The 144,179-nt window shown below is 44.4% G+C and overlaps 1 protein-coding gene, 1 long non-coding RNA gene and 1 pseudogene across 5 annotated transcripts; all 3 read left to right on the top strand.

Annotated features, from left to right (window-relative positions):
* Positions 1 to 26,543: 26,543 nt before the first annotated feature.
* LOC147420700 (carboxypeptidase) lies at positions 26,544 to 135,423 on the top strand. 2 transcript variants are annotated; one of them, XM_086504938.1, is made up of 3 exons: positions 26,544 to 26,834; positions 107,738 to 107,866; positions 135,124 to 135,423. In XM_086504938.1, exons 1-3 carry the CDS (start codon positions 26,624 to 26,626, stop codon positions 135,276 to 135,278), a joined length of 495 nt encoding a protein of 164 aa, XP_086361064.1. In that variant the 5' UTR covers positions 26,544 to 26,623; the 3' UTR covers positions 135,279 to 135,423. The 2 variants fall into 2 exon arrangements, with proteins under 2 accessions (XP_086361064.1, XP_086361065.1); XM_086504939.1 differs by having other exon boundaries at positions 26,687 to 26,824.
* LOC147420702 (ras-related protein RABA1f pseudogene) lies at positions 84,040 to 84,781 on the top strand (annotated as a pseudogene).
* LOC147420701 (uncharacterized) lies at positions 105,342 to 107,727 on the top strand. 3 transcript variants are annotated; one of them, XR_015187019.1, is made up of 4 exons: positions 105,342 to 106,021; positions 106,093 to 106,385; positions 106,453 to 106,546; positions 106,882 to 107,727. It is a non-coding gene; the product is annotated as an uncharacterized LOC147420701 (long non-coding RNA). The 3 variants fall into 3 exon arrangements; XR_015187018.1 differs by having other exon boundaries at positions 105,342 to 106,185; positions 106,277 to 106,385; XR_015187017.1 differs by having other exon boundaries at positions 105,342 to 106,385.
* Positions 135,424 to 144,179: the final 8,756 nt, after the last annotated feature.

The raw sequence follows: 144,179 nt of genomic DNA, 5'->3' as shown, positions 1-144,179 counted from the left end.
ACATGAATCCAAAGAAGAATGGACGAAGAGCATTCAAGTGGAGATGGACTCACTACATCGCAACCAAACATGGGAGTTGGTTGAGTTGCCTAAAGGTAAGCGGGCACTTCAAAACAAATGGGTGTACAAGCTGAAGGAAGAAGAAGGTGGGAAGAAAAGGTACAAGTCTAGGCTTGTGGTAAAAGGTTTTTCTCAAAAGAAAGGTATTGACTTCAATGAAATATTTTCTCCTGTTGTAAAAATGAACTCAATTATGCTTGTCTTAAGCCTTGTGGCTGCTCATGATCTAAATCTCGAGCAAATGGATGTAAATACGGCATTCCCTCACGGTGACTTAGAGGAGGAAATCTACATGCTTCAACCAAAGGGGTATGAAGTAAAAGGTAAGGAGAAAATGGTTTGCAGATTAAAGAAGAGCTTGTATGGTTTAAAGCAAGCATCAAGACAATGGTACTTGAAGTTTGATCGATGGATGTTGGATCATGGATTCACAAGATGCAACTCGGATCACTGCATCTACACGAAGAATTTGGGAGATGGGAAATTCATCATCCTAATGTTGTATGTTGATGACATGTTGATTGCAAGTGCTAACATGCAGGACATCAAAGACCTAAAAGAGGAGCTATCCAAATCTTTTTCAATGAAAGATTTAGGTGTTGCAAAGAGGATACTTGGTATGAAAATATCAAGGGACAGGACGAAGAAGACAATAAAGCTATCTCAAGAAGATTACATCAAGAAGGTACTAGAAAGGTTTGCAATGCAAAATGCAAAACTAGTTTCTACACCTTTGGCTGGTCATTTTAAACTAACGAAGGATATGTGTCCAAAGACACAAGAGGAGATAGCCTATATGTCTAAAGTTCCATATGCTGCAGCGGTAGGTTCTCTAATGTATGCTTTGGTCTGGACAAGGCCAGACATTGCACATGCAGTGGGAGTTGTGAGTAGGTTCATGGACAACCCAGGTAAAGAGCATTGGCAAGCTGTGAAGTGGATACTTAGGTATCTAAAAGGGACAACAACAAATGCTTTGTATTTTGGAGGAACTGATATTTTTCTAGAAGGGTATGCTTATGCAGATATGGCAGGTGACAAAGATACTCGAAGGAGCACTACTGGCTATGTGTTCACGGTTGGAGGCACAGCAGTAAGCCGGGCTTCAAAGCTGCAGAAAGTGGTTTCACTTTCTACCACGGAAGCAGAGTATGTAGCAATGACGGAGGCAAGCAAAGAAATTATGTGGCTTCACAGATTCTTAGAAGAGCTTGGATTCAAACAAGACAATTCTGTTTTATACAGTGATAGCCAAAGCGCTATCCATCTTGCGAAGAACTCAGCATTTCATTCAAGGACAAAGAACATTGAGGTGAGATATCACTTCATACGCACTCTTTTGGAAGAGGGACAACTAAAGCTAGGAAAGGTGCATACAATTGAAAATCCTGCAGACATGTTTACAAAGGTGGTCAACAAGGAGAAGTTGAGCTTTTGCTCATCTTCAATCGGCATTCAAGGATAAGAAGCCAGAATGGAAAGCAGTCACAGGTTTGGTTTGGAGATCAGTCTCCAAGTGGGAGATTGATAAGTATGGAGCCTGATTTACCCTTGTAATTTTCTGTGGTAAAAGCTCACATTTGTAAGGCCCCCATTATGAGGAGAAGCCATCGTGCGTGAAGGAAAATCACTCACCGGAAACCAAAATTTTCACGGACAAGAATCGGGGGGCCCCGAGACTTTTTTTTTCGCCGGAATATTATGGCCGGAAAGTGGTCGGAAAACAACCGGTCAGTTGGTTGGTGGCCGGTAGTCAATGGCCGATGGCTGGTGGTCGGAAGTCAATGGCCGGTGGCTGGTGGCCGGAAGTCAATGGCCGGTGGCCGGTGGCCGAATTCAAAAGCGGACTTGTCTTCTCAAGGGCGGCCACACATGGGCGGATTGGAGGGTCCGATTTGGACTTATTCGCACAAGGGCGGCTACACATGGCCGTCTCTCATAAGTGAGGGCAGCCCTTTTGCCTATAAAAGGAGGCCATTTCTACACACATTTCATAGTGTGAAGTTGATGCAACAAGGTGATTGTGAGGTGGTGAGAGTGAAGCAAGGCGGGAGCTCCATTAAGGGTATAATCCCTTTGTAAACTACTTCTTGTTTTGAAGTACTAAAGCCATTGAGTGGCTGCTTTCCTGTGGACGTAGCCCACATTGGGTGAACCACGTATATCGTGTGTACTCTCTCTCTCTCTCTCTACTCTATAATCTTGTGTATATAAATCTGTCTCTCTCCATTAAGTAATCTACTCAATTATCTATTTAGCTACGTCTTATTTCCTAACAAAGTGCATGAGTTCTCATTGGTTAATTTAAACTCAATTTTCAACCATATCTAATAGCCTTAATCATCCAAACCCAATTGGATTGGTTACTTTGGTACATGAGTCTACATAATCTTCATTATGGCAACTTCCAAACATACAAATGAGTAAAATTCTTACCATATCCAATCATTTTGGCATACATTACTGTCAAAGAAGTGGAATTAACATGCATCAAAAATTATAGATGTACTAGAGTAATCAATCAATTGTGTAACATTGAGCATATTTGAGCATGGCAATTGCAGAGCATGCATTATTTTAGATTCAATCGCACATCCCGCACGTGTCGAAACTGCAAGAAAGAGAGAGAAAAGAATTTGACAACAGTTGAGGGCTGAACTTTTTGGAGCCGACCCTCCCCTTCGAAAGGACTTTGTATTAATAAATTCTTCTTCTTCAGAAGAGATTTTGATCAATACAATTGACTAATCATACTTTTAATTGCACAAATTGAAGAGATGAGATCTCTAAAATTTGGTAAAGTTACACTTTTTTTTGCTGAAAACACCTCGTTAAGCTCAATCCCAAGGCCCTAAAAACCCTCGCAAGTAATAAAGGGTCTACATGGATTAAGCAAGAATCAGGTTGGAAAAGAAGATATGTAAGCATTAAGAAGTAGTAACCTACATAGTTAATTATGTATATATTTGAGCATCCATAGTTATAGAAACTTGTGTGTGGGGGAGAGAGAGAGAGAGAGAGAGAGAGAGAGAGAGAGAGAGAGAGAAGATGACGAGCCTTGGAAAGAGCATGGAGATGAGCCATAGTTATAGAGGCTTGTGTGTGTGTGTGTGTGAGAGAGAGAGAGAGAGAGAGAGAGAGAGAGAGTGAGAGAGACAGAGAGAGAAGATGACGAGCCTTGGAAAGAGCATGGAGACGAGCCATAGTTATAGAGACTTTTGTGTGTGTGTGTGTGTGTGTGTGTGTGTGAGAGAGAGAGAGAGAGAGAGAGAGAGAGAGAGAGAGAGAGAGAGAGAGAGAGAGAGAGAGAGAGAAGATGACGAGCCTTGGAAAGAGCATGGAGAGCTTCTTTTGGCTGAGGATTGCATGGAGCTTCATGAGACACGAAGACATAAGTTTCCTTGTTCTCTCCAACCTAACCCTACAAAAACTCAAAGGAAACTCCCTCTTGCGGTCCTCAAATGAAAAATCTCTGAACTACAAAGTTGCTCATCTTGTTGTTTTAGATTAGCTGCATGGCCCTCTTTACAAAAATGCTTTCTTTTTTAGTTATTCCAAAAATTGTCACCCTAGGTGCTGAAAAAGCAGTTTTCTATTTTTAGAGCTACTCCACTCACACCATCTCTTTTACATGGGAGGCTTGTGGACCACATCCATTATCTTCACATAGCTTTAGGTTGGAAAATGTGAATATTAACACCTTGGATCCCATTCCCACCTTTTGGTTATCCTTCTCACTTTTGGAGGCTTTCAAGATCCGTTTTGAACTCTCTAATATCTCATCTTTGCCCCATAAGATCCCGACTGAATCCTTATCAGAATTCATTCAAATTTGGAACTCTCTAGTTCACAAACACATTCATCTATCAATTGTACATAATTGGCCCTTCTACTATTTTCATTTTATCTCACTAGAATGACCAATTCTAGCAAGAGAAGATTAATTTAAGTAGACCAAAAATGAGATTTGGATGACACTACCCCACCCTTGAAATCATAGTCGTCCTCTACAATGCTTCTATTCAAGAGAGATATCTTTGGTCCATTGGTTTTTTGCTCAGGGTCCACTTTTAGCACATTTGACATCGTTCCAAAGTATATGACCAGAAAACATGTCGCAAGTATGTCTACCGTATTAGCACTAGCACCTTCTCGCAATAGATTGCAAGTCTACTCGGTACTCGGGAGAAACTCTATCGTGAGTGTATAACATTTGGTATGCATACCCATTCCTTGTAAACATTAAGAAAATAGAGTTCAATAGTGAGAATCATGTTTTTCTTCATCGTATTCTTAATTGAATACATTGATGTAAAAACATTAGCACTTTGCATGCAATTCATTGTAGGTAGCTAGAAGTGACATACTATCCTTCAATTGTGGCTTGTGCATCCATTTACCTTATCATTGCATAGCACCTTGTCTTCATGATGGATGGTACGTTGCTCGGGTTGCAATATCTCTTCAGCCCCTTCAAATTTTGGAGGATCTTCTACTATTGGCTCTTAAGGTGGATCGCCCTTGTAGCCCTTTAGTAGACTTAAATGGAATGCACTATGGATGGGAAAATGAAAGGTTAGCTCAAGTTGATAAGTTTTTTGATTGATTGGCCGTAGAATCTAGAATGGTCCATAGTACTTGCACGCCATAGTACTTTTGATGGCCTATGATCTCTTCATGCTAGCTTTTCCCATAGTGTGCCTTAAGAGAGCTTTGGGAAACTTCAAGAGAACCCAATCATTCTCTTTGAGCTGAAGAGTTCTTCTATGATTGTCAGCACTAGACCTATACTTTTCTTGTACAATAGAGATTGCTTCTTTGATTTTAGTGAAAGCATTGCGTAAGTCAGGACTATACTCATCAGTAGCGAAGATCTTCCCATGCATTTTCAAAATGGAGGGAACTTCTGACCTTCCTTCAATTACCTCAAAAGGTGCTTTACCTATAGAAAGATTCACATTATTGTTGTATGTATATTCTACTAAAGGTAGATACTTCTCCCATTGATTGCATTGGTCTACTTCCGTTACATAGACTTCGAGTAGATCAAACACAACGGAGTTCACAATTTCACTTGCCCATTCGTTTGAGAATGATAGGTTGACAAGAAATTGAGCTTTGCTCCAAGACTCTCAAAGAGTCCCTTACAAAAATTACTGATCATTTTAGGATCTCTATCAAAAATTATACTTGATGGGAAGCCATGATACTTAAATATTTAAGAGATGAATAAACGTGCCATATGTGGAACCTTAGTAGTCTTTTTGACAGGTATAAAATGAGCTTTCTTGCTAAACATGTATACTACTATCCATATCCCTATATTTCCATGAATAAACTATAGTAAGCCAAAGATAAAATCCATCGCAATACTCTCCCATGGAGAATCAAGAATTGAGTGGTTGGAGCAAACCAAGTTGCTTCCCACAGTCATACTTGATCTTTTGGCAAGTAATGCTTTGAGTTATGTATTCTTGTGTGTCCTTTCTCATTGCAGGCCAAAAGAAATATGTCTCAATTGCATTCATTGTTTCTTGAATTCCTTTACGTCCATCATATGGTGGGCCATGAGATTCATACATGACCTTATCTCTTAAACTTTTAGTAACACATAGCCAAGATCCATAGAGAAGATAGCCATCTTGAACCATGTATGGTTCTTGCATCGTCCCTAGTGCTATGGTTGACATAACATCTCAATAATTTGGTTTAGTAGCATATTCATCTACCATAGAGGCTAGATCATTATGAGAGGCTATTGAGACAGCATTGTATTGATGTCTATGTGAGAGTGCATTGGCTACTTGATTGTGCTTATTAGGAATGTGAGAAATGTGAAAATGAATTTGTGAAAGGAAATTTGTCCACCTCATTGTCTATTGGAAATCTTGGTTTGTGTCATGAAGTACTTGAGACTCTGGTGATCCATTTGAATGATGAAGGGAATCCCAAGTAATGCTTCTACGTATCCAAGGCATGTAAGATAGCTAGAATCTCTTTTTCATAGATGCCAAGTACCATCTCATCATAGTGCAATCAACGACTCTCATATATGCTATGGCATGCCCTTCTTGAAGTAGTACCGCTCCAAGACAATCACTACTTGCATCACAATGGACATCAAATGGCTTTGAGAGGTCTCCTAGCACTAAGACAAGTTTTCTCTACTTTTTATTCCATACATACTTGACATTCTTCTTGGTCAAATCATGTAATGGTCTTGCTATGGCCAAGAATTTTGCAATGAATCTTCTATAGTATGAGCACATTCCAATAAAACTTTGTAGGTCATGTAGATTCCTTGGTTCATGCCATTCATTTATCACCTCAAGCTTCCATACGTATACCATCCTTTCAGATAATATAACCTAAATATTGAATCTCTTTTAAGAAGAATTCATTCTTTTTTGTGATTAATGAATTATTTATTTTCTTGCAATGCTTGAAACACTACTTTGAGATGCTCTTTATGTTCGATCTAGTGTAAGCCCTATGTACATAAAAAAATATTTCCATAATTCGATTGAATGTGGCTGAGCATTTGTCAACCCAAAAGACATGACAATATATTTATGCAAGCAAAAGGTGCTCCTAAAGGCTGTCTTGTGAATATCTTTTGGTACAATTTTTATTTGATGATAACCACTTTTAAGGTCTATTCCACTAAAGTAGGTAGATCCTTGCAGCTTATCAAACAAACCTTCAATCCTTGGGACTGGAAATCTGTTCTTCATTGTTATCTTGTTTAATGTACAATAGTCTACACACATTTTGTATGTACCATCCTTTTTGTGCATTAACAAGATAGGAGAACAAAATGGTGAAGAGCTAGGTCTTACCATTCCTTTTGTTCCAAGTTCATTAACTTGTGATATAATCTCCTCTTGTTGAGCTGGTGAGACTTGATAAGGAGGCTTGTTAGGAAGACAGCTTCCTATAGTCATCATCCCCCCTTTTAAGAGGTAACTCTCCTATGATGTCATCAATAAAAAGATCAACATGTTCATTTAGAAATGAATGGAAATACTTTCTAATTTTAATGCACCAATAGAAGAGTTGACATTATTTTTAGGAACAAGCAAAAATAGAACTCTTTATTGATTTGTCAAAGGGGTCATGAGATACAATGGGAATGGTGTGGCCCTTTTCATTGACTTGCAAAGTGATGTCTCTACCCTTGTGCTAAAATGCTACTAGCCTCCTTGGAAATCTGATGGAAGCATCCATATGTTCTAACCATGGTGCTACAAGCAACACATCCTCATTCTTGTGTGGAGAGATGAGAAAATCTTCTTTGTTCACATACCCTTGAACATGAAGCCTTAACTTTTCAATCAAAGGTGTGACTTGAGTCTCTTGGCCTTCAAAGGGTCCTTTAGCAACATGTGTTTGTCTCAATCCCTAGCTTTAATGATAATCCCACAAATATATAATTGTGTGTGGAACCAGAATCAAAGAGGATGAGTACATCATGTTCTCTCACCTTTCCCCATGCTTAGCATAAGGAACTTCTAGGTGTGACTTGAGTCTCTTGGCCTTCAAAGGGTCCTTTAGCAGCATGTGTTTGTCTCAATCCCTAGCTTTAATGATAATCCCACAAATATATAATTGTGTGTAGAACCAGAATTAAAGAGGATGAGTACATCATGTTCTCTCACCTTTCCCCATGCTTAGCATAAGGAACTTCTAGGTGGAAGACCGCCCTCTTCTTGAGCAAATACCATTGTAGTTCTAGGAGGTTCCTTCTTTGCATGCTTATGAGGGCATGTGCGATAATAATGACCTTATTCAGTGCATTTAAAATAATTATTATCCTTATAATAACGCTCTATACCTATAACCCAAAAAGGGCTTGAAGGCATCACACAAAAGAGTACAAGAGTTTCATAGGCTACATAGAATAGGAGGATTCAAGAGAACACTTGACCAATGTAGATAGAGATAAGCAATTATTCAACCAACTCTAATCACACTCTAGTCAATATTTATGCAACATCTACACACATAAAGTCCACCAAAGTTTGACTTGCCAGTCTTCTTGTAATGCCTATGGTGGATAGACTAATGAGGCATTCATCATAGTGAGAGCTTCATAACAATTAAGAGTAAGTAGATTAAAGCTAGTGTACTCAATACAATGCAATGAAATTGCTTGATTGATTTGAATCAGAGAGGAATTGCAAGTTAAGCATGGTGGCCTTATATAGGCTCAATGGTGGAAAGTGGAAATAAAGGCAAGAGTGATATGCACCACAAGTAGAAAGGGGCAAGTAGCACGTGGGCTACAACATGTAGCTTGTGTCTATAAAGTGTAGCATGTGTGTATGGAATGAGACGCATGTGGTAAGGATTCTTATGTAGGAGTTTGTATCCATGTACATAGGGGTGCATGCTTGTATGCTTGGCTTTAGGGATTGTTCATGTATTGAGTGTAAGCTAAAAGACTTACCTCAACAAACACCCCCGTAAGTTGAAGCTTACACAAAATGCATGGATTCTTATCAAGGAGTCTAAAATGGGTTACATAAAGTAACTACATATGGCTCAAAAAATGAATCTAATGCAAGAGGGTAGGTCTTACAACCTAATTTTGGGTCTAGAACATTGTCTATACACATTACAATACATCTTGATAGTAAACAGTGTTGACATCTCCTTCTTTTTCTTCTTCTGCAACATGTGCTTTGCCTTTGGAATCTCTATGATTATTTTGGTTCTTAGCATTATCTTTGAAGACACATTGGTTGGGTGCATGTCCCTTCTTGTTGCAATGAGAGCACACCTTAATGCGTAATCAATCTTGTGAGTTGTGGTTGCTTTTGCCACAATGTGAGCAACCTTTACCATTTATAACAAATGCATTATTTCGAGACCTTGTGTTAAGTGTTAATTCTTTTTTTCTCCTCTTTTAGTGAATTTATTACATCTTTAAATGTATGAATGGGATCTTTCTCCTTGAGCACATTTAGAATGTTATCAAAGCTACTTGGTAGGGCTTTGAGAAGGATGTCAATTTTATCTTCATAAAGAACTTGTACCTCAGCACATACAAGTTTGGTTGAGATACTCTTAAGTTTGTTGACAACGCTCGAAACATCATCTTGGTCGTGCATAGTGGGACCATAAAGTTGAATTTTGAGGCTCACCTTGGAATGATTAGCTCAAGCACAAAAAAGATACTCTAAGGTTTTCCAAGCATGAAGTGCAGGGGGTAGCATAATCTATGTGGTGAATGAAGTCGTCTTTGAGTGCCGTGATGTGATTCCAAGGGCTTTCTCATCTTTGGCTTGTTGTTGAGAATTCAAGGTTTGTGTCAAGGCTTCCATGAGACTAGATGGTGGTTTTATAATGCTCCAAAGATTGTTTTTCATGAGCACTCCCTTCACTTTGGTCTGCCAAGTATCAAGCGTAAGGCCATTAAACTTATCGACGTTTTTGCTGGACGTTGCTTCCAAATAATTTTGGTAGTGCCTATAAACCCTTTACAAAATTTGAGTGCAATGTGATGGAGCTAACCATTGAAATATAGCATACACATCAATTTAATCCAAATGATAATAATGTCATCATCACCATAAACAAGTATGGAATGCGTCAGAATATGGTTCTTAGCCTATCAAGTTTGTTCTAATCACTTGATGATATTCTATTATTGGGTGCCCTTTCGGTGTTTTGGAGATGGGTCCTTAGTGCCTAAATAGCTCCATTGAGTGTGAATGTCTAGGCTAAGAGAATATTGGAAGTCGTGGGACAGTTTCCTTGGATGATTCAAAAAGAGTCAAGAATAAGTGGAAATGGTCGATTAAAACAAGAGCCAATAACCGCAAAACAGGTTGCACTCTTGTAGGCTGGTGACAAGCAAGTCAAATAACACAAGCTTCCGTTGTTGTCATACAATTATGAGAACATGGGCTACGACAAATAATGGCAAGATCAATGCTTGCGACCCTTCTGGGCAAGGCTTTGATAGCAACAGTTGAAGGCGGTGTTGATAAGAAATTGATGAGCTTTAGCATTTTGCCACTTTTCGATGGTGTAGTGCAAAGAAACCCTTTATAGGTCTAGAGAAGTTGTTTGTAGTAGATGATGATGAGGTAGGTGAGGTGGATGACAAGGTGAGAGCTTCAATGTTGATGATACTATATGGTGACAAACTGGTTCATGGCCAAGGAAGTTGCACTTTCAATGTGATAAAAGACAAAAAAGGACCTTTTTGTCTTTTATTTAAGAAATGACTCCCACCATACAAACAACCAAAATTGCAAGTCCTTTTGTCTTCAAGGCCACACTCTAGAGTCCACACACTCAATGTGATATGTCACACACACACACACTTAAAAAACAAACGGAGAAGTTAAGCATGAAACATGGAGATTTCAAAAGTCTTGGTGTTCAATATTTGGGCCAAAAGGGGCATGCATTAGTGAAATCAAAAGGTCGTGGAAATCTCTATGCACACGCATGCACACATTCAAATGTTTAATTCATGCTCTCCAACAAAGGTATATAAGCTCGGAGAAGGTGATAAGAGTAAGCAAAAAAGTACATACGATAAAGCAAGGAAGAAAAATTGCACTTATCTAATGCTTGACCCCAATTAGCTCTAATCACTTGGTTAGGGAAGTGGCCATGTAGACATACCCAAATCCAAAGAGAGACATAATTAGGCTTGAGCTTGATTAGTCTTCTCCTAAAGAACTATGAATCAATCTAGTGCTTATAGAGAGAGAGCACTAAATCTAGCATAGGGATCTAAATAATGTAGCTAGGAGATACTAGTTACATGTAAGCTATGATACCACATGAAATTCCTATGGTGGATAGACCAACAAGGCATTCATCATAGTGAGAGAAGATGAATTACAAGTTAAGCATGGTGGCCTTATATAGGCTCAATGGTGAAAAGTGGATATTAAGGCAAGAGAATATGCACCACAAGTGAAAAGGGGGCAAGTATCACATGGGCTACAACATGTAGCTTGTGTCTATAAAGTGTAGCATGTGTGCATGAATTGAGAAGCATGTGTTAGGGATTCCTATGTAGCAGGTGGTATCCATGCACATAGGGGTGCATGCTTGGCTTTAGGGATTGTTCATGTATTGAGTGTAAGTTAAAAGGCTCACCTCAACACTTCCCAAGTCGCACGAGCACAATCATCAACACAAGCCTCTATGACCAAATCACACACTAAGTGCATTGAAGTTAGCCCCTCCAATCATCATGTACACTACTCTGAACCTGGCCTTGTCTAGAGTACACACCTCTTCATCTTCTCCACAATCCTATGAACATAATTGTTGTACTCTTCCATATGCTGACTAGGGGCTATCTATGAAGTTTTGACCTCCTCTTGTCCAGTTATGTCCTTGGTCTTCATTTGTTTCTTCTTACAGTTTGTGCACTTTGTTCTCTATCTCTTTTGAATCCTCTTCCCATATAGGTGATAGGACAACATGCTATTGTGCAAACTCTGATATTTCTTTGGCTTCTTCTTGGGGTGGTTTTGCAAGTAGTAGTAGTAGCTTCTTCTAATTACTGCACATCAAGAATTCCATACATGGAGTTTGATTTCTCCTTATTGGTTTCCTCAATATGTGCATGGAGTTCCTTTTTTTCGTCCACTCTCTTCATGGGTGTGTGCTTTTTCTTCTTGTCCATAAAGAAATTGTAAGATTGCTTGTGGGTTTTTAGTGCAAGGATTCTTGGGGGTTTGGTTGCCAGAACTCTTCAAAATCACCCCCCAGCCCCCTTTTGAGCTTAAATGCTTCTCTTTCTCTATTCAGATGGGTAACTCTCTAGGGTGGTTCTTCAACTTTGACTGGGGATGGGACTCTACTCCTTTTACTACATCACTCTTTCACTTTCTAATTATTTTTGGAAGCTTTATTTTTTTTTTCGTTAGTACACAGGGTTCTTGTTACCATATATGTGGTACTGATGTGTGTGAACCCACTTAGGACCGTATACTTTTTCCTCACTAGCAAAAAAATTTCCCTTGTGCATTGTATATATGCACATCACTCTAGGGATAACTTATCTTTATATTTTCACAATATGCAATATACTCTCTTTTCCTCATCTTCTCCAAGCTGTCTATGTACATCCTTGCAACCCTAATTCCAACAATTGGTATCGAATAGGTCAATGAAAGGTATTGGCTATGACAAAAATGATAGTGAGTCCTTCATGGAGAAGGTTATTGTGTTAAATCATCACAAGAGATTATGAGAGATCAACACTAATGCAAGTAGCAAAAGCAGGTGATAATGCCTATCCTATTATTCTAGGGAGGCCATGGCTGCTTGCAATATGATCCAAGCAAGATTGGGAAAGTGGGGTTTTCACTTTGCTAGACAAAGAGAATTGTAGGTAGGTAGTGTTGGATTTGAAGACCAAGGATATCCATTTCCTTCCAAGGATTGGCAGACCTTTTGGTTAACAAGGGTTTTAATTTACTAGTGTATCCAAAGGTAGTGCAAGTGAAAGCACGTAAAGAGCCTGATTTGGTAGGAGCGATGTTCTTCAATGAAGGATAGGAGGGTGGTGCAAAAATCAAGATGAGGAGTGGTGATATGAGATCTACAAGGTAATATTATCTTCTCTAAGGCTTATGGTCTCAAATATGTTCACACAAACAATGAGGTTGAGTATGTGACACTTCATAGGCTTATCATGTGCTAGATTTGGTGCCAAGTTGTAGCCCACCAAATAGAACTCCCTACAGGGTACGTGCGGCCCAACAAAAAGAGAATTTGAGCCAAGTAGAGGAGCTATCAATAAAAGGGTTGATTCAACCTAACTTTTCACCCTTTTGCTCCCCGGTGTTGCTAGTATGAAGAAGGATGGCTCTTTTTGCATGTGTACTGACTACCATGCATTGAATTAGACTACCATCAAGAATAGGTTGTCATTGGATAGGCTTGAGGATCATGCGATAGATTTGGTGACAGGTTGTAGCCCACCAAATAGAACTCCCTACAGGGTAAGTGCGGCCTAGCATGGATCTAAAGTAGTGTGTGGAGTTTGGTGTTTCCAAGCTCATAGTGAAAGGGGCCGCCCTATTGGTAATCAAGAAACTTTTGGACATTGGTAGATAAAGAGAGACACTTTCAAGAATTGGTTTTTTCCATAAAATGGCTCGTGAGGTTTTTTGAAGAAGTGCAATTCAAGCATGTCAAGAGGGAGCATAATCAAGTGGCTAACCAATTAGCAAGTAGTCATGTGTGAAGGAGTACGAGCGGAAGTGCGACGCGAGAGAGAGTGCGAGAAGAAGAGCATGACGATATGGTGAACTCGCTCTACTGTAATGTGTAGAGCATAGTGAGTTCTTATTAGGTTTTTACAAAAGAATATGTGTACATACCTGGCGGCCCGCCCACTTACCTGGGCGACCACATTGGGCTTTATACCCCAACAACCTCCCACTTAAAGTCCAATGTGGTACTTTAAGTGTGAGAGAAGCTACTATACAAGCTAATATACAAGAGATGTAGAGAAGTGATGTACTACCCTACACCTAACTGCTTGCGAAAATGTGCAAAGCTCTCTGAGGGAAGTCCTTTTGTAAGTAGATCAGCAGGATTTTCTGTGGTGTGAACTTTGACAAGCTGAAGTTGCTTATCCTCGAGCATTTCCCTGATGAAATGATACTTCACATCCACATGCTTTGTCTTTGAGTGATAAACTGGATTGCGAGCCAATTGTATAGCACTTTGACTATCACAATATAACACAGGCATCTCTTCTTTGATTCCCAAATCTGTTACTAGTCGATTAAGCCAAATTGATTCTTTGCATGCCTCTGATGCTGCAACATATTCAGCCTCTGTAGTAGACTGAGTAACACAATCTTGTAATCTAGAACGCCATGATACTGCTCCACCAGCCAATGTAAAGACATACCCTGATGTAGACCTTCGGTTGTCTAAGTCACCTGCATAATCTGAGTCTGTAAAACCCTTTACACTTAGCTCTTGACTCCCATAGCATATACGCATACTCTTTGTAGCTTTCAGGTATCTCAATATTCCTTTCACTGCCTCCCAATGTTTCTTGCCTGGGTTTGACATGTATCGACTTACTACTCCCACTGCAAATGCAATGTCTGGGCGAGTAGCAATCATTGCATACATCAAACTACCCACTGCAGACGCATATGGAATCTTATCCATTTCAGCCCGTTCTTCCTCAGACACAGGACAATCTTGTTTGCTAAGTTTCACATATGGTGGCAATGGAACACTCAATGCCTTTCCCTTCTCCATATTGAAACGTTGCAAAACCTTGTCAATATACTTTGTTTGAGATAACCAAATCAACTTCTTTGATCTGTCTCTCTCAATGCGCATACCAAGTATATGACTTGCCTCACCCATGTCTTTCATGTCAAACGATTTTGCCATCTTTGACTTCAAAGCTGAAATTTCCTCCAAGTGCTTGCCAGCAATCAACATGTCATCCACATACAAAATAAGGATCAGCCAACTACCATCCTTAGCCGTCTTTGTATATAGACAATGATCGAACTCACTACGTTTGTAGCCTTGAGAAAGCATAAACTTGTGGAATTTATGGTACCATGCCCTCGGTGATTGTTTTAAGCCATAAAGACTCTTTAACAACTGGCATACCCAATCTTCCTTGCCTTTCTCAACAAACCCTTCTGGCTACTGCATGTAAATTTCCACATCTAAATCACCATGCAAGAACGTTGTCTTGACATCCATCTGGTGCAACACCAAATCTAATATGGCAACCAATGCAAGAAAGCATCTCAATGTAGTCATCTTGACCACCGGAGAGAAGACTTCATCAAAGTCAATGCCTTGTTCTTGCTTAAAGCCCTTGGCAACAACCCTTGCTTTGTACTTTGGCTGACTATCATGAGCGGTGATCTTATACCTGTAAACCCATTTACAGGGTAGAGCCTTTTTGCCCCGTGGTAATTTAACTAGCTTCCATGTCTGGTTTTTATGCAGAGCTGTCATCTCTGACTGCATGGCCAATTGCCAATTCCAGGAGTCCTTCATTTGCACTGCTTCCTTGTAACATGAATGCTCATTGCAATCAGTCAACATGACATAGTTCATAGATGGAACAAACCTATCAGGAGGTCGCGTGACACGTCCAGATCTACGCACAATAGGTGGCTCAGGCTCAGCCACAACCTGTGGTTCCACTCTATCCTGTCCTTGCTCCTCTTGAGCCCTGACATTTGTCTTGCACGTGCAGGTCCATCTTCTTGGAAGACAACTCTTCTAATCTCCTCAACCCTTTCTGGTTTAGAATGATATTTGGATTCATTAAAGTGAACATCATTGCTGCGGACAACCTTTCTGGATTCGAGATCCCAAAGTCTGTACCCCATCTCACCAGAATTACCATAGCCTAGAAAGATGCACTTTCTACTCTTTGGCTCAAGTTTGTTCCTAAATTCCTTTGGAACGTGAGTATATGCCTCACAGCCAAAGACTCTAAGATGCTTGTATGAGGGCATTTTGCCTGACCATACCGTCTCTAGCACTGAATCCTTCTGCAAAACCTTGCTAGGAGATCTATTTACAAGATGAACAGCTGTTGATACAGCTTCAGCCCAAAACCCATTTGGCAGCTGTGCATTAGACAACATACTTCTGACCTTCTCTTGTATGGTCCTATTCATCCTCTCAGCAACACCATTTTGAGGAGGATTGTAAGGAGCAGTAAGTTCACGTTTTATACCTTTTGACTCACAAAAGTCCTGAAAGACCTTTGAAACATACTCTCCACCATTGTCAGTGCGTAAGCATTTAAGCTTCTTGCCACTCTGATTCTCCACAAGTGTCACAAATGTTTTGAAAACACTAAACGCTTCATCCTTGTGCTTGAGAAAGTAAAACCATACTTTCCTCGAGTAATCATCTATAAATGTCATAAAGTAAGAAGCTCCCCCTAGAGATAGGTTAGGCATAGGTCCACACAAATCACTATGAACAAGTGCCAACTGTGTATCTCTTCTACTGCTTCTATGCTTATGTGGCTGTTGTGTTTGCTTACCATACAGACAATGTTCACAGAATTCAAAATCATTAAATGAAAAGCCAGGCAAATAACCAGAACGAGACAAGATTTCCGTTCCCTTCTTGGACATATGTCCTAACCGGCTATGCCACAAAGAAACGTTCGGCTGCTCGGTTCCATTGATTACATTTTTAGAGACATTTGATACATAAATCATGTAAAGTCCTCCAGACTTTACTCCATGTGCTACTGTCATGGAACCCTTGGATATCTTCCACATGTTCTCTCCAAAAGTGGTGATGTAGCCAGCATCATCAAGTAAACCTGTGCTGATCAAGCTCTTTGTAATTGCGGGAACATGTCTCACATTCTTCAGCGTGAAAGAAGAGCCATTCTGAAACTTCAATTGAACATCTCCAACACCTAAGATCTCACATGTCTGCCCATTGCCTAGCCGAACATGATCTTTAGTGGTCACATAAGAGGTAAACCACTCCTTGTTTGGAGACACATGAAGTGATGCCCCTGAGTCTATAATCCAGTCACTCAGTGCATTTCCATCAGATGCTGTAAGAAGAGCTGAGTCCATTGTATTCTTCAAGAAGTAGATGTCTCCTGACACTAGACTGTCATCCTCTGCAACAGTGTTTGTCACATTTATTTCTTGAATCTTCACTGAGGACTTGTTCTTCTCACCATGGTCTTCAGCTTTCTCTTTGCCTTTTTCTACTTTCCATTCTCTGCAATCTCTTTTCATGTGACCCTTCTTGCCACAATGGTGCATTCTATGTCACTCTTGCCTTTAGCACTGCGGGACTTGCTACGAGACTGATTCCTCTTTCCACCTTTGTACTTTTCTTTGGTCCTTCCCCTGACAACTAAGGCTGTTCCTTTGCCTTTGTCCATTGTCTTTCTATTGGTTTCTTCAGTAAGCAGACTTCCTTCTACACCTGCTATGTTCAAACCATCTGGAGGTGCAGAATTACTCAAAGCTGTGCGAAAAGTGTCCCAACTTTCCGGCAATGTGATCAACAGGAACATAGCTCTAACAGGTTCATCAAACTTGACACCTTGAGATGACAACTGACTGTAGATTGTGTTGAATTCATTCAGATGATTGGACATAGGTGTCCCTTCTTTCATCTTCAAGTCAACAAGCTTCTTAAGCTAGTATACCTGTGAAGCTGCACTCTGCTTCTCATAAAGATCACTCAGCTTTAACCATGCTTGATAAGCCGACATCTCGTCTGCTACATTGAAGTAAACGCTTTCTGCCAAAGTCAGCATAATGGTAGAAAGTGCCAATTCATCCATTTCGCTCCATTCATCTTCGTCCATATCTTCTGGTTTTATCCCTTTGAGCTTTATAAGTTTTATCTGCTTCTTTTGTACCAACACGTGCCAAATCTGCTTCTTCCACAATGGGAAATTGGTTCCATCCAGCTTCTTGATATTGTAAAGAGCAGTGTCCTGTGATCCAGCCATAGCTACGCTTCACAGTGGTTTACTTTCCTGGGAAAAATTCGGCAGAGTTTCCCTTGTAAACTGACCTCTGAACCAATATCAACCTGTCAAATGAACCAAGAAAGCTTCAGATTCTGCATAAATTTCGGCAGAGTCTCCTTTGTAAAATGGCTATGGTGTACTCAAAAACAGACCAAAAAACAGCTCAAAAAACACTGTCTCTCTGACACTGTAAGCTGCAGGTAAACCTGTCCTGCACCTGTACTGTCTCTCACTGTCGTGTCACTGTCCTGTAAGCATAGACTACATCAATGCCTCAACGGCAGTAAAGCAAAGATGCAATCCCAACTGTCTAACTCACATTCAATACATCCTAGCTGCCTATCTAAGGGTGCTCGAGGGATCGCTCCAAGACCTGTATCACCGAAAGGATCTCAACATTCGAGAATCCCCCAACTCAATAAAACCTCACTCGACCCTCAACAAAGGCTGCAGTAAATTTGACAGTACATAGACTTACCACAAAGTCATACATCCACAAATTTCCCACTGTATGCTGTAACCGCTGCGGCGGTTGTTTGCTGTGTGACTCACAGCCAGCAAACCCTCAACAGACATACATCATCTTTGACAATACATCCCATGTGGAAGTACCTGCAATGTCAGGATGAAATCTGGAATATCAAGCAGCAAACACAAGCTACCTGATGAACTAGTGGACGTTGCCTACAGTCTGTGTGTAGATGCGCCCGTGTCGTATGTGACACGCCTCCAAGAACTGTGAGCCGTCCTTCGATGTGTAGACAGCCACAAATCAACACTCTGGGAGTGTCGATATCCTCAGCACCTGCAGTCGTAGGCCGAAAACCCCAAATTTGCAGAGTCGGATCTACACCCGCTGAGACCACGTAGTCGAAAATGGCCTGCGCAGAACTTTGTCGAAGCCGAACGGTGGCCGAGATGACCTCAGAATGAAATTTTGACAACACCAAGTCCTACGGTCTCTCCCACAAGATTTGGGGCCGTGTCTTTGCCTGTTGAATTTCACTCCAATCTGAGCTGGTGACTCTCGCCTCTTGCAGTGCTGCCCCGAGCCTCGATCTGAGCTCTGATACCAGTTGAAGGAGTACGAGCGGAAGTGCGACGCGAGAGAGAGTGCGAGAAGAAGAGCACGACGATATGGTGAACTCGCTCTACTGTAATGTGTAGAGCATAGTGAGTTCTTATTAGGTTTTTACAAAAGAATATGTGTACATACCTGGCGGCCCACCCACTTACCTGGGCGACCACATTGGGCTTTATACCGCAACAATGTGTAAGTGTATGTAGAAAGGCTATATGTAGCACCTCACCCACCACCTATGCAGGAAGGGAGAATTTGAACGAAATTGATGATTTTTTGAGTATAGGTCAATGTTCATTAGAAATGTCCAAGCTACAAAAAAGAAGGATTGTGCAAAAGACTTGTAGGTTCACTTTGGTGGGTGAAGATTTGATGGTTTATGGTCGTGATGGGATATTGAGGAGAGTCCTCTACAAAGAGGAGATTAGTGGTTCTAAAGCAGTGGCATGAGGAGAGCAAACATCAAGGTAAAGACTAAATACTTTTTTGTGCTCTCAGAGCTGGTTTTTGGTGGCCTTCTGTAGTGCAAGATGTTCATTATTAGTGCAAGACCTACCATGAGTGTCAAACCATCGGAAAGTGGAGGTTAGTAGTCATTTGAAAAGTGGGGCTTGGATGTTATTGGTCCAATTCCTAAGTTATCAAGCCATAATAGATATATCGTGGTGGCCATTGATTATCTTAACAAGTGGATTAAGACAAAAGTAGTGAAAGAGGTAAATGCTCACACATTGGCTCAATTTAATTATGATTGTATTTGTTGTTGTATTGGGGTGCCTTGGGTGCTGATTTTTGATAGAGGTCAAGGGTTTCAAAGCAAGTTGGTGCATGCACTAGTGGAGAAGTTGGGCATCCAACAAAGGTTTTCTTCACCCTACCATCCATAATGCAATGGTATGGTTGAGAGTGCTAATGGAACAATTGTCAAAATGCTTACAACGTATGTGTATAAGTAGGTAGAGGGTTGGGAAGCTAATCTTGAAAAGTGTTTATGGGCTTACAGAACATCCTATAAGGTTTCCACTTTACCCCATATGAGTTGGTTGATGGAAAAGAGGCAGTGCTACCTAAACATGTCTAGAGCTGGGTGCATTGAAGTGTATGTGGCATGTTAATAAGGCTCACTAAGATGTTTTGCAACATAGAATTACTTGCCTTAAAGCATTGAAGACGTACAAGGAGGTTGTGGAAAATTTTTATGTGAATCAAAGAGAGAATCATATTACAAAGTTCAACCAGAGCTTGTTAGAGAAGAAATACAGAAGGGAGATCTAGTTATGAATTATGAGGGCTATCTTGACTTCACCTTCCAAAAGAAGTTCAAGAAGGAATAGAGGGGGGCATACAAGGTTTACAAAGCTTTCCCCAATAGTACATATCAATTGGTTTGAGTAAATGGTAAACATCTTCAACACAAGGTGAATGGTGGTGCATCTCAAGTTATACTTTGACAGGGAATTGGTGGCAAATGTACATCAAGTTGTAGTTAAAGCGGTTGGATAGCCTGCCTAAAGGGGATTTGCAAGAAGCAGGAATAAATCTTTGTATATATGGTTGCAAATTTTTTTGCTTGCTCAAGTTTTCACTAGTTTTGTAGTTTTGGAATCAATAAATACTTTTTGGTTTCAACAAAAATGTTCAATGAATGGTTTGGGCAATGATGGTATAGCCAAAGTATGTCAAAGTTGAAAGAGAGCACAAGCCATGCTATGGGTGTCTACAGATTCACACTCAAGTGCAAAGGCAAGTATGAAGATCAAGGGTAGATAGGAATCCAAAAGTGTATTTCTTTTGAGGTTTCCTTGCCAAGGATATCTATTTTGGGGCTAATCAAGATGGTTGCTCAAGGTGTTCAAAGTGCAAAAATTATGGTGCAAAAGAAGCTCTTCAAAGTGATCTCCAAACGGGTCTAGATTGCTTTTCAATCAAAGCTATAAAGATCAAGATATGATACTTTGAGGGAAAGGTACTTTGCACGTCCCCATTGGGATGAACAAGTGTGGTTGTGGCTTGAAGTGTATGCGAAGTGATTGATTTATGAAGCACACTGATCTTTTCAGATATGCACAATCGGAGTTGGGGTGACCAAATTATGTGCAAAAGAAGTTTTGATGGAGGCCAGTTCCTTGATTTCTTTGGAAAGCGTGCCACATACTATTTTCTCATGCTTGCCGGAGGTTTTAGGAGTAGTAGACGGCATATGGAGCAAGCTAGAAGTTACGACACATCAATCAACTTTTTATTAGAGTTTTAGGCACCAGGTTATGGCAAGTCATAGTTGGCAAACTACGGTGATGGTGGTAGACTAGGTGACTTTTCTCAATTTTGGAGACCTTGGTTTGAGGTTGAGGGGAGGCCAAAATGTGCAGCAAGAGTTGGAAGTCTGTAGACAGTGGGGATAGACCCTAGTCCAAAACCACAATAGTAGCTAAGAACTGGTAATTGTCGAACATAGTTACCAAAGTAATTGCACAGTGTATAGTCAATTTGGAGTCTAGTTCTACTCTGTTGTAGTCATTAAGCAATTGCTCCAAGCATCATTTAGCTCGCATGTCTATATATGATGCTAGTTGTACACTTTTAGTATTTGAATCTTAGTTCTAGTTTCAGTCTCTTATCTTTTGTTTCCAGCTTAGTCTTTGTCCGATCGTATGCTATGTGAAGTCTTAATCTGAAGTCTATTTGTCTAAACTAATATGATTAACTCTAACTCTCCAACTTTGAATACTTATCAGAAGTGACCAGATCATTCCATTATGGTGATCAGGATGGTGAGCTACATAGCTCTTGACAGAGAATATATCTCCTAGTTGGGGTTGAAGCTAGCAACAATTCAACCATGCCACCTAGAAGAGTTGTACGTGGAAGAAGACTGACTGTGAGATTCATGGAAGAGCAAGATCATGTCAGTATCATATCGGAAGAGTTAAAGCAATGCTTTGACAGTAACATTGAGCTTTGGAATAAAATGGATGCACACCTAGATCAAAGGAACTTGGGGACTTCCAATATTTGGCTTAGTCTATATTAAGGCATTCAAAATGAGTGAAGAGGCACTCTCACTCGAATGGATCTCAGTAGAGATGTATCGCTTTGTATCCCCTTCGTGTAGATAAGAGAGCTCAACTATGAGGGGCAAAATGGTTTGCATGGGAGTGTGGTGAATGTTATGGCAGACTTATTTAGGGTTCAAAGAATATTGCCCCGTTTTGCAGATCAACACGCAACAATTTTGGTCCAGGTGAAACGGAAGCTTGACTTTCATCATGCATACCTTAGTGGAGCAGTCCATCCATTTTATGTTCTTAGAGCTTTGGCGTCGTTGATTCAGACTCCGTTGTATATCAAGCATAATACTTCCATAGATGAATCTTGGGCTGCCACTATCCAGATAATGCTTGATAATTGAGTTGCACGAAGAAAGTGAATTTGTGAAATCAATGGGTGACCAATATGATACACTTGTGCATGTGATCTACTCTTCACAACAAGTGGTTGATCATAGTGTGCATGCACATAGTGTTGCCCCATCTGAAGGTTTTAGCCGCCTTAGCTTATTTGATGATGATGCATGTGAAGAGCTATCATCTCCATCTCTATTCTTTGGACAGAAAAGAACTTATGCCCAACTTGCCAAGACTAAGTATCAAAAGGTTGCTCAATGAGAGCTTAAATACAAAGATAGACGGTTTGCTTTGGACATTGCAAATCTTTTCTTCAAGGTCATGAAAATCATCATTGCCAAGGTATTAGGCTCTATATGGGTTTGTCCCTGAAAAGGAAAACTGCAAGGGAAAGAGTTGTGTGCAAGTGACCTCCAAGGTAATACTATAGTTGAGCAGGTTCTCTAGTCTCAACTTGGCTTGTGATTTAGAGAATTTGCGCACATCATGCGATTACAAGGCCAAACTCAAGCACAATGTCTTTGCGATGATTTGACAAGTATTCTTCATCACCATATCATGCGTAGAACAAAGGTGGGAACCTCTGCATAAATGTCTTGCACTCCTCAATCCACAAATAAGCGCATGTGTTTTCCAAAGCAATAGTGCTTTCATTCGTTCCTTAGTGTGTTTTGATCCCACAACTACAGCTTGCTACTATGTTTATAAATTCAAATCACTAAAGAAAGATCTCGAATGCAATTCCAAAATACTTGGCAAAATTGTTGACTTCTTTTTCATGGTTGAATTCCAACATAGAGGAAGCCAATATGACCAGAGGTTGCTTTGGATCAAGAACGCACCACATTTTGGCGTGTCTGAAGACCAGAACGTGATTAGCTTTGTTGAAACGTACATCTCCACCGACAAGGATGAGTTAAGTGACGAGCTCAAAAATATTCAGACCCATTTGCATCAAAAGAAATGTAAAATTAATAAAAAAGCTTGCCGGTTTGGATTTCCTCGTCCACCTATCAAGCAAACAGTCATAGTGCATCACAATTGAGGAAAGTGAGTCAAGAAAGAAGATACTTCTTGCAAACAAAAAGAGTCTTGATTTGGCCAAGAACCAGCATTGAACTTTGACAAATGGTTGAACTCTTTATCTATGGATGAGAACTTATACCTTGAGACACTTTCTTTGACACTCATAGAACCTACACTTTTGCTTAAATGACATCCAAAGGACTTCTACACAAAAAAATTCAATAAATCTTTGTGCACCTTATGGGATGGTAGCATTGATATCCAATTTATTTTCAATGCTCATGGAGCTGCAGCATATTGCACATCCTACATGACAAAACACGACTCGACCACAAGCAAGGCAATAAAAAATGTCCTTAACAATTGCAAGAAAAACAACTTGCCCACCTTAGAACGACTTACGCAAATTGGGAGTACCCTTGTCAACAGCCAGGAAATCTCAGCACAACAAGAATCATATATTGCACTCTTATTGCCATTGCATAGCGCTAGCAGACAATTTGTTTTCATCAATGCAGATTTTCAATCTCAAAGGACATTGTTGCTAAAAAGACAAGCTACTTTGGAGATGCTTCATCCTAATGACACACACATTTTCTTTGATGATCTTGTCACTAAATACACCAAAAGACCATGACATCTATCACATCTATGTTTGGCCAAATTTGCGAGCCAATTTACCAATTCAGAGGGTGTGCAATGCAAACGGATAAAGTCTTGAGTGGTAAGGTATGTGAACTTCAATAGAGAGCTCGACATTGAGAGACATTATCACGAGGCTTACTTTCTCTTTCTCCCTTTCACATGCAGTGAGTCTGAATTTGACGCAAGTGTCACAACATGGAGAGATAAGTTTGAGTCCAACTTTGGCACAATTATTGAAAATAAGAAAAAGTTAATGAAAATTGAGATCTTGGCAAGTAGCAAGCAACAATCCTCATCTAATTCTTCCACAAGGGGGAGTCATCAAGAGGCATTCAATTATGAACTCGACCTTGACTTTGCCAACAACTAGACCTCACAACACAAATATTGCAACACCATTAAAGCTGCTTGGAATCCCAAATGAAGAGTACCACGCACTTGTCATGAGCTTAAACACAGAACAAAGACAACTTTATGATGATATCATGACAAAAAAAAGGTTGCACTCAAACGTTCCTATCCACCTTTTCTTGACGGGTGGTATTGGCATTGCGAAGACAATCACATTACGTGCCATTTGTCGAAGGTTTGGTTCGACACTACAATACATTGATTGCAAGTGACATTGACCTCCCAACAACACTGCTAATGGCTTACACATGCAAGGCAGCTTAATTTTGGCGGCACCACCATTCATTCAACTTTGCAACTTCCATTAATGAACAATGACAACATTGCTCTCTCCAATGAGACCTTGAGCAATCTATCACAAATGTACATAAATCTCAAGCTAATTGTTTTTGATGAGGCATCCTTAATAGGCAATAGATTGTTTCATATCATAGATACATGGCTTTGGGCGCTCAAGCATAATCACACTCAACCATTTGGCGGGCTAGACGTAATTTTTTGCGTAGACCTCTATCAAGCAAGCCCTGTGCGTGATCGTTGGATATTCAATGATCCAAAACACACACTTGATATTCTACCACCTTTATTTTGGAATTCTCACATAAAGTGTTACGAGCTCAAGATTGTTCATAGAGATCTTGAATCAAATTAGAGTTGCGCAACAAACTGAGCAAGACTTGTCACTCATAAACACCACGCACATAAACAAGAGCTTCGACATCGTGGCAACTCCCCATCTTTTCTTTACCAATACATTAAAGGACCATCACAACCAAAAGGTTTTTGAAATGCTACATACAAGTGCATATGTCATTAGGGCACGTGACAAACCACACAAGACATGCTCAAGGAACCTTCTTATTTCAAATAACTCACAACTAACTGCATGACTTGCTACGATTCTTGAACTAAAGCCAGAGACGATAATTGAAATATGCTCTGGGAATATCGACATTTTAGATGGAATGGTGAATGGAGCTGATGGAATTCTCAAAGTAATAGATAACAATGGACATTCCCATGTTGCGTGTATAGCTTTCTTTGATAGAACAATTGAAAACAAACAAAGATTTAAAAATCAACATTTGCTCAAAAATTACATTGAGCCACATTGGACACCCATATTCAAGACAACAAAAGAGTTCAAAGTGGGGAGAAATCAGCTCAACATAGTCTCCAGGAAGCAACTGCCAATACAACCTACCAATGCACGCACAATCCACAAATCACAAGGTCTAACCATAATCACAATCCACGTACCCACTGTTTGGTCTACACTGCATTATCGCGTATCAAGGGCCCTACCAACCTACACATTTTGAGCTCGATACTAAACACCCACATCTGGACTGACCTTGCGGTGCTCAAGGAGCTTGACCGTCTTTGAACAATTGCAAGATGGGAGCACTTAAATGTACAATTGAGTCTAGTACAAGATACCCATCACATAATTCAATTATTGATTGTGGTCTCCATCCAAAAACACATCAACTACATCAAAAATGATCTCAATTTCACCTCATCAATAGTTATTTGCTTGCAAGAAACAAAACAACAAAATGAAAGAAACTTTCTTCAACACATACATCATCACAATGGATATGGTCTATCAATATATCACAAAACTTGCATCAAGCTGCACAAGAAATCTTTCTTTTCATCACCAGGGATTGAGATAATAGAAGCCTTCTTCTCCCTTGCCATCAACAACATCATCCACATAGTGAATGTCTATAAGACATCAATACAATCACTGCTTTCACAATTGAGAAACCTCATGGAGATCATTGATAGCAACATTGCGAGCATTATCATAGGTGACTTCAACATCCACATCGACCACGACAATAGCCAATACAAAAAACTACATGGCTTTCTTCACGAAAACAACTATACCCAAACAATTCAAGAGACGACAACTATCTACAATTCAATCCTTGACCATATTTGGGTGAGGAACTCAAGACCTAATTCCATGAGCGGAACAAGATTTTACTTCTAGTTTGATCACTCATCAATATACATACTCCTTCCGAAATAAATAGCACCTAGAAGGGGCCTAGGCCCCCTTGTCAAACCACAACAAGCCCCCCCCTCCCCCCCCCCCCCCCCCCTTCCCCAAAAAAAAAAGAAAAAGAAAAAGAAAAAGCGCATGATCCTCCATCCCTACCCGCCCCAACAGTTTTGGAGTATTGAACCCTCTTCACACAACTCTTGTAACTCTCTTTTCTAATGGAATGCCAATTTCACCACATGTACCCATCAATTTTCAACCTTTCGATTTCATCTCTTTCTTGTACTCTCATGCATTCCGGGTACATTTTCAATGGGCAAGCCTCGTGATTTTGTCACTTGTTGGCACTGTCTGCTTGCAATGAAATGTTGTACACAAGTTTAAACTTTTTGAAGCTTTTATCCCTTTGGAGCCACGCTTGTAATAAAAATAGCAGTTGTAATTAGTCGACAGCAGCAACAGCGAGACGGCAAGGTATGCTGCTTGCTACAACTCTCTCCCCCCACCCCGCCGTTGGGGCCTTATTTTTGTTCCGTACAGACCTCCGAAACTGTTGCTCCACTCCGATGCTGGTTGTTCCTTCAGCTTTCAAGTTTGAGATGGATCGCATTTCATCACGGTTTCTTTCCTCTACGCTTTTGACGCATGTTCAAAGGTCAAAATCGGCAAAATGGAGGGTTAGTTCAGGTCTCTCTCTCTCTCTCTCTCTCTCTCTCTCTCTAGGACGAATGAAGAGGATGAACTTCACGGCAGGCAGGACCTACCTGATAACTAGCACGGTTGGTACGTAGACATTCAAACAAGTCAATCAACACTCGCATATTGAGCCACAGGTCCGCCAGGCACAATAACTTCATACAATGCCGAATACAACTCTCACACAAGTGGTGGATTTCAACGACTCTCACACAAGTGGTGCTCTTGAAGCATCAAAATGTCAATGCATCCACCCACCAAACATCGTTGCAAATCTTGTCTCAAGCAACTCTCATAATGCAAAAATCTGCGTTCCACCTCCCCACTCAGATGTGGTGGCAATGGTGGACGCCCCTTGTGGTGCTTCTTTCTTATTGATCTTTGGGCAGATGTACGAGGCGGGGAGTCGCTTTCCAATCTGCAACCGTACATTGGACTACACAGTGCTCCCAAGACCATGAATAAAAAGGCACTTGGCCTAAAAAGCAATTGCTATTAATTATCAAAAGCTGGCATTCAAATCTGCAAAAGTCAATGCTTTCATAATTGCACCGAGAAGCCGCCCGCATCTTGTCCCTACCACATCACTCGTTGTACCGATGCCATGTCAGCATGTTGCCACATCATTTTGCGATTTGCACCGTGAACCCCATCGGGATTTCCACCGCGTTCATGCGTGGGCGAGCCCGAGAACATTGCTTGAGACAAGACTCTTGGGGAAGTTGAGAAAACTGAAGTTACTAGAGTAATTTGTGTTGGAATGCTTGTGAGGTTGTGAGAGACAAGTATGGCAAGTCAACTGTTGAATCATGACCAATATCTAGTGGCAACCCGCCATGCCTCAGTCTCATGCAAAGAGTCCTCCTAAACAAATGCATATTAAGGGGCACTTTGTGGATCGACAATCATGTGCAAAGCCAGTGTCTCCAAACTGAGCCATATAGTACAAAGTGTGCTAGTGGCCAAAAGGTCTTCGACAAATCAATCATCCCTAAGTTCATTAACTTGCTTTGCAAAAGCCAAGTACGTAGAAAGATGACTTTTCATTACTAAAGTAATAGCAGAAGCAGAAACTACTCGGACAGACTCCCCTTTTAGCTATACATCCAAGGTGTGAGTCTTGCCCCAATGTACAAGAGTGATTGACATCCAAAACAACATGCTTCTTGTGGCTTTTGTGGCATCATTGGGATGCCTAACAGAACATCACAACCTTCCAAAGTCATAATATGAAACTCCTCCATGTCCACATAACTTTGACTGTGTAAACGAAGTTTTCCAAGTATGGGCGTGACAGGTTCAAAATGTCGAGGGCATGTCAAAGTCCCATTTCTTCATGACAGGGCATGCCAAATCAGTCTGTCCAACTGGTCCCATTTCTTCATGACGTATTCCCAGCTTGGTTGCCAATGCTGGTGTAATAAAATTAGCATGAACTCCAGGATCAAAGAAAATAAGCACTGCAGAATCTCTGATCTTGCCCCAAGCTCTGCATAACTCTGAAGCATCAGTACATGGTTGATCACCAACATGATCACCAACCATGTCAGGCACTAAACCTGCACTCGGCATTTTCTTCTTCTTTGGCGGTGCATCTTTATCCTCGGCATCCTTATGCTGTTGCTGTGGACACTTTGAAGCAATATGCCCTTTTTCTTCGCAAATGAAGCATTTCCCAGCTTGCATAAAAGCCTTTCTTTCTTCAAATGACTTTTCAAACAACGGCCTCTTCCGTCCTTTGCCTTGTTTGAAAAATTTCTGATTCTTTCCATAAAAGGTCTTTGCTGGAAAATCTTCTTTGAACCTGTATCCTGTTTGCCCTATGGTTCCTTCTTGGCAGTACTCTTGAATCCACCTGAACCTCCTTGCAATAGTGCATTAGCCATGTTTGCATTCTCAATCATTTGAGTGATGTTTGCAACATGGGTCTTAATGCAATAGTCTCTGATTTCTTTGGGCAAACCACAATAGTATTTCTCAATCTGCTTTGACAGTGGCACTGTTGTGTATGAAGTAACTGGTAAGAGTGCATCCCAAAATTTCTTGTTATACTCTTCCAGATTTACACAATTTGTTGCATCCAGCTTGTGCCATGCTGTCATGACATCTACTTCAAATGTGTTTGTCAGCCAAGCAAATGAGAACTGCTGTTTGAACTGGACCCAAGTATCGGGTGCTAATCCTTGCATTGACAGTGAGGTCCACCACTGTAAAGCATTACCTTTTAAGAATGTTGTTAACAGCCTTCCGCACTTTAGAAGACTCTATGAAATTACCTCCCGAGTATACAACGTCAATAAAAGTCAAAAGATTTCAACTTGTCCTGCATACCATTGAAAGTCTCAAACTTCACTGCTTGACCAACTTTGTCACAAAGTGATGACGTGGCTACCGACAACAAAAACCCTAAAAATCCTGCAAACCCTAATTTCTGCCAAAAACCCTAATTTTGCAGAAACCCTAATTTTTGGAAACACTAACTGCTGGCTGAAACCCTAAGTGGCTGGAAAACCTAAAACAGGTACCAATGCCACGTGGCAGCAGTGTACGGACTTTCGGGTTTTTCGGGACTGAAAAAGCAGCAGCCAGCGACGCTTTTGCAGCTTTTTGGCTACGCAAATGGCCAAGGAGAGAGAGAGAGAAGATGATCTGCTTTATTTTTAATGAAAATCCTAAAGAGGGTTTGAGAGAGAAATAGATTCTGCTTTATTTTTGAAGCTTTTGGGGCTCTGCTTTTGGGCATCCCTTGTATCCTTTAAATTAGTGGTTTAGGGCTCACTTCTCAGAGCATCTGGACGCAGAGTCTGAGAGTGAAACCCTAACCGCTCTTTGTACTCTTAACATTGATTTTAATACATAAAGAAATACCGAAAGGGGTGCTAGTCTTTGGCGCCAATATCTCTAGGCACGGAACTCCACCGGGTTAGTGCAAATCTATTGTGATCTGTGAATTGTTTTGAAGTGGTTATTTGGTGCTGTGGTGATTGATTCTTGACTTGGAGTGTCCAAGTCTGTTACAGTGGTATCAGAGCACGGCCGATTTCTCTTCTACAGGAAATCTGATCCCCAATTTTTTTTTTTCCGCGGCACCTATGGCTTCACGCAAGGATCAGTCGACTCCCTCTGCATCCGGAGATGCGCGCAGGGATCACAACGAAGATTCCGGCAGAGAGTATGGCCCATCTCGGCCTACTCAGGCGGAGCGACGAGAGATGAAGCGTCGTCAATTGATCGGCGATGCAACAAAGATGATGCTCAATTTTGCGAAGGATCCGAAATTGACAAAATATATGAGCGAGACTTCTTTTCAGGAAGTGCATGCGCAGTGGCAGAAAACCACTACACCACCCCTGAAACCCGCTCTCAAGAAACCTTCTGATCACAAACAATATTCAGAGAAGGAATTAGAAGAGGTGGTTGATGCACGGATTGCTCAGCTTTTTGACACGCAAAAGAAAGCCAAAAAGCAGAAAAAGGGCACTGACTTCCCGGGTTATTTGGGTCGTCAGTCGACATTTGACAAAGCAAAGAAACAGAAGAAGCGTGTTCACTTTGAAGGAGTACCCAGTTCTTCTTCTTCTTCTTCTTCTAACAGTTCTTCTAAGCTCTTCAAATTCGAGTGAAGAAGACAGAAAAGGTAAAAAGCCAAGCAAGAAATAAAGCTTCGGAAAGGGCAAGAAAAAGGCAAAGAAGGCTAAATCTCGCTCAGAGACTGACAGTTCTACAGAGGACTCGTCTACGGATAGTTTAGACTCTGATGACGGTAAATTTATGCAAACAAGAAGAGTTTTTATAAAGCCAATCAATATGACTTTCTGGAAGATAAAAGCAAGAAAGTCCGAGAATTTAAGGAAGGTGGCCACTCGATCAAATTTGATACTTTTTCAGGATACTCAGATGCTTCGAAGGCTTTGTCTTTTATTCAGCAGTTTGACATCGCTTTCACGGGAGGACGCTACTCAGAGCACTCCAAGATTCGGAGAGCTGCCTCTTATTTTAAGAGGAGTGCTCGCACTTGGTGGTCCACGCTTCTTTTAAACAAGATTGTGCCAGTTAAATGGCTGAAATTTAAGAAGCTTTTTATTTCTTCTTGGTTGACGCAAGAGTATGAATGCGATATACGAGCTGCTTGGAACCATCTTCGGATGACCAAGCAAGATACAGTGGATGCTTATTGTGGGAGATTCTAGAGCTCTTTTCTACCCGCCTCTTCATTCAAGAAGATCTCGTTCAGAGAACATATTGAGCGGTTCACCTTTGGTCTACCTACAGAGATCCGAGATCACTGCTTGGAGTAGAAGTCAGCTTCTATTCAGGAGTTGATGAGTCATGCGAAGCGGGGCTTTGCCATTCACTCTGGCAGTCTGACCTATCCCACAGATGAGGCCATGACACAATGAGTTGAACAGACTTCTGGGAATGAAAGTAGAAAGAAAAAGAGCAACCCAGAGAAAAAGGATGCACGACCCAAGCTTACTCCTGAGGAGAGAGCTCACTTCATTAGAGAGGGGAAGTGCTTTAGATGCGGGGATCATGGACATATCTCCGCGAAGTGCCCTAAAAAGGCACCGAAAGAACATAATGATAAGAACGACGACAGGCCTGAGAGTTCGAGAGCAGCTGAGGAACGTGGCAGAAAAGACAGATAAAAAGCAGAACTAGTACCACATGGCGTGGGACCTCAACCGAATCAAATGAATGAAAGTCCGGCCAAGATAGAGACTATCCGTGATTGGCCCGATTTGAAGAATGCCCATGAAGTTAGAAGCTTCTTGCGATCGTGTTCGTACTACAGCCGGTTCATTCGAAAGTTTGCAGAGGTTGCTTTCCCTTTGCATATCTTGACTGAGAAAGGAGTCCCTGTCTTGTGGGATCTACAGAGGTGACTGCCTTTCAGACATTGAAAGAGAAATTGACTACGAGACCAATTTTGACTTTGCCGGACTTGCAGAAGTCATTTGAAGTATATTGTGATGCTTGTGGTCGTAGTCTGGGTGCGGCTTGATGCAAGAAGGCCATGTCATTGCTTACGAGAGCCGATTGTTCTCTAGGCCGGAGATGACAACACAGATTTATGAGAAAGAGCTTTTGGCGGTTATCCATGCTCTTACTCAGTGGCGGCATTACCTACTCGGAGCGGATTTTACTGTCTTTACAGACCATCAGAGTTTGCGCTACTACTTGTCACAGAAGCAGCTTTGTGAGCAGCTTTCTGAAAAGCAGATGCGGTGAGCGAACATCTTGTCACATTTTCACTTCCAGATTGTCCATGTGTAGGGACAAAAGAATGTGGTGGCAGATGCTCTGTCTCGGAAGCCGTTGGTTCTGGCTATTTCCGCGATACAGCATAGAAGCTTCGAGGATATGGTCGATCAGTATGCCACAGATACAAATTTTGTAGATATTTTCACACGGATACGGGATGGGGAGACAGTAGCAGGATACTCCAGTCGGGAAGGCTACTTGATGAGAAAAACCATGTTGTGCGTTACACATCAGTTGAGGGAAAAGGTTATGACTGAATGCCACTGTCCACCTTTTACGGGTCATTGCAGCATTGCTACCACCATGAAGGGGGTAGAGAGATACTTCTTTTGGCCGAGACTCAAAAAGGATGTGGAAGAGTTTGTGCGCAGTTGCTCAGTATGCCAGAAGGTCAAGTTTGACAGGCATTAGGCACAGGGATTGTTACAGCCGTTACCCATACCCATCCGCCCCTAGGAAAGTATTGAAATGGATTTCATTTTTGATCTCCCGAGAACACAGAATGATCACGATGATTTTCCGATTACATGGCACGTCTGAGACGATTGTCTCCGATACAGACCCCATATTTATGAGTTTGTTTTGGAAGGCAATTTGGGAGAACATTGGCACGTAGTTGCAGTTCTCGTCATCGTTCCACTCGCAGACTGATGGGCAATCTAAGATTGCAAATTCAGTGGTTCTAGATTTATTGAGGTCTTATATCTCGGATCAGAAGACTCAATGGGAAAAGTACCTACCTTTGGTGGAATTTGCCTACAATAACACGATACACTCTTCGATGGGGAAGGCGCCATTTGAGATTGTTGAAGGTGCTGCGAAGGTTCCACCCTTCCTAAGCACGAAAGATAAGATTTTTGAAGCGGATGAATATACGCGAGATTTGGATACGGCTTTTGCCAAGGTTCGCGGGACTTTGTAGAAGTCTCAAGAACGACAGAAAAAGGCAGCGGATCGCCATCGTCGCGACTTGAAATTGAAGGAGGATGATTGGGTGCTCTTACGTTTTGAGAAGGCACGCCTAAGAAAGAAAAAGGGAAAGGAGAGGCTTTTTCCAAAGCTTAGTATGCGATACTACGGATCTTTCCAGACCACTGGTAAGATAAATGATGTCTCCTTCCGACTGAAACTGCCTGATACTTTGGAGGATTCACAATGCATTTCATGTGAGTCTCTTGAAACCTTTTAAAGGTGATGTGCTTGATGATGGGGAGCCTGATGAGCAACCCGAAGTGGAAGAAAACGAGGAGATCCTTGTTCCTGAACAGATTTTGGCAAAGGATACGAAGAATAAAGGTAAAGTCCGAAGGCGGTTCTTGGTTAAGTTCAAGAACTATCCTGCATTGGATGCGAAGTGGATGGAGGAGGAGGACCTAGCAGATACTCCTCAAATTGTGAAACTTTACCTCGATGCTTTTGGTTTAGCATAGTCTACTCCAAACGGAACCCAAAATTCAGCTTGGCCGGAAATATGGTGTAGTGGGATGCACAAGAGGAGAGTCACTCCACTCCTTTGTCAACAGATGCCTTGATTTAGATACTAGAGTCACTGATGTCTCTTTGAGCTTCAGGGATACTGAAAGCTGACATGCCTTGATTTAGATACTAGAGTCACTGATGTCTCTTTGAGCTTCAGGGATACTGAAAGCTGACAGTATTCTGCTGTATGACTTCAATGAAATGGAATTCATGATTATGATACTGATTTGTTCTTGACTTCTTTTAAGTGCAGGAACTGATAGACGAAATGACTGCAGCATTTTGGTCTGATTGATCTCGAATAGACATGGTTGCAATAGGGGTTAGTCAATCGGACATCGATGAGGTCTTGATTGGATCTAGATGCGATTGCTAGCTTCATTGCCGATAAATCATGGTCTAAGATCCGAATGAATGTTGAATGTCATGTGATGTCCTGTGATGTCTAGTGATGTCATGTGATGTCGTGTGATGTGACTGTCGATTTGGTACATGTGCTAGATGTGTGTTCCTAGTACGTAGGTACTAACAATCAGTGTCTGCTAAGACGGTTTATGGCTTCTGTCGGTTTTGCAGGCGTAATCGCGGTCGATTACAATGCTTTCAAGAGGGGGGTATGTCACAATGTGGCCAGGCTGCTCACATATAAAGCATTTGTTCTCTGTCCTCAGGACCTTCTTTTGCTCTTCTGACTTGCGAGGAAAACGTCTTTTCCATTTCTTTGCTGGTCCTTTTTCTGATTCAGCCGTAGCTTTATCTTTCCCTGCGTTGGCCGACTCCTGAGTCCCTTTAGGAGCCTCATTGGGAACGTGCTTCTTGGCTGAATTTTTCTTGCCTGATCTTGCCTTGACGCCAATGTTAAATTCACAATCTTCTCCCTTGAGCAAACCATTGCCAGTGTTTGCTACCTCGATGAGCTGCGTCAAAGTAGTGACTTTTGTCTTCGTACAGTACTTTCTCAATCCTTTAGGTAGGCCACAACAGTATTTTTCAATCTGTTCTGTCAATGGCACAAACCTATAGGAAGTTACTGGAAGTAGAGCTTTCCAAAACTTCCGATTGTAATCATCCAGATTTCTGCAAGTGGCAGCATTAAGCTGGTGCCATTCTGTCATGACATCTGATTCAAAGTCATCAGATAACCATGCTGCTGCAAAAATCTGCTTGAAGTAAATCCATGTGGATGGAGCTTGCCCTTGAAGCAATAAAGTTGTCCACCATTGTCCCGCATTCCCTGTCAAGAAAGTGGCTGCCTTGCGGACCTTTGAAGCCTCTGTAAAGTTTCCCCCTGCATAGGCCTTGTCAAACTGCTGGAGGAATGAGAGAGCCTTCTTCTTGTCATCAAATCCTGTAAAGGTCGTGAAAGACACACCTTTGCCACCTTCTTTGTACGGAGTTGGCCTCTCCAGCGGCGTTAAATTGTCATATGGAAGTGACTGAAACATGGGAACACTATTAGGGTTCATCTGTGTTCCTTGGCCGCTATTAACTTGACCTGGAAATGCCATATTTGGCTGCTGATTTGTAATTCCAGCCATACCAAAATTTGCCTGTGGCATCCCAAATTGGCCCTGAGTGCTCTGAAACCCTGGTTGCATACCCATGACACTGTACATGGGGTTAGGCATCATCGTTTGAGCACCCCCGAACACTGTTCCTGGCGTGTAAAACTGATTTCCAGGTGCATGACCAGCCATGCTCTGGAATACGGATCCACCTCCAAAATAGCCAGGGTGTACTGAAGGTGGTGGGAAGACTTGTTGCATACCCTGTAAGTTGCTTCCCTGCCCATTAGAACCAGCTATAGGCTGCTGAAAGGTGGCGGGCTGAACTGGTACAGCTTGAAAGACTGGCATCTCAGCCACCTGTTCTTGCACCTTAGGTATAGGTTGTGGAGACTGCATGTTTTCCGTCAAGTGTACAGGTGTTTCCATTGACTGTGCGGTATGAATCACCTGTGCTCGAGCCTTAACAGGCTTTTGAATATGATCCAGTGACCCAACTTGCTGAGACGGAACAGGAGGTTGCAGAAAGGCTAAAAACCTTGGGTTCTGCATTACTTGTGTGAACATAGCCACAGCAGTAGCCAACTGGGTCCTGAAATTTGAATATATCATCATCTGTCTGTGGTGGTCTTGAGGACTCACCCACTTCATGTGTCTGTTGACCCTGTGAAGAGGAGACCTCTTCAGTCACATCATCTGGTCTGTCAGCCATAATTGCAATTCCCTGTGTCTGGTCTATGATCCCCTGTGTCTTCAAGCCCAAAACTGCCCAAGGCTCACTTCTATGGGAAAAAGTGATTTAATCCTGTCGATGGAACCATGTAACCGGCCTGTTCAATCCAAAAAGGGCGGTAGACTTTACTTTAAACCTTGATTTAGCTTTCACCCATTATTAGTCGTCTATTTTACCTGTACTTTCAAGACACAACAAAGGGGAGAGGGATACAGGCTGCTAGATTGCACCTGTATGAGTAGACGGACACCAGATTGGCCCCTAAGTTAGGCGCCCCTTTCGGTATTTCTTTATTGTTCAAAAGAGGAAATAAACGCTGTGGTTCCCTACAAGCTGCCCCGCACAAACTCGGCTGAATTTCCACTGTTCCAGCCCGATTTCGGCAGCATAACTGGACTAGGACACTTCACAGTCAGTATTCCCACGCATTGAATGACTTTCCCGACGCATACGGGCACTTTGCAAAACCTGGCGAGAATCTGCAGCACGCTGAATTCTCTGTTTTCGGCCCCGAAAATGCGCCACATCGCCTGTGCAGCGGTCCCCTTGCGTCCCCGAACCTCCTGGGGGTATTAGGGTCCGTTTAGGGCCAAAACCCTAAACCTGCAAAAATACACAGCAGGCTGTAATTTACTGCTTTGGGCTCCGTTTCGCGTGCCGGTCGCATCCGTAGCAAGTCCTCGAGCTCCCGCACCTGTAGGGCTACTTGTCCTTTGAATCGGACGAGATTTCTGGCGTGAAACCTCTCCGAATTCACCTGTACCTGCGGGGGGATTAGCCGCTAGCTAATCCAGTATCTGTACAAGAGGCTCTTGCCTCGGCAATCACGCATGAACCCACACAACTGTACATTGGTCAAATGAAGAGCCCACTAGAGGGGCATAACATACTGCCAAAGGGGAGAGAGAGGGAAGTGCGTAGTGTGCAGGGCATCACTCCTGGCACCGCACTGTGCATAAGAGGGAAAGCAAGCACTCCATAGCTCTTAACCTGTGACAAATCTGAAAATGAGGCTCTCCCCCTCCTAAATTCAGCGCCACTTCTTGTTGCATGAGGCAAGTGCACCAGAAGGTGCCACTTGGCACATTTACAAGCATTTTCCCGTTTCGGGGTTGCCGTCTAAAAATATCCCAACAGGTTGCCTAGTTGACTTCACGGCAGAGTAAGAAAATGTTCCCCTTGTCATTCCGGAGATAATGACGTCAACACATTTTCAGGTCCCAAAATAGCAGTTCCCTAAATTTTAGGAGATGCTGTCATTGTATCTTTCTAGGTCATCCGACCCTCTTTGTACACTTCGGCCACATCCAGAACTGAAATGTAGCCTCTGTAGCAAAGGATTCCACTTTGGCTAGTCAATGACCCCACTTTGGCTAACCATAGTCTTTGTCCAACCTTAGTGCTCTCTTGCCCTCAGGCCTGGACTCCCTTTGGACAGTTCCACACTAGCTATGCAATGCAGGGCAGTTAGATTTCCCGAGGGGTGTTTCCAAAAAGTGAAAGTAAATAGATAATAAGAAAGAAATCAACAAAAAGGATAGATAGTAGTCACACGCTGGTGACATGGGGTCTATGTTGACGACGATGATGTCGACGACGAGGTATTGATGGGTCTATGTTGACGACGAGGTACTGATGGAGTCTATGTCGATGACGATGATGCTAAGGCTGAATGCCTGTATTGCTAGCAATGTCCATGGCTAGGAACTGCAACCAATGACGAAGATAGGGCTGACATTTGTTGGCGCTTCCAAGATGAAAACGCTGGCTGTTCTGGCTGAAAAACGTTGGTCTTCAAGGGCTGAAAACGTTGGTCGTCCAGGGCTGAAAACGCTGATGGAGAAAAGGGGCTGAAAACGCTGGTGCTGGCATGTGTTCGCATGTCGGCAGGCTCTTCTGCTGTTGTCCCTTCTTTTGCCGAATCCTAGCGCCCAAAGGCTCCTTATATCGGATGCAAAGACTGGGCCCAACAGTCCTAAATGCAATCCTACGACCAAGAGACAACATGACTGAAAATCACTTATTAAAGATATCATGGTAAGAGGTAGTTCACACGTGGCAAATTACCTACATGCTGGAATGATTGAACTCTGCAAGATAGGGTATGCAACTATGACCGGCGTGGGCATGCATGTCTTGCTAGAGGCTCACAAAGGTGCAAGGCTGTCCTAAGCTAATGACTTATGCTAGACTGTAGCAAAAGCATGTCCACGTAGCGCAAGTGAAGTGCGCACGTGACATCCTCTCCTGTTAAAGGTGAGGCACAACTGCCGAACTTCTATTCTTGGATACTTTTCTGTTCTTTTGATGCATGCGGATGCATAAACTGATGAAAACTCCTCCAAACGGGTGGATACTGTGGGTGTATGTCTGGTGCGATGTAAACACCTACCATACGACTTGCTAGGTAGCCGTACTACTGTCTCGGAATACGAGCCTTGGTGTTGACTTTGCCTTGCGAGCAAGTACTACCACTCGAATAGTCCTATCGTGAAAACATTGCGGGTGAAGCTGAAAGGTAAGGGTGCTCGGAGGTATCTCCAAGGGTTGCTTGTCACGGAAGTGGATGCAGGCTACATGCGAATGCGAGTGCAGAAGAGGGTTAGGGATCCTTTCTCCAACTCCTTCCATATCCGCATAAGAGGCAAGTAGATCCTAGTACTCAAGATCTAGGTTATCGTGTATCCGATGTCAATCTTCCTTCAAGGACATGGCGATGAGGTTCTTGGTGGATCTTTGGGTTCTTGGTTCTTGATGGTTCTTGGGTTCTTGGTAGTTCTTCCCTTGAGTTCGCGAAGCCGAAGCACACACAGAGCTCTGATACCAATGTCAGGTGAAGAGGGTTAGGGATCCTTTCTCCAACTTCTTCCGTATTTGCATAAGAAGCAAGTAGATCTTGGTACTCAAGATCTGGGTTATCGTGTATCCTATGTCAATCTTCCTTCAAGGACATGGCGATGAAGATGAAAGCTAATAAGTCCATGATCGGGACTCGAAAATTCTTCCAGGAAAAAAAAACTAGGAGAGGTTCTTTCGGTTCTTGGTGGATCTTGGGTTCTTGTTCTTGATGGTTCTTGGGTTCTTGGTAGTTCTTCCCTTGAGTTCGCGAAGTGAAAGCACACATATAGCTCTGATACCAATGTCAAGTGCAGGGGAAGTGTTTATGGATTTAGCTCGGATCTAATACTCCGCATAAACTTAAGGGACACTTTACTTCACGTGAAAGAAGTGAACTGAAGTGAATGAAATTGAATTGAATGAAAGACAGAGACACAAGAGAGAGAGAAGACACGGTATGTCGGGTCCCGAACCCTCAAGGGTCCCTTGCTCTGTTGCCAGAGCAAGTACTTTCTTTATTCTTGCACAATGCTGATACAATGTCTAAATGCTGAGATGTTGATGCTAATGGGTATTGATGCTACTGATGCTACTAAGGGGTACAACGGGTACTGATGGGTTCTATGTCGACGACGACGAGGTACTAATGGGGTCTATGTCGACAACGACGACGACGACAAGGAGGTACTGATGGTGTCTATGTCACCGACGATGGTGTCGACGACGAGGTACTGATGGTCTATGTCGACAACAATGATGTCGACGACGAGGTACTCATGGAGTCTATGTCGACGACGACGACGCTAAGGCTGAATGCCGGTTCTGCTAGCAATGTCGATGGCTAGGAACTGCAACCAATGACGAGGCCAAGACTGAAATCTGCTGGCACTTCCAAGATGAAAACGCTGGCTGTTCTGGCTGAAGAACGCTGGTCTTCAAGGGCTAAAAATGCACGTCATCTAGGGCTGAAAACGCTGGTGCTGGTCTGCATTCCCGAGACGGCCAGCTCTTCTGTTGCTGCCCCTTCTTTTGCCGAATCCCAACACCCAAAGACTCCTTATATAGGAGGCAAAGGCTTGGTCGAGCAGTCCTAAATGCATCCCCACGACCAAGGGAAAATATGGCTGAAAATCACTCATTAAAAATAGCACGATAAGAGGTGGTTCACACGCGGCAAATTATCTACATGCTGGAATGACTGAACTCTGCAAGAGAGGGTATGCAACTATGACCGGCCTGGGCATGCATGTCCTGCAGGCTAGAGGCTCACAAAGGTGCCAAGCTTAGTCCTAAGCTAATGACTCGTGCTAAAGTGTAGTAGAAGCATGTCCGCGTAGTGCAAGTGAAGTGCGCACGTGACATTCAAAATTCAGCGCATCGTATCAGATCAGCCAATGTTTTCAGATCCAGCCCTCAGATCAGCCATCGTTTTTCAATTTTCAGCCATCGTCGATATCGGCGACAGCAGATCAGCCCATAGCCTAGTCGCCATTGCAGATCACAACCAGAATCCCTAGCATTTTTGCATTCCAGCATTTAGCCTCGTAGAATCAAGCATCTACCGCAAGATCCCAGGAGCCGACTGAAGAATCCCATTGATTGCGAAGAGAATGCAAAACCTTTGTCCAAATGGCTGTCAAAATGGTGGACGTAGGGGAGGACTGATAGCCCAGAATGTGGGCACATCGAGCCTTTTACATGGTCCAAAGCATGATGCTGCATATCGTGGTGAAAACTGTGTCTCGCTGTCAGAAATCCAACTCGTGACCTGCATCTAGGATCATCTGTAGAGTGTGGTGTCTATATCTTCAAGGAGTAAGCAGGAAGACCCGATCTGATGGCAAGCCTTGAAAAAAGGTGTGTGACCTTGGAAATTGCAAAAGCCATGTAACTGCTCCCTATGTCACAAACTATCTTGGATGCCCACTCTAATTAACAAACAACAAACCGCCATCCACACTAGCTATGCATATGAACAAACCCAAAAACAATGCTTTAAAGACTCAGGCTCCAAAGTCAATCTCTGACAAGTTGGATCATGACTAGTGACCGCCGACCAAGAAGCCTACAGGCAATCTAGCAAGTGCTATCATCCACATGAAAAAATATATCCTGCGGTTGATCTAGAGGGTCCAGATGCATGACCAAAATTGTCGTTGGAAAGCTAGGAGGATACACTGATCCTGCCACCTCTGATCGGCGTGGACAGTGAGATGGATGCCGGGTTCGCAAAAGAAGCCTCCTCCCAACGGAGACTACGTACTCAAAAAAGAATAGAAGGGCTCTTCATCATCGCTCAATGAAGGCCAATGCCACTCTCCAGGATTCCAATCCAACTGAACAAAGGGCTTGCCTTGCCAAATCCATAGTCTCCAAAGTGGAGCCTCCTCAATAGTGAAAACAGGGCTGACACATGATCTCCTGTGGAAAGCACTCAAACAGGCAGTCAAGTGCTGAATCCTGATTAGGTGAAACCTCACCGTGAAAATCAAGTCTGATTTGACGTCCATCATGGCTAGTCTCAGCGATGCTAAAGACTAGAGTAAGTAACAGTTGGGACTTCAGAAAGGGGATCGAAGTACACCCACCATCCTTGATGAGAAAGTAAAGGAATCTATGTAAGGTGCAGTGGAAGTGAATGTTGAACTTTGCTCAAGATGAGTGCTCCGAAGTGTGCTCAAGGTTCCTTTACTTACGGAAGGGAGAGCCTTCCGTTTCTTTAGTGAGAGTGCAAATGATCACAAACAAAGTGGCAAACACTGTGAATGAAGGTACTGAGACTGAGAGATAGAGAGAGAAGAATACGACACCAGAATGTTGTCAAAACCTCCTCCGAAGGCCCCACTCTCTATGGAGAGAGCGGTCTACTATTGATTGCACAAATCTCTACAATGCAATGGACTTGCCGACGATGTCGAGGACGATGAGGACGACGACGAGACGGGCTGAAATCTGAAATGCTTAGGGCTGAAATCTGCAATCTTTATCTGCTGAATTCTGACCCTATGTTGGTAACGACGGCGACGATGACGATGCGACGATGACGCGCTGAAAATGTAGATGCTGAAATCTGCGTTTTCTGGGTTGAATCTGCAAACTTCGGCTGATCTAACCATGCGGCGAGGATCTGCTGTGGGAAGGTGAGATCTGCGAAGTTTGGGGGCTGCGGTGCGGAGTCTTCACGCTGAAAACTGAAAAGGCTGATGTAGAGAAGGTGAAGACACCAGAAAATTGCAAAACCGCTAGGCTGAAAATGCTGTCCAAAAACGCTAGGCTTGTTCTGAGGTCTGCAACAAAAACGCTAGGGCTCTTGCTCTGTCCAGCTGTCGCTAGGTTCGATCTGCAAATGCAAAACGTTGGCTGATCTGCAATGCTGAGGAAACGCTGGCTGGTCTTGGTAGCTTGAAAATGCTAGGTCTTCTTGCTGTTCTTGCTGAGAAGGTGCACTTGGTCTACTGCCTCTTCTGCCAGATATTGCTAGCGCTAGTTTTCTTATATACTTGCTTATCAAAATTGCCCTACTCAGTTTCCCAACAAAAGTCACTTTTATTAAAAATAAGTAAAAAATTGGCTAAAATAGAAAAAATAGGTCTTTTGCACTGTAAAATGCTCTTGATGGAATGTGATAGTAATGCTGATGATCATGTTGTGTGCAACCAGAGGATATGCATCTACTCTAAGTGTCTGGACATGCACGGTCTGTGAACAGACTCATAAAGGTGCCATAACACTTCCTAGGCTAGATTGACTGAACCCTTGTCATGAAGTAGCTTGTCCACATGCACATAGGGTTAGATGTGCACGTGACATCCCCTCCTTTTTAAAGTGAGGTACTGGTACCGATCTGCGTGGCTTCCTTGTAGGTTGCCAACATTTCGGGATAATCTTTGAAAAACTCTTTATCCATCCACATTGCTTCGTGGGTTTCTCAATCCTTAAACTTCAGTAAGTACTGTCTCACTTGCTTCTTTGAACCATGGCGAAACCGATACATCAACACTTGCTCCGGCTCCATGACTTCAGCTTCATCGATGATCTCCGGTTCTTCTTTTTCCGAAATGTCCTTTGGAGGTGTTCCTTGAAACACTTTCAACCAAGAAACATGGAAAACGTTGTGCATTGACCATGAGTTAAGCAATTGCAATTTCATTGAAACCTCATTTATCTTTTTAATGATAGGAAAATGGACCATACATTCGAAAAGACAACTTTGGACACTTCTTTCCAACTTGCTTAAGATGTTGCTTCATGATTCTTAAATACACCCAATCCCCTTCCTTGATCGAAACGTCCCAACGATGCTTATTAGCATACCGTGAGTAAGATTCCTGAGTCTTGCTTAGCCGAAGCTTTACACTCTCAGAAATCTCATCCAACGACTGACTTTCAGCATTGGCATCAGGCATTTGACTGACGAACGAGTCAAAAATGACTGGAACGGACGGCCAAAAGCTGTCTCATACGGAGTTCGACCAATGGCAGAGGAAAAAGAGTCATTCAAAATAGCCTGAACCAATGGGAGATAGAGCTCCCAATGAGACTGTTGATCATGCACATATGACTTTAAAACATCAAAAGCCAATTGATTGTAATATCTTTGTCTGACCATCTGACTGTGGATGAAAAGCCAATGAAAAGTTCAACTTAGTGCCAAAATTTTCAAAGAGTGCGAGCCAAAAATTGGACGTGAACTTAACATCCCTATCTGAAACAATCGATTTTGGCAAACCAGAGAGGGGGTATCAATGCTTGATGAACAACCATGCTACATCTTGTGCGGTGACTGTGGCCTTACAAGGAATTAACATGCAAAACTTGCTGAAACGATCAACAATTGTCAAACATTGAGTGTTCCTTGAATGCAAACTAGGTGGAAGGTTAGTCACAAAATCCATGGAAATATCTTGAAAAGGTCCATCAGGAATAGGCAGGGAAAGCAAGAGGCCTTGCTGCTTACCCCGAGGAGCTTTTACCTTTTGACATATAGTGCACTGTGTGATATAACGAAACACATCTTTTCGCATTTTAGGCCAATAAAAAAATCTTTCTATTTTTTCCAAAGTGGTGTTCATTCCCCTGTGCCCACCTGTGAGAGAGTCATGTGCAACATGCAGTATGGTTGTCCTGAGAGAGGGCAATACACATAGACGTTGATGAAAATACAACAAACCATCACGAATGAGATAGTTGCTTGGCCCTTGGGAAGCAAGAGCCTGTAACCATTGCTTACCAAACTCGGAATTCGCATACTGGTTCTTCATGCTGTCTAAAGACACATCCTGAAGAGAAACCGAAAGACACACCCTGAACAGAAACCGTAGACCTTCACTCAAGAGCTAGGATCTGTTCTTTGCGACTTAACGCATCTGCAACAGGGTTAGCTTTTCCAGACATATACTCAATCAAACCTCCAAATTGCTCAAAAAATTGTGACCACCATGCTTGGCGATTACTCCAATGTGCACTAGGCATAGACTGGAGCCACTTGAGGGCTTGGTGATCTATGGGAATTGTAAACTCTCTACCATAAAGAAAATGTTTCCAATGCTTAAGAGAGTGAATGACAGACAAAAGTTCTTTATCATAAACTGAATAGTTCTTTTCTGCTATTGAGCTTGCAACTAAGGAAAGCTACGGGACGACCATGCTGTTGAAGCACAGCGCCTATGGCGACATTGCTCACATCCGTCCATACCTCAAAGGGGTCATTCCAAGAGGCAAGGATAAGATACAGCGCTTCTGTCACCACGACCTTGAGAGCTACGAAAGCCTCAGTGGCTCCGTCAGATAAATCCACGCGCTGACGGCAAGTCTTTACCCCTTTCAAAACATTAGTCATAGGTGCGGCAATGCGTGCAAAATTCTCTATGTGCGAACTATTTGCCTAACATAAACCAAGAAAAGAACACACATCATATGCAGTCTTGGGTACCTGTTCCACCTTCGCGGAGTCTAGCTTGACGCCTTCTGCATAAATGACATAACCAAGATAAGTAACTTCAGTGAAAAAAAACTCAGATTTCTTAGCTGCAATGTACAATTGACACTCATCCAAACGGGTCAATACCCTTTCTACATCCTTTTCATGTTGTTCTCACGATGCAGAAAAAATGAGAATATCATCAAGAAAGATGAACACACATACACCAACCATATCGCCGAAACGGCCTACCATGACGATGAAATGTACCCACGACACCTGTCAATCCAAAAGGCATAACCACATACTCCCATTGCCCTCGCTTTGTGTGAAAAGTGGTCTTGAAGATGTCGCCTTTGAATATCCTTATCTGATGGTATCCACTTTTAAGATCGACCTTGTTGAAGACCTTTGCCCCATTGAGCCTATCAAGGATACAGTGAATGCGAGGCATTGAAACTTGTTCTTGAATGTCATCTTGTTCAATGCTCTGTAATCAACACACAAACGAGATGAACCATCCTTTTTGCGAACAAACAAAATAGGAGCAGCAAAAGGACTTACACTAGGAGGTATGAATCCTCTAGCCATCAACTCCGTGAGTTGCTGCTCTAACTCTTCTTCTTGTGTCTTCTTCAAACGGTAGGGAGCCTTACTGACCGGCTGTGCCCCCTCCGTAAGGTCGATGCGATGGTCCTCCGGCTGCTCGGGTGTGAGACGGGGTGGAAGATCATCCTGCAAAAAGAGATACTTAAACTTGGTAAACAAAGCTGAATACCTGTCTGGAGCTTGAATGCTCTGGGTAACTGGAGTAGCATAGATGAATGCCGCTTGTGCTCCTCGTCGTAATTCACGCTTTACTTGCACATGAGAAATGAAAGGCAAAGAATGCAGATCCTCCTCAACACGAATGATCATGGGAGAGTCACTCTTGGCATTTAGTGTGAGAGTGTTGTCCTCCCAATCAATGAGAGGGTTATGCTCACGAAACCATCTAATGCCCAAAAGCATATCACATCGTGAGAGATGAGACACGACAAATTTCCTACGGAAAGCAGCTTGTTGAACTGTAAACAACGCATCAAGGCATTCTTGCGTGATGAGAGTCCATACCGGGAGCGAAGCCCGACACCTCAAGAGGAGATGTCTAACTAACCTCTAGGCGGGCTCTCTCTACAAGAGAGGCACTAATCACATCATGCATATTGCCTGGATCAAACAATATGACAAAACGTTGACCCTTTACATGACCATAACACTTTATGAGAGACTCATCAATGTGTGTGTCAGAAACATGAGAAGATTCACCTTGGTTCATTAAAGTGCTTGTGGTTGCTGTGGGTGCCTTAGGTTCTTTAGGTGGGTCTGTCTTAGGACAAGCCGCTTTAATGTGACCCTTGACGTGACATTGATAACAACGACCTTCCTTAGCATAAATGACTCGTTCTTCTGCCGTTATGTATCCTCCTATAATTCCTTTTGCGGCTTTTTCATCAGGGGTGAGGTTAGGTTTAGCAGGTGTTTTAGCTTTACCCTTAGATTCATTGTTAGAGTTCTTTTCCGAAGAATTAGAGGAAGATTGGCTAGAAGAGTTACCGTTCTTACCATTCTGAGGGTTCCTAGAAGTCTGGGAGGTACTTTGAGACGACTTGTTCTCCTTAGGATTTCCCTTGTTGTGCTTCATCTCTTGGGAGAGCACAATTGCTACCGCCTTGTTGAGATTCGTGGGGTCGAAGACTTCTACATCAAACTTGATATATTCGTCCAACCCAAAAAAAAAAGCCTCTTTGCGCTCATCATCCAATTTGCGTAATTGGGTGCCGAGCTGCAAAACACGGTTAGAAAAGGACATGACTGGCATACCATTCTGCTTGAGGTTGCGCCAATTTTCTTTCAACCGCGCTAGGTACTATGGAGGCATAAACCACGTCTTGAGCTTGTCTTGGAAGTCGGCCAAATTGAAGGAAAGGGGTGCGTCTTCGTCGGCTGCCTCTAGGTGCACGGCCAACTGTACCTCTTGCCATGCGTGGTACCAATTAATGGCATCACCGGCAAGGTATATGGTTGCCGTAAGAACCTTGCCATTCCTTGTCTTCTTAGTTGTCGCAAAATAAGCATTAAATTGATGCAACCAAGAATGAATAACACTAGCCTCCATCTTATCGTCATACTTACTAAATGTCAACTTCTCGGTGACGGGGTTGTTGGAGTCTGAATCTCGGCTTGTGCCACTTGAGGAACCACCAACAACTTTGGCCGGCTCCGATTTTGAGGTGAGAACCTGTCGGACCAACTCTTGCATGTGTTGGTCTCTTTGCGCCTCACTCTTTGACTCCAAGGCCGCTTGTCTTTCTTTGGCGGCCTCCTTTCTTTCTTCGGCCGCCAAGCGTGCTTGCACACGCTCACTCTCAATAGCTGCCTTTCTTTCTGCTTTTCTTTCTTTTCATTCCTCAGCCGCCAAGCGCGCTTTGCGATCCAAAGATGCCTCTCTGTCTTGGCGCTCACGCTCCAAGGTAACGCGTTGCACTTTTTGGTGTAACATCATGTCCATCATCGACTTGACCAAAGCCTCCATAGGATTTGGTGCAATCCTTGGCATAGATGGGGAAGGGGGAGGGTTAGAAAAACCTCCTGGTGGGGAAAATTCTTCTTCACCACTGCCATGCTCATCACCTCCATGCGAAGTATCCATTCCGCTTCGGGTAATGACCATACACTGAACTCTTGGGTTCTGAAGTTCACGAGGAACTTGGGTTCTTGTGTTCTTGGGTTTGTGGGTTCTTGAGTTCTTGACGTCTTGAGGTGCTTCTTTCACTTGCAATTTGTGTTAGAGATGGATCTTCTCTTACTCGAGCTCTACTCTTTTCCGCGGGCGCACCCCTTGGCGGCCTTGCGCTCAAACCAAGGTTGCTTTTTCCCACCTCACTTCGATTTGCCGGCCGCTAAGTGCACGGTCCGCTCTCAATGAGTGAAAAGAGAAACAAGGGGAGGCTGGACAAGACCTGCTTTCTTTGGCTTCCTGTCACTCTTCAAAAACATGAATAGGAATCAACACGCCCAAGTGGACTTGGGTTACGTGCGACCGCAACAAGCAAAAGAAATCTTGTGGTTCTTTCCTTGAGTGATACAGAACACTGCCAAAGCTCTGATACCAATGTAAGGCGCAGCGGAAGTGAATGTTGAACTTTGCTCAAGATGAGTGTCCCGAACTGTGCTCAAGGTTCCTTTACTTACGGAAGGGAGATCCTTCCGTTCCTTTAGTGAGAGAGTGCAAATGATCACAAACAAAGTGGCAAACACTGTGAATGAAGGTACTGAGACTGAGAGATAGAGAGCGAAGAATACGACACCAGAATGTTGTCAAACCCTCCTCCGAAGGCCCCACTCTCTATGGCGAGAGCGGTCTACTATTGATTGCACAAATCTCTACAATGCAATGGACTTGCCGACGATGTCGACGACGACGAGACGGACTGAAATCTGCAAATCTTTATCTGATGTCGACAACGATGAGGGCAACGAGACGGGCTGAAATCTGAAAACGCTAAGGGCTGAAATCTGCAAATCTTTATCTGCTGCATTCTGACTCTATATCGGTGATGACGGCGATGACGACGACGACGCGCTGAAAACGCAGATGCTGAAATCTGCGTTTTCCGGGCTGAATCTGCAAACTTCTGCTGATCTAACCGTGTGGCGAGGATTTGCTGCGGGAAGGTGAGATGTGCAAAGTTTGGGGGCTGCGGTGCGAAGTGTGCGGAGTCTTCACGCTGAAAACTGATGTAGAGAAGGTGAAGACGTCGGAAAATTGCAAAAACGCTAGGCTGAAAATGCTGTTCAAAAACGCTAGGCCTGTTTTGAGGTCTGCAACAAAAACGCTAGGGCTCTTGCTGTGTCCTGCTGTCGCCAGGTTGAATCTGCAAATGCAAAACGGTTGGCTGATCCGCAATGATGAGGAAATGCTGGCTGGTCTTGGTAGCTTGAAAAAGCTAGGTCTTCTTGCTGTTCTTGCTAAGAAGGTGCACTTGGTCTGCTGCCTCTTCTGCCAGATATTGCTATCGCTAGTTTTCTTATATACTTGCTTGTCAAATTTCCCTACCCGGTTTCCCAACAAAAGTCACTTATTAATAATAAGTGAAAAATGGGTAAAATAGGGAAAATAGGTTCTCTGCACTGTAAAATGCTCCTGATGGAATCTGATGGTAATGCTCATGATCATGCTGTGTGCAGCAACCAGAGGATATGCATCTACTCTAAGTGTCTGGACATGCACGGTCTGTGAACAGACTCACAAAGGTGCCAGAACACTTCCTAGGCTAGATTGACTGAACCCTTGTCATGAAGTAGCTTGTCCACATGCACATAGGGTTAGATGTGCACGTGACAGTATTTCCCTCGATGAAGGCATGCCAGTCGGGTGGGATGGCCTCATCAATTTCTCTCATACGGGCAACAATCCCTCTGCGGATCCCGTAGGTTGCTTTAATAACCTGTGCCCCAACCAAGGAAGCATCTGACGAACAACGTAAAGAGCTTGCTGGCCATTATCCCATCTAACCCAATCTATGTGAGTCCTCTCACCTAGCTAACAGCCTTCTGTATCTGTCACATATGCATTCCATACAAGTGATTGTCTCGCCACCTTCTGTCACAAATGTGATGACGTGGCTGCCCTGGTGTATACACACACACCTTGCACACACACCTTGCACAAAGCTGGAAATGCTGACGCTGCTGGCTACAGGACAGTTTCCGCAAATGGCGGAGATGACACGTGGCAGCCTGTATGGCGCGTGAATCCTGGCGTGTTTGGCGGGCAGACGAGCAGCAGCCTCTGAGCGTAGCTTTTTGTGTATCTTTTCTACGCAGCGCTGCATTTGCTTTATTTTTCTCTACGCAAGCTAGAGGGAGAGCTTTAATGTTTTTAAAAAGATGCTTTAAAAAGTTGAGAGCCTATTTTAGAGACAGTTTTATGGGCAGCTTTTAAAAGAAGCTTTTGGGGCTCTGCTTTTGGCATCCCTTGTAACTTTAAATATGTGAGCAGGCCTCTCACAACTCAAAACATCTGGACGCAGAGTTTGAGTGTGAGCGCCTGCCTCCACTCTTGTACTTTGAACTCAGATTAATACAAAAAGAAATACTGAAAGGGGCGCCAGTCTTTGGGGCCAATATCTCTAGGCACGGAACTCCGCCGGGCCAAGTGTCGAATAAAATTGTGAACTGTGAACTGTTTTGAAGTGGTTATTTGGTGCTGTCGCGGTAGATTCTTGACTTGGAGTGTCAAACTCTGTTACAGTGGTATCAGAGCACGGCCGATTTCTCTTTTACGGGAAATCCGATCCCAAATTTTGTTCCGCGGCACCTATGGCTTCAGGCAAAGATCAGTCAACTACCTCTTCATCCGGAGATGCGGGAAGGGATCACAATGAAGATTCCGGCAAGGAGTATGGCCTGCCTGGGCCTACTCAGGCGGAGTGTCGAGAGAGGGAGCGTCGTCAATTGATCGGCGATGCAACAATGATGATGCTCAATTTTGCGAAGGACCTAACATTTGCAAAATATATGAGCGAGACTTCATTCCAGGAGGTGCACGCGCAGTGGCAGAAAACCACAACACCACCTCCAAAACCCGCTCTCAAGAAACCTTCTGCTCACAAGAAATATGAAGGAACTTGAAGAGGTGGTTGATCCACGAATTCCTCAGCTTTTTGACGCGCAGAACAAAGCTAAAAAGCACGACAAAAAGCAGAAGAAAGGCACTGACTTTCCGGGCTATTTGGGTCGTCAGTTGACATTTGAAAAGGCAAAGAAATAGAAGAAGCGTGTTCGATTTGAAGAAGTACCCAGTTCTTCTTCTTCTTCTTTGAGTTCTTCTAGCTCATCTGACTCGAGCGAAGAAGACCGAAAAGGCCAAAAGCGAAGCAAAAAGCAACGCTTCGGAAAGGGGAAGAAAAAGACAGAAGTCAAAATCTCGCCCTGTGAGTGACAGTTCTACAGAGGACTCGTCTACAGACAGTTCAAACCCTGATGACAACAACTTTTATGCAAAGAAGAAAATTTTTACAAAGCCAACCAGTATGACTTTCAGGAAGATAAAAGCAAGAAAGTCCGAGAGTTTAAGGAAGGTGGACAGTCAATTAAATTTGACACGTTTTCAGTATATAGAGATGCTTCGAAGGCTTTGTCTTTTGTAAAGCAGTTTGACATCGCTTTTGCAGGAGGACGTTACTCAGAGCACTCTAAGATTCGGCGAGCTGCCTCTTACTTTAAGGGGAATGCTCGAACTTGGTGGTCCACGCTTCTATTAAGCAAGACTGCGTCAGTTAAATGGCTGAAATTCAAGAGGCTTTTTATTTCTTCTTGGTTGATTCGAGAGTATGAACGTGATATACGAACTGCTTGGAACCATCTTCGGATGACTTAGAAGGATACAGGGGACGCTTATTGCGAGAGATTCTTGAGCTCTTTTCTACCCGCCTCTTCATTTAAGAATTGTTCAAGGAACAAATTGAGAGGTTTACCTTGGTCTACCTACAGAGATCCGAGATCACTGCTTGGAACAGAAGTCAGCTTCTATTCAGGAGTTGATGAGTCATGCGAAACGGGGTTTTGCCATCCACTCTGGCAGTCTGACTTACCCCACCGGTGACATCATGACTCAAAGAGCTAAACAGACTTTGACAAATGAAAGTAGAAAGAGAAAGAGCAACTCAGAAAAGAAAGATGCACGACCCAAGCTTACTCCTCAGGAGAGAGCTCACTGCATCAGGGAGAGGAAGTGCTTTTGATGCAGTGAACCTGGACATATCTCCGCGAAGTGCCCTAAAAAGGCACAGAAAGAACATAACGACAAGGACGACGAAAGGCCTGAGAGTTCGAGAGCAGCTGAGGAACATCGAAGAAAAGGCAAGATGAAAACAGGACTGGCTCCAGATTGCGTGGGTACCGATCCTAGCACGTTGGATGAGAGTACAGAACTTTGCCGAGCTTGGGGCAAAGTGAAAGACCAAGAAGCCCTGATCTTCTTTGATGGAGGAGCCAAGGCCAACTTCATTTCACCGGAATTGACGGCGCGGCTCGAGATCACTCCCAATCGGATGGGACCACTTGCGGAGGCTGTTCTAGCGGCATCCGGCAGGGACGTAGCCATTACACCTGTCATTGGCAAACTTCGATTGCATTGTCAGGGGTATTTGGGGCATGAGGACTTTTACATAATGCCTTTGGAAGGTTGTGATGTTCTCTTGGGAATTCTCTCGTATCAAAAGAACAATGCCGTGGTCGACAATTGGGCAAGGAAAGCGACATTGACCACAGAGAAGGCCAGAACCATTGTACTTGATATAAAACTTAAGGGCGAGTTTGTCTCTATTGTATCGGCTTCGGCCATTTCTAAATTAATGAAATCCAGTCTGTTTGTTTACTCGATCTTTTTGAAAGAGTGGAATGATGAATAAAGGACAAATATGTCTGAACTTCATAAAGAACACCAAGATTTTCTCCACTCCCATGCCGATTGCTTCTCAGAGGGCCTGCCATGCGAGTTACCACCTGCTCGTCCTGAAAATCATACCATTGATCTGATACCTGGAAGCCACCACCGAACCGGCCACCTTATCGTGTGAGTTGAGCCTAGATTATGAACCAAGTGAAAGACCTCTTGGAAAAGGGTCTTGTCCAGCCTAGTACTTCACCGTATTGCTCTCCAGTGTTGTTGGTTTTGAAGAAAGACGGATCTTGGAGAATGTGCATCGATTATAGAGCTCTCAACAAAATCACCATCAAGAACAGATTTTAGATTCCTAGGATCAATGATATACTTGACAGATTACAAGGCTCCTCGTGTTTTAGCAGGATTGATTTGAAGAGTGGATATCATCAGATCAGAATCACGCTGGGAGATGTCTACAAGATAGCCTTTCGGACGACTTTTGGGTTATTTGAGTTTTTGATGTCGTCTTTTGGCTTAACCAATGCTCCTGCGACATTTAACCGGATGATAGACAGGATTTTTCGAGAGTACAGGCTCTTTGTTGGCACTTTCTTTGACGATATCATTGTTTTCTCCAAGAATGAGGCAGAACATAGAGATCATCTGCTTCAGGTCTTTCGGGCATTACGAGATCACAAGTTAGTGATAAATGCAAAGAAAAGTGAATTTTTCCTACCAGAGATACACTTTTTGGGACACATTGTCTGAGCAGCAAGAGTGCAAATGGATCCGGCCAAGATAGAGACTATCCGTGATTGGCCCGATTTGAAGAATGTCCATGAAGTTAGAAGCTTCTTGCGATCGTGTTCGTACTACAGACGGTTCATTCGAAAGTTTGCAGAGGTTGCTTTCCCTTTGCATATCTTGACTGAGAAAGGAGTCCTTGTCTCATGGGATCTACAGAGGTGACTGCCTTTCAGACATTGAAAGAGAAATTGACTACGGGACCAATTTTGACTTTGCCGGACTTGCAAAATTCATTTGAAGTATATTGTGATGCATGTGGTCGTAGTCTGGGTGCTGTTAGGAATTGGATCGTGCTAGCTATGGTGGATGAAAGAGAAACATGGTGCAAGTGTGTGTGTGTGTGTAAGCAATGTTTTCACTCAAGTGAATTAGGTTCCAAGATAGAATTAGCTTGGACTCATAAACCCAATCTTGAGTATTGACTTAGCTTAGCACAAACTCACCATAGACAAGCATGTAGTGCAAAATGAAGTTGTTGTTTATTCATTCAAGAAATGAGCTTTAAGTAGCTCTATAGCTTTGCTCCACAGTATGTGGGATAAATCCACTCTCCTCTCCTTGACTCACACCTTAGGACAAAGATCACACTTTACAATCCTCCCCTTGAGGTTTGGACTAAGACAAGATACTGATGATGCATGATCCACACAGGCTAACAAAATCCACATAGGATGGTGATATCCACACAGGAAAATAAAGTCCACAAAGGATGGTGATATCCACACAGGATGGAATCCACACAAGAAAAATCCACAAAGGATGGTGATGTCCACACAGGATGATAAGATGGTATCCACACAGGAAAAAGTTCTCCCCTACAAGTAGAGAGTCTGCATCTTCAAAATGGATCTTCATAACAAAAGTTGCTCTTGTCTTCATCCTTTTTGTCTTCTACTATGTGAGCTGATCCTCTGTCAGGTCTTTTGCCTTCGTTGCTTCTGCTGTTGCTGCTTTCTCCACTGCTATTGCCTCCACTTGAGTAGCACCGAGAAGGAGGGTGTCCCTTCCTACCACATTTGTTGCAAGGTTTGTTTGTGTAGCAATCTTTCGCTACGTGTCCCATTCTTCCACATTCATAACACTTTCTTCCATTTGTTATTGTTGATGGCGAATGCCTTCCCCTTGAAGATGTTGCGATAAAAACTCCTCTTGATGAGGTGAGTAAACCTCTTTTCTTTCTTTCTTCTGCTTGGACTGAGTTGATGACATCTTGGAATGGTGGTGCTGGTTCTTTTTCTTCAAGAATTGTGACTAGGTGGTCATAAGAAGGTGGAAGTGCACTTAATAGTATGGCCACTGTCATCTTCTGGTACTTCAACCTGGATGTAAGTGAGCTGTGTGACAATGCTCTTAAGCCTGTTCACTAGGCTAGCAATGTACTCCCCTTCAATCATAGTAACTTTATAAAGCTGTCTTTTAAGACTAACTTTGCTTCTTTTGGCCCTAGCTCCAAAATTACTTTCTATGACATGCCAGGCTTCATGTGCATGCTTACATTCATCTATGAAATGCACATAGTTATCATGCAAAGAAGTGATGATAATTCCCAATGCTTGTTCGTCTTTGGCCAAATTCTGTGCACTTGCTATGAGTGTAGATGCCCTAGTGTGCACTCCATCGGGTTCGGCTTGTTGCTCTAATGCAGTGCTAATGATAGACCACAAACATTTTCTCATAAGGTAGCCTCTTAACTTCGTTTGCCAAGTGTGAAATCCCTCCCCATTGAATTTCTCTATTCCCTTGTCTCCCATTTGTGCCAATAGAGGGGTCTTAGCTTAGGAGACTCTCCTAGCCAGTGTTTGCCTCTTTACACGAGCACAATCGATGATATAAAATTTATTTGCAAAGTTTTGTGCTTGGTTGCAAGATTTGAAATTTTAATATCTTCTTAATGAAATGTGAAGTACCTCTTCACTCGAGGTGAAGTCCCCCCTTCACATACACCTTTGAGTTCTTGATGACTGGAATAAGCCTTCGAATTTGGCTTTACCTTTGGAGCTTCCCTTTTAAAAGCTTTGTATGCTCGAAGAAGCCGCCTTTGAATGCCGGTGTAGAAACTTTGCAAAGCTTTGCTGTAGCTTTGGTGGGAGCAATGCCTTGAGATTGGAAGCTTTGAATCTCTTTGGATTGCTACTCCGTGGGAGCAGGGGCTTAAAGAGCCTTGCCTTGGAGCTTTGAGGCCGGGAGCAGCGCGGGAAACGGGGCTTATAGGGCCAGACAAGTGAGGCTCTTGAGGCAGCGCCGTTGGAAGGGGGGCCCAACAGGGGCGGACCCGAAAAAAAGCTTAAAGGGGGTTGAGCGGCCAGTCGGCCAATCAGCCAATCAGACAGCTGGGCAGGCGCGGGCGTGGACGGCCGGCCGGGGTTCGTTCGGACCCGAAGTGTTATAAAAGAAAACGGTTGAGCGCCTCCCTCAAGTCCTCCGTGGGCGCCCAAGTTGGGGTGGCCCTTTGCCTTTAAAAACGTCAATCCTCCTAAAAATAGGAGGTTCCCACACACAACGATATTTTTTTTTAGGCTTGTTTTTCCACAATGGTGTGGTAAGCATTGAATGCTCTTCTAGGCGCGCGCACACACACACACACACACACACACACACACACACACACACACACACACACACACACACAATTTGAGCCTTGATTCTGCAGGGAAAACCAGAGAATGAGGGCAAAATCTGAGCAAGCTTTAGAATAGGCAAAAGAGATGCGATTTTAGCATGGGTGGGTTTGACGGAAAGCACTTGAATGGGGCTACGCACACATACCAATGGTGAATGCCAATTTTGCTAAAATGAGGAGCATATTTTGACTGCAAAATGCAAGTTTCTAATGGCAAATTAATGAAATCTTATGCTAATTAATCTTCCAATTAGCTAGTGAGTAGTGGCTCAAGAGTCTTTAGCTCAAGAACATGCTCATGCTAGCCAATGGAATACTAATTAGGTATGCATTATGCAATAGAAGAGCAAACCTAATGGATCTATCTAATGATGATCAATGAATGCTAATTGTACAAACACTCAAATGCATAATAGAAAACCTAGCTAGCATAACTTAAAGCTTTGATACCAAATGTTAGGAATTGGATCGTGCTAGCTATGGTGGATGAAAGAGAAACATCTTGCAAGTGTGTGAGTGTGTGTAAGCAAGGTTATCACTCAAGTGAATTAGGTTCCAAGATAGAATTAGCTTGGACTCATAAACACAATCTTGAGTATTGACTTAGCTTAGCACAAGCTCACCATAGACAAGCATGTAGTGCAAAATGAAGTTGTTGTTTATTCATTCAAGAAATGAGCTTTAAGTAGCTCTACAGCCTTGCTCCACAGTATGTGGGATAAATCCACTCTCCTCTCCTTGACTCACACATTAGGATGAGGGCACCTGTAGCGCGGATAATGTGTCGTGCTCTCTACAGTGGGTGGTCCTCAATGCAATGTGCGTGAGAATCTCACTCAAACAAAGTGAACAGAAAGGAAACAATAGACATCAACAGAGCTCACAAACACACAATAGCAGACCAGAACATATGACTCGACTATCTCAAAGATTGATACAGACTCTGGCGTGGCAGCACACTCAGCTCTAGCCCAGGACTCACAGGTACAATGGGGGTGTCGAGGCTCAGATGTGCAGGGATAGTGAAGATGTGCTTTGTGCATAGACTCACTCTAGACGACTACGGTGGGAGGGTAAGTAGGAGTGAGGGAAAATAGTGTAGGGGAGAGGGTGGGTAGGGACGAGGCGAGTAAGGGGAGGGTGTTTGCGTCAGTTAAAGTCAAAATCACTCAGTAAGCAGGGCAAAAACCAATATTGGGTAGGGGGTGAGTGAAAAAGCAAAGCTAGCAGTAAGCAAGCAGCAGGAAGCAGTAAGCGAAAGCACAAAACAATATAGTAAGGAGCAACTAGTTGCAGCAGCGGTTTGGAGTCCAAGGTAGAGAGAGAGAGAGACATAGAGAGGAGGAGGGATAGAGAGTGCAGAAGCGGCAGAATTAATAGCCAATGGCCTATCAGGACTTCCACCTGATAGAAATAGAGTGTGGGAGAAGCTACTAATGACATTAGTGTGTGTGAGCAGTGTGAGAGAGATGCGTTTCCAGAATATCGAGAAAATCCATATTCTATTTGATTAGAGTTGTATGTCGCCATTTTGAAGAAATCCACAAGGAGAGGCAGAGGGGTCGGTAGAGAGAGAACTGTAAGCTGTAAGGACCAGAGATAGAGATACCCAGGATACAGATAGACACGGAAACAGAGAGAAATAGGAAGCTGTAAGAACAAGAGATAGAGATACCCAGGATGCAGATAGACACAGAGACAGAGAGAAATAGGAAGCTGATTATCCAATCTATTTGTGAATTCCAATAATTAAAAAGAAAAAATTCGAGAGTAGCTGGAATTCAATTCGAATTATGTCAATGTGAGGTGAGAAGGAGTTTGATGCATGCATAAAACAAGAGAATTTTTATGATAACACAGATTATAACTGAGATGAGAACTTGAGATAAGGTAAATCTGAGAAGAGGGAAAATAAATCGATGGAGAGAGCCGAAAATTGAGACGGAACAGTCATACAGTTGTATGTGGGAGTTATAACACAACCAGATTCTATAGAGTCAGAGTCAGGCAAGTGAGTGATAGCACTTTATTCTTGATCCATTTACCAGTGGCAAAGGAACGCCTTCCAAAGTGACTAACTGCACAGCCCCCTGTGGTAAAATCTCCTGTACCTTGAATGACCCTTGCCAGACTGGGATCAACTTCTTAGCTTTCTTCAAATACTTAGCTTGATAGAGTAGCACCAGCGAGCCTTGCATTATTTTCGGCCTTCGGAGATGGCGATCATGCCACTCTTTGCGACGAATCTGCTCGGCTTGGAGAGCATGTGAAGCTAATCTCCTACTTTCTTCTAACATTGAGAGACGAGAGAGGTTTGCTGAAGCACTCCCAGCTGTGACACGAACGCTTCCCACTCTTGCTGAACCTGAGTTGAACTCATATGGTGCAATTGCCTCTAAGCCAAAAGCTAGTTGGAATGGGGTGTAGTTAGTGGTTGCCTTGAAGGAGGTGCGATAAGCCCAAACTGTGCCGAGGATAGCTTGAGCCCAAGAGGTTGGATGCAGATGACAAGCTTTCTTAAGAAGCGCGATTGTCACTTTCTTAGTGCTTTCAGTGTCACAAAAATACGGAAGCGTAAACTGACGTTTAATTGCACTTCAAATACTCAAGAGAATTAGAGGGAGGGAGAAAACTTGACACTTCATTGGGGACCAGAAGATGGGCTGGTTCCCCCCCCATAAAGAGAATATCTTTATTACTAAGGGAGAATCTTTACAAGCACAGGAACGGGGCATACGCCCGTCCTCTATTGTTTCTTCTATTCTGCTCTGACTATTGACTGAGAAAGTGTTTCCACTTTCTTTCTGCTTAGGGGATTTCCCCTCTTCTGCGAGACTGGTTGGAAGCTCTCGAAAAGAGAGTCTATCTCCCAAAACAGCTCCTCGGAAGCTCTCACAGAGGAGAGTCTATCTTCCGTTACGTGTTGCCTTCATGCTCATTCATTCATGCATCGAACACAAAAGAGAAACAAGCAAAATGCACACGCACATGCTTGCTGTAATTTTCTGCACATAACCTGAAATTCTTACCTGTGTACACCCCTACGCCGAAACAGAGGTCTTCTTCGCGATGGAATCGCACCAAACTTGATATAGGCTTAGGATAAGGAGAGAGAAGATAATTTCTATGGTTGATCTGCTGAAAACAGCCCTAATCGAGGTGATTAGGGGCTGAAAACATAGAATTACAGCCGCCGCACTCTGCTAGGAGAGCGTCTACGGCAGCTTCTCGCGATGAAACTTCACTAGAAGGTGTCTATGACTATGAGATGCCTTGTTCTTGACAATGGGAGCACAAGGCTACCACATATGTCGCAAGGGGCTGCTCTCAAGCTTCAATGGAGGGCTCCACCGCGTAGAGCACGCTCACATTAGGGGGGGGTAGGTGCACTGCCAGCCCTTGTGAAGGGGGTGCTGATGCTCTTAAATAGGCTTCATGCATGAAGAGGGGGCGCTAGGAGATAAGGGAGAGTGAGAGTGAAAGCTTGCATTGGTAAGTGTGCCACTTGGCACACTTACTTTAAAAGCTTAAAAACCATTCAACTTTTGACTTTAAAAACTTCTAGCTCATTAATTAAAAATGTGCAACTAACTAACAAATGCTACCAATGTTTCTTTTATGAGAACACCAAAGGTCTGCCGGCGCAATGCCGCACTGGCACTGCACCGCCTTTACCTGTTCACACTTGTCCGGCCGCCCGCCCGAGCACGGGCCGTTAAATTTAGTTTAACGAAACTTACCCTAAGGCTTTATTAGCTTTATTAGCCTTAGGGTCACTGTTCTAAGGACCCCATCTCATTCATGTGCTTGTACTGACGCGCGTATTTTGCTGAACCTAAAATCTGAGGCTACTGCTTACCCCTTTTTGAAGACCCGATTTCCCAATCACTAGGGCTTCGGGGTAATTTCTGCTAAGGTCCCTTTGAGGTGTTCTGGCCTGCATTTAGGCTCACCTGAGGCCTTAGAACTGCTAGGTCTATTCTGGTGTGCACACAACTAATCAGATAATTCTTTTCTCGTAAATAAATTAATTATTTACAAAGTTTGACTTAGTTACATTCAGCCTGCCCATTTGCTCTAGGATAGCAAGAGCAAGATTTGCGATGAAAAATTTTGTAATTCTTGAGGAGAGTGGAGATCAAGTCGTTGACAAAATGACTACCTCTATCACTGGTGACTTCCAGAGGACACCCAAACCTTCAAAAAATATTTTCATACAAAAATTTTGCGACAGTGGCGGCTGTGCAGTCGATGGTAGCCACCACTTCGGCCCATTTTGTTGCATAATTTGTTGCTACCAAGAGATACTTACGATTGCGTGGTTGAGCAGATGGAGTATCTGGACCAACAAAGTCCAAACCCTATCTCTCAAAGGGCAACCACGCCATAGATACCTGGAGAGGGCGATTTGATTGCTTGCTAGACTTAGGCGCACATCGTTGGCAGACATCACAAATCTTGACATGAGCAATAGCATCTCGAAATATATAGGGCCACCACAAGCCCGTCTGTAAGATTTTTTGTGCCGTGATGTGACCAGGGTAGTGTCCACCTGTAGGACCACTGTGTGCATCCTCCAGAATGTGGTCTACTTCATGAGGGGAGACGCACCTGCGCAGCACACCATCTGGCCCAGATTTGTAGAGTTGTCCACCAATCAAAGAGAACGGTCTAGACTTCAGCAAGAGTCTTCTTTTTTGCAAGGGAGAAGCATTCTCAGGATATAGGCCAGTAGAGAGCAGATGTAACACATCTCTATACCATTCTGGGGTTGTGTCCACCTTAAAAAGATGACTGTCAGGAAAATCATCATCAACCCCAGTATTGGGCTCACCTGTGTGTATGTGAGAGAGATGGTCGGCCATGACGTGCCGCTTGCCTGGACTAAGAACTACTTCGAAGTCGAACTCCTGGAATATGAGTAGCCATCTCCACACCCTTCCTGCAACTTGGGGTTTATTTAGAAGATAGCGTAGCGCATGATGATCTGTGATGATAGTGAAGTGAACCCCTAACAAGTAATGACGAAACTTTTGTAAAGAATACACCATAGCCAAACCTTCCCTTTCTGTGGTGCTGTAGTTGCGCTCTGCTAGGTGCTTCAGTGAGGCGCTTTTTGAGGTATTCAAATGCTTCAGCCTCAGGTTTTGACCAAGTAAAGGGTACTGTAGCACTAGTGAGTCGGGTCAATGGTTGAGCCACCTGTGCATACATTCGTATGAACCTACGATGATATCCTGTGTGGCCTGGAAAGCTTTGAACACCTTTTGGATTGATAGGAGGTGGTAACTTCAAGATTGCCACGATCTTCTCTGGGTCTGGTGCTAAACCTTTGGCAGACACCACATGGCCTAGAAGTGTGCCTTCAGTGACCAAAAAGTGACATTTGTTAGGATTGAGTTTTAGCCGTGCCTCTCTGCACTTGAGAAAGACAACAGAGAGCTGAGCGAGGTGTTCCTCTAAATTTTCCAATGGGGTTGAACATTGAGCACCTGAGAAGGTCGAAAAATCGTCCATGAAGATGCGAAGATGATCCGTAAGCAGAGGAAAAAAAATGAGATACACCGCTCGATTGAAAGAAGGTGGAGAGTTTTTCAACCCAAAAGACATTCTAGTGTAGATAAAAATACCCCAGGGAGTCACAAAAGCCGTTTTCAGCTGATCACCTGGATGGATGCCCAATTGATTGTATCCACTAAACCCATCCATGAAACTGTACAAAACATGCCCTGCTACATCTTCGAGCACACGCTTAGTGAAAGGTGTGGGAAAACCATCTAGAATAGTTACCTTATTCAGCGTGCGGTAATCTACACACACCCGAATTTTATTGGACTGCTTCTTAGGCGCTATCACCATGGGTGATAACCACTCCGAGTGCTCCACAGGTACAATGATCCCTGCCTCTTGCATTTTTTCGAGCTCTGACTTGACAGCCTCTGCATACTTTGGGTTGAGCTTATAAGCTCGGCCTCTGACAGGCTTAGCTCCTTCAACCAGAGGGATTGTGTGGAGACCCAATTCTGGTGGGATCCCTTCCAAATCCTTGTAGGACCAAGCAAAAACATCCTTAAAAGAGTGAATAAAAGAAACTACCTGGTCAAGGAATGCGGGATGCTCCCATAACCATGCTGCTAAGAGGACGTGCTGAGCGTTGTCAGGGTCGCCCAGGTTGACTTTTTTGACAGGGTCAGGAGGTGTAACTGTGGAGGGTACTTCAGAAGTTGAAACATGAGATGCCTCTTGGAGCTTCGAGACATCATGTGCTGGCGTTTGATCGATTGGAAACTCCGCATACTCTTCTTGTAACCATCTAGGCGGAAGCTCCTCGAAGGGTAAATCTTCAGACACAGACATAACCGGGTGCTTTAGAGTGGGCGGGGCATCTGACCTGGGAGATGTTAGAGGAAGGGGGGATTCATTGGCGAGTTCATGCAGAGGAGATTTTTTCCCCCTTCGGTGATGTGTGATAGGTTCCCCGAGGCCGAGGGCTTCCATAGGAGGATCATCTGAATCATGATAATTTGGAGCTGACCCACTCACTTCTTGGACTGGTCCACTGTCTGCTGTAGGACTACTATCTAGTGTAGGACTTGTGACCTCTGTGTCCGCCTGAGGAGTTGGAAGAGAGAGTGTTACCGACACCTGTGAGTTTTGAATAGAGACCATATAACATGGCATCGAGGCGGTAGCTTCCAACCACTGCAGCAGGTCTTCGTCATACCCGTCAGGAGGGATGGGCTGCTCAGGGTCGGGGTTGGATTGTACTGACAATGAGCTTTGATGAACCATTGGATCCATACCTCCTTCGAGCCGAATTGGTTGCATGGAGGAGCCAGGAGTATGTATCCACATGGCGTCGTTGCCCCAATCATGAAGTGCCTTAGTATGCCTCAACCATGGTCGACCAATCAGCAAAAGAAATCCTCCCTCCACCTGAGGAAGACCGACCACCACAAAATCCAAGCTAAATGTGAAGTCTTGTATCATAAGATGCACCTTCTCTACTATGCCCACAGGGTAGACTGTCCTCTGGTCTGCCAATGTAACAGTGAAGGGAGCAGGGCGGTTAGGCTGCAGACCTAAGGCCAACATAGTAAATTCTGGCATCAGATTAATCCCAGATCCACCATCCACTATGACGCCTGAGAATTGATGCCCAAGAATAGACACAGTGAGACGAGGACTTTTATAGTCGGTAAGGGGAGCAGCTGGATATGAAATCATGTAGGACTCCAAGGGCTGCACATGTAGGTGCTTGCCACTAGGCCCTGCACTAGGGTACAAAGACTGGATGATGGAAAGGGTGTCACTTCTAAAATTTGCATCAAGTCGAAGCATGTCGTACAGGGACACTTGCTGAAAAGTGTTTTTCAAGATAGACTCTGTTGTGGGCTTGTTACCTTTGATTAGAGCTTGTTCTGGAACCTTAAGCTTCTGCAAGTCCTCTACTGCTTCGATGAAAGCATCATCAATATCTGATAGAAGCGAGGTAGGTTGGCTCTTGACACTACCTGCTTGTTTGTCAGCTACTACTGGAGTTTGACTCATTTGTGTGACAGGAGATGGAAAGGTTGGACCACCAGGGAGGCTGAGACCAAGAGCAGCTCTCTGTGCCCGTGTGAGCACCCTAGCCGGCTCTTCCACTTGCTTCAACCCTTCTTGAGAGGCAACTACAAGAGTGGAAGGCGGTGCTTGTGGCATGGAGCTTACTGTGATGAGGTTAAGCTTTGGAAATGTAAACTCCTGTTGGCTTGTGCTTGCAGATGTGTACGCTCGTTGTTTTGGGCAATCCTTACTATAGTGATCCTTAGCTTCAGGGCAATGTCGGCAAGGAGGGGACCCTTCTGGTAAGGGACATTTGCTTTGATAGTGTCCATACTCCTCGCACCTGTAGCACAAAATTGGCCTATTTGAGGGGCGAGGTGGTCTCTGCCCTTGGTGCATGGGACCGGAGGCTGATGTGTAGAAGCTTTGGGGAACTGAAGGAGTACTAGCATGATAAAAGCTGGGAGATGCAAAGTTATTGTGCATACCTTGCTGCATAGGAGGTGTTGTCAGCAGAGGTGGCATCGGGTTCTGATGGCTATATGGTGACACCAGGTTTGATGCAGGCGTAAGCCCTTGTTGGAGAGGACCTAGACTTTGTTGTATCTGCCGTAATCCCTTGATATAATAGCAATCCTTGTCTTCATGCCCAGACTTCTCGCAGAAGTGGCAATAAGCTCTTAGGGGATAGTCTTGTGGAGGATGTCCTGGAGAGCGACACGAGCTGCACCATACCATAGCCTGATTTGATCCAAAGCCTCAAGATGCGGGGGTTTCTCCTGGCGAAGAGAGATACTTTTCTCCTCTTGAAGAGCGCGTTGTAGTTTTAGGGCTTCAAGTTCTCTACGTAAAGAAGTCAATGGATCAGCAAGACTTTCCGAAAACACAGAGGGGGTCTCCATGTGAGGGGAGTTGTTGAACAGCTTCCTAGCCCCCTCTATCCTAGTAGCAGCTGCGATGAACTCCTCCAAAGTGGCGTCGGGTCGGAGACTTTCTCGGAGTTTTTGTTGAGAAGTTTTGGGAAGCGCCTTCTCCACCCACTTCTTAACCATGAATTCACCGGGTTGTTGAGGAAGCTTGGCAACCAGAGACTTGGTCTTAGTCATAAGCTTTGCAAAAGTCTCCTCTGGCTGGAGCACCATGTTGGCTAACTCATCCAACACCTTCTCCTGGTAGTCACCGGGCCTGAAAGCGGCACAGAACTGCTGCCTTAAGGCTGCCCAGGTTGCAAAATGGTTCTCTGCAAACTGGCTGTACCATTTGTTTGCTAAGCCATCCAAGGTGGATGGAAAGAGTACCAAATAAGCATCTTACCTGTTAAGACCACGACCCCTATAGAGAGATACAAACCTCCTTGCATGGTCGTCAGCATCTTCTGAAGATAGTCCTTTGAATGTAGGGAACTTGATGTTTACCTTAGCCAAAACACTAGCCAATGGCTCCATGGCCCCTTGATAAGCCTGTTGCTCAGTAGCCTGCTGTTGCTGTAGCAGAATAGGAGAGAGCTTTACTGGAGAAGGTGATCTGGAAGATATGGAACCAGATGAAGGAATGGGTGATATATGTGGAGGTATAGGTGATGAGGTTGATGGACTTCTACTCGGTACCAAAGGTCGTCTTCTGTTATAGTACTTCAGAGGGCTCAGTAGTGCGCTTTGACGCTCGACTGACCGCCTTGTATGTGTCATGCAGTGACCACCAATCCAACCAACCTTCGAGCAAGAAAACCTTGAACTGGCTAGCTGAAGACTGGTCTAGACTCTACTAGACCAGGCAAGTGACTAGACCAGGCTGGACCAGGGACGAGGAGGACTAGACCAGGGTCGAGGAGGTCTAGACCAAGGACGAGGACAGGTTGGACCAGGGCGAGAGAGGACTAGACCAGTTGGACCAGGCTATAGGAGAACCGTGCAAGGCAAGGTCGGCAAAGCTAGGCGAAGCTAGATAAACCTAACTAGCTTCAAGATTTGCACCTCACAGAGTGAGATTTCAGTTGGGATCCTATCGTGGTCGTCAAAATGAGAGCAGCTGTAGCGCGGATAATGTGTCGTGCTCTCTACAGTGGGTGGTCCTTAGTGCAATGTGCGTGACAATCTCACTCAAACAAACTGAACAGAAAGGAAACAATAGACATCAACAGAGCTCACAAAGACACAACAGCAGACCAGAACATATGACTCGACTATCTCAAAGACTGATATAGACTCTGGCGTGACAGCACACTCAGCTCCAGCCCAGGACTCACAGGTACAATGGGGGTGTCGAGGCTCAGATGTGCAGGGATGGTAAAGATGTGCTCTGTGCATAGACTCACTCTAGACGACTACGTACAAGATAATCCCACTGGCCCAAAACGACTACTCATATGTACAACCATAAAGAGCCACCAACGGCTCATAAATGTCCAGTCAATTAAGTCTATCTCCAAACTGAGTGGTGGTGGTGACCTGGTCACGATGTCCACTAGACCACCGTCGGTACCCTGCCACGTGTCACCCCCCAGCCCAGAGAGTCCGTCCAGTGTGAACCAGACCAACTGTAACTAACTGTCCAACTGTCTGTCTGTCCTGTGAAGTGACACTGTAGCCCTGCGACACTCACACTTTATAGGTGCTGTCGTAATGCAAGAAGGCCATGTCATTGCTTACGAGAGTCGATTGTTCTCACGGCCGGAATTGACAGCATAGATTTATGAGAAAGAGCTTTTGGCTGTTATCCATGCTCTTACTCAGTGGCGGCACTACCTACCCGGAGCCGCTTTTACTGTCTTTACAGACCATCAGAGTTTGCGCTACTTCTTGTCACAGAAGCAGTTATCGGAAAAGCAGATGCGGTGGGCGAACATTTTGTCTCAGTTCACTTCCAGATTGTCCATGTTCAGAGACATAAGAATTTGGTGGCAAATGCTTTGTCTCGAAAGCCGTTGGTTCTAGCTATTTCTGTGATACATCATAGGAGCTTCGAGGATATGGTCGACCAGTATGCCACAGATCCAAATTTTGCAAACGTTTTCACACGGATATGGGATGGGGAGACAGTAGGCGGATATTCCATTCGGGATGGCTACTTGATGAGGAAAACCATGTTGTGCGTTACACAGCCGTTGAGGGAAAAGGTTATGCCTGAATGCCACTGTCCGCCTTTTACGGGTCATCGCGGCATTGCTACCACCATGAAAGGGGTAGAGAGATACTTCTTTTGGTCGAGACTCAAGAAGGATGTGGAAGAGTTTGTGCGCAGTTGCTTGGTATGCCAGAAGGTCAAGTTTGACAGGCATAAAGCACAGGGATTGTTACATTCTTTGCCTATACCCACCCGCCCTTGGGAAATTATTGCAATGGATTTCATTTTTGATCTCCCGAGAACACAGAGTGATTACGATGGTATCTGGACTCTTATAGACAGATTTTGCAAGAAGGCTCATTTCATTCCAATGAAGAAAACAGTCAAGCCAGATCACTTAGCGAGATTGTTTGTGGACCAGATTTTCAGATTACATGGCATGCCTGAGACGATTGTCTTCGACAGGGACCCCAGATTTACGAGTTTGTTTTGGAAGGCAATTTGGAAGAACATTGGCACGCAGTTGCAGTTCTCGTCATCGTTCCACCCGCAGACCGACGTGCAATCTGAGATTGCCAATTCAGTGGTTTTAGATTTCTTGAAGTCTTACATCTCAGATCAGAATACTCAATGGGAAACGTATCTACCTTTGGTGGAATTTGCCTACAATAACACGATACACTCTTCGACGGGGAAGGCGCCATTTGAGATTGTTGAAGGTGCTGCAAAGGTTCCACCTTTCCTAAGCACGTAAGATAAGATTTTTGAAGCGGATGAATACACGCACGACTTAGATACGCCTTTTGCCAAAGTCTGCGAGGCTTTGCAGAAATCTCAAGAACGATAGAAAAAGGCAGCAGATCGCCATCGTCGCGATTTGAAATTGAAGGAGGATGATTGGGTGCTCTTACGTTTTGAGAAGGCACGCCTGAGAAAGAAGAAGGGAAAGTGTCACAAACGGGAGCGCATAACAATATAAAATATACACGGATAAATAGAATTTATCACTTAATACTGAAGCCAAAGGATATAGAGAGAAATAGATAGAGAGGGAGATAGAGAGTGAGAAGATCGAGACAGTACTGGGGACCAGAAGATGGGCTGGTCCCCCCCCCCCCGTAATAGTATCTTTATTACTGAGGAGAAGTCTATACAAGCACTTTAACCGAACGTATTACCACGTTCGTTCTAGAATAAGACTTGATGGTTCCCGGAAGCCTCGGCTTCCGATTCGTAGGGCAAAACCCTATTCCAAGGAACTTCCGTTCCTTATTCCAAATCCTTGAGAACCAAGGTTCTCGCCTCTGGATCACACCTTCCAGACTCAGGGCATGGCATCCCTGCAACTCTTTTCCGACTCTGTTTCCAGAGTCCTGTTCCTGCATAATAACTCCGCTTTCTTGGACACGAAGTCCTTCCCTTGGGAATTTCAACTTCCGGATCACATCTTGAGAGTCTACCTCTCTTCGATCCGTGGATCTGCTTCCCAAAACTTGGGTACGAAACCCTTGGGCTGATCTGGCTCTAGTTCCTCAGAGCGCTTTTATCCTGCAGAGGCTCATGCCTTCCTCTGCTCCTACTCCCTCACGAAGAGGAAGTACACCTGCAATCAAATACTTAGAGATCATAACATAAAAAATCGTACCTTCGAAATCGCGACGCTTGTAACGCAACTCGGTTCTCGAAAAAACAATTCCCCGGAAGAGATCTCTGCATAGAAAATCCTCTCTTCCAATCCTACACACAAAAGAGGTGTGTTCTCGAGTTCCTTCTCGTAAATCAGCCCCGTCTACGACGTTTATGGGCTGAAAACAGAGAAAAACAGCAAGTTGTCGCGATGGAAACACGCTTCGTAGGCACTTCTTCGGAACTCGCGCACTGGGTCTTGGCGACATCGGGTACACTTGGGAAAGTCCTGGCCATCACTGGCAAATGTATTCTTTGTGGGTGAACTCTGCAGCAGCATCTCCTTCTTGCAAAAACCGATCCTCCCCTTTGAGTGAGGGAATTTCATAGCTCCTAGCCACGGGCACAAATAGCTCGTCGCGTAGAGATCACGGCCGTTTTTTTTTTCGCTGTTCTGCCAGAAAAAGAGAGAGAGAAAACACTGGCTGATTTGTTGCCTTATTTATTAGACGGCTGCCCACTTATTAAGTGGGCGGCTGGCATATTTTAAAAATAGTCTGAACCTGCCCAAAAACTCAATAAACCTTATAAGTTAAAAACAATGCTTTCGCAGCACTTCCCAGGCGTCCCTGGATGCAATCACATGCACAGTTTCAATGCAGACATAGACTTCCTCGCGAGAAAGCATTTGCTTTCCCGAAAGGCAATCCCGCTTTCTCAAAAAGCATCTGTTTTTCCTCAAAGTTTCCTTTGAACCCATCTTCATTCAAGTGCTTGCTTTTTCCTTGTGCACAATTCTAACATAGTTTGGAATTTCCTCCCCCGACTATGGATATTCCCTTTCCGATGCACCCGTCACCCACCTTGTGACGCATCAGGAATACCCATCACCTAGTCCTTTCCTACCGAACTTACGGTACAATCTCCTTCGCGATGCTCTATGTCACCCATCCTATGACGCATCAGAGATGTCCGTTCCCGGATGGTCGAATACTTCTTCCCGATGCTCCCCGTCACCCATCCGATGTGACGCATCAGAAGTACCCGTTCCTGGTGGCCTTACAGATATTCCCGTTCTTAGTGCTCCCGTCATTACTTTGACTGACGCACTAGGAATACTCTGTACTCGGATGTCTCCAGTGAGAAAAACCCTCTCACTTAAAATTCCAATAATTCATTTAGAATTATTTTTCCTAATGTTCCAAGCGAGAAAACCCTCCCACTTATAAATCCAATAATTCATTTAGAATTATTTTTATGTCAGATAAAGCCAATTTAGCAACAAAAAGGAGAGGCTTTTTCCAAAGCTTAGTATGAGATACTACGGACCTTTCCAAATCTCTGAAAAGATCAATGATGTCTCCTTCCGACTGAAACTGCCTGACACTTGGAGGATTCACAATGTATTTCATGTGAGTCTCTTGAAACCTTTTGAAGGTGATGTGCCTGATGATGGGGAGCCCGATGAGCAACCCGAAGTGGAAGCAAACGAGGAAATCCTTGTTCCTGAACAAATTTTGGCACATAAGGACACAAAGAATAAGGGTAAAGTAAGAAGGCGGTTCTTGGTTAAATTCAAGAACTATCCTGCATTGGATGCGAAGTGGATGGAGGAGGAAGACCTAGCAGATACTCCTCAGATTGTGAAACTTTACCTTGAAGCTTTTGGTTTAGCATAGTCTATTCTAAATGGAACCCCGAATTCAGCTTGGCTGTAGACCTGGTGCAGTGGGATGCACAAGAGGGCAGATACTCCGCTCCTTTGTCAACAGATGCCTTGATTTTAGAATACCAGAGTCACTGATGTCTCTTTGAGCTTCAGGGATAGTGAGAGCTGACAGTATTCTGCTGTATGACTTTATGAAATGGAATTCCGGAATATGAAACTAATTTGTTCTTGACTTGTTTTTAAGTGCAGGAACTGATAGACGAAATGACTGCAGCATTTTGGTCTAAATGATCTCGAATAGACATGGTTGCAATAGGGGTTAGTCAATTGGGCATCGATGAGATCCTGAGTGGATCTAGATGCGATTGCCAGCCCTCCACACCTCCAATTATGACCCCTGCACAGATAACTACATCTATGGCAGTCAAGTTCTGATTCAAAGAAACAAGTTACGACAGCAGAATAGGAGTTCATGGCTGTCATGCATGGTTGGTTGTCACGTGATGAGAAGCGCAGCTTGAAGCAATGTCTGCAGCTTGTCTGAACTCCTGGGGTGAAAGCCTCAAGTGGTGAAAATTGCAGCGAGTAGTCTCAAGAAGTCTGAAGAGAGAGAGAGAGAGAGAGAGAGAGAGAGAGAGAGAGAGAGAGAGAGAGAGAGAGAGAGAGAGAGAGAGAGTCTCCTGAACCAATCAACCTTGGCAATGAGTAACTAAATGTGTATACAATGGAAGCAAGGGTTGGCTATATAGCAATCCTAGTAAATTGCCCTACCCAAGACTTTGACAAATAAGTAAAATAAATACCTAAAGGCCAAACTAAATAATGAGATCACATTAGGCAGTTCACTTGAGATGCCTAAACTTTAACACCCTCTCTGCAGCTCATAGTAGACATCAATAGTGAGACCAAGTCGATGAAGAAGCTACCATGGACACCCCAGTAGTGGCCACCAACTGGATACACCTCGGTGTTGCTCTCCTCAACTTTGTACCTGAAAGTAATGCCATCTCGAGCATCAGTTGCCTTTGTAGAAACTTAAAACTGTAGACCATACTACGTCCAATAATCCCCATTCGTGAACTATGAACACATCACATCCAAAATATAAAACTCCAAGATAATGAATTGTTGGAACACATCCTGTCCATAATCTGACCAACAACAATGAATTGGCGCACTCATCCATAGTGTTTTAGACGTCTAATTGGTTCTTGCCAGATGCATGTGCATTGAACTCCGACCTACGGGTCCAAACACCAAGAACTTGAACTCCATCACAAGGGTCCAAATTAATTATAGGGAGCACTGCTTGCCCCTCTCTGCCACTCACAAGCCTCTCTCTAGCTGAAGCTAGTGGTGACACCTGTCATTTGACTAGAAATCTGACGTCGAGGCCACTGTGGCCACCGCCACGAGTGCCATGCTGATCTCCTCTGTCAAATCTTCATTTCCGTAATCTCTGTCCAGCTTTCCTTTATCCTTGTCTTCAAGTGAATTCTTGCTTTTGCCTTTGGCTTCAATCTCTCACGTCAAACAAAGCGTCGAATCACAATCATGACTATAATAGACTTGGACACTCCAAGTCAAGAATCAATCGCGACAGCACCAAATAACCACTTCAAAACAATTCACAGATCACAATAGATTTGCACTGGCCCGGCGGAGTTCCGTGCCTAGAGATATTGGCCCCAAAGACTGGCCCCCCTTTCGGTATTTCTTTATGTATTAACTCAATTGTCAAAGTACGGTTAGGGTTTCACTCTCAGACTCTGCGTCCAGATGCTTTAAGAAGTGAGCCCTAATACGCGTATTTAAATGTTACAAGGGATGCCCAAAAGCAGAGCCCCAAAAGCTTGAAATCAAAAGCAGTTTCTCTCTCTCTCTCTCTCTCTCTCTCTCTCTCTCTCTCTCTCCATGAGAGCAAAATAAAGCAATTCAACTCTCTTTCTCTCTCTCCAAATCTTTGCGTGGCCAAAAGCTGCAAAAAAAAAACGTCGCTAGTTGCTATTTGTAGCCTCCGCAAAATCCGGGAATCCCTACCTGCTGCCATGTGGCACTGGCGCTAGCCTTTTTAGGGTTTCCAGCCACTTAGGGTTTCAGCCAGCAGTTAGGATTAGGGTTTCCAGAAATTAGGGTTTTCTGAAAATTAGGGTTTTTGGCATAAATTAGGGTTTGTAGGATTTTTAGGATTTCTGGCAGAAATTAGGGTTTTTGCTGCCGGTAGCCACATCATCACTTTGTGACAATGACTGTGGTCGTACCTCCCGGGTATCGAGGCAGTCGAACTGAGTACTGATATTGCCATCCTTGTCCAACTGACCTTTGCCGTTGTCCTCTAGCGAACTCCGACATTTGCTTTTGACTTCACAAACTCAAGCCAAACAATTTGTCGGGTTCCTTGAGAACTGTGCCGATGCATAGGCCGCTAAATGGATGGTTGACGATCCGTTATCCATAGCCACTTGTTGCTTTTGGTTGCTGTTGTCGCGGGTGCTCGAGCAAGGGAAGGCCGTTTTGAAGTTGCAAGATCTGGAAACTTGCACTCCTCGCACTCCAAGGGCCACAAAATTCCTCCAAGCCGCAAATATAACCAAGCCGATCCACTCCTCTGCACTAATCCCAAGCCGATCCACACCCTCTCCACAGAGAGATCCACACGAAGTGGGCTCCGCAAACTCTGCTTCTCCCAAGCTGCTCGTCAAAAAGCACTTCAATGGTGGAGAAATGTGCACCAAGCCGGCTCCTAAACACATTAGGACGCCGAAGTCTCTCCTTCCAAGCCAATTGGCTGCTGAATCATGTCCCAAAAAGTTCCTCTGATTGGCTTCAAGGTGGCAAGACCAAAACTGCGAGCAGCATTTCAAAACGCTGCAGACATTGCGCTGCTTTCGTTGAAGTTTTTCCGTCGCCAGCAGTAGGCTGCCCATGCAACGTTTTGAAACGCAGTAGGGCACGGAAGGCAAAGAACATGGGCAGAAGAGACGGGGGAAGGGTGAGCGCCAAGGCTGCAGTGTTTTGAAACGCTGGCAAGCTGAGGGCGCCGCTTGCAAGAAACATGCAGGATCGCAGGGCATTGGGGCAGCGTTTCTCTTGAGCTGTGTGGCCGGGAAGAGGGGCAACGCCCGTTGCTGCTGCAGGCTGCCTGTCATAAAACGCCAGCATAAAACGCAAGCAGAGGGAAAACGCGACCAAGCCAATCGCACACGCTTTCTCCTCCGGGGCAGCCTTGCTCCGCCAAGGTCAACGAGCGCGAAGCTCGACCGCTCGCTCTGATACCACGTCAATGTCGACGATGTGGAAGCGTAGAGACCAAGGGGAGTGAGCACGCGAGAGAGAGAGAGAGAGAGAGAGAGAGAGAGAGAGAGAGAGAGAGAGAGAGAGAGAGAGAGAGAGACTCCTGAACCAATCAACCTTGGCAATGAATAACTGAATGTGTATACAATGGAGGCAAGGGGTTGCTTATATAGGAATCCTAGTAAATTGCCCTACCCAAGACTTTGACAAATAAGTAAATTAAATATCTAAAAGCCAAACTAAATAATGGGATCACATTGGGCAGTTCACTTGAGATGCCTAAACTTTAACACCCCGTTGGCGCCATTGTGTACGTGACCATGGTACTTTTAGTTCATGGTAGAGCGATGTGGACTACTCTAGAGATCGATGATACAATGGCTGGTGTGATGTGCATCTATGCCCCCACTCCAGCCCAGAAGAGAGCCGACTTTTTGCAGCAGATTTTACATGTATTGACTATTGTGGATTCATGGGCTTTTGGTGGTGATTTCAACAACGTAGAGACCAGTAGGACTGGCGAGCTCTTCAGCCCCCATCCTTACCATATGTAGCACCGTGTGAGAGAGATGCATGGGACAGATCCCTTTGCAGTTTCTAGTACAGATGTCTAGCATATCTCATATGTGGCTCGCACTCCATAGTCATTGTAGTTTTTGTGGGGTTTTAGATGGCAATCGGGTCGTCTACTAGAGCGACTAAATAGATTTTAATCCCATGGTGGGACAGATATGGACTGGCACAATGCTCTCTAATCATGCACCAATTTCTTTGCATTTGAATTTTGAGACTTCCTCTATGCCTACATGAGAATTGCGCATACTTGACTTGGTGTTAGAGGATGCTTCATTGTCTCAGTTGATTCAGGATATTTGGGCACGCACTAGTTTTGCATATCCAGCATCCCATCTGCTTACATGCATCACTGCGTCTTCTCAGGCTTGCAGACAGACAGCTGCAAAGCGGCAATGACGCCTGTTTTGCAAGGAGCGTGACTTACAAGACCGCTTGAGTTGCATACGCCGGCAGCTTGAGGAGTTTCCAAGAGATGAGTTCTTGAGTGAGTGCGAGGTTGACACCAGAGAGACACTTAGTCACATTCAGATTGAGAAATCTAAATTTGCCTATCATGCTTCGGTCTCGACATGGATATCCAAAGCGGATAAGATGAATAAGGATTTCTTCGCCCACTTCCAGGAGCATCCCAAGGGGACTTCCATTAGAGCCTTACGTGATTCTGAATAGGTTACATACGGATCCTAATGAGGTCCTTGACATAGCTTCATATTATTTTCAGCATTTTTTTACTGTTGATCAACTTACTGATGATATTTTGCATGCCAGAGAGGAGGTTTGGTCTCATTTGCAACCCGCGGTTGCAGAGGTTATGTCCCATACGTTACTAGGCCCCTTCTCTATGCAGGAGATGCATGACGCAGTGGTTGGCCTAAATGATGCCTCATGTCCCGGAGAAGATGGACTGACTAGACAACCCTTTTTGCATTTATGGAATGTTCTTAGCCCCCTTAAGCTTTCAGGTTTGCAGCACATATTTGACACAGGAGAGATGCCCGTCTCTATGTGTTCCGAGACTTATTTCTCATATATCGAAAGGCAGAGATGGATCGGCCCTTCGATACTGGAGACTGATCATCCTCATGTCTTCCGTGTATAAGATCTTTGCTCGCATGATCAGTATACGCTTCAAACCCTTCATGCCCGATCCCATCCATGCTTCGCAAATAGGTTTTGTGTAGGACCATTGTATTTTAGATATCATCCTCACTTTCTATGAAGCAATCGAGTGGGCTCGTCAGACAGATCAACCTATAGCGTTCATGCTTCTTGCTTTTGAGAAGGCTTATGATAAGAGTAGATTGGGGTTTCTTAAAGGGCACTATTCAAAGGATGGGTTTTCCCTTGGAGTGGATCAGAGGTGTATCTGCATTATACCATACTGCTTCCAGTGTTGTCACATTCAGAGGCCATGGCGTTTTCCTATGTCTCATTCCATTCGCCATGGATGTCCCTTGGCTGCCTACTTTCAATTTGCTTGAATTTTTCCCGATTTTTGCAGTTTTGCTCTCAAGACTTGTTCGTGAGCTCCTCAATCTTTGCTCGATTTGCTAAGGCTTGCAATGTTTTGCTGAGGTCATGTCGCTCTTCTTGTGCCACAGGAACTATGCCTTTGGCTGACTCGCCAGATTTGTTGGATTTGAAATATGCAGATGATACCATGTGTCACGAGTCTGTGGCAACTTTACTTGTTGATTTCTTTTTGGGGGAATTTTATTTGACTTGTTTTAAAGCACCCCTCTGGAAATGCCAATGCCCGAGTTGCATGGTGTGAGGCGGACAGTGAGAGTCTAAGCCGGACGGCCAGTGAGCACTAAAGTTGAACAAATGGACTAAGGTTAGCCACGGTGGGGCTACGAGTGTAAATCACCTGACAGCTGGCCGACATTGCATTTTCTGATGTGGTTCCAGTGGTGATTGATGGTCAAACGACCAGTGTGAGTGCCGTGGAAGCATCTCCTAAAATTTAGAGAATTGCTATTTTGGGCCGTGAAATGTGTTCGCGTCATTAGCTCTGGAATGACAAGGGGAACATTTTATTGCTCTGCTGCCAAGTCAACTGACGCACTAGTTGAGATATTTTTAGCCAAGTTGGCCAAAGTCGGAAACTGGGCGAGGTGTCAGCTCGTGAGCAATTCTTCCACTTCGGGAGAGCTAGGCGAGTTGTTTATCAGCAAAAGGGGCGCCATTTTCAGCCACAGGCGGATTGCAACAGGTGAAGAGCTATGGAGTGCTTCCTTTCCCTCTTATGTACAATGCGGTGCCAGGAGTGATGCCCTGCACGCTACGCTCTGCCCTCTCTCTCCCCTACGAGCAGTTCTGTTATGCCCCACTAGTGGGCTTCTCATTTGACCAATGTACAGTTGTGTGGGTTCATGCGTGATTGCTGAGGCAAGAGCCTCTTTCACAGGTACTGGATTAGCTAGTGGCTAATCCCCCGCAGGTACAAGTGAATTCAGAGAGGTTTCACGTGAGAAATCTCGTCCGATTCATAGGGCAAGTAGCCCTACAGGTGTGGGAGCTCGAGGACTTGCTAGGATGCGACCGGCACGCGAAACGGAGCCCGAAACAGGGAATTACAGCGTGCTGTGTATTTTTGCAGGTTTAGGGTTTCGGCCCTAAACGGTCCCTAATACCCCAGGAGGTTCGGGGACGCGAGGGGAGCGCTGTAGAGGTGATCTGGCGCATTTTCGGGGCAGACAACAGAGAATTCAGCGTGTTGCAGATTCTCGCCAGGTTTTGCAAAGTGCCCATATGTGTCGGGAAAGTCATCTAATGCGTGGGGATACTGACTGTGAAGGGTCCTAGTACGGTTATGCTGCCGAAATAGGGCCAGAACAGATGGAATTCAGCCCAGATTGTGCGGGGCAGCTTGTAGGGAATCACAGGTTTTATTCCCTCTGTTAATGAATAAAGAAATACCGAAAGGGGCGCCAACCTTTGGGGCCTACAGGTGTCGTTGTCTACGTGGAAGCATTCTAGCTTCCTGGCCGTGCTATTTGTCTTGAAGTGTAATTCAGTCTCAGTTACAGGTTCCTTTTAAGTCATTGCTTTGTGTTGTAAAGTCAAGTGTTGAAGAATCGGGTGAAAGCTAACGTCTACCGCCCTACAGGCCGGTTTCACCATGCTCTTTGCTCGATATGACACATCCACCATAGACAGTCATCAGGATGCTCTTGCTACCTTCTGCATGGCCAGTGGTGCTCTCATAAACTCACACAAGTCTTTTGGTTTTCTTGTAGGAGTGGATGAGGATTGTCAGCGCGGTGCGCAAGGTAATTTCACTTGGCTACCTTGAGGGCGGACTTGCAGATATTTGGGTTTCCATGTCGGCATTGATGTGTCAGTTGAGCAATAGTTTGCGCTCGTGCTACAGTCAACAGGAAGAAACTTTGCCATTGGTCATCCTTGCATTTATCTTTGGCTAGAAGAGCCCTTTTGGTGAATTGTGTTCTCCTTGCGACGGATTGGTTCACCACATCCTATATGACTCTTCACTCTCGCATCATGGCGTGTTTGAGGCGTCTTGTATGCCACTTTGTGTGGGGCTTGGATGGTTCTGCTGACACTCAACCCCAAGTCCATTGGGACAAAGTCATTTTGCCTAGAGGGGAGGGAGGATTGGGGATTATTGATCCAAATATGCAGAGCAAGTGAAACAGGCTCGTAGACTCTCTAAAGGGCGGTAAACTTTGGCTTTCACCCGATCTTCACACTGTTTAACTTTACTTGTACTTTACGACACAAAGAAACTTCACGAATAAACCTATGACCGGGATTCAACACTTCATAACAAATCAGGACTTGGCAGCTAGAGTGCTCCCAAGAAGACGACGACACCCTGTTGGTCCCAAAGGTAGGCGCCCCTTTCGGTATTTCTTTATTCTTATTGCACTTGAGAAAAACCAGTAAACTTCTACAAACTGTCCCACTTTTATCAAGCTGAAATTCGCCTACTCTAGCCCAATTTCGGCAGCATAACTACAGTAGAAGTCTCCAAGGACAACACGCATTGTAGAGCACTATACAAAACTTGGCAAGAAATTACAGCACGCTGAATTCTCTGTTTTTGGCCCCAATTTTCGCCAAAATATATGTTCAGTGATTCCTTGAGATCTGTAGGCATCAAAACTAGCCAAAGCCCTAAACCTGCAAACAATCACAGCAACCTGTAATTCTCTCCTTTGCGCACCGATTCGCGTGCCGATCACTTCTGTGGGTAGTCCTTGAGCTCCCGCACCTGTAGGGTAACTTGCCCTTTGAATTAGACGAGATCCCTCGAGGGAAATCTCTCTTGTCTTGCAGTTTAGGTGCGAAACCCTAAACCTGCAAAAAAACATAGCATGCTGTAATTTTCTGTTTCGCATCAATTTGAGCGGAGCAAACATATCTACGCATGTCTCAGAAGCTCCCGCACGCAATGAGACAGTTCTCTTTTGAATCGGACGAATTTCCACGCAAGAAAACTCTACGTTTTTGTAATCTGTTGCCATCGAACTGTTCATACCTGTGGGCGATTAGCAGTTAGCTAATTTGGTTCCTGTACCAAAGGCTATTGCCTTGGCAAACGCACATAAAAATCCCAGAACCGTACATGGTCATCTGAGAAGCCCAATTAGAGGGGCATTACCATATGTGCAAAGGGGAGAGAGAGATGCATGAGAGCAAATCATCGCGCTACATGAGACAAGGGAGAAGGCAAGCTTTCCGTTGAAGCTGTGATCACCTGCACCCACTACTCACACACACATTGTGGAGCACTTATGCAAAAATCAGCCTCCAGCCTCAATTTTGGGCGCCCCCAGCTGGGATGAGCTCTTCCGGAAGTGTGTGTGGCCTACAGGTTGCTCTCCTGATGCCATGTGTCCAGTTTGCTCCTTTGGGTTTAAATCCTAGTTACCCACCAACTTATAAGGTCCTGCCAAGGGACTCTTACGGTTGAAACTCTCAGCCAATTGCCATTTCACACTAACCATGCACGGGCATTTGTAATTTCAACAAGAGGGTCCCAAAAATTAAATAAAAAATAAAGGGAATGAAACCAACAAATATATATAGTGGTTGTCACAGTCTCCTGAGAGCAAGGCATAGCTTGTGAAGCTTATAGTACACGGATTGTTTCCATGAGCACAGCCTTGGAAACAATTTTTGCACCATATTTTGTCACATACCTCTCCTCGTTTTGGATCTCTAGATGCTGCGAGTGTTTCGCGCCCGACCATCAATTTCATCTTCACAGATGCACCCTTGGATACATCCCATTTATGCATTGCTTGCTTCGGATTTGGAAGGAATTACGTCTTGCTTTCACCTGCCTCCTTGTGTCGAGAAGGTGTAACAGAGTTGGACACTCTGTAAACAGACTTGGACACTCCAAGTCAAAAATCTACCGCAACAGCACCAAATAACCACTTCAAAACAGTTCATAGTTCACAATTTATTCGACACTGGCCATGCGGAGTTCCGTACCTAGAGATATTGGCCCCAAAGACTGACACCCTCTTTCGGTATTTCTTTTTGTATTAATCTGAGTTCAAAGTACAAGAGTGCGGGCAGGCGCTCACACTCAGACTCTACGTCCAGATGCTCTGAGTTGTGAGAGGCCTGCTCACATATTTAAAGTTACAAGGAATGCCAAAAGTAGAGCCCCAAAAGCTGAAAATCAAAAGCTTTCCCATAAAGCAAAGGCTCTTTCTCTCTCTTGCTTATAAAAATAAAGCAAGTGCCAAAAAGTTGTCCATATTTAGCTTTTAAAAATAAAGCAGAAAAACTCTCTCTCTCTCTCTCTCTCTCTCTCTCTCTCTCTCTCTCTCTCTCTCTCTCTCTCCCAACTTGCGTAGAAAAAGCGAGTCCAACTGCTGCCGCAAATCACGGAGGTCCGTACAGCCTTCCACGAGGCAGCCTTTCTGCGTTTTACGTTGCAGCCAGCCAGTCAGCATTTCAGCGTTAGGATTTCAACAGAATTAGGGTTTCCGATTTTAGGGTCAGGGTTCAACAAAATTAGGGTTTCCAATTTTAGGGTTAGGGTTTCAGCAGAATAGGGTTTCTAGCAGCCACGTCATCACTTCGTGACATACCCCCCTCTTGAAAGCATTGTAATCGCCCTCGATTACGCCGGCAAAACAGACAGAGGCCATAAACCGTCTTAGCAGACATTGATTGTTAGTACCTACGCACTAGGAACACACATCTAGCACATGTACCAATCAACAGTCACATTACACGACATCACAGGACATCACATGACATTCAACATTCATTCAGATCTTAGACCATGATTTATCGGCAATGTAGCTAGCAATCGCATCTAGATCCACTCAAGACCTCATCGATGCCCGATTGACTAACCCCTATTGCAACCATGTCTATTCGAGATCATTTAGACCAAAATGCTGCAGTCATTTCGTCTATCAGTTCGTGCACTTAAACAAGTCAAGAACAAGTCAGTTTCATATTTTTCGGAATTCCATTTCATAAAGTCATCCAGCATAATACTGTCAGCTCTCAGTATCCCTGAAGCTCAAAGAGATATTAGTGACTCTAGTATTCAAAAATCGTGGCATCTGTTGACAAAGGAGCGGAGTAACTCCCCTCTTGTGCAAACCCACTACACCAGATCTCCGGCCAAGCTGAATTCTGGGTTTCATTTGGAATAGACTATGCTAAACCAAAAGCTTCAAGGTGAAGATTCACATTCCGAAGAATATCTGCTAGGTCTTCCTCCTCCATTTGCTTCGCATCCAATGCGAAGTAGGTCTTGAATTTAACCAAGTACCGTCAGTTCGTTTTACCTTCTTACTTTCTTTCTGTGCCAATGTCTGTTCAGGAACGAGTATCTGCTCGTTTTCGTCCATTTCGGGTTGTTCATCATCAAGCACATTGCCTTCAAAAGACTTCAAGAGACTCACATGAAAAACATTGTGAATCCTCCAAGTATTCTAGCAGCTTCAGTCCAAAGGAGACATCATTTATCTTTTCGCAAAACCTCGAAAGGTCCACACTATGTCATGCTAAGCTTACAAAGAAGCCGCTCCTTTCCCTTTTGTTTTCTTTCTCGGTTGTGCCTTCCCATAATGTAAGAGCACCCAATTCTTTTCCTTCAATTTCAAATCGCGACAATGGCGATCTGCTGCCTTTTTCTGTCTTTCCTGAAATTTCTGCAAAGCCTTCCTGACCAAGTCCCTCGTGAACTGGTTGGCTTCAAAGAAAAATTTTATCTTCCGCGCTAAGGGTAGAACCTTCGTAGCAAATTCAAAAAAATCTCAAATCGCATCTTCCCCATCAAAGATCAAACGTGTTTCTATATGCATATTCCACCAAATGTAAAAACCTTTCCCAAGTAGTCTTCTGATCCAACCAAGAAGACTTCAACAAAGCCAGTACCACTAAATTAGCAATCTCTGATTGTCCGTCAGTGTGCGGATGGAACGAGAACTGCAACCGCGTGCCTATGTTCTCCCAAATAACCGTCCAAAACAAACTCGTGAACCTGGGGTCCTGTCGGAGACAATCGTCTCAGGCATGCCATGTAATCTGAAGACCTGGGCAATAAACAATCGTGCCCACAATGTGTTCTCGGGAGATGAAATCCATTGCAATAATCTCCCAAGGCGGGTGCGTATGGTGAAAAGGCTGTAACAATCCCTGTGCTTTACGCCTGTCAAACTTGACCTTTGGGCATACCAACCAACTGCGCACAAACTCGTCCACATCCTTCTTGAGTCTCGGCCAAAAAAAAGTATCTCTCTACCTCTTTCAAGGTGGTAGCAATGCATCGGCGACACGTAAAAGGCGGACAGTGACATTCGGTTAGACTCGCATCATCTATGAAAACCGTAAAATCAGCTCCGAGTAGGTAATGTCGCCACTGAATAAGAGCATGGAAGCCGCCAAAAGCTCTTTCTCACAAATCTGTGTTGTCAATTCTGGCCTTGAGAACAATCGGCTCTCGTAGGCAATGACATTGGCCTTCTTGCATTAAGACCGCATCCACACTACGACCACAAGTATCACAATATACGTGAAACGATTTCTGCAAGTCCGGCAAAGTCAAAACTGGTCCCGTAGTCAATTTCTCTTTCAAAATCTGAAAGGCAGTCACCTCTGTGGGTCCCCACGAGAAAGGGACTCCTATCTGTGTCAAGATATGCAAAGGGGAAGCAACCTCTGCAAACTTTCGAATGAACCGCCTATAGTACGAACACAGAAGGTTCTAGCTTCATGGACATTCTTAAAATCGGGCCAATCACGGATAGTCTCTATCTTGGCCGGATCCATCTGCACTCCTGACACAATGTGTCCTAAAAAGTGTATCTATGGTAGGAAAAATTCACTTTTCTTCACTAACTTGTGATCTTGTAATGCCTGAAAGACTTGAAGCAGATGGGGATTTCTAATCACCGAGCACAAAAAATCGAGCGAAGACAAATTCGAGCAAATTGATACAATAGCAACAATGGTGAAAGAAAAAAATTATGTCATGCACATTACTTTCACTACACATATCTAACACTCAATCGACAAAAAATGAGATTTTAGAACCAATATGAAAATTGAATACCCGAGGCACAAGCAATCTCTTCATATTTGAAACATATACAATTCAATTCCATGTGGCGCACCTCCTCTCAAAAATGCTAAAAGAAAAAAATAATGTCAACAATGGTGAAAGAAAAGAATTATGTCATGCACATTACTTTCACTACACAAATCTAACACTCAATCGACAAAAAAGGAGATTTTAGAACCAATATAAAAATTGAATACCCGAGGCACAAGCAATCTCTTTATACTTGAAACATATACAATTCAATTCCATGTCTCATACCTCCTCTCAAAAATAAGTTGTAAAAATTTTGGCAAGCTCCATTTTACTAATTACCAAAAGTTCAAGTCAAAACTTCTTGTTTCACCTAAGTTCGTTGGCAGCTTGTGTAGCATTGGCTTCTAAGCTGCCTCTTAATTCTCCGAGCCCTCCTAATTGCAAATTTAAGAATAAAGTAAAGCTTGAAGACAGGACCTCCAAATTGGTGCTTTATCTGATCATTTTGCTTTTGGAGCCACTTTCCTTGAGACAATTTCTTGCCTAACGAGTCTATTGTGAGATCAGTAGACAAAAACGTACACTAGAGCCGACCAAAGCCAAATGCAAGTTCTTCTACAGAGGAAAGGCCCAAGTCTGAGTTGCATTTGCCTGTTGGATACAGAGATAAAGTCATGAAGCAACAATTCCTTAAAACTTCTATATTGTGAGTGCTCAACAATTCACTGTTAAAAACACCCAAGGCCATGGCACAACTAGAGAATAATCTAATCCTAGGATATCCATGCAAGATTGAAAGAATCTTTTAGTCCTAGCTCAGAGAATGGTGATTTACAACTTCCAAAGCCTGCCATATCTTTTGCAGCAATAGAAACAAGAGCAACCATCACAGGAACAGAGGTACAAAAGAACTGTTTTTTCTACATGCCGACGTCTATGGCTACAATCCAATGTCCTTCCAATCTGTCACAATACTGTTGTCTGTGACACTTAGGATAAATATGAACGTCATTAGCGCTATGGGGTATACCATGTTGGAATGAATCGAGAGTGTTGGTTCGAATCTTGACTTATGTTGAATAGAGTTCGTGCTCATTCGTAGCCTGCCCTAGTTTGGATCTCGAGCTGTGTTAAACAGAGTTCATGCTCATTTGTAGCCTATGTTCAAACATGTTTGGTGGAACGAACTGTTGACTGGTTAATCTACTAAAGTAGGTTGTCCCCGCGGCTACATGGCAGGCTCTCAAGGATCCCATATCCTTGAGAGTCTGATATTTAGCAAGAGCCAGATTGTGTGGTCGTGATCCTATGGACAGGAAGCAGTAAATGGGCAAAACGCAGCAATTGTAGGTGCGAGTGAGAAAAGCGACAACAAAAATAAATTATTCACAAAAGCTTGGAATCCAACTCATTTTGACAAATCCTATTTTTTTCAAGGGAAAATTATCAAAGTACCTCAAAGTACCCCTCATATTTTAGAAATTCTCAAAATACCCTTGTATCTATTTTGGTTGGATTCTTCAATATTTTCTAATCTTCATTCCTTTTTGACAATTGAGATCCGTTTTTGAGTGCTTAGCATGGAGTTTGTCACAGATTACCTCACAAAAAGGCCAATTATGTTCAAACAATAATGAAGTAATTCGTCTCCAGAGCCTACATAACCAACTCAAATTCTAGTTTTAGCATGTTATATTGATAGACAATCAGTGTTCTTATGAAAAGATTCAAAAAAAATTTATCTTTGGAGAAATTTAATCTCATAACCGGGCGTATTTTGGGAATTTTGAAAAATTTAAAGGACATTTTGGGAATTTAGGACAAGAGATCGGGGGAACTTTGGGAACTTTTGAAATTTGAGGGCAAATGAAAGGAGTATTTTTGTAATTTTCCCTTTCACTGGTTTGCTACTGCAACCAGTCCGCGCCGGCGCAAAATGGTTGCAGTAGCAGACCAAGGAGCTACTGGAGCGTGCGGTCCCCTTCAGCTGGCGGCCGAGATCACCTCCTCCAGTCTGTGCGGTTGTAGTCTCAGAAGAAAAAATCTACTTTGAAGCCAGAAAAGCGTGTGCGGGGAGAGCCCCTGCATGTGCTCCTTCCCCCCTTCTCAGGATGCTTCGCCTCCCTCCCCACTACACCATCTGCTCGCCTTCATCCACAGAGAGAGAGAGAGAGAGAGAGAGAGAGAGAGAGAGAGAGAGAGAGAGAGAGAGAGAGAGAGAGAGAGAGAGAGAATGGCTTCTTCTTAGGTCCTAGCAGACTCCCACTTTGAGTGTGGCGATGGCCTACAGACCTGATGGACGACTATATATGATTACCTCTTCAAGGTGGTTCTAACAGGTCACTCCGGTGTAGGCAAGTCCAACCTACTATTGCGCTTCTCTCACAATGAGTTCGCCCTAGAGTTCAGGTCCACCATCGATGTCGAGTTTGCTACCCGCACCATCAATGTCGATGGCAAGACCATCAAAGCACAGATTTGGAATACTGCCAGCCAAGAAAGATACCGAGCAATCACCAATGCATATTACCGGGGTGCAGTGGGTGCTTGCTCGTGTATGACATAGCTAGACATATGACTTTCGAGAACTCAGGGAGCACAGAGACTCAAATGTTGTGATAATGCTTGTGGGAAACAAATCCGATCTGCTACACTTGAGGGCAGTTTCAACAGAGGATAGCCAGTCTTTTGCAGAGACCTCTGCCTTGGAAGCAACAAATGTTGAAAATGCATTCACGCAAGTCCTTATGCAGATTTACAGGGTGGAAGAGGCACTTGACATAGGCGAAGACCTTGCTGCTGTACCAAGACAAGGGCAAACGATTAGTTATACAAGTAATGAGTCGACGACACCTAAGAAAGCTGGGTGTTGTTCAGCATAATGGTGAAGGCCACCATAAAGTTTTCATGAACACATTGTGGACTTTGTAAGCTGCCATGTGTCGTTTTTCTACCAGGCAGCAAGCTTTTTTGTTTGGATTCATTGGAGGAAATTTATGGCAACATTTGAGTGGAAATAGAGCTTCTTCAAGAGGTAACAAGCTAGGTGCCGTATGTCTGTAGATGATCCTCTTGCTTTTGAGATGCAGCAGGAAGAAGATGGATATTTTAGAGTGTGTATTCACCTGCATTCTTCTCTGACTTCGTTTGTCATGAGGTGGGGAGATGCTTTCTGGGCTGGTTTTGAAGAGGCTTTATGAAAGAATAGGAAGTTTTGCTTCAAAACTAGCCTTTGGAGCTGGCCATGCTTGGAAGTAATTTCAGCATGTTCTAGATATTGTTTTTGTTGGTTGGAAAATTTAGTATGTTGCTGATATAGAGTTTTCTATAGCAAGCAACTTCTTTGTGCTAGATGCCTTGTAGACTTTTGTATTTTGGTCCTGGTAGATTACTTAAGGTTTGGTTACAAAGAGAGAGAGAGAGAGAGAGAGAGAGAGAGAGAGAGAGATGGTTTTGTGGTTTTTAATAGCAAGCCTTCATTTTGGTGAGAGATGTCGGCACTTTCAGCTTCACGCTGGACATAGAGCTCAAAGGTGCGATCCAGATCGCAGGCTCTTGAGACTGCTTAAAATACACTGAACCCTGGTTTTTTTCTAACACTGCTTAGGCCCTGGTTGGGGTTGATCACTTTTTACTCTGAGACACCATTTTACACTTTGATAAATGGCTACCTATAGGAGAGTGAATGCTAGAGGCCTACGCTAATGGTACAAACCACTATAGAACATTACATCGTATGCACTTGGGAGTCATGTTTGATAGGTTGAAAAAGTGCACTTTGAAGAATCCCGAAGACTACGGATGGAAATGTATTCCAAGTGGATAATAGAGGTGGAAAGTGCTAGAACAGCATATGCTAGGTGCCCTTGGCTTGTCGCAAGCACCGATGTGGAATGATTTCGTCGACACTTGCGACAAGCTGGGGGCATTTATTTGTTCCATGATTGAAATTGGCTCCAAGTTTGGTTCCATGGGATTTGAGTTTGGTTGTGGGGTTAGTTTGCAACAATGGAAAACCCTCTCGTACTTCTGCAATTTTCTCTTAGTAATAAAGAATGTTTAAAGGGACTTGCTCGATTATTTCATTGCTCAAAAATACCCGCTCGCCAATTTGTATAACCCAAGCAGATAATCTCAATGTTCTGCCTCATCCTTCGAGAAAACAATGATATCGTCAAAGAAAGTGCCAACAAATAGCCTGTACTCTCGAAACATCATGTCCATCATCCGGTTAAATGTCGCAAGAGCATTGGCTAAGCCAAAAGGCATCACCAAAAACTCAAATAACCCAAAAGTAGTCCGAAAGGCTGTCTTGTAGACGTCTCCCGACGCAATTTGAATCTGATGATATCCACTCTTCAAATCAATCCTGCTAAAGCACGAGGATCCCTGTAATTTGTCGAGTATATCATCGATCCTAGGAATCGGGAATCTGTTCTTGATGGTGATTTTGTTGAGAGCTCTATAATCGATGCACATTCTCCAAGATCCGTCTTTCTTCAAAACCAACAACACTGGAGAGCAATACGGTGAAGTACTAGGCTGGACAAGACCCTTTTCCAAGAGGTCTTTCACTTGGTTCATAATTTCTTCATTCTGTGCTCGGCTCACACGGTAAGGTGGCCGGTTCGGTGGTCTGCTTCGAGGAATCAGATCAATGGTGTGATCTTCAGGACGAGCAGGTGGTAACTCGCCTGGCAGGCCCTCTAAGAAGCAATCGGCATGAGAGTGGAGAAAATCTTGGCGTTCTTTATCAAGTTTAGACATCTTTGTCCTATCCTCATCACTCAACTCTTTCATAAAGATCGAGTAAACAAACAGACTGGAATTCATTAATTTAGAAATGGCCGAAGCCGATACAATAGGGACAGACTCGCCCTTAAGTTTGATGTCAAGTACAATGGTTCTGCCCTTCTTTGTAGTCAATGTCTCTTTCCTCGCCCATAGTCGACCACGGTATTGTTCTTGTGGTCCCAGGGAATTCCCAAGAGAACATCACAACCTTCCAAAGGCATTATGTAAAAGTCCTCATGCCCCAAAATACCCCTGACAATGCAATCGAAGTTTGCCAATGATAGGTGTAATGGCTACGTCCCTGCCGGGTGCCGCTAGAACAGCCTCCGCAAGTGGTCCCATCCGATCGTGAGTGATCTCGAGCCGCGCCACCAATTCCCGTGAAATGAAGTTGGCCTTGGCTCCTCCATCAAAGAAGATCAGGGCCTCTTGGTCTTTCACTTTGCCCCAAGCTCGGCAAAGTTCTGTACTCTCGTCCAACGTGTTGCGATCGGTACCCACACATACTGGAATCATTCCTGTTTTCATCTTGCCTTTTCTTCCACGTTCCTCAGTTGCTCTCGAACTCTCAGGCCTTTCGTCGTCCTTGTCGTTCTGTTCTTTCTGTGCCTTTTTAGAGCACTTAACGGAGATATGTCCAGCTTCCCCGCATTCAAAGCACTTCCCCTCCTTTATGTAGCGAGCCCGCTCCTGAGGAGTAAGCTTAGGTCGTGAATCCTTCTTTTCTGGGTTGCTCTTTCTCTTTCTACTTTCATTTGTCGAAGTCTGTTCAGCTCTTTGTGTCATGATGTCATCAGTGGGTAGGTCAGACTGCAGAGTGGCTGGCAAAACCCCGTTTCGCATCACGCATCAACTCCTGAATAGAAGCTAACTTCTGTTCCAAGCAGTGATCTCGGATCTCTGTAGGTAGACCCAACGTAAACCGCTCAATCTGCTCCTTGAACGAGATGTTCTTAAATGAAGAGGCGGGTAGAAAAGAGCTTCAGAATCTCTCGCAATAAGCGTCCACTGTATCTTTCTTGGTCATCCAAAGATGGTTCCAAGCAGTTCGTATATCACATTCATACTCTCGAGTCAACCAAGAAGAAATAAAAAGCCTCTTGAATTTCAACTATTTAACTGGCGCAGTCTTGCTTAATAGAAGCGTGGACGACCAAGTTCGAGCATTCCCCTTAAAGTAAGAGGCAGCTCTCCGAATCTTAGAGTGCTCTAAGTAACGCCCTCACACGAAAGCGATGTCAAACTGCTGTACAAAAGACAAAGCCTTCGAAGCATCTCTTTAACCAGAAAACGTGTCAATTTTAATTGACTGTTCACCTTCCTTAAACTCTCGGCTTTCTTGCTTTTGTCTTCCAGAAAGTCATACTGGTTGGCTTTGTAAAAATTCTTCTTCTTTGCATAAAAGTTGCTCTCATCAGAGTCTGAACTGTCTGTAGACGAGTCCTCTGTAGAACTGTCACTCACGGGGCAAGATTTAGACTTCTTTGCCTTTTTCTTGCCCTTTCCGAAGCGTTGCTTTTTGCTTCGCTTTTTGCCTTTTCGGTCTTCTTCGCTTGAATCAGGTGAGCTAGAAGAACTGTCAAAAGAAGAAGAAGAAGAAGAATTGGGTACTCCTTTAAATCGAACATGCTTCTTCTGTTTCTTTGCCTTTTGAAATGTCAACTGACGACCCAAATAACCCGGGAAGTCAGTGCCTTTCTTCTGCTTTTTTCCGTGCTTTTTAGCTTTGTTTTGCGCGTCAAAAAGCTAAGCAATCCGTGCATCAACCACCTCTTCTAATTCCTTCTCTGAATACTTCTTGTGAGCAGAAGGTTTCTTGAGAACGGGTTTTGGGGGTGGTGTTGTGGTTTTTTGCCACTCCTCATGCACCTCCAAGAAAGAAGTCTCGCTCATATATTTTGCAAAATTTGGGTCCTTCGCAAAATTGAGCATCATCTTTGTTGCATCGCCGATCAATTGACGATGCTCCGTCTCTCGACGCTCCACCTGAATAGACCGAGGCGGGCCATACTCCTTGCCGGACTCTTCGTTGTGATCCCTTCCCGCATCTCCGGATGCAGAGGGAGTCGATTGATCTTTGCCTGAAGCCATAAGTGTCGCAGGAAAAAAATTGGGATCAGATTTTCCGTAGAAGAGAAATTGGCCGTGCTCTGATACCACTGTAACAGACTTGGACACTCCAAGTCAAACATCTACCGCGACAGCACCAAATAACCACTTCAAAACACTTCAGAGTTCACAATTTATTTGACACTGGCCCGACGGAGTTCCGTGCCTAGAGATATTGGCTCCAAAGACTGGCGCCCCTTTCGGTATTTCTTTTCGTATTAATCTGAGTTCAAAGTACAAGAGTGCGGGCAGGCGCTCACGCTCAGACTCTGCGTCTAGATGCTCCGAGTTGTGAGAGGCCTGCTCACATATTTAAAGTAACAAGGGATGCCAAAAGCAGAGCCCCAAAAGCTGAAAATCAAAAGCTTTTCCATAAAGCAAAGGCTCTTTCTCTCTGTTGCTTATAAAAATAAAGAAAGTGCCAAAAAGTTCTCCATATTTAGCTATTAAAAATAAAGCAGAAAAACCTTCTCTCTCTCTTTCTCCCAACTTGCGTGGAAAAAGCAAGTCCAGCTGCTGCCGTAAATCACGGAGGTCCGTACAGCCCTCCACGTGGCAACCTTTCCGCGTTTTACGCTGCAGCCAACCAGTCAACATTTCAGGGTTAGGGTTTCAACAGAATTAGGGTTTCTGGCAGCCATGTCATCACTTTGTGACACACTCCAAGTCAAGAATCTACTGCGACAGCACCAAATAACCACTTCAAAACAGTTCACAGTTCACAATTTTATTCAACACTTGGCCCGGCGGAGTTCCGTGCCTAGAGATATTGGCCCCAAAGACTTGCGCCCCTTTTGGTATTTCTTTTTGTATTAATCAGAGTTCTAAGTACAAGAGTGCGGGCAAGCCTCTCATAACTCAACCTGCTCACATATTTAAAGTTACAAGGGATACCAAAAGCAGAGCCCCAAAAGCTTCTTTTAAAAGCTGCGCATAAAAACTGCCTCTAAAATAGGCTCTCAACTTTTTAAAGCATCTTTTTAAAAACATTAAAGCTCTCTCTCTCTCTCTCTCCAGCTTGCATAGAGAAAAATAAAGCAAAGGCTGCGCTGCGTAGAAAAGCTACGCAAAAAGCTACGCTCAGAGGCTGTCGCTCGTCTACCCGCCAAACGCGTCAGGATTCACGCGCCATACAGGCTACCACGTGTCATCTGCGCCGTTTGCGGAAACTGCCATGTAGCCAACAACGTCAGCATTTTCAACTTTGTGCAAGGTGTATGTGTATACACCGGGGCAGCTACGTCATCACATTTGTGACATACCCCCCTCTTGAAAGCATTGTAATCGCCCTCGATTACGCTTGCAAAGCAGACAGAAGCCATACACTGTCTTAGCAGACACTAACTGTTAGTACCTACACACTAGGAACACACATCTAGCACATGTACCAATCGACAGTCACATCACATGACATCACAGGACATCACATGGCATTCAACATTCATTCGGATCTTAGACCATGATTTATCGGCAATGTAGCTATCTGACTCTTAATTCTCGACACGTCTTCTTCTTACTATCATGACGATGTAATTAGGACGTTTGCAAGCCACTGTTCGTTTTAATCTTGTTTATTGGTTCTTAGTGTGCTTTCATTATCTATCACTTTAACTACGTGAGGAAATTTATGTTCTCATCTCTATCGGTTCTTAGCGTGCCTTCATTATCTATCTCTTTAAGTACACAAGGAAATTTCTGCTTTAAGCATTGTCTAAAACCATGTTAGGCTAACCAAACTAAAACCTTGGTATCAGTCAATCATCAAACATGAAGTAGAAGCCACAGGCTTTGTGAAGCCAATACAAATCTTCCAGAAGAGGACAACTCTATATACATAACTCGAATACAAATGGAGGTCATAAGCGCTTCACCAGCTTGCAAGCCCCATACAAAGGCAACCTTCATGCGTACAAACAAGCGGATAACACAAATGGAAAGGGAGATGAAAGAATGGAAAGCAGATACGGAAGGATGGTGGAAAGAGAAGTCCAACCTTCTTCAAATGTTCCTCAACGAGGGCACAGAATGGAAGAAGGAGAAAGAAGACTTGTAGGCAGAGCTACAAGCACTTGAGGCGGATTCACAAGCACTCAAAGACGAGGTCTCAGCCCTCAAGCGAGAGCTGAGTGATAGAGCAAGCGGTGGACTAGAGGAAGGGGAATTCTAGCCCTTGGTGATAGAGGAAATCAAGGTCATCAAGGAGCAGGTACGGATGATCAAAGAGGAGGAGAAACAAAATGTGGTAAAGAAGTCTTTGTGGATGGATGTGATCACGAAGACATAGAAGAAGGTGGATGAGGCCGAGAAATGGATAGAAGTCGCTAAGAAAGGGAAAGGGAAAGAAACCACATCTGTCCCCACTCCTACCAACATGACTCTAAAAGAAGAGCAGCAAAGGAAAACTAGAGCTTTGTATATAAGAGTAACTGGTCTAAAAGACCGAGATGATGTGGAAGGGGAAGTCGCAGAACTTCTCCGCATGATGGGTAGTGAGGCTACTCATACAAAGGTAGGGAAGAAGACACAAGGAAATGGGGAGACTTCAAAAGAGAGAGCTTTAATCATCCGTTTCCCATCCATGGAGGCAAAGAAGGACTTCTTGAAGAGGCGTCCTACACTAAAGAAAACGGGCATATTCTTTGGAGATGACCTCACTCTCACACAGCTTGTGCATATGAGAGAGGTAATGCCAGAGATTCAAGCGGCAAGGGAGAAGGGAAAGACGGCCTTCTACAGAGATGGTCGGGTGGTGATTGTAGAGTGGCACTCCACATGACAGTGCGAGACCTATGGGACCACACTCAAAGTTTCCACTTGGAATTGTAATGGATCTATGCGCCTTGATGTGGGTGCTTTTGAGGATAGTTTTACGGGAAGAGACATCGTCTTCTACTCTGAGACACATCAGGCCCCTGGGCAGTCTATGCCTCACATTAGTGGATATAGATGGGAGACAGCCTGTAGACAGGAGACACGATCAGAGCACAGAGTGGTAGTGTTATTCAGGGAGGAGTTGCAGCCATTGATACATATAGCCCGCAAGGATGAGCAAGCTAGGTACATGTGGGTGAGATAGGCATATATCTTTACATTGCTGTTTGCTACTTTCCCCCGAGTACGTCAGTTTATGCACCACTCAGAGGACAATCCCCCTTTTCTATTTTGGATGATGAGATATGGGAGTTCTCTAGAGATGGTGACATCATCATTCTAGGGGATTTCAATGCTAGGACTGCCCATCATCAGACAATATTTTATAATACTTCACAGGAGATGCTGAGAGAGCTAGATGTTGCAGAGTCGGGCCTATCCAGACTATCACAGCATGGGGAAAACACTGAGTATGGACGACACTTGATAGACATGGGGACTGCACATGGATTGGCCATCTTGAATGGCCTACAGAGATTTCCCGCTGCGGGGGGTTTTACATGCTTTCCACACAGACATGGAGCCAGCACAATGGATTATGTCATGGCACAACCGAGCCTCATCTCTAGTATCCAGGATCTCACGGTTGGTGGACCCAAACCTGTTGGTGTGGCAGTGGATGCTCTTGTGTCGTTGACCATCTCTTTTCAATTTACTGTAGCACACAGGCCACGGGCAGCAACCCCTACTCGCTACACCTTCACGCGGGAGACGGACTCTGTATATATAGATTGGATCTACAGACGCTTGTGCACAGAGGAGCCAGGGCGACCTCTGGAGGAGCTTACTTCTATACTGACACAGACACTACATGATGCAGTAGTAGAGGCATACCCACATACTCCGCCTGAGCAGAGACGCCGTTCGGGGAGCATGCCCCAGAACATTTGGTATGATGAGGAATGCCGGGACACTAGAGCTAGACTTCAAAGGGAGGTGCTTTTGGGGGACATCACTCACAGACAGTCAAAGATTGACTTCCGACGCCTGGTGCGGTGGAAGAAGAGGGCATTTTTGGCTCGCCTAGAGTAGGATCTATACGAGCTATTCTTGAGTTAGGACTCACGTGAGGCATGGCGGCTCTTTCATGAGCACTCCCCCCCCCCCCCCCCCCCCCCCCCTCCCCCTGCCATCACTTCTATAGAGGCCTGGGGCCAGTACGCATCATCTTTGTACACAATTGCTGAGCAGCCCCCCCTTCCCGACCCCCCCGATCCATGCCCACACACATGTGCTTTTTTCACCGTTGAGATGGTGAGGAAGGCCATTGAGAGGATGAGGACTGGGAGAGCATATGATCATGATGGCTTAGTGGCTGAGCATTTCACGCATGCTAGAGATCTACTAGCAGAGCTTCTAGCAATTATGTTTAACCGTGCCATGTGTGAGGGCTTGCTTGATACTTGGAGCCTATCTACTATTGTACCTATCTTCAAGTTAGGAGACCATATGGGGCCTGGGAATTATCGCACTATCATGATTGGACACACATTGGCACGGTTGTACGCATCTATTCTTGAGCACAGCAGTTGAGTAGATGGGCAGAGAGGGAGGGGATACGTGCAGCCGGGCAGGCAGGGTTTAGGAGGGTTTTTTCTACTCTTGACCATATCTTGACACTCAGAGCCATCATTGAGGAGGGCAGGTCACATGGGAAACGGATCTATTGTAGCTTTGTGGATTTCCGCAAAGCATTTGACACAGTACCCAGAGCTAGATTGATGCGTAGATTACAACAGATGGGAGTACCCACAAAGCTCATTTGGGGGGTCATGGCATTATAGAGGTCAGTAGTGGGGCATGTACGCACCCAGAGGGTCTATCCACACCGGTTCACTCAACTATTGGGGTGAAGCAGGGTTGCCCGCTCTCTCCTAGTCTATTTGGTATGTATGTGGATGAGGTCTCTGACTACATTGAGAGGGATGGTGATAGAGGTGCACAGCTGGCAGGGACATGGATTCCACTATTGTTATATGCTGATGATATTGTGTTGATCTCCGACTCTCCGGAGGGATGCAACGTCACTTGGATGCTTTGCATAGGTTTGCCCAGGAAAGTGGTTTGTCCATCAACCTTGGTAAAACCAAGGTCATGGTATTTAATACCACCCCACAGTGGATCAGGAGGTCAGCGCCCGCATTCACATACGGCCAGGAGACAATGGAGTATACAGATGCTTACACTTACCTTGGAGTGGTTTTTAGTGGGCCGGCATTTTCATTGACGAGGGCAACAGAGACTAGATTGACCAGAGTCCATGTAGCATTGGGTAGATTGGATAGGATGTGTTCACAGGTTCAATTTTAGGAGCCTCGGACGAAGCTTTGGTTCTTTGACACTATGGTGGCTTCTACATTGCTTTATGGAGCTGAGATTTGGGGACCTTCATTGGATCATCACGGAAGGACAAGCCGCACTGATGGATGGGGGGACATGGAAAGCCTCTGGTCTCTATATCTCGCGGCTCATTAGAGCTATGGCTTGAGTACCACGTGCTATTGTCTGGGCAGAGCTAGCTGCCCCCCCACTAGTGGTTGAGGCGCTCACCAGATCCGTCTCCTTCATACACCGCATGTGGGAACTTCCTAGAGACAGATATGCCTGCCTTTCACTTGAGTCCTCTCGACAGTTAGCCATGCAGGGAGATACAGCATGCTGGTATGGGGAGATGACATCATGGTTTCAGGTGCATGGGTTCAGCATAGAAGATTGCCTCCCTTCCAATACTCACTGGATGCACCCTCTCTAACTCTTACACAGTCCGAGATCACCAGGCTCATCCGCCAGGACCTGACTCAGCTAGACACCAGGAGGACATGGATACAGCCAGCACAGGAGCTGGGCACGAAGATGGCTTTCTACAGAGAGCATCTTCTCCAGCTTACGGAGGATGGTTTTGTGACGAGTCCCAGATACATGGACACCCACTTGTCTCGTGGGATACAATGTGCTATTGGCCAGATACGCACATCTTCACACCAGCTGCAGATCGAGATTGGGAGATACAACGGAGTACCAGCAGAGGCTAGGATATGCCCCTGTGTGACATCGAGCCTGAAACAGAGTTGCACTACACATGCCACTACCCCGTCTACTACGAGATACGAGGCCGCTTCCATTGCTTGTTCAGAGAGGGCTTTGGACCACTCTCCAAAGTCATGCGGTACGAGGATCATAGATGCCTGGGTCTGTTTTTGTTCGAGCTGCACAGACACAGAGAGAGCTTGATGAGAGGAGAGGCTAGCCAGTCTCAGAGATAGATCACAGACTTCTTTAGAGCTGCCACTAGACACCCGGAAGAGCTACTACCACAGAAGAGCTCGTCACCTCACACCAGAAGCACACTGATCGACCAAGCGATCGAGCTGGGGAGATCCAGACGCCCACGACTGCGGAGGACTACACAGCATCGACGGAGGCTGCATCAGAGGATTCGGATCACTTTGGCCCGACACGCATGACGCCAGGTCAGACTACTGGCCATGGAATTGATGAGATCCGCAAGCGATCGATGCTGGATCTCTTGTGATCTAGCTATCCTAGCTAGCTGCGTAGCTCACACCTAGTAGTTTAGGATTCCATAGTATTTTATTTTGTCATTTTGTCATCTTGTTACTCTGACTTTGTATCAGATCCACCACATTGTGGTCTCAGAGGTCACTTTGGCGTTTTGAAGACGTTAATATAACATTTCATTTCATTTCATTTCTCTCGTGCTCAATCCCCATGGTCTCTACGCTTCCGCATTGTCGACTTTGACAGGGGTCCCACAGAATTACATACACCGCTGCTAGAATATTGCTGTCCAATTGCAGTTTTCCAAAATGTATGAGAATCCTCTGATAACAACTTGCGACATCTACAATAACTATAACTTGTGCTCCTGCACAAGAAGTATATTCACATCGCGATCTACATGAGTGCACAAATCTCTATGAAGCAAGTTTTATTTGGGACCACTGATGCTACTGTGATGCAAGCCATTGACATTCCCAGTGACAATATGCAAATCCGTGTGTCAACAAATGATGAATCTGAAACTTCAAAAGCATACATCAATTGTGTCAACGACTACAAGACTGAAGATCAATGCCAAGATCTCTGGATTCCTGGTCGAAGCTTTGGAACAAGAGCTAAAGGAAGCGCATCCTTGTTATGTGGTAGTGGTCGGAGGAGTTGTCTAGGAGCAAAGGAGCGAGCAACTGTAAACCAAGGACCAAAGTAGTCAGAAGAGCATCTCAGTGTGCAGACTACCACCGTCGTCTCCGGCTGTACTCGCAGGGTGTGAGGTGTCACAAAACGGGCACCACGTGCCAATAGAAAAGAACAGACTAAATAGACTTTTAGCACTTCAATAACAACTGAACTGAGAGAGAGAGACGACATGTGACATGGAGTGGCGGAATCCCACCCCAGAGACTGTTGGCCCCAAACCTTGGCACCCCTTTTGGTATTTCTTTATATTGCATCAACACAGTACAAGCCGGTACTCCAAACTCTGCACCTTCTCCAGGAAGCATGCCAGAGAATGAGCCCTTAGCACATATTTAAAGGCCTATGAAAAGCAGTTTACATGAAAAGCCTTCAAACTCAAAAGATTCTGGTCCGAAAGCAATGCCAAAAAGCTGCCAGCGTAAATCACGGAATTCTGTACAACAGTCAACGCAAAACGCGGAAATCCGTACAGTCTGCCACGTCATCATGTCAACACAATTTTCGGAATTTCCGCACAGTTGCCACGTCATCAGTTGCTACGCAATTCTCTCTGTGTGTGGGTCCTGCTTTATTTTAATCCTTTATGTCACTTGGGGCCCCATCGGACGGGGTCCCCATAAGTTGGTAGGACTTCTTCTGTTACTTGCTCTTCTTAGGGTTTAGGCCCCTTTCGGTCGACATCTGTAAGTTGGCTCCATTCTTCAGGGCTTTGACACGCAGCAGTTTGTGACACGAGGGATCGGGATAGTATGGTCCACAGACAGAACCAATGGTGAAGAGTAGCAATCCTCTGTATGTAGCCACTGTATGGTTCCTATGCTCTGCTAGTAGCAATGTATGATGGAATGCAGCCTGTCCAGGTCTGGATAGCCTGCAAGGTGTGGCGAAGAACAAAATCCATAACTGAAACCTCTGTCCATGTCTTCGTGGCAGCAAAAGGTAGGGAGAAGGAGAGCATGGGACCTTGCCTACTACCTAGTAGAGAGCGTGGCTTGTGTGCACGCCCTGAAATGTACAGCTCAGCGGACGAGTGTTGTCAATGCTGTACTCAGCTCTAGAAAACTGCCAAGCTGGAGGAGGAGAAGCTATGGAGAATCTAGGAACATGAGGGGGTGGAGGGCGCACAATAGAGGTGGAGAGGATAAAGTGTCATGGATGGGGGTGAGTGGGTTGGGGTGTGTGGCAGGTGGTGATGGTGTTGCATTGTCAATGGGTGGGAGTGGAAGGGAAGAAGGGGGGCTGGTGAAGATGGAAGAGGTGAGAAGTGTTATCTCCATAGCCAAATGTGAGGGAGTTCTAGGTAGATCCCGCGAAGTAGAGGATATGTCTGGTGGTGGTTGAACCGGCTGAGTAGCTGAGACGTCTGAGATTGTCACGGAGACAGGAGGCGATGCCCACCGAAAGGTATGGCGAAGCCAACTGTGGCTCAGAGCGATGAGGAGGGTCGGAAGGGCAATCTCTCACCATGTGCCCAAACTGATGGCATCTGAGACACTGATCCGGGCGACCAATAACCACCAACCTCTGAAGACAGACTTGCTTTGTGGTTGGATCGTGAAGTCGTACTGTATCCTGGAAATGGGTGTCTCCCGGTGCATAGACTTGTATCCGTGGTGTGCCAATCTTTGTATTTAGTGAACCTTGTATAACCAGGCCCCACCTAGCGGCTAGACTAGTAAAACAACCTGAAAGATGAATCGGTAGCGATGGAAAGGAGAGAGTGACCGAAAAACGAGGGATCCGCTGTTGACGATTAAACTCCTCAACATTAAAGTCTGGTGTCCAGCGCTCTAAAACTAGCAGCCGGGTCCCTACAACAATAGGAGAGCGATTGTAGAAAGATTCGGCACAATGGACGTCTGAAAGCTGCACTTGAAAGGTGCCACAGCCTAGCATGATGAGCTCCAAGATGCTACCTTCACATCCACCGAGGGCAGCACTCCCGAATTGTGCCGCATGAAGGGGATAGGCCTACCATGTGCCCAACCACGACCCAGGTAATGTCTGGTGGCCGCCTTGATATTGGCTACGTCCTCCGTAGTCAGGTCATACGTCCAAGTGGAGTGCGTGGGCAATCGTCGTGACGCCTGGAGCAGGTGTGTTGGCCGCCATGGATCAAGAACTGACCAAGGGTAGAAGTCCTCTCTCTCTCTCTCTCTCTCTCTCTCTCTCTCTCTCTCTTTGAGAAAAGAAAACTGATCGAGAGTTGCTCCAACGGACTGAAGCATAAGCGACGAGGGCTACTGCTATGAATGCTGAATAGCAATCAAAAAGAGGCAAAACAGCAAAACAGGCCAGAATTGCATTCTAACAGGCAGCCAAAAGTTCACAGCAGGAGCAGCAAAGGAAACCTGCGAGCAAATTTGGAGGCAATGGCTGGGAGTAAACCTGCGAGAAAATGAAGAGACTGGAAGCAGCGAAAGCTGCTGTACACAGATGTCGAATCACAAAGCCCGTAGAGAAAAATCAAACAGCAAGCAACGCCAAATTTTGTATCACTTTAATCGAAGAATTAACCTTTTTTTAATAATCAATATACAACATAGGAGGGGGCCCACAAGGGGAGGTGCTTATCCTTCCAAATATTAGCCATGAAACATGGTCGAGCAAGGGCCGCGTACCGTCGGGCAAGAGCCACGCGTAGGCATCATCATGCGATTAAGGTTTCCTAAAAGGAGCCGTTGACAGAAGCTATTGGACATGCAGCAGCTTGCACGATGGGGCAGCAAAACAGCACGCAAGAGCAGTGGCACAAGCAGCCAGCCAAACAAGGGCAGGGGTGAGGGATGCAACAGTCAGATGGCTCTCTCTCTCTCTCTCTCTCTCTCTCTCTCTCTCTCTCTCTCTTTGCTCTCAGAGAAGCACCATCTCTCATGGCTGGGAGTAAACTTGTGAGAAAATGGAAGGACCAATGATCTGGTTTTGCTTGCTGACTCCCGTGAACGCCTACAAACGAGCCTGGATAAGGTAAGTGAATGGGCCAAGACCTGGGGGATGACCTTTGGAATCGATAAATGCATGGTCACGGTGTTCCACGGTGGAGGATCTCTCTATGAGGATCTTTCTTCTGGGAGGCGAGATGGTTGCAGTAGGTAAGATGTACAACTACCTTGTCATCGACCGTCGACGTAGACTTGACCTTCTCCATTGAACATATCGTCAAGGAGCGAGCGAATAGAAAGGTAGGAAGAGCCTATTCGCATGCCAACATCTGTTGGCAAACCGAGCCATCCCAATCTGATCTCGACTTACTGTTTTTAAGGCGCGTGTGAACCCAGTGATTTGTTATGGCATGGAGATTATGGGGGCCCACGATCAGCGTGCTCTCCACTCTCTGCAGCGCCTTGTCGTCACCGGGATGCGGATATTACTTGGTAAGGGAGCAAGGTCGACCTCTGTAGGGACGGCAACTCTTCATCACGAGCTTAACATCCCACCCGTACCTTCATTCTGTGGGGGACAACAAGCAAGGGCTTTTGACAAGTACCGCTCGACCTCATCCACCTGGATAGGCTCCTTGGTAAACAAGAAGCCTAAGAACCAGCCGTTCAAGAGGTGGACTTGGACAACCAGGACCTAGAATTGGATGAATAAATATATCCCTACGGCTGACTTTAGCTCAGTCTGCTACCACGCATGGGACAAGAGGCATTCGTGCTTGGCGTTGGAGCCCTATGAGACGGCCGGCTAAGAACAAACGCGTGGGTACCTGCTGCAGCTCAATAGGAGCACTGTAGTGAATAGGAAGGAGGAGAGAATGCTGGCTCTTGCGAGAGTAGGTAGATTCAAATTGGCGGATAGTTGGAGGCGCGAACACAGTGGTTGTGCACCGTGCTCCGAGTTAGAGGGTCGTTCGCTTTCGCATTTGCTGGTGTGTTGCTCGGCGCTTGATGGACCTTGGGGGCAATGGCTAAACCGGTTCAACTCCACCTTCAACGATATCGACCCGCCGTTGGACTCCGAAGAGATGACTGTTACCCTCCTTGGTGGGGAGGCTCGCGGGAAGCGGCTGCTCTGCTGGGTACGCCGTGATCCGCACTCGAAGAATGGAACCGCAGGGCATGTCTCTGTGGCAAAGTTCCTCGATGAGGCCGTGCCCCGGTACTTGAGTGCTCTGTAGAGGCGGATGGAAGGATAATGCCTTCCTTCCTATGCATACTATTATACTCCGATCCCTCTCGAGGGAAGTGACGTTATTCTCCCCAAGCGAAGCCAAATGAGCGATCAGAACTCAAGTGCCTTGCCCCCGCGGGGGGAGTTAGCCTCGCCAAAAAGGGGTTGAGAGATGGAAGGGAGACATCACCAACCTCAGCGGACGCCTTCTGTGAGCCGACGATCTTTCAAGTGGGTATGGCATTTCCTATGGGAAAACTGTCGGGTTACAAGGGCAGTTTAGCGCGGTGAGCGATGAGCTACTTGGCGGAGGAAACTCCAAAGCGAAGGCCGAAGCAAGTCCCTCAGTATCTGGGCCTCTGACCAGAGGTACTTGGTTACTGTCACGCCCGTTACTAGTCAGCAAGATGGGTCTCTCAAGGGCACTGCCTTAAGAGTGTAGATAATCCTGGCCTTTTGGAGAAGCAAAGCCTCACGTAGTCCACGGGAAACTAGTGACAAAGGCGTCTGCCCTAGGAGCTTGGGTGCATTCAGTCTCGGTCGTTCTTCTTGTGCATTTTTTTAATGTACCAGGGGAACGGCCGAGAGTGCCCAAACCTGACTCCTAAAATAAAACAAAAAGACTGCAGGCAGTGAAAGCTGCTGTACACAGATATCCAATCAAAAAGCTTGCAAGGAAAAGTCAAACACCAAGCGATACTACAAGGGGGCAACGTATACCAGCAAGCGAATAAGCGACGGCAAATATTTACCACTTTAATCAAAGAATTATCTTGCGATTAAGGTTTCTTCAAAAAGGCCGTCGGCAAAAGCTACTGGACAGGCAGCAACTTGCGCAATGGGGCAACAAAACAGCATGCAAGAGCAGTGGCGCAAGCAGCCAGCCAAACGAGGGCAGGGATGAGGGATGCAACATTTGTGAGTTCACACGTGCGCGCGAGAGAGAGAGAGAGAGAGAGAGAGAGAGAGAGAGAGAGAGAGAGAGAGAGAGAGAGAGAAACGTTAGAGATGGAAAAGAGGGGGCGATCAGTCCCCCCATGACTATGAGAGCAGAAGACCCTGTCAATACATCAGATGTGTGATCTTTGTGAGATGAGATATGAGATGTGGAAGTGGGTACCCCCCTGCCCCCATAAATAGGTGCCCAAGGGGAGGTAGGGCAAGGCCTGATAAAAATCCCCACGACCAAACAAAAAAATGATATATGGAAATATATGTGGGCGCCTGGACAAAAGTGGGCGGCCGGCCCCAAACTTGGGCGGCCAGACCTGGTAGAACCTAGACTGTGGGTGGCCAGCCCGGAGACATACTAGCCGTACAAGTATGCCCTAGACCTGTGAAGCAGCAGAGTGGTGTAAGTCTAACACCCCCTCTTAGCACCTGATGCTGAACAAACCGCGTGAAGACGAAGATGTGAGGCAAATGATGAAGATGTCTGCTGCAATGTCCACTGAAGGACAAGACTCCATGAGCGTAGCAGCAATCTGGGGTGTCCCAACCGCCAAGAAATCTCCATGGTAAAGTGCCGTCACGAGCAGTGTAGCAAACTGCTCTGCTCCGTTGATACAGGGTGAAGATATTGCGTGAACATCCCGAACGGAGTGTGAAAACAACTCCTTGTCGTAAAAGAAGTGCCAATAGACCTGCAAGTGTGCCCAATAGGATCTATGGTGTCTGTAGTCAAACCATCTGGAGAAAATGGAGAAGCCCAGGAAGTGTCTTGAGAATGACGGGAAGCTTGTCAATGCATGAACCTGCAACCCAAGGTGGCCAGGTAGCTAAGCTGTGTAAAACTCTAGGAAGGCCAGATGTAGTAATCTGGGCCATAAGCTGAAACCGGCCTGTACTTTTAAAAGGGCGGTAGACTTTAGACTTAAACCTTATTTGCTTTCACCCATTTAATTTGTCGCCCACTTTACCTGTACTTTCAAGACACAACAAAGGGGAGAGGGATACAGGTTGCTAGATTGCACCTGTATAAGTAGACCGACACCAGATTGGCCCCTAACTTAGGGGCCCCTTTCGGTATTTCTTTATTGTTTAAAAGAGGGAATAAACGCTGTGGTTCCCTACAAGCTGCCCCGCACAAACTTGGCTGAATTTCAACTGTTCCGGCCCGATTTCGGCAGCATAAATGTACTAGGACCCTTCACAGTCAGTATTCCCACGCATTGAATGACTTTCCCGACGCATACGGGCACTTTGCAAAACCTGGCAAGAATCTGCAGCACGCTGAATTCTCTGTTTTCAGCCTCGAAAATGCGCCAGATCACCTGTACAGCGGTCCCCTCGCGTCCCCGAACCTCTTGGGGGTATTAGGGACCGTTTAGGGCCAAAACCCTAAACCTGCAAAAATACACAGCAGGCTGTAATTTACTGTTTCGGGCTCCGTTTCGCGTGCCGATCGCATCCGTAGCAAGTCCTCGAGCTCCCGCACCTGTAGGGCTACTCGCCCTTTAAATCGGACGAGATTTCTGGCGTGAAACCTCTCCGAATTCACCTTTACCTGCGGGGGATTAGCCGCTAGCTAATCCAGTACCTGTGCAAGAGACTCTTGCCTCGGCAATCGTGCATGAACCCACACAACTGTACATTGGTCAATTGAAAAGCCCACTAGAGGGGCATAACATACTGCCATAGGGGAGGGAGAAGGCAATGCGTAGCGTGCAGGGCATCACTCCTGGCACCGCACTGTACATAGGAGGAAAAGCAAGCACTCCATAGCTCTTAACCTGTGACAAAATCTGAAAATGAGCCTCTCCCAGCTTAAAATTCAGCGCCACCTTCTCTTACATGAGGAAAGTGCACTAGAATGTGCCACTGGGCGCATTTACAAGCATTTTCCCGTTTCGGGGTTGCCGCCTAAAAATCTCCCAACCGGTTGCCCAGATGACTTCACGGCAGAGTAAGAAAATGTTCTCCTTGTCATTCCGGAGGTAATGACGCAAACACATTTTCAGGTCCCAAAATAGCAGTTCCCTAAATTTTAGGAGATACTGCCATTGTATCTTTCTACGTCATCTGACCCCCTTTGTACACTACAGCCACACCCAAAACTGAAATGTAGCCTCTGTAGCAAAGGATTCCACTTTGGCTAGTCAATGAACCCACTTTGGCTAACCATAGTCTTTGTCCAACCTTAGTGCTCTCTTGCCCTCAGGCCTGGACTCCCTCTGGACAGTTCCACACTAGCAATGCAATGTAGGGCAGTTAGATTTCCTGAGGGGTGTTTCCAAAAAGTGAAAGTAAATAAATAATAAGAAAGAAATCAACAAAAAAGATAGATAGTAGTCACACGCTGGTGACATAAGCTCCTCCGAAACAAGGAAAGCCAAACTAAACAGTCTGCACTGTAGAAGCTACCGTAAGTTGGAGCAGTCACCGAGAGACCGCACGGACCACCACCAAGAAGTAGGGTAATCCAAGATGAGGGAAAAGCTTGACTCAACAGTTTGCACTATGGAGGGCCTCTGAGAAAAGGTGTGGTCAGACCAAACTGTCTGCACCGTAATCATCCTGTATGAAGAAGGGAAGCCAGACTGAGAAGTCTGCACTGTGAAGTGAAGTGAAGTGGCTAGACCAAGATGTCTGCGCCATCTTGCCTGTATCTCCTGCCTCCAATCCTCCGGTGTCAACCAAAACAAAATCCGCGCCAACAACGCCACCGAACCACAACTCGGTGTGGCTCTTAATGTGAATGAGCTGGGAGCGGCCTACTGCCAAGGTCGAGGGATGAGTCTGCTATAAGGTTACCGAGGGTGAAGGTAGCAATCCAAATGATCAAGAGTGTAGAAAAGAAACTGCACTACCATCCAAGCGAAGCTCCGGGTGACTCCGGATCTAGTCGCGTAATGATGCCTGATCTCCCACATCTTGCGGGTAAACTCTCCAAGAGAGTCCAAAGCACTGAAGTCCCACTCCAATCTGTAGATCCAAGCAATGAACCTGTCCAAGAAGAGATCCAAGATTCTCTCCCTAAGTCCATGAAGATGCTCCTGTGTAAGCAAGTGATTTGACGTGTCGAGGTCAAAGTGGTAAGTGTCTGTCCACCCAAGATGGTGATGTCCTCTCTGGGAATGTCGGAATCCTATATGCCATGAGCATTGCCATATCTCGTGTGAACTACTCTGATGAGTGTATAGGTGTGTCCATAGCAAACTACAAGTCACCACCCCCTCTAGAGTGCGCAACCGGCAAATGATGGCTAGAATGAATGGATCTCCCAAGGATCGTACGCCCATAGATGATCAAGCCGATGTCAAAGATAGCGTGTACTGCAACAGTCACAGAGAGACCGCACGGACCACCACCGGATGGTGTTCTGGTAGGAGGTAACTTTATCCTTTGTGAAAAACACAAGCCATGTGGCTGTTGTCCACCCAAAAACACAACTGCGAGGTGATGAAAACACTGCTGTCCAGCGATTTTCAGCGTGCTCGTACGCTCCCGGCATGGTCGAGAGTGGTGGAGAGGAGTAGGGAAAGGCGGTGAATCATTGTCACTGCCCCAGATGGCTGAAATAGAGAAAACATCAAGGGGTAATGACTAAAATCTGATGAAGATAGAGAGGATACTCGCTGGCAATGCACCAAATGCAAAGCCGGGTGGGTGGTGGCGAGATCTGGGGTTCAAAAGCTGAGCCCTGCCCTCCTGCTGCAAAAACGTAGGTCAATTTGCAGTCTACTTTTGCTACACTTGTTGGCACCAAAAAACTTCTGTTTGCTGAACAAACAAAAGCTTGATTGGTACCCTAGGTGCCCAGCAACTTGTGGAAGGTGTCAACGATACAAAGTGACCAATAAAACCGCTGAAAATGAGCTGAAAACCTAAAAATCGCAGATCTGGCTGACAAACGTAGATGGAGTAGAGGAGGTTTCCGACGATGAAATGATCCCAGAAGTGAAGCGCTAGTAGCCTGATGCAAAAGCGCTGACCTGATTTGCAAAAACGCAAGTGGAGGGAGATCCTCCGCGACGAAAAACGCAAATTTCATCGCGCACCTCGTTGTTTGCAAAACGCTAGCAGAATTTGCATGAAAATGTTGGGTATGATGATCTTGGGAGGAGAACCTGATGCGGAGATGCGCTGTCCTAGGCCATGAAAACATAGTCACAGGGGACGCCCATATGTGGGCTTCTCATCCCCACTTGCCATCCCGCTCTCTTTTTTACACTAAAAATCCATTTGAGCCCCGTCCCGCGTCCCCTCTTCTTATGGGACGCGTCCCTTGTGACTATGCATGGAAAGCCTAAGCTGCTGATACCATGTGAGACTTGAGCTGTGATACCATGTGAGAGTGCGCGTGTGCGGAAGAGAGAGAGAGAGAGAGAGAGAGAGAGAGAGAGAGAGAGAAAGAGCACAAATGCTAGAGATGGTGAAGAGGGGACGATCAATCCCTGAGATATGAGATGTGGAAGTGGGTACCCCCCTGGCGCCATAAATAGGTGCCCAAGGGAGGTAGGGCAAGGCTTGATAAAAATCCCCACGACCCAACAAAAAAATGATATATGGAAATATATGTGGGTGCCCGGACAAAAGTGGGCGGCCGGACGAGGTACAACCTAGACTATGGGTGGCCAGCCCGTAGACATACTAGCCGTACAAGTATGCTCTAGACCTGTGAAGCAGCAGAGTGGTGTAAGTCTAACAACATTCAGATGGCGCTCTCTCTCTCTCTCTCTCTCTGGGTTTGCTCTCACAGAAGTAGGGCGCCATCTCTCATGAGCAGTGTACTGTAACAATTTACATAAATAAAAGAAATACTGAAAGGGTGCCTATTCAAGGGTCAATACCACGTAGGGGAGGAACTCGATCTCTCCATTGCTCTCGATCCCATCTCTATGTCCCAATCTCTCTATCTCCTAATTACTCTTTCTTATATCTCCATTATCTAAGTGCTGAATTTCTGGTTTTCAAAGCTGAAATTCTGTTTTTGCTGTCTGCCAGCAGTATGGCAAGCTCTGATGTGAGGTGTGAGAAGCCCTTGGTGCTCCCTACGTTCTCCCTCTCCGTACCTGCTGTCCGCCTTCAACTTTGATCACGCCCAAAGTTTCTACGCGCTGCCTGTAGTTGCTCGATATTTTCAAAAAAAAACTCGTAAGGCATGAGTTTAACTCACCACCCAACCATTATTCTCTTTAAGAACCGTCTAACCTTGTTCACACCAGGCCATTCGCACCTGGGACAAAGCTGGTCCCGGGACTAGTTCGTGGGTTTTCTCAACCGACTCCGCTAACTCTTCTCTAAAAATAATCTAATGGGTGATTTCGACCCCCTTATTTGGACTAATACGATCTTAGTTGTTTAACATTTGCATGCATAGAATTAACTATTTGGGGTATACAATTGCAGAGCAGGGTATTGCTGCGTTATTAAGCATTTTGCACACATTGCTTCTCCTCTACATGACCTTACAAAGAAGAAGAGGACATATTGATGGACCGAGGTAGCTTTCATTAAGGTGAAAATAGCTCCTACTTCTAGTCTTGTACTCATAATTCTGGATCTACTCAAACCCTTTGTAGCAGAAGCAGATGCATACAATAATTATATTGGTACAATACTCAACCAAGGACATGCCTTGGCGTTCGAAAGCAGGTGCCTAAACGAGGTAGAAAGAAGGTATAACATTCATGAGAAAGAGTTGTTGGCTGTAGTTCATGCATTAAGGTTGTGGAAACACTATCTATTGGGCAATGAGCTCATAGTAAAAACCGACAATCAAAGTCTTTAATACTTCAGCACACACAAACACCTATGTCAAAAGCATGTAAGGTGGCAAAGTTTATTGTCAATGTTCAAGTTTCAGATGTACACTCAAGAAAAGCATAATTTGGTGGCCAATACACTCTCACGAGTACTAGAGGTTTCAGTTATCACAGTAGTGCATTATATAGAGTTTGAAACAATGAAGAATTCATTTGACATGGATCGTGGTTTGGGAAAACTTGCAACAGGGTTTACCCCATCCTGATCACCCAATCAAAGATGGTTATCTTCTAATGCCAAACCGCTATTGTGACACTCCTACAAGAAGAAGTAATGTGCTTAAAGAATGCCATCAACCTCCATATGCAGGTCAATGTGGAAAGGCAGCAACCTTGAGTTCATCGAAAGGTTCTTCTATTGGCAAGCACTCCGAAGAGATACTCGTGAATTTGTGGAGTCATGTTTGGTGTGCCAAAAGTCAAAGTATAATAGGCAAAAGGCTCCAGGCTTTGTGCAGCCCTTTCCTATACCGATGCGCTTAGAGTGCATCGAAAGGTTCTTCTATTGGCAAGCACTCCGAAGAGATACTCCTGAGTTTGTGGAGTCATGTTTGGTGTGCCAAAAGTCAAAGTATAACAGGCAAAAGGCTCCAGGCTTAGTACCGATCACAATGGACTTCATCTTGGGTATACCAAGAAGCCAAATTATGACATGATTTGCTATTGTAGATAGGCTAAGTAAACAATCATATCTTATTGCTTGCCTCATGAAGCTCATCCGAAGATATGATTGAGCTCATCCTAAGGCACTTGGATAGAATATGATCCCGTTATGAGAGGAGTTACTCCATCTTCAACTCTCAATCTGTGTACTCTCTCTGTCTCGCATTCTTATCTTCCTATCCTAATTTTTATAAATCTCAAGTGCAATTTCAGATTTCAAAAAATAGCGTCTAATTTACCATCTAAGAAGAAAGTGAGTATGCAACTCCCTATTGTTATGCGCGTGCGCAACACACACACACACAGAGAGAGAGAGAGAGAGAGAGAGAGAGAGAGAGAGAGAGAGAGATGCATAGCTTTTTATCGTTTCAATAATTTTTAGGGTGGACTCAAGCTTGCAGCTCCCAAAAGGAAGCTAAAATGTTCAGAACATGTCGCCAATGTAAAAAGAAGTACGATCCTCTCGAGAATCACCCAAAATCATGCGTCTTCCACATTGCCCACTTTGGTGGTAAGTGCTTACCTGAAGAGTGCATACTGCCTCGGAATATCTTATATTTTGTTGTGCCTCATGTTGCTTTCATTTTGTATCTCTCTTTTTAAAATGATTGAAGACATCTGCAAAATCTTTTAAGTGTTTTGCCCTCAAAATTTACACATTCTAAGAGGGCATGCCCCAAGGCAAACTGTCATCAAAGAAAAAATATATGAAAGACATTCTCAAAGCTATAAGCTTTTGAAATTGCCTTAAGGCTAATTAGATTTAATTTATGGATAAAAGATCTTTGCCGCATGAAAGGAGCCTTATTTTTTTTTTATAAACTTAGCAAGGGAGGGAAAGTGCCTTGCATAGGCTTTGTCAATTCCTTCAAAGTTGTTATTCATGCGGAATCTGAGCTGGAGCCTTGGCTTCAGGAGACTACACTCCTGAATGTTTTTTAGCTTGCTTCTACAGTCTCGACTCCTTTTTGTTTGGAGGCTACTTAATTACTTTAAGGCTCCATCTCTCCACTTTTTGTTCTTTGTCTGCCTTTGGGCCTTAGCCAGTCAAATTTGTCCAGTTGTGAATCATGATGGTCATTGATTGATTGGTGTACCGTGCGGAAATTGAGCAACAAGCTAGTCTCAAAATTCTAATTTCTAAAGTCTCTATGGTTTTGTGTTTGTGTATAAAGTTTTAGACATGGTACACATATGTAGGCTTTTAAGGATCCGTACTTCTATATCCGTGTGCGTCCAACGTGCGGTTGATGTATGCACATCAAGAATCTAGGTCGGTCAGTCAGGGACTGGTCGGGCCAATTAGCACTGATTCTGATGAGTATGGATGCCTGTGTGCGCCAAAATGGAATTTGGGCCACTCGACAAGTCACTTACAATTTTATAAGTTGGTGGGTACTAGGAAATTAAACCAAAGGGGCAAACTGGACACATGGCAGTAGGAGAGAGACCTGCAAGCAAACACACACACTCCAGAGACTTGCAAGCCTGCTGTGTTTTGGAAAGAAAGCCAACCTCCCCTTGTGTTTTCTGCAGGTTTAGGGTTTCGCACCTCAACTGCAAGAAAACACAAGGGGAGCCTTGGAAAGGCCTTGCGATACTTAGACAGGGCTTTGGGCACGTGGCAGTGACAAAACAGGGAATGATAGCACAGTGAAATTCTGTTACAGCTCACTAAAAAGTTTCTAAAATGCCTGGGAATCCGTCCTAGAGGTGTACTTTTGACCTACAGGGGTTTTGGCGCCATTATGCTACCGAAATCAGGTCGAAAACCTGTGATTTCAGCCCTTGACAGGTTTAAGCAGCTTGGTGAGTGTTTGATGTAAGTGTTTGGATGGTCTATTTTCACTTGAATAAAGAAATACCGAAAAGGGCGCCAGTCTCTGGGGCCTACAGGGTGTCGGTCTTGATTCACGCAGTGACGATCTAGTCGTTGGATGCATCTGTGCTCTCTTTTCTTCTCAGTGCTCTGTGTAAAGTTAACAGGTAATTGAATTAGTACCGCCTTCTTCTGTGTACAGGCCGGTTATATTTTTTGCTGATTTGGTGGCCATGCACACTAGCAGGAAAACGCCTAATCCCGACTTCCTCGTAGTGGCAGACACCCTGGAGGGACTCACAGGAAGCCCCCTCGCTCGACCCCACCTAGCCCACGATCCGATTTTCTCTGGCCAGTGGAGCAAGTGAGCCTTGCAGCAGAGATGGAGCGCCTCCAAGCCACCTTTGTTTGGCAATCGACCCAGCCGAGGCAAGGTATGCGACCTCCTCCAAGACCGCCTCCTAGTAGAGGTGGGAAAGATCATCGACATACAACTTCTGTCACAAAAGACGGAAGCGTTAACTGACTTTTAAATGCAATTCACATACTCAAGAGAATTGGAGAGAGAAAAAACTGGACACATCATTAGGGACAAGAAGATGGGCTGGTCCCCCCCCATAAAGAGAACGTCTTTATTACTAAGGGAGAATCTTACAAGCAGAGGAATGGGGCTAACGCCCGTCCTCTATTCTTTCTTGTTGTTTTGCTGCTTTTGACTGAGAGAGAGAAAGAACTACTCTCTAATTGCTAAGGGGATTTGTGCCCTCTTTTGTGAGATTTTGGAAGCTCTTGCAAGCGAGAGTCTATCTTCCACAAACCTTCTCGGAAGCTCTCATTTAAGAGAGTCTTTATCTTTCGCTAATTGGTAACCTTCATACTTAGTCATTCTTGCAATAAACACAAGGAGAAAACATGCAAAACGCACACATATGCTTGCTGTAATTTTCTGCACATAACCTGAAATTGTTACTTGTGCACGTTCTGATGCTAAAACGGTGGCCTTTTTTGTGATGGAAATGCACCAAACTTGGTGTATACGTAGGGTAGGTAGAGAAGAATGAGATTCTATGAATACTTTGCTGAAATTCACTCTAATAGAGGTGATCAGGGGCTGAAAACAGAGAATTTACAGCAGCTAGGCATGAGAGAATGAGCGTCTCCTTCCACTTTTCGCAATGAATCTTCTTCCACGGCAGCCTATGTTCAAGAGAAAGCTTGTTCTAGGTGATGGGAGCTCAAAGACTCCACATGCACCACAAGGGCTGATCCTCAAGCTTCAATGGAGAGGTCTGGTGCGTGGAGCACGCTCACAATAGGGGGGTTAGGTGCATTGCCAACCTCCCAAAGGCGGGAGGGGCTGCTCTTAAATAGATTGCATGAAGAGGGGGTGCTAAGGGGGGGAGAGAGAGAGAGAGAGAGAGAGAGAGAGAGAGAGAGAGAGAGAGAGACTTTGCATGGGTCGCAAGTGTGCCAAATGGCACACTTGCTTTATAAGTTAAAAACCATTCAACTTTTGACTTTAAAAGTTCACTAGGCCGTTATTAAAATGTGCAAATAACTCACAATTGGTCACATGAATGCTACTTATGAAAACATTAGATCCTCCTCGGTATAATGTCATACTGGCACTGCTTCTGCATCACTTGTTCGCACTTGTCCGACCATTTGGTCCGGGCACAAATAATTAACCTTAAGTTAATTAGCTTATCCTAATGTCTCATTAAAATGATCCCGGCCTTAGGATCACTCTTCTAAGGACCCCATCTCATTCCTGTGCTTGCATTGGCGCGCGTAATTTTCTGAGCCTGAAATATGAGGCTACTGTCTACCCCTTTTGAAGGCCCGATTTCTCAATCACTAGGGCTTCAGGGTATTTTCTGCTAGGGTCTCCTGAGGTGCTCCGGGCCACGTTTAGGCGCACGTAAGGTCCTATAACTACTTCTGGTGTGCACACAACTATTTAAATAATTATTTTTCTAGTAAATAAATTAATTATTTACAAAATCTGACATAGTTACATCTTCTTGGGCGAGGATATTATCAGATCGAGTTCAAGACTCCCAAGATGGCTGCCAAAGTCATCTCGATGAGCCCACTGGCCATGCAAGTGGCTAGGGCTCATTTCCAACAGTGGCGCCAATGTTTTGACCCAGCTTCCGATGTTCTTGTCGAGGAAGGGGATCTGCCCATCTCGATCTGATTCCCCGGTTTGAGGAGAGACTATCTCCCGCTTCTTTCCAGGATTGGTTCCAAGGTCAGAATAGTCTTGGAGACCCCGTGCACGACAACTTCACTTGTTGCCAAGGCGGTAGGTATTCCTACAGTACGCATTCTGGTACGAGCCACTCACACTCTCCCGAAGGTGGTTTTGTTACCTAGGCTACGCCAAAAGGTGGAGTATTCGGGACTCTCAAACGAGTGCATTATTTGTAGACAGACGGGCCACTTAGCAAAAGGCTTGTCCTTGCAAAAGATCTCGACCCGCAGCGCAGGCTCAGCCCCAAAGGATTGAAACTGCACAGCAGACAGGTACTCAAGACACACAAGCTGGCACTTCGACAAAGGCCAGCGATCCGCCAACTGATAGCTCCTTCCAAGAGTTAGCAGTTGGAAGGAGTCTCCGAACAATGAGCTTTGGTAGGAGGACCCTACTCTCTAAGGTTGGGTCAATGTGTCCAAGACCACCACCCTGTGCAGTTGGTAGTGTGATGATTGACCATGCAAACTGTGCAACCTTGGCGCATGCGGTCTGTCCCTCTTTGCTAGACCATAAGAAGTTCCTAGTGACCGGTTGAATGTGGTCCATGCAGGAACTCGAAAATATTTAACAGGAAGTAATGCACCACATCGTCGTGAAAAGCACCTGGTTGGCCACCTCAATGTGTCCCGCCAAGGATAGGCGAGCTGAACTCCAAATGTACAAGCTTCCTCCAGACTCTCAAGAGGAGGGGGGCAATTTGCTGCTCTGTTGTCAAATTAAGTCCAACCTCGCAACCCAAGTATCACACAACTGTCCCATGGGGGGAGTCCATGTGAATCCCTCACTAGGGAACCACTATGGGGTGGGTGTCTTGCCAATTCAAAATGCAATTGTCTTGCGCCAATTGATCAGCGCATCCGAAGCCATTCAAAATTCTCTAGAGCTAGCTGGCGTCTTTGCAGATTGGCCTCCTAGCCATCCAAATATAATGCAATGACATCAACATACTTGTATCCAACAACTCCTACTTGCAAAGGGGCATTTGTAATCCCCAAAGTCCAATGTACTGAGCCGTGAGATAACTGCTCAAAGCCTCTGCAAAGAATAAGAACAAAAAGGGGCAAGCGGGCAACCTTGTTTGATAAATTTTGTCAATGCAAGTCTTGGCCCTCTTACCCCCACAATCAATACCTGGGAGTGAGCAGTGGAATAGAAGGCTGCAATGCCTCTGAGTCAGGCCTTAGATTAACCCATCCTTAGCATGGTACCCTCAAGAGGGATCCAATCCACACGATCATAAGGTTTTTCAAAGTCAAGTAGCAAAATCATGAGCCAAGGCTGTTGCCTCCCAAAAAGTGAAGATGTACAAGGATATTTGGTTCTTGACAAACCCTTGTCTATGTTAGTGTTAGATGAATCAGATCCCCAAGGAGAGGCTGGACCCTAAAACTTAGAGCCTTCGCAAGAAATTTTTAGCCCGATTTGAGGATCGTGATATGCCTCCACTATTGAATACCTCAAACAGGCTCTATGGCATCACACCCATGTCCAATACATGTTGCAACCCATTGCATAAACCTGGCCTTAGGAGCTCCTAGTATCTCAAGAAAAAACCAAAGTCCTCCCAGGACAGTTGTAGCGGCTCAGAGAGAGGTCTCTCAAGCTTTATACGCATGTCATCGATGACTTGCCATGGCACATGAGCCTAGAACTCCGCTTTGCAATTATCCATGCGTGTTGTAGGCTCTTCTGCAGACAAAAGATCTTTGTAGAACTAATGAGCCATCCCTGTCTCTGGAATCGACGAACCCCTTGTGCGAGAGTGACGAGGTTCACTGATCTTAAAGAACTCCTCAAAGAGAATGTCCCCAACCTGCATCCACTAAGAAGCCTGCCAATGTGAGGAAAAATCATGCCTTGTGTCCTTAAGCTAAGTGAGCTCCTACTTGGTGTGGTCGAGCTAAGTCTCAATCCAAGCATTGTCTAGATATCTCTTCTACATTAGGGAGGCCAAGCCCTATCCCCTTTCACCGCTTCCCCTCTTTGAACTCGGTCAACCATGCATTGGTAGCCTCATGAAAGGCTCTCCAATCCTTGTGGTTTGCCCTTTGAGTTGCATCTCTATCATTGCTCACAACCCTCTGCAAAATCTACTCCGCAATCCCCGTCAACGCTCATCCAAGAGCTCACTCTCAGGTATCCGAAGCGCATGGTTGACCTCCCTTTCCCTTGTCAATTACTAGAATCAACGGCGCATGGTTTGAGCAAGAGGAGCAGTCCCTGAACATTCCACGGGACTATCCTTATCGGGAATCTATAAATATTGAAGCTAGTGTAACTTAACTTTTCGTTACCTAAGCTCGTAGTAAAATACTTGAAGGAGCTTGGCCCATCTGGCCCTTAAGCTCTGTTTGATTAGAGAGCCACTTGATGCTCTTTTGGTCAAACACTATCACTATATAAATAGTGCTTCTACGTCTATAAAGCATGCACAATAGCATATATCTCCCGTTCATAATTGTATTGTGTGTGGTCTAACTTTTTGCTTTCAAAAGCAATATAAGATCCTCGATTTTTGGGTCTCTTTATATATTAGAAAAATAGATTTCTAGTGTTATACATTACTTTAATCTTTAGTTTAGAATGCTTGTTGTGCAATGTTGGGAGGTTTTAAAGTGGAAAGCAAGGTCATTTTCATGTTCTAGCAGGTTAGACGAACGCTTGATTCAGTTTTGGGAAAAAAAATTTTGCTTGCTTTTTTGTGAAAAGTAGGGCCGGATTCTTAATCTACGAGTTCTAAGGTTCAATTTTGTATGTGTGCTTTTCGCGCTTTTTGTGCTGTTTGCCGCTTTTCGTTGAAAAGTGGATCTGTTTTCTTGTTCAGGTTTGCTAAGTGAAGCCGTAGTCCAATTTTAGAGAAGTTTACTTTTTTTTTTAATAGCTTTTTGTGCTTTTAGTTTTTCGTGCTTTTCTGTGTTCTAGAAAAGCAATGTGCTTTTGAATACCGTCTAACCTCATAATTATCATTTTTCATCACCATATCAGTGAAAAACGGACATACAGTGGAGAAACGGGATTAAATGGAATTGTGATGGGAATTATTTTTATAAAAAGCGGCACCGTAAATACATCGGGGCGATACTAAGTGTCATGGGGACACCACGATGCGGTTTAGTTCACATGCGGCTCATTAGTACCATTTTACTGGAGGTACTGCAGGAAAATTGGATGGTTTTAGCCATAGATTACTTCCAAAAGTCAGGCGATGTTTTTAGCAAAAAACCTAAAAAGCAGTGTCTATTTCAAGCAGAAGAGGGAAAACCATGTTTTACTTGGGACACACTCCGGATTGGCAGAAACTGTGCATTAGTGCTCAGTTTTGGGTGCTAACAGTTGCATAGAATGCAGTAAAACTCTACATACGTATTATACGGAGGTGGTGTAAGCTCTCCATCACCATCTCCATAAGAATCTCTTTCTCATTTGGAAGAAGAAGAAGAAGAAGAACCATCTCTCTCTACTCTTTTACTATATTCTCTTTTCTTTCAGGGTGTACCGCCGCTCTACATCAATTGTGTGGCGGAATCCTCTACGTATGTAGTCATAAGGGGATGGGGGATGGGGACCAACTGGGACAGATGGGCAAAGGCATTTTCTTGTGGACGACAGGCCTAGCTGTTCAGAACACCATTCCGGAACAGCCAACAATCAAATTAGAAAAAAAAAGAAACAATTAGCCCAACGGATATAAATTCCACATTTTTGAAAGGCTTTTAGGGCATTTATACAAGGCAAAGGGACCCTTTTAGGAGGTGTTTTGGAGTCCTTTAAAAGAAGGCCTCCTCTTCTCTTTATCCTCAAGCTACCCTATGCAAAGTGCTCAAGCCTCAAGCCTCACGGGTCACTTTCTCCCTCCCTCTACTCTCGCAAGCTCTCAACTTTCAAGCACCCTCGACTCTCTCAAGGCTCGAGCATCAAGCTCCCAAGGCTTGATCTCTCTAGAATCTATCTACTTTTCTCTATCTAGTATCTAATCTCTTGTCACATGCACATCTAACCCTATGTCTACGTGAACAAGCTACTTCATGACAAGGGTTCAATTAGCTTAGGAAGTGTTCTGGCACTTTTGTGAGTCTGTTCGTAGACCATGCATGTCCAGGCACTTAGAGTAGATGCATATCCTCTGGTTGCACACAGCATGATCATCAAATTACCATCAGATTCATCAGGAGCATTTTTACAGTGCACAAACCTATTTTCCCTATTTTAGCCATTTTTCACTTATTATCAATAAGTGACTTTGTTGGGAAACTGGGTAGGGCAATTTGACCAAGCAGGTATGTAAGAAAAGCTAGCGCTAGTGTTTTCTGGCAGAAAAGGCAGCAGACCACATCTGAAGTGCACCTTCTCAGCAAGACCGGCAAGAGGACATAGCGTTTTTCATCAACTGCAAATTAGCCGAGCATTTCTGGAGTTGCAGATCAGTCTGCTAGCAGCAGATCCCGTAGCGTTTTTGCAGCAGATGAGCAAATCAGCCTAGTGTTTTTGGAGTTGCAGATCAGTCCTAGCGTTAGCAGTTCCTTGACGATAGATCCCAGATTTGCATGAGCATTTTCAGTTTTCAGCAATTAGCCTCCGCACCATAGCCCCCAAGCCTCGCTGATCTCACCTTCTCCCAGCAGATCCTCGCCGCACGGTCAGATCAGCCAGCGTTTGCAGATTCAGCTTGCTATTCGCAGATTTCAGCATCTGCGTTTTCAGTGCGTGGTCGTTGCATTGTCATCATCGTCGTCGTCACCGACATAGAGTCGGAATTCAACAGATACAAGATTTGCAAATTTCAGCCATTACCGTTTCCAGTTTTCAGCCTGTCCCGTCACCGTCCTCATCGTCCGCAAGTCCATTGCATTGTAGAGATTTGTGCAATCAATATAGACCGCTCTCGCCATAGAGAGTGGGGCCTTCGAAGGAGGGTTTGACAACATTGTGGTGTCGTATTCTTCTCTCTCTATCTCGTAGTCTCAGCACCTTCATTCACAGTGTTACCACTTTTTTTGTGATCATTTGCACTCTCTCACTAAAGGAACGGAAGGCTCTCCCTTCTGTACATAAAAGGTACCCTTGAGCATAGTTCGGAGCACTCATTTTGAGCAAAGTTCAACATTCACTTCCTTGAGTGGTTGAATCATGTGCAGAATTGGATCGCGAGCGCAAAGAAAGAAAAACTGAAAGAAAGGCAAACTTGGAGCATGAGCGTGAGCAAGCGCGCTTTGCGGTCTAAGAGAAAAGGGTAGCCTTGGAGCGTGAGCGTGAGCAAGCGTGCTTGGCGGCCGAAGAAAGAAAGGAAGCTATTGAGCTCAAACATGAGCAAGCACGCGAAGCCCAACGAGTAGCGGCCGAAGACAGACAAGCGGCCTTGGAGTTGCGCAGAGAGACCAACGCATGCAAGCTTGGTCCTACAAGTACTCACCTTAAAAACCGAGCCGGCCAAAGATGTTGGTGGTTCATCAAGTGTCGCAAGCCGAGATTCGGACTCCAACAACCCCGTCACCGAGAAGTTGATGTTCAGTAAGTATGACGGTAAGATGGATACTACTAGTATTCATTCTTGGTTGCGTCAATCTAATGCTTACTTTGCAACAACTAAGAAGACAGGAAATAGCAAGGTTTTAACGGCAGCCATGTACCTTGCCAGCGATGCCATTAATTGATACCACGCATGGCAAGAGGCACAATGGCCACGCACCTTTCCTTCAATTGGGAAGACTTCCAAGACAAGCTCAAGGCGCGGTTTATGTCACCCCAGTACCTAGCACGATTGAAGGACGATAGGCGCGGTCTCAAGAAAAATGGTATGCCCATTATGTCTTTCTCTAATAGTGTTTTGCAGCTCGGCACCCAATTACGCAAATCGGATGCTGAGCGCAAGGAGGCATTTCTTTATGGATTGGACGATTATATCAAGTTTGATGTCGAGGTCCTTGATCCAATCGATCTCAACAAGGCGGTAGCGATTGCTCTCGCACAAGAGATGAAGCACAATAAGGGAAAGCCTAAGGAAAACAAGACTTCTCCAAGTACCACTCAAACTTCTTAGAACCCTCAGAATGATAAGAACGGTAAGAAGGATAACTCTTCTAGCCAATCTTCCTCTAATTCTTCGGAAAAGAACTCTAACAATGAATCTAAGGGTAAAGCTAAAACACCTGCTAAACCTATGCTCACCCCTGATGAAAAAGCCGCAAAAGAAATTATAGGAGGATACATAACGGCAGAAGAACAAGTCATTTATGCTAAGGAAGGTCGTTGTTAATGTAAGGTGCAGCGGAAGTGAATATTGAACTTTGCTAAAGATGAGTGCTCCGAACTGTGCTAAGGGGTTCCTTTTATTTGTGGAAGGGAGAGCCTTCCGTTTCTTTAGTGAGAGAGTGCATGCAGATGATCACAAACAAAGTGGTAACACTATGAACGAAGGTTCTGAGACTGAGAGATAGAGAGAGAAGAATACGGCACCAGAATGTTGTCAAACCCTCCTCTGAAGGCCCCACTCTCTATCTCTCAATCTCAGCACCTTCATTCACAATGTTACCACTTTGTTTGTGATCATTTGCACTCTCTCACTAAAGGAACGGAAGGCTCTCCCTTCTGTAAATAAAAGGAACCCTTGAGCATAGTTCACTCATCTTGAGCAAAGTTCAACATTCACTTCTGCTGCACCTTACATTGGTATCAGAGCGGTCTACTATTGATTGCACAAATTTTGACAATGCAATGGACTTGCCGACCATGAGGGCGGCGACGAGACGGGCTAAAAACTGAAAACGCTAATGGGTGAAATCTGCAAATCTTGTATCTGCTGAATTCTGACTCTATATCGGTGACGACGGAGATGATGACGATGCGATGACGACGCGCTGAAAACGCAGATGCTGAAATCTGCGAATAGCGGGCTGAATCTGCGAATGTTGGCTGATCAGACCGTGCGGCGAGGATCTGCCGCGGGAAGGTGAGATCTGCGAGGTTTGGGGGCTGCGGTGTGGAGGCTAACTGCTGAAAACTGAAAACGCTGATGCAAATCTGCGATCTGTCGTCAAGGAACTGCAAACGCTAGGGCTGATCTACAACTCCAAAAACGCTAGGCTGATTTGCAGTTGATGAAAAACGCTGGCTGGTCTTTGGTGGTTGAAAACGCTATGTCCTCTTGTCGGTCTTGCTGAGAAGGTGCACTTCAGATGTGGTCTGCTGTCTCTTCTGCCAAAAAACACTAGTGCTAGCTTTTCTTATATACCTGCTTGGTCAAATTGCCCTACCTAGTTTCCCAACAAAGTCACTTATTAATAATAAGTGAAAAATGGCTAAAATAAGGAAAATAGGTTTGTGTACTGTAAAAATGCTCTTGATGGGTTCTGATGGTAATCTGATGATCACATGTCGTTGTCGCATCGTCGTCATCGACATAGAGTCAGAATTTGGCAGATACAAGATTTGCAGATTTTAGCCGAGTCATTCAAAATAGCCTAAACCAATGGGAGATATGAGACTGCTAATCATGCACATATAACTTTAAAACATCAAAAGCCAACTGATTGTAAATCTCTTTTTGACCATCTGATTGTGGATGAAAAGCTGATGAAAAATTCAACTCAGTGCTAAAATTTTCAAAGAGTGCGCGCCAAAAATTGAACGTGAACTTAACATCCCTATCTGAAACAATCGATTTTGGCAAACCACATAGGGGGTACTAATGCTTAATGAACAACGGTGCTACATCTTGTGCGGTGACTGTGGCTTACAAGAAATCAACATGCAAAACTTGCTGAAACGATCAACAATTGTCAAACATTGAGTGTTCCTTGAATGCAAACTAGGTGGAAGGTTAGTCACAAAATCCATGGAAATATCTTGAAAAGGTCCATCGGGAATAGGTAGCGGAAGCAAGAGACCTTGCTGCTTACCCCGAGGAGATTTTACCTTTTGATAAATAGTGCACTGTGACATAATGAAACACATGTTTTCGCATTTTAGGCCAATAAAAGAATCTTTCTATTTTTTCCAGAGTGGTGTTCATTCCCTTGTGCCCACCCATGAGAGACTCATGTGCATCATGTGCCTTGCAGGACATATAGTCAGAACTTTGCACCTGACATTGGTATCAGAGTCATGTGCAAGCTAAAGAAGAACCTCAAGAACTCAAGAACCCAAGCACCCAAGAACCACAAGAACCCAAGTTCCTCGTGAACTTAAGAACCCAAGACTTCAGTGTATGGTCATCACCCAAAGCAGAATGGATACTTCGCATGGAGGTGATGAGCATGGAAGTGGCGAAGAAGAATTTTCCCTACGAGGAGGTTTTTCCGACCCTCCCCTCTCCCCATCTACACCAAGGATTGTACCCAATCCTATGGAGGCTTTGGTCAAGACGATAATGGACATGATGTTACAACAAGAAGCACAACGTGCTGCCTTGGAGCGCGAACGCGAAGAAAGAAAAGCATCCTTGGATCGTGAACACAAAGAAAGACAGGCATCCTTGGATCGCGAGCGTGAACAAGCGCGCTTGGCGGCCGAGGAAAGAAAAGCAGAATTTGATCGCAAGCGCGAAGAAAGAAAAGCAGAAAGAAAGGCCGACTTGGAGCGTGAGCGCGAGCAAGCGTACTTGGCGGCCGAAGAGAAAAGGGTGGCCTTGGAGCGTGAGCGCGAGCAAGCGCGCTTGGCGGCCGAAGAGAAAAGGGTAGCCTTGGAGCGTGAGCGTGAGAAAGCGCGCTTGGCGGCCAAAGAAAGAAAGACAGCTATTGAGCTTGAGCGTGAGCAAGCACGCAAAGTCCAACGAGTAGCGGCCGAAGACAGACGAGCAGCCTTGGAGTTAGAGCGTGAAGCGTAGAGAGACCAATGCATGCAAGCGTTGGTCCTACAAGTACTCGCCTCGAAAACCGAGCCGGCCAAAGATGTTGATGGTTCATTAAGTGGCGCAAGCCGAAATTCGGACTCCAACGACCTCGTCACCGAGAAGTTGACGTTCAGTAAGTATGACGGTAAGATGGATGCTACTATTATTCATTCTTGGTTGCATCAATTTAATGCTTACTTTGCGACAACTAAGAAGATAAGAAATAGTAAGGTTTTAACGGCAGCCATGTACCTTGCCGGTGATGCCATTAATTGGTACCACGCATGGCAAGAGGCACAGTTGGCGGCGCACCTAGAGGCAGTTGACGAAGACGCGCCCCTTTCCTTCAATTGGGCCGACTTCCAAGACAAGTTCAAGGCGCGGTTTATGCCACCCCAGTAGTACCTAGCACGATTGAAGGACAATTGGCGCGGTCTCAAGAAAAATGGTATGCCCGTTATGTCTTTCTCTAATCGTGCTTTGTAGCTCAGTACCCAATTATGCAAATCGGATGTTGAGCGCAAGGAGGCATTCCTTTAGGGATTGGACGAGTATATCAAGTTTGATATCGAGGTCCTTGATCGGTAGTGATTGCTCTCGCACATGAGATGAAGCACAATAAGGGAAAGCCTAAGGAAAACAAGACTTCTCCAAGTACCACTCAGACTTCTCAGAACCCTCAGAATGGTAAGAACGGTAACTCTTCTAGCCAATCTTCCTCTAATTCTTTGGAAATATAGGAGGATACATAACGGCAGAAGAACGAGTCATTTATGCTAAGGAAGGTCGTTGTTATCAATGTCACGTAAAGGGTCACATTAAAGCGGCTTGTCCTAAGACAGCCCCACCGAAAGAACCTAAGGTACCCGCAGCTATCACCAGCACTCTAATGAACCAATCTGAATCTTCAAATATCTCACACACACATTGAGGAGTCTCTCTTTAAGTGTTATGGTCATGTGAAGGGTCAGCGTTTTGTCATATTGTTTGATTCAGGCAGTATGCATGATGTGATTAGTGCCTCTCTTGTAGAGAGAGCCCGCCGCCTAGAGGTTAGTCCGGCATCTCCTCTCGATGTGTCGGGCTTCGCTCCCTGTATGGACTCTCTCATCACACAAGAGTGCCATGATGTGATGTTTACAGCTCAGCAAGCTGCCTTCCGTGAGTTTTGGGTATTAGATGGTTTCGTGAGCATAACTCTCTCATTGATTGGGAGGAAAATATTCTCACTTTAAATGCCAAAAGTGACTCTCCCATGATCATTCGTGGTGAGGAGGGTCTGCATTCTTTGCCTATCATTTCTCATGTGCAGGCAAAGCGTGAATTATGACGACGAGCACAAGAGGCATTCATCTATGCCTCTCCAGTTACCCAGTTACCCAGAGCATTCAGACTTCAGACAGGTATTCAGCTTTGTTTGCCAAGTTTAAGCATCTCTTTTTGCAGGATGATCTACCACCCCGTCTCCCACCCGAGCTGCCGAAGGACCATCGCATCAACCTTACGGAGGGAGCACAGCGTGTAAGTACAGCTCCCTACGTTTGAACAAGACACAGGAAGAAGAGTTAGAGCAGCAACTCACGGAGTTGGTGGCTAGAGGATTCATACGTCCTAGTGTAAGTCCTTTTGCTGCTCCCATTTTGTTTGTCCGCAAGAAAGATGGTTCGCTCGTTTGTGTGTTGATTACAGGGCATTGAACAAGATGACCGTCAAGAACAAGTTTCCGATGCCTCGCATTGAGTATATCCTTGATAGGCTCAATGAGGCAAAGGTTTTTAGCAAGGTCGATCTCAAAAGTGGATACCATCAGGTAAGGGTGTTCAAAGGTGACATCTACAAGACCGCCTTTCGCACGGAGCGAGGGCAATGGAAGTATGTTGCTATGCCTTTTGGATTGATAGGTGCCGTGGGTACATTTAATCGTCTCATGGTAGGCCGTTTTGGCGATATGGTTGGTGTATGTGTGTTCATCTTTCTTGATGATATTCTCATTTTTTTTGCATCGTGAGAACAACATGAAAAGGATGTAGAAAGGGTACTAACCCATTTGGATGAGTGTCAGCTGTACATTACAGCTAAGAAATCTGAGTTTTTTCTCACTGAAGTTACTTATCTGGGTTACTTATCGCAAAGCACGGTGGTCACAATTTTTTGAGCATTTTGGAGGTTTGATTGAGTATGTGCCTGGAAAAGCTAACTCTGTTGCAGATGCGTTAAGTCGCAAAGGACAAATCCTGGCTCTTGCGTCAAGATCCACAGATTCCCTTTAAGGTATGTCTTTCGACAGCATGAAGAACCAATATGCGGATTCCGAGTTTGGTAAGCAACGGTTGTAGGCTCTCGCTTCCCAAGGGCCAAGCAACGATCTCATTCGTGATGGTTTGCTGTATTTTCGTCAACATCTGTGTGTTGTCCTCTCTCAGGACAACCATATTGCATGATGCACATGACTCTCTCACGGGTGGGCACAGGAATGAACACCACTCTGGAAAAAATAGAAAGATTCTTTTATTGGCCTAAAATGCGAAAAGAGCTGTTTGGTTATGTCACACAGTGTAACTATTTGCAAAAGGTAAAAGCTCCTCGGGGTAAGCAGCAAGGCCTCTTGCCTCCGCTGCCTATTCTCGATGGACCTTTTCAAGATTTTTCCATGGATTTTGTGACTAACCTTCCACCTAGTTTGCATTCAAGGAGCACTCAATGTTTGACACTTGTTGATCGTTTCAGCAAGTTTTGCATGTTGATTCCTTGTAAGGCCACAGTCACCGAACAAGATGTAGCACGATTGTTCATTAAGCATTGGTACCCCCTCTGTGCCAAAATAGATTGTTTCAGATAGGAATGTTAAGTTTGTCACAAGGCGGGCACCACGTGTCAATAGAAAAGACCAGACTGAACAGACTTTTAATACTTCAATAACAACTAAACTGAAAGAGAGAGAGAGAGAGAGATGACACGCGACATGGAGTGGCGGAATTCCACTCCAGAGAGTATTGGCCCCAAACCTTGGTGCCTCTTTCGGTATTTCTTTATATTGCATCAACATAGTACAAGCCGGTACTCCAGACTCTGCACCTTCTCCAAGAAGCATGCCAGAGAATGAGCCCTAACCTCATATTTAAAGGCCCTAGGCCCCAAAAGTAGCTTACAGTAAAAGCCTTCAAAACTCAAAAGCTGTTGGTCCAAAAGCAAAGCCAAAAAGCTGCCAACGTAATTTACAGAAATCCGTAGAGCCTGCCACGTCATCAACCAACGCAAAACGTGGAAATCCGTACAGCCTACCACGTCATCATGTCAGTGCAATTTTCGGAAACTGCCACGTCATCAGCTATGGGTCCTGCTTTATTTTAATGCTTTATGTCACTTGGGGCCCCATCGAACGAGGTCCCCATAAGTTGGTAGGACTTCTTCTGCTACTTGTTCTTCTTAGGGTTTAGGCCCCTCGGCCGGCATCTGTAAGTTGACTCCATTCTTTGGGCTTTGACACGTTAGCAGTTTGTGGCAAAATTAACCTCCAATTTTTGGCGCGCACTCTATGAAAATTTTTGCACTAAGTTGAATTTTTTATCGGCTTTTCATCCACAGTCAAATGGTCAGACAGAGATTTACAATCAGTTGGCTTTTGATGTTTTAAAGTCATATGTGCATGATCAGGAGTCTCATTGGGAGCTCTATCTCCCATTGGTTCAGGCTATTTTGAACGACTCTTTTTCCTCTGCCATTGGTCGAACTCCGTATGAGGCAGCTTTTGGCCGTCCATTCCAGTCACTTTTGACTCGCTCGGTCAGTCAAATGCCTAATGCCAATGCTGAAAGTAAGTCGTTGGATGAAATTTCTGATAGTATGAAGCTTCGGCTAAGCAAGGCTCAGAAGTCTTACTCGCCGTAGGCAAATAAGCATCGTTAGGATGTTTCGATCAAGGAAGGGGATTGGGTGTATTTAAGAATCATGAAGCGACGTCTTAAGCAAGTTGGAAAGAAATGTCCTAAGTTGTCTTCTCGAATGTATGGTCCATTTCCTCTGCTTAACTCATGGTCAATGCACAACGTTTTCCATGTTTCTTGGTTGAAAGTGTTTCAGGGAACACCTCCAAAGGACATTACAAAAGAAGAAGAACCGGAGATCATGGATGAAGCTGAAGTCATGGAATCGGAGCAAGTGTTGTTGCATCGGTTTCGCCATGGTTCAAAGAAGCAAGTGAGACAATACTTTTTGAAGTTCAAGGATTGAGGAACCCACGAAGCAGTGTGGATCGATGAAGAGTTTTTCAAAGATTATCCGGAATTGTTGGCAGCCTACAAGGAAGCCATGCAGATCGGTACCAGTACCTCACTTTAAAAAGGAGGGGATGTCACGTGCACATCTAACCTTATGTACATGTGGACAAGCTACTTCATGACAAGGGTTCAGTTAGCTTAGGAAGTGTTCTGGCACTTTTGTGAGTCTGTTCGCAAACCGTGCATGTTTAGGCACTTAGAGTAGATGCATATCCTCTAGTTGCACACAGCATGATCATCAGATTACCATAAGAACCCATCAGGAGAATTTTTACATTGCATAGACCTATTTTTCCAATTTTAGCCATTTTTCACTTATTATTAATAAGTGACTTTGTTGGGAAACTGGGTAGGGCAATTTGACCAAGCAGGTATATAAGAAAAGCTAGCGCTAGTGTTTTTTGGCAGAAGAGGCAGCAGACCACATCTGAAGTGCACCTTCTCAGCAAGACCGGCAAGAGGACATAGCGTTATCAGCCATCAAAGGCCAGCTAGCGTTTTTCATCAACTGCAAATCAGCCTACCATTTTTGGAGTTGCAGATCAGCATCCCATAGCGTTTTTGCAACAGATCAGCAAATCAGCCTAGTGTTTTTGGAGTTGCAGATCAGCCCTAGCGTTTGCAGTTCCTTGACAACAGATCCCAGATTTGCATCAGCGTTTTCAGTTTTCAGTAGTTAGCCTCCGCACCGCAGTCCCCAAACATCGCAGATCTCACCTTCTCGCAGCAGATCCTCGTAGCACGGTCAGATCAGCCAGCGTTTGCAGATTCAGCCCGCTATTCGCAGATTTCAGCATCTCCGTTTTCAGCGCGTCGTCGTCGCATCGTCGTCATCGCCGTCGTCACCGATTGAAACCGGCCTGTGGGGCGGTACGCGTTGGCTTTCACCCGAAATTCTTTACTTTAGACACATACACAGAGCACTTTGCAAAGGGAACCTGCGATGGGAATTAACACTTATGCACACACACGGCTCGGAAGCTAGAATGCTCTCAGCAAACTCCGACAACCTGTAGGCCCCAAAATTGGCGCTTTTTTCGGTATTTCTTTATTCTTTGAGACGGAAAATTACAAAGTAAGGTCCTGGGAATCCTTTACCTGTATCACACTAGATACTACCCGATTTGGCCAAATTTCTGCAGCATAACATCCCCAAAACTTGCGCGAAATCAATTCCCCTGCTAGATCTCACTCGCACTGGCGTAAACCCTCTAATTCCTGGTTTTTGCCATGTTTTCAACCCCAAACAGTCCCCTAACTGTCCTCTGCTGGTGGGGCACGATTCCCAAAGGTTCTGGCGTCCGTATGGCTGAAAAACAGTCAATTTACAGCGTATACAGAGTGCTGAAAACGCACCCGTATGGTGAGGTTATGACCCTCACCAGTGCTTGCTTTGGAGTAGCAACTAGCTACCCCTGTTCCTGCTCAAGGAGGCTCTTGCCTCAGCACAAAAGCATGAACCCACACAGTTGTACATCAGTCAAATGAAGAGCCCTCTTGTGGGGCATCACATAACTACACGTAGGGGAGAGAGAGAGCAGTGTGTAGTGTGCAGGGCATCACTCCTAGCACCACACTGTACATAGAATGGAAAGGAAGCACTCCATAGCTCTTAACCTGTGGACAGGTTCTCAATGAAGCATGCCCCAACATAAATCGAGTGCCCCCTCTTCTGCCCTTGACCTGTAATGCATCTGTGAACAAATAGATGCAAAAAGGGGAAGATTTCCATGGCTGCCAAAACCTGCGTATCGCTGAAAATGCAGCAAAACAGCCCTGTAAACACGCATCTGATGCCGTCCAATGCTAAAAATGAGCTCCTTAGACCTAGGCAAAGTCATGGGAAGCTCAAAAATGGAGAGAAATGGCTGAAAATCAGAGTTAACAGCCTCCAAAACTGCTCCAAAAAGTCAGTTACGAGTTCTCTTCTCCCAGGCTTGGTAAATTGACCAAAAAGTGTCACTTGACACTCATACATGCAATTTCTCCGCATTGGGTTTCCTGCTTAAAAATCTCTCAACTGGTGCATCAGTTGACTTTGCAACAGAGTAATAAAATGTTCCCCTGGTCATACCGAAGGTAATGACGCGAACACATTTCACGGCCCAAAATAGCAGTTCCCTAAATTTTAGGAAATGATTCCATTGGAGTCCCACTGGTCATCTGACCATCTATCCTCATTGGGACCGCATCCAAAAGTGCAATGTGGCCCAACTGTCGGATATTTTCTGTCGGTGATCCCACCTTGACTTTATGCCTTTATTGAGTTCACTTCCTAGTATCCTCCAACTTGCTAAGTGCGACGGGGGGACGTACATGATCTTTAACTGAGCCTAGACATCATTTTACTTTAGGAGTTCCAGTGCCGACCAACTTCTCGTCTGCGGGTGAAACTACCGTTCACATTGGCCATACAATGTCCGACCATTTGCAACTTCAAAAAGAATTTGGAAAGAAACCAACAACTAAGGTTAGCAGTTGCCACGTCCTCGTGACACCGACATAGAGTCAGAATTCAGAAGATACAAGATTTGCAAATTTCATCCACTAGCGTTTTCAATTTTCAGCCTGTCTCGCGCCATCCTCATCGTCGTCGACATCGTCGGCAAGTCCAGTGCATTGTAGAGATTTGTGCAATCAATAATAGACCGCTCTCGCCATAGAGAGTGGGGACTTCGGAGGAGGGTTTGACAACATTGTGGTGTCGTATTCTTCTCTCTCTATCTCTCAGTCTCAGCACCTTCATTCACAGTGTTACCACTTTGTTTGTGATCATTTGCACTCTCTCACAAAAGGAACGTAAGGTTCTCCCTTCCGTAAATAAAAGGAACCCTTGAGCACAATTCGGAGCACTCATCTTAAGAAAAGTTGAACATTCTCTTCCACTGCACCTTACTTTGGTGCAGACCCTCCTCACCATGAATGATCATGGGAGAGTCACTTTTGGTATTTAAAGTGAGATTATTTTCCTCCCAATCAATGAGAGGGTTATGCTCACGAAACCATCTAATACCCAAAAGCATATCACATCCTAAGAGAGGAGGCACGACAAATTTCCTACGGAAGGCAACTTTTTGAACTGTAAACATCACATCACCACACTCTTATGTGATGAGAGAGTCCATACCGGGAGCGAAGCCGGACACTTTGAGAGGAGATGCCGGACTAACCTCTAGGCGGGCTCTCTCTACAAGAGAGGCACTAATCACATCATACATACTGCCTGAATCAAACAATATGACAAAACACTGACCCTTCACATGACCATAACACTTAAAGAGAGACTCCTCAATGTGTGTGTCAGAGACATTTAAAGATTCAGATTGGTTCATTAGAGTGCTTGTGGTAGCTGCGGGTGCCTTAGGTTCTTTCGGTGGGGCTGTCTTAGGACAAGCCGCTTTAATGTGACCCTTGACCCGACATTGGTATCAGAGCTTTGGCAATGTTTGCCAACAGCTTCCGGAATCCTAGAAAGGACTCTACGCCAGCCCACTCTGATGCGTGGGTCATGTGATACTTGAACTTCATAAAAGTCTGCAACGCTTGCTTCTTTGGGCCGCGTCGAAAGCGACAAAGTCATCTGTGGTTCCTTCAATGCTTCAACTTTGTCTATAGTCATGCGTCTACCTTCTTCAAGAATCTTTGAGGATGAAAATTCTTGAAACCACTTCCAACACAAAAACATGAACATACCCATTCCATGTAAAGTGATTGGAAAATTCGAGTCTTCTTTAAAGACTTCGCATGCAGTGTAGATGAACATAGAGACGGAGTGCCAAACCGTTCATCAAACAGACGCAAACAATGGATTCGAAACTTGTCTTTCTGATCTAAATTTATCAATTGTGGCAATTCACAATGGAAATGCCGATGTTTGATGCTCAATCCTACTTGTGCTCTTTCGGATACTATGCCATGCCAAGGAAGAGACATGGAATGTGAATTCCTTGAATGCAAACATTTCATCTTTTCATGAATAATCCGCATACATCCGTGCTCATTCATGAGTGAATCATGTGCAACACACAATATGGCATGCGTGTGGAAAGGGAACACATAAAGACAGTGACGAAAATACAAGAAACAGTCACGAATGACACACTCGAACAATGCCTACTGACTAATCAAGCGAACACACAATACTTCCTGTGGGGGCTCTTGGGACCTCGACTCGAGAGCCAAGATCGGTTCTTCGTGATTGATTGAATCTGCAATGAGGTTAGCTTCACTAGACAAAGTATCCAGTAAACCATCATCCTTGTGAACAATCACTTCTTTATCCTGCAAATCATGATCATTGTGAATAATCACATCTTTATCATGCAAAACATATGTGTCGTGCTTTGGAGAAGAGAAGACTGAGAGAGTCTCCTTCTCCTCATTCTTTTCAATCTTCGCCTGCACATTAGAAATGAGAGATGAAGAATGAACAACTTGCTCCCCACGAATGACAATGGGAGAGTCACTTTTGGCATTGAAAATGAGCGTATTTTCCACCCGATCAATGAGAGGGTTATGCTCACGAAACCATCGAATGCCCAAAAGCATCACATCCTGAAAGAGGAGATACTACAAATTTCCTGCAGAAGGACGCTTGTTGAACAGTGAACAACACACCAAAGCATTCTCTTGTAATGAGAGTCCATACCGGGAGCGAAGCACGACACCTCGAAAGGAGATGTCTTGCTAACCTGCAAGCGGGCTCTTTCGACAAGAGAGGGACTAACCACATCATATGCATACTACCAGAATCAAACAAGACCACCATGTGTTGACCATTCACATGACCATAACACTTAATGAGACACTCATCAATGGGAGGATCATGAGAAACTTGGGATACACGAGTGTTCTTATTTATGGCTTTAACTAAGGATGTGGGTTCTGTGGATTCTTTAGATTCATTAGAGTCAAGCTTAGGACAAGTTCTTTTTATGTGACCCTTGATGTGACAATGATAACATCGCCCTTTCTTAGAATAAATGCTTTGTTCTTCCGACGTGATGTATCCTCCTTAAATTCCTTGTGCTGCTTTTTCATCTGGGGTGGGCTTAGGTTTAGCAATTGTGTTAGCTTTACCCTTAGGTTCATTTGGAGAGTTCTTTTCTGAGAGACTAGAGGAAGATTGGTTAGAAGAGTTACCATTCTTACCGTTCTGAGGGTTCTAAGAAGTCTAAGTGGTACCTTGAGAAGTCTTGTTCTCCTTCGGCTTTCCCTTATTGTGCTTCATCTCGTGTGCGAGAGCAATCGCTACCGCCTTGTTGAGATCGATTGGATCGAGTACCTCGACATCAAACTTGATATACTCCTCCAATCTATAAAGGATGCTTTCTTGCGCTCATCATCCGATTTGCGTAATTGGGTGCCGAGCTACAAAACACGATTAGAGAAAGACATAACTGGCATACCATTTTGCTTGAGACCATGCCAATTGTCCTTCAATCGTGCTAGGCATAAACCTCACCTTGAGCTTGTCTTGGAAGTTGGCCCAATTGAAGGAAAGGGACGCGTCTTCGTCGGCTGCCTCTAGGTGCGCAGCCAACTGTGCCTCTTGCCATGCGTGGTACCAATTAATGGCATCACCGGCAAGGTACATGGCTGCCGTTAAAACCTTGCTATTTCCTGTCTTCTTAGTTGTCGCAAAGCAAGTATTAAATTGATGCAACCAAGAATGAATAATAGTAGGATCCATCTTACCGTCATACTTACTGAACGTCAACTTCTCAGTGACGGGGTTGTTGGAGTCCGAATCTCGGCTTGTGCCACTTGATGAACCACCAACATCTTTGGCCGGCGCGGGTTTTGAGGTGAGTACCTGTAGGACCAACTCTTGCATGCGTTGGTCTCTCTGCGCTTCACGCTCTAACTCCAAGGCCGCTCGTCTGTCTTTGGCCACTACTCGTGCTTCGCGTGCTTGCTCACGCTCGAGCTCAATAGCTGCTTTTCTTTCTTCGGCCGCCAAGCGCGCTTGCTCGCGCTCACGCTCCAAGTTGGCCTTGCTTTCTGCTTTTCTTTCTTCGCGCTTGCGATCCAAGGATGCGTGTCTTTCTTCGCGTTCGTGATCCAAGGATGCCTTTCTTTCTTCGCGCTCTTGCTCCAAGGCAGCGTGTTCATGTCCATCATCGTCTTGACCAAAGCCTCCATAGGATTTGGTACAATCCTAGGCGTAGATGGGGAGGGGGGAGGGTCGGAAAAACCTCCTGGTGGGGAAAATTCTTCTTCGCCACTTCCATGCTCATCACCTCCATGCGAAGTATCCATTCCGCTTCGGGTGATGACTATACACTGAAGTCTTGGGTTCTTAAGCTCACGAGGAACTTGGGTTCTTGTGGTTCTTGGGTGCTTGGGTGCTTGGGTGCTTGGCTTCTTGAGTTCTTGAGTTCTAAGGGTCTTGAGTTCTTGAGGTTCTTGAGGTTCTTCTTTAGCTTTCAATCTGTGGTAGAGAAGGATCTTCTCTTTCCCGCGGCCGCACCCCTTGGCGGCCTTGCGCTCACACCAAGGTTGCTTTTTTCCACCTCACGTTGATTGGCCGGTCGCTAAGTGCACGGTCCGCTCTCAATGAGTGAAAGAGAAACAAGGGGAGGCTGGACAAGCCCTTCTTTCTTGGGTTTCCTGCCACTCTTCAAAAACACGATAGGAATCGACACGCCCAAGTGGACTTGGGTTACGTGCGACTACAACAAGCAAAAAATAAATAAATTCTGTGGTTCTTTCCTTGAGTGATACAAAACACTGTCAAAGCTTTGATACAAATGTAAGGTGCAGTTGAAGTGAATGTTGAACTTTGCTCAAGATGAGTGCTCTGAACTGTGCTCAAGGGTTCCTTTTACGATGATGGACATGATGTTACAACAAGAAGCGCAACACACTGCATTGAAGCGCGAGCACAAAGAAAGAAAGTCATCCTTGGGTCGCGAAAGCCTCCATATGATTTGGTACAATCCTAGGCGTAGATGGGGAGGGGGGAGGGTCAGAAAAACCTCCTGGTGGGGAAAATTCTTCTTCGCCACTTCCATACTCATCACCTCCATGCGAAGTATCCATTCCGCTTTGGGTGATGACCATACACTGAAGTCTTGGGTTCTTAAGTTCCTCGTCTTAAGTTCACGAGGAACTTGGGTTCTTGTGGTTCTTGGGTGCTTGGGTTCTTGAGTTCTTGAGGTTCCTGAGGTTCTTCTTTGGCTTGCAATCTGTGTTAGAGAAGGATCTTCTCTTACCCGAGCTCTTCTCTTTCCCGCGGCCGCACCCCTTGGCGGCCTTGCGCTCACACCAAGGTTGCTTTTTCCCACCTCACGTCGATTGGCCGGCCGCTAATTGCACGGTCCGTTCTCAATGAGTGTAAGAAAGAAACAAGGGGAGGCTGGATCGGCCCTTCTTCTTGGGTTTCCTGTCACTCTTCAAAAACACCATTAGGAATCGACGCGCCCAAGTGGACTTGGGTTACGTGCGACCGCAACAAGCAAAAAAGACATAAATTCTATGGTTCTTTCCTTGAGTGATACAGAACACTGCCAAAGCTTTGATACCAATGTAAGGTGCAGCGGAAGTGAATGTTGAACTTTGCTCAAGATGAGAGGTCCGAACTGTGTTCAAGGGTTCCTTTTATTTACGGAAGGGTCTCCCTGTGGTTCTTTCCTTGAGTGATACAGAACACTACCAAAGCTCTGATACCAATGTAAGGTGCAGCGGAAGTGAATGTTAAATAAATAAATTCTGTGGTTCTTTCCTCGAGTGATACAAAACAGTGCCAAAGCTCTGATACCAATGTAAGGTGCAACAGAAGTGAATGTTGAACTTTGCTCAAGATGAGTGCTCCGAACTGTGCTCAAAGGTTCCTTTTAATTACGGAAGGGAGACTTCTCAGGAGCAGAGCTGCTTTGAGAAGCTCACGGTGTTTTAGGATGTCGAGATGGTGAAGAGAGGTTGACGTGTTGCCGTCGATCCCTCCACCATGGCGAGACCGAGAGAGCAACCGGCGGCGACCAGCCGATGGAGATGGAGGGTGGCTCCAATCTTCAGGATGGCTATCAAGCACATCATCATGTTCCTTTTGAATCGGGTGTATCCGTTGCCAATCATCCCCATTGCCAATCCACCCTCACCAGGAATGGGTACTTTTGATGCGTCACATCGGATGGGTGACAGGGAGCATCGTGAAGTATTCGAACGGACATCTCTGATGGGTCATAGGATGGGTGACATAGAGCATCGCAAAGGAGATTATACTGTACGTTCGGTAGGAAAGGATCTTGTGAATAAATGAGTAAGTGCTTCATGAGAAGCCAAACTTCCTCCTGCCTTGTTTTGTCTTGAGGGTTTACGGATCCCTTCCATTGCCAAAAAATTGTATTAATTGGTTGAGCCTTCATGTGTTTTGTATATCGAGGATCTTGTGAAAAAGTGAGTAAGTGCTTCATGAGAAGCCGACTCCTGCCTTGTTCTGTCTTGAGCCTTTGCAAGATTTGGTTGTGCCTAGAGCTCCATAGGACCACCCTCGTCACCTTCCTCGTTTGTCAACTCCTCATCTTTGACTTCCTCATCAACTTCCACTTCCTCTTCCAAATACCAATATTTTTCCTCAAAGACGTGAAGTGCTGCGCGTCCATGATTGGTTGTTGTAATTATTTTCTGGTGCGTTGATATCACTGTAAGCAGCAAGTCAACACTAGAGGCGAGACATAGTTGGGCAGAGTTCCCCACTTGGATGCAAAGGCCCTAAGATAGGTGCCCCTTGTGGTACTTCTTTATTGCTTGAACACTTCATAGTTTACAATTGCTGGTGAGAGCTTGCTCATACTGATGCTAGAGCTCTCACTAGGCCACATATTTATAGGCATTGAGGCCCTGCTGTGCATAGCACCAAAAAGCTTTGTAGCTTTCAAAACTGGCGCCGAAAAGACCCAAAAGTCAACTGCTTTCATAACAAAGCCAAAAAGGTTCCATCAACCATGCTGCCGCGTCACCATATCAGCAGCATCCGTACTGCCGATGCAAATCATGATTCGTGTCGCAATTTGCGCTGGCTTTGTTCAGCTCTTGTTTGGCTCCTGTTCTCATCTTCCAGTAAGGTCAGGTCATCTATGTCATCACGTTGTGACTCTTCTCCTTAGCTTTTTGTTGTCTTCATCATTTGGGTGTGGGAGTATGTGCATGTGGATGTGTCTGGGCATATTTGTGTTCGCATGCATTGTGAGCCAGGCTTTGCGGTATTTGCATTCTTTCTGTTTTCTCCATTTTGCTTGTGTTTGGTTGGTTTGCTTGGCTCTCTCTCGGTGGGGTTGGGGCTGGGGCCTTTATGAACACCTTGTTATGCTTTAGCCTTTTGTTGAGGCATCGTTGCTTTCCATTCTAATGTCCTCTAGCTTAAATCTTGATGGTGGATGCATGGGTAATCTGCGGAATTCTTCACTTGTCCACGTGGAGCTATTTGTTTAGTCAATTGCCTCATCTTGATTGTTCCTCTGGCAAGCTTTTCATGATGTGTTGGCATGATCCACTTTGAGCAAGTAGATTGCATTGGTAGTGGATGCCTTCACAAAAAGCTCAAGGCTGTTGCTCTTGGTTTATGCTGTTTTGATTGTACTTATTGGTAATTCATGTCTTTGCTTGTATAGGCACCCTCTACATGTCTCTCATGGTCTCCATGGTGACTTCTTCTTCCTCAACCTGCTAGGAAATTGTACAAAATTTCTCTTTGCACGGTTTGGATCATAGCAGGGAGCTACAGGATGGACGTATAATGTGTCGAAGTATAATACCTGTACTAGATGCCTTTTTCGAGGACCCCACATAAAGAAAGTTGTCTCTATTATAGAATTTTCCTGAATATTCCTAGGCATAAGCTAGGTATGATATATGAAACTTAACTTCCAAGAGACAAGAGTGAGAAAACCCTAAAAAAGCCTCTTCCATTAATTAAAAAAACCAGAGCTTACTATTTTAGAATAACTTCCACATTTCTTATCAATGCTACATAGTATATGCCAAAAAATGTCAAATTGTGTATTTTTAAATATAGTACGTGTCATAGAGCTGCTATTGCTCCTTTTTAATACCAAACATGCTTTTCTTCTTTAATTTCATATATCTCAAAATCTTTCTTGGAGTCATCTCTCCTTTGACAGATTGGCATTGCACCTTTCCCCCTGCCTAGAAGGCATTCTCCCTTGGCTTTTTCAGTTCTCTAGGTTTTTATGCTGTTTTGCCTCACTTATAACTTGAAGCTAAATTGCACTCGCGTTATGCTTGGATTTCGTGGGGTCTTGAGCCTTGCTCTCTTGTACTCGCCACCTATGGCGAGTACAAGACATCTTACAGGATAGTGATCTTTTGTATGATTAATGCAGCCACTGTTTTTCATTTTTTTAGAAGCTAAGGAGAGGAAAATCCCTTGAGAGGAAACTAATACAAAATAATCAAAGGAGAATTTCCTCTCTATACTGGTTGTAATGCCAGCTTATGTTTGGACAGTACTTGAGATTATTAGAATGTTTTTATCTTCCCTCTCAAGCGAGTGCTACAAGTTTGCTTTAGTATTTAAGTGAGTGACCAAGTTGCATTGCTTCAAACTGTTCTTCTTACTCAGGTGAGACAAAGAGGAAGTTCGAGAGTGTTCATACAGGGGGAACAATGGATACCCCTGGTGGTGGTAAAATAACCAGCTACTGGCATTGCTGTGCTAGTGAGGACCCTTTTGATCCTGGTTGTGTTGAAGCGCCCCATGCCTCATATGATGATTAATGTAATGGCTGTTGATTCTGGCTTTGTAATATAACAAATACTTGCTACCATGGATGGGTCTTACGTACTCAGGTCCAAGCTGATTTTTGTACATGTAATGCTGAAAAGAAATGGACTCTATTTAAAGAAAACAAGTTTTGTCTCATGATTGAAATGTCTCAGCAAGAAGTCATAACTGAGGTATGTAGGGCAGCAGGCTCAAATTCCTAGGACAGATATTGGTCAGCCCATGACATAAAACTGAGGGGTTGCCAATTTTTTTTAAAAAAGAGAGAGAGAGTGGCCACGTGCTAGTTTGTTAAAAACTCGTGGCAATTAGAGGCAAGCACATAACCCACAAACAAGGGCCATTGGTCTCTCTCTCTCTCTCTCTCTCTCTCTCTCTCTCTCATATGCACGCACGCATGCGCATGTGTGCACACACCCATTCTGTTAGAGATGCAAACAATCCTTCTAGAAGATGCACTGCCCGCTACAATACATCAAGAAGATGCATTGTCCCATAATGCCTCCGTCAAGCTGCTCAATGGTGACAACCCAATGTCGTTCTAGTGTAATTGTTGCTTATCCCCCCATGCAAATAAATCAGCTCAAACCGCTGTAAACGGGGGTAGAAGTTGGAGTTCAATCTAATTCCTTCCCAAAAGGTTCCAAACCCCCCGCCCCCCTCGCCCCCCCCCAAGCCGCCTTCCCCTTTCCCCTTTTACCCTCTACCCAAAAGAAAAATTTTAAAAAATAAAAATCCCCTCTTTTGCAGGTTGGAGGTTTTGTGGCTCTTTTAAAGAGTTTTCCATAATTTTTGGTGCTTTGCTAAATTCAATGAATGAAACCTATAACTTACTTTATAGCCAGTTAACTATACCAGAGATCTATTTGCATGGGGGAATGAGCAAAAAGGAAATCTCAAATAAAAGAAGGATCTAATGCTTAAGGCCCTCTTGTTAACAAGGGGATAAAAAAGGGTAATGAACAAAATGGGCACAATAAACCTAACTGCCCAAAGATGTAGCCTCAAGGTCATATTTCTAAGAGTACCTGAGGATGCTCTTGGAATATGAAAATATGCTATGCATCCAATGTAGATTTTTCTTTTTGGTAGCTTTTTTCTCAATTTTATGAACATTGATTTATAAATGCTCAAGACAATTAATCTAGCCCAGTGTCTCACCATGGGGTGTGCAAGTCCTCTTCTAAAAAAAGGATGGTACTCTTGGGTCTGCATTGAATACCAAGGCTTAAAAGTAGCTAACAATAAAAACCAAGTATCCATGGATTTGTAATATATGTATATGCGTTGAAGATGCGTTGCAAGTTCTTTGTTGAGTAGGAGAACTGAGGGAGCTTTTTATGGAGAATAGATTGGTTGGTAAAATTATTGAAAAAGCTCTTCATCAAGTTTGTATTGGATTCCCTAATCTTTTGCAAAAAGCTTGCTTTGCCAAATCAGTGATAGCCACTAATCATCTACTCCATGGAATTCCTCTTTCACAAATGAACTCAAGAAGTTGCACGAAGCTCGAAAACAAGGCAAATGGGCAATCTACGAGGTGGTAAAGCCATCGTCCAAGGTAAAGCTATCATCCAAAATGTATCGGCCAATGGTTGTAATTGCTTGGGGTCCCAGCTAACTTGTCTTGCTTTCTCCAGCTTTATCAAACGGCAAAGAGAAAGCCAAGGAAATAGCGTATTGTGCTCTATCTGCATTGTCCAAAATATGTTAAAGCCCAAACTTTGCAACAATTATTGCTTCCTTATACACAAATGCTCTTATGTACCTTTAAATTTTCAAGATGTTTCGATAACATATCTTGGTGAACTGTAACATCTTCGTTATTTAGAAATTCACCTCTAGCATTTGCCCCTACTGTCATGTATGCCTCCATTTCTCTGCCATCAATCTCTTCTTCGGAGTTGTCAACATCGGCTACAACTCTACATGATGCTCCTTCCTGCACTTTTGCTTTTCCTTTTGCTCCCTTCTTAGATTTTTTTGGCGTCGCAACAGGTGGCGATGGCATAGTGCCAATTGGCCTGCTCATGGATAGGGATACACTGTCTTGGTAACTCTTTGATAAACAAACAATAGAATAATGGTCATTTAAAAAACAATTTCGTAAGGAACATTTAATAGATTACACTCAAAGAAAGGCCAATCTAAAAACCAATCGAGATGGAGCCAAAAAATACTAGATTGCTTCTAGGCCACGCAATAAGACTTTTTGCCACCTTCTTCAAGGTGGTCATTTCTTCATTCGTAGAAGGGACGTGAGGGAAAGGAGCATCCTTGCCATCATATACTTCCAAAATTGCAACAAAAACGCAACCCAATGGAAATCTGCTCCCATGTAGGTAAGCCAAGTTCGATGTCTTGTCGACTTGACCTACACCAATTACCTCTCCATTTGTAAATGAACTCAACATAGGCTCCAACATCAGATTTCTTGACCATCTTAATCATGAACAAAAATTGCAAAAAGCCATGAAATTGTTATCTCTCTCTCTCTCTCTCTCTCTCTCTCTCTCTCTCTCTCTCTCTCTCTCTCTCTCTCTCTCTCTATATATATATATATATATATATATATATATATACACACACACTCACGATCTCTCTCTTCATCTTTTTCCCTCTTCCTTCTCTCCTCTCTCTCTCTAATCCTTTCTTTCTCTATATCTGTCCCACTCTCTATCTTTTCTATCCATCTCTCTCTCTCTCTCTCTCTCTCTCTCTCTCTCTCTCTCTCTCTCTCCATCCCACTCTCTCCTCTCTCTATCTTTCTCACTCTCACTATGTCTCTTTCCCTATCTCTTTTTTGCTCTCCCCCCCTCTCACCTACACTACTCTCTCTCTCTCTCTCTCTCTCTCTCTCTCTCTCTCTCTCTCTCTCTCACACACACACACACACACACACACACACACAAGACATGTATTTGTTGTGATTGTATTTGTATTTGAGAGAGAGAGAGAGAGAGAGAGAGAGAGAGAAATTGTATTTGTTTTCTATGAAGTTCTCCCCTTTTCAATCTCTCTATCCTTCCCACCCTCTATGAATAAATATTATATTTGTTCTCTATGAAGAATTACTTGCATAAAAATATCGCCTATCGTTTGACCCAAAACTTGTAATTCTTAACAAGTTAAAAGTCTCCTCTCAAAGCCTTTATATAGGCTTTCCCCTTCTCAATCTCTCTATGCCTCCCACCCCCTCTCTCTCTCTCTCTCTCTCTCTCTCTCTCTCTCTCTCTCTCTCTCTCTCTCTCTGTGTAATTGGTCATTAGCACCCTCTCAGAGAGAGAGAGAGAGAGAGAGAGAGAGAGAGAGAGAGAGAGAGAGAGAGAGAGAAGGGTGGGAGGGATAGTGTGTGTGTGTGTGTGTGTGTGTGTGTGTGTGTGTGTGTGAGAGAGAGAGAGAGAGAGAGAGAGAGAGAGAGAGAGAGAGACTGCAGGTACTTTGTGAAATCCATAAAATCCATGATGATGCGTTTGTTCTTGGTAGGAAGGGTATGCTTTGGGAAAGGCACACAACTGGAGCTTTGATACCTTTGTAATGGAGAGCACGACATACCGATGGAAAAGAATAGACTGAACAACTTTAAGCACTTCAAATAACAACTACAGAGAAAGAGAACACTGGCCCCAAACCATGATGCCCTTTTTGGCATTTCTTTATATTTCTTCAACTTAGTACACAGGAGGTAGCTTTCCTCTACTTTTGCTCCCACAAAGATGCTAACGCAAAAGAATAAAAAATTTAAATTTATATCTTCTCTCTCTCTCTCTCTCTCTCTCTCTCTCTCTCTCTCTCTCTCTCTCTCAAGCGCATGTTGGAAGTAAGCGCAAAAGAGAGAGAGAGAGAGAGAGAGAGAGAGAGAGAGAGAGAGAGAGAAGACTCACCTCCGATAGAGACCTTCTCAATTGACCGTGCAATAGGAAATACAATGAGATTCTAATATAGTGCTTCATAAAAAAGCAAGTCTCAAAGCTTTTATATAGGCTAATATAAATTGAAACTGATCCCCTAATGTCACCCCCTCTTTCACCTAAGTTTGAATGTCTCCATCAGAGGTGGAACTGAATGGAAAACTTCTCGCTATTAATACAACCCCCCCCCCCCCCCAAATCTCCCGGGTTGACCATGAAAAATCTTGCAAGGCAATCAAGCAACAAGGGTTCAAGACAAATAGTGTTGAACGATGAAGAGGAAGCCATTACTAGAAGAATTTCTCAAGAGTATGGCCATATATAATTTGATTGACACCCATTCCTATATTTATAGACAATCAACACACTACAACCCAAATACTAAAGTTTTCTTAATCTTAACCTATCTATTGTACTATCTCTAGTTGTCTCTCCCTCTATCTATCTTTCACTTTCTTGCTCTAATTGATTATCCCTCCCTCTCTTTCTAGCTCCCCTCTTGTCTACCCCCACCTATCTCCATCCATCTCTCTCTCTCTCTCTCTCTCTCTCTCTCTCTCTCTCTCTCTCTCTCTCTCTCTCTCTCCCTTGTCTCTTCCCCTCTATCTCTCTCTAAATCTGTCCCCTAGGCCTCTAAGTCCCTCTCTCTCTCTATCTAGCCTCATTTCCTCTCTCTCTCTCTCTCTCTCTCTCTCTCTCTCTCTCTCTCTCTCTGCTTCCAACCTTATCTCTCCACCCTCTCTCCCAGCTCTAACTCTATCCCCCCTACCCACTACCTATCTCTATCTACCCCTCGCTCTCCCTGTCTTTCTCTCTCTAACCTCTCTCTCTCTCTCTCTCTCTCTCTCTCTCTCTCTCTTCAAGCATGAGAGAGAGGGGAGAGAGAATAGAAAGAGATATAAATTTAAAGTTTTAATCGTTTGCGTTCTTTGTTGATAGTAACTTTCTCTCTCTCATGCTATCCCTCCCACCCCCCCCCCCTCTCTCTCTCTCTCTCTCTCTCTCTCTCTCTCTCTCTCTCTCTCTCTCTCTTACACTCACTGTGAGAGGGCGCTAGCACCTAGTTACACACACACACACACACACACACAGGGAGAGCCTATATAAAAGCTTTGAGACTTGTTTTTTTTAGAAGCACTATATTAGAATCTCATTGTATTTCCTATTGCATGATGAATTGAGAAGGGCTCTATCTAAGGTGAATCCTCTCTCTCTCTCTCTCTCTCTCTCTCTCTCTCTGCCCACTAGTGCTCACTTGAAGTGAGCACTAGTGGGCAGAGAGAGAGAGAGAGAGAGGATAGAAAAGAGATGAAATTTTATTTAATCTTTTGCGTTTTTTTTATATAGTAACTTTCTCTCTCTTACGCTATCCCTCCTACCCTTCTACCCGTTTCTCTCTCTCGCTCCCCCCCCCCCCCCCCTCTCTCTCTCTCTATGTGTGTGTGTGTGTGTGTGTGTGTGTGTGTGTGTGTGTGTGTGTGTGTGTGTGTGTGTGTGTGTGTGTGTGTGTGTGTGTGTGTGTGTGTAACAAGGCGCTAGCACCCTCTCACAGTGAGTGGGTATGAGAGAAATTGAATTGGGAAGCCTATGTATTAGTCTAAGTAGCCCAAATAGAGCCTCATTTTCACTAGCTTTGGAGAAGAGCACCCAAGACCGTCTTTTAGCATGCGCATTTGAGCTTCCAACGACTTCCACATTGCACAATCACACAAGACATGAGATTAGTAGAACCCTCCTGAGAAAGACGAACACAGAAATGACCGTAGCAACCGGCCCGATGCACCAAAGTTGACCAAACTTGAAGGGGACCATAGCGTAGACCTATAGAAATTTCTACAAGCTTATATGACCATTTGGCTGGGGTCCACGGGGATCCATAGATAATAATCTTTATTTTTCCCAAGTGTTGACATCAAGTTTTAACTTCACAAGAGTCTTCCATGTGTCTGCAAGCTTTTTATTGGTTACAAACATGGCTGCAAAAATCATATGGATGTGGATATGTCCTCAAGATCAAATGTGGCCATGGCAGAGTTATCTGACAGCTCCTCTGATGAAAAAGACGATTTTGTTGCTCAAACCTCAAAAAAAAAATCCTTCAAGATCCAATTTCTGTGTGCCAAGAGTCAGTACAAGATGTTTGGATAGAAGAGGAGAAGAAATACACAACATCTTCAAGCTCAAGCCAGGTGGAGATACACAACATTGGCGCGGATTGTGCTAAATAGGCACAAGTACCCCAAGTTGAGTTGAATGATTTCTAGGGGTTTGGTTAAGAAGAAATTTGTTGAAGTTCCCTAGGTGTACAATGGAGATTTTGTTTATGAGTTGGACCCTGTGCCAGATGACGTTCCCAAAATGTTGGGGATGGATCAAAAGTATGACAGCCATTGTTGGGTTAAGCTTGTTCATTCAAGAATGAAGTATCCGATTGTAATCAAGAGAAGTAAATGTGGGGACATCTTATCTGCAAAAATGATTTGTGTTCAATCAGAGCGGCCAAATGAGACTTTTTGGACTAGAAAGTTGAATACATCAATTATGTTTGTTCTGAGAACAAAACTCTAAGGTGCTTTCACTGTGGTCAAAGTCCAGTTCTGCTTTGAAAGTGTTCTTCCACTATCTATTACTTGCTTATTGCGAACAACTAGACACGGTTGTTCATCCACATTGGAGAGTTTTGCGATCGGCAATACAACGGATGAGAGAGCTTGTGTCCCGGGTGGTGTCTAAATTGTTGAGAATTGGACCTAGGCATTTACAATCGAATCTTGCAAAGCAGATGGTAACGGGAGCAATTGTTTGAGAAAATGGAGAATAACTAAATAGCAATGAGCTTCTCTCTATACTGAAGTAAATGCGGCCATTATTCCATACGCAGAGGTGTTATTACAGCTTCTTAACTTTGACTATGTTACTGAATCTTTTGATTGACATCCTTGTTTTTGTTATTCATCTCAGGTTTAAACACTTGATGAGAGAAGAAAATACTCCACGGATTGGAGTCGGCATAAAGTCTCAATTTCTTAGGATGAAAAACAGTTGCAGGTACAAGATTTTTTGCGGCATGTTGTTTGTGGGACAATCCACAAACCCTAGTAAAAGTGTCACGTATTCAAAATGTCAATCAATGGACCTGGATCTAGAGTTGAGCTGGTAAATAGAATGTGACAAGATGAGAATGGGGACTTACGAAGAAGGTGGGTTTGCTTTGATCACGTGTGTAGATTAGTGGGTGGACAACAATGACAGCACATGTCTACAATCCTGCGTAACCCCTGTGAAGACATCATCTAACTCCCTCTTCGATCCTTTGTGGCATTGATTAATTTTTTATCCTTGTAGGATTCAAGAGATGCAAACAATTGCCATCTCTCTCTCTCTCTCCCTAATCTATTCAGTCTTCAATGTCGTGTCCTCTCTCATTTAAACTCATATGCACAGTTGCTGCATGTGGTTCTCATTCTTTAGAGATTTGTCAAGCAGTGGTGGTTGTTGCATGCAAGGTTCGTTAATTTGACGCTTCCAAGCTTTCCTTTTTGCGACCTTGAAAAGCACTAGAAGGGCATGGTTATAGGGTATTCAATAATGCACAGTAAAGTGGTCATGCAATGCAAAGTTTTACAGAATATCAACGCTTGGAGGTGCAGGAAATGTTGATGACCGAGTAGGGCCGATAGTTCATATGTGCACAAAACTTAGTGGTTGTCTGGCCCCACCACTAGGCAACTTGAAGCGGCTTGTTAGAAGCCCACATTACGGACAAGGGTGCGAATTGATTTCATTAAAAATCTAAGCCACTTACGAGTGTAACTATGTTAATTTTAGCATAGTTGAAAATTTAGTACCTAGTAATAGATCGCGTGACTTTGAGTGAGGCATAGTCTCCCGAAAGGTAACTTTAGAGGTAATCCTCAAAATTTATAGGTGGAATTACACTAAACCTAGTTCTTTTTTAAGCACAAATTTGGTCTGGTTTCTTTGCATACAAAATCTTGAAAGGAAACCTTCTTCATGGACTAGTGAAAATGTTACAGTCATAAAAGTACCCAAAAAAATTATCACCCTCAAAAGTAGCTCAAATTACTATAAAATGCAAATCTTTTGTTGCCTTACTACGTTCTTCAACAACCCAAAGAGGACATCAGAGTGTACTTTTCTTTCATGTACTTCATCTAGCAAAATAACAAAATACGTTGAGATTCATAGTGCTTGAAACAAACAAAGGTTTAATGTAATCCCACCTACAAATTTTGAAACTTACCTCTAAATTTTAAATTTGAATGTGAGAAAATATACCAAGTTTAGGAAGATTTAGTGAAAACATTATCAAATATATTCAATTTATACTTCAAAATTCTCCATGTGTAGGTCTTTCTAGTTTTTGCAATAAATTTATTTTGAGCACTAGTTGAGAGCTCGTTATCCACCATTCCGTCTCTCAGAATCATTTCGTATATCGTATACTTGATTATTGTCTCAGGCCCTATGCCATCCTCAAGTCTAACTCTGAAACCAATCTCCTCACCAAGCTTGCAACCAAATTCTTCAGGAATCCTCTTGTCTACAGACATTGCAGCCACTCTCGAAGTTGTGTGCAACCAATCTTTATTTGTATATCAAATCTTGGCTCGACATGTTCTTCAAGAACTAGTGAAAATGTTATACCCAAAAAACTCCAGTGTAGTTGAGATGACTATAAGACGCAAATCTTTTCACCCCCTTACTAGGTTCTTTAGCAGCCCAAAGAGGACATCATGTGCCTCGTCAAGCATAATAACAAAATGCATTAAGACTCGTAGTGCTTAAACAAAACCTAGGTTTAGTGTAATCTCACCTACACATTTCAAAATTTACCTCCAAGTTTTAAGTTTGAAGGTGTAAAAATCTACCAAATTTAGGGAAATTTATTTTTCTTTTCTCCTTTATTCATAGCCTTGATTGATGGCCAAATATGGGTACCTTAACAAAGGCATCCTTCTT

The sequence above is a fragment of the Adiantum capillus-veneris genome, chromosome 28 (assembly GCF_014529385.1).
Source record: "Adiantum capillus-veneris isolate H3 chromosome 28, ASM1452938v2, whole genome shotgun sequence".
Classification (NCBI taxonomy): domain Eukaryota; kingdom Viridiplantae; phylum Streptophyta; class Polypodiopsida; order Polypodiales; family Pteridaceae; genus Adiantum; species Adiantum capillus-veneris.
The sequence above is the reverse complement of the archived record's forward strand: the minus strand, read 5'-3'. Positions and strand labels throughout refer to the sequence as shown.

Excerpts from the sequence above, each read along its gene's own strand:
- LOC147420700 (XM_086504938.1), top strand. The coding sequence starts at position 26,624 with ATGCTGCTTGCTACAACTCTCTCCCCCCACCCCGCCGTTGGGGCCTTA. Across the intron at positions 26,835-107,737 it reads AAAATGGAGGGTTAGTTCAG|GGTGGACTCAAGCTTGCAGC; the intron begins GTCTCTCTCTCT and ends AATAATTTTTAG. Across the intron at positions 107,867-135,123 it reads CCACATTGCCCACTTTGGTG|GTGAGACAAAGAGGAAGTTC; the intron begins GTAAGTGCTTAC and ends CTTCTTACTCAG.